At 41.9% G+C, this 142788-nt stretch overlaps 8 protein-coding genes across 11 annotated transcripts; 5 read left to right on the top strand and 3 right to left on the bottom strand.

Moving 5' to 3' along the window:
• The first annotated feature begins 35963 nt into the window (after window positions 1-35963).
• fahd1 (fumarylacetoacetate hydrolase domain containing 1) lies at window positions 35964-42292 on the top strand. The gene is made up of 3 exons (XM_022235788.2): window positions 35964-36111; window positions 40504-40600; window positions 40968-42292. The coding sequence occupies exons 1-3, from the start codon at window positions 36041-36043 to the stop codon at window positions 41472-41474; spliced, it is 675 nt and encodes a 224-aa protein (XP_022091480.1). The 5' UTR covers window positions 35964-36040; the 3' UTR covers window positions 41475-42292.
• Window positions 42293-42494: 202 nt separating this feature from the next.
• LOC110978207 (uncharacterized) lies at window positions 42495-58390 on the bottom strand. The gene is made up of 10 exons (XM_022233015.2): window positions 58089-58390; window positions 53071-53181; window positions 51635-51733; window positions 51255-51353; window positions 49624-49722; window positions 49238-49336; window positions 48210-48308; window positions 47406-47501; window positions 46515-46613; window positions 42495-45863 (listed from the first exon to the last, which is right to left on the bottom strand). Exons 1-10 carry the CDS (start codon window positions 58098-58100, stop codon window positions 45762-45764), a joined length of 915 nt encoding a protein of 304 aa, XP_022088707.1. The 5' UTR covers window positions 58101-58390; the 3' UTR covers window positions 42495-45761.
• Window positions 58385-77954, top strand: hbs1l (HBS1 like translational GTPase). Of its 2 annotated transcripts, XM_022232993.2 has the most exons (19): window positions 58385-58550; window positions 59996-60064; window positions 60682-60858; window positions 61104-61280; window positions 62271-64037; window positions 64763-65048; window positions 67328-67457; window positions 67984-68112; window positions 68262-68368; window positions 68842-68959; window positions 69172-69393; window positions 69868-69985; window positions 70207-70275; window positions 72515-72619; window positions 72862-72952; window positions 73372-73480; window positions 73613-73713; window positions 75911-76055; window positions 76776-77954. In XM_022232993.2, exons 1-19 carry the CDS (start codon window positions 58508-58510, stop codon window positions 76785-76787), a joined length of 3975 nt encoding a protein of 1324 aa, XP_022088685.2. In that variant the 5' UTR covers window positions 58385-58507; the 3' UTR covers window positions 76788-77954. The 2 variants fall into 2 exon arrangements, with proteins under 2 accessions (XP_022088685.2, XP_087005014.1); XM_087148888.1 differs by lacking the exon at window positions 62271-64037.
• On the bottom strand, window positions 77848-80719 carry LOC110978218 (ankyrin repeat domain-containing protein 66-like). Its single transcript, XM_022233037.2, has 4 exons — window positions 80565-80719; window positions 80137-80332; window positions 79537-79765; window positions 77848-79027 (listed from the first exon to the last, which is right to left on the bottom strand). The coding sequence occupies exons 2-4, from the start codon at window positions 80288-80290 to the stop codon at window positions 78775-78777; spliced, it is 636 nt and encodes a 211-aa protein (XP_022088729.2). The 5' UTR covers window positions 80291-80332; window positions 80565-80719; the 3' UTR covers window positions 77848-78774.
• Window positions 80720-81383: 664 nt separating this feature from the next.
• LOC110978968 (plasminogen-like) lies at window positions 81384-88467 on the top strand. The gene is made up of 14 exons (XM_087148889.1): window positions 81384-81796; window positions 81959-82036; window positions 82165-82212; window positions 82472-82492; window positions 82686-82709; window positions 83019-83609; window positions 84087-84222; window positions 84459-84634; window positions 84976-85198; window positions 85450-85568; window positions 85819-85905; window positions 86232-86453; window positions 86967-87099; window positions 87515-88467. The coding sequence occupies exons 2-14, from the start codon at window positions 81967-81969 to the stop codon at window positions 87681-87683; spliced, it is 2019 nt and encodes a 672-aa protein (XP_087005015.1). The 5' UTR covers window positions 81384-81796; window positions 81959-81966; the 3' UTR covers window positions 87684-88467.
• Window positions 87911-96074, bottom strand: enosf1 (enolase superfamily member 1). Of its 2 annotated transcripts, none has more exons than XM_022235875.2 (13): window positions 95871-96074; window positions 94546-94657; window positions 94111-94226; window positions 93306-93419; window positions 92879-92919; window positions 92592-92662; window positions 91736-91818; window positions 91145-91267; window positions 90457-90591; window positions 90041-90212; window positions 89638-89737; window positions 89388-89469; window positions 87911-88959 (listed from the first exon to the last, which is right to left on the bottom strand). In XM_022235875.2, the coding sequence occupies exons 1-13, from the start codon at window positions 96072-96074 to the stop codon at window positions 88852-88854; spliced, it is 1461 nt and encodes a 486-aa protein (XP_022091567.1). In that variant the 3' UTR covers window positions 87911-88851. The 2 variants fall into 2 exon arrangements, with proteins under 2 accessions (XP_022091567.1, XP_022091577.1); XM_022235885.2 differs by lacking the exon at window positions 95871-96074 and adding an exon at window positions 95646-95826.
• Window positions 95963-136944, top strand: LOC110980922 (uncharacterized). The gene is made up of 2 exons (XM_087148890.1): window positions 95963-96081; window positions 133098-136944. The coding sequence occupies exon 2, from the start codon at window positions 134118-134120 to the stop codon at window positions 135033-135035; it is 918 nt and encodes a 305-aa protein (XP_087005016.1). The 5' UTR covers window positions 95963-96081; window positions 133098-134117; the 3' UTR covers window positions 135036-136944.
• Window positions 108435-120850, top strand: tpmt (thiopurine S-methyltransferase). 2 transcript variants are annotated; one of them, XM_022235899.2, is made up of 8 exons: window positions 108435-108592; window positions 111397-111799; window positions 116518-116963; window positions 118094-118186; window positions 118721-118850; window positions 119122-119249; window positions 119626-119756; window positions 120173-120850. In XM_022235899.2, the coding sequence occupies exons 3-8, from the start codon at window positions 116563-116565 to the stop codon at window positions 120286-120288; spliced, it is 999 nt and encodes a 332-aa protein (XP_022091591.1). In that variant the 5' UTR covers window positions 108435-108592; window positions 111397-111799; window positions 116518-116562; the 3' UTR covers window positions 120289-120850. The 2 variants fall into 2 exon arrangements, with proteins under 2 accessions (XP_022091591.1, XP_022091599.1); XM_022235907.2 differs by lacking the exon at window positions 111397-111799 and having other exon boundaries at window positions 108437-108592.
• Window positions 136945-142788: the final 5844 nt, after the last annotated feature.

Here is a 142788-nt window from a genome sequence, read left to right as displayed (position 1 = left end):
ACTTGCTATTTCTCTTTTCCCGCCTTTTCTGTACTGCACGTTGGGACGTTGGGTAGGCTCTATATATTTCAGGTTAGAAAATCCCACAATTTTCCAAATGAGCCAACTGTGGTGTCATCTGAAAGAGAATATGTTGCTCTATCCACTGGTACAAGTTTCATGACCATATCGTGGAGTGTTAGAGAATTATCTTGGAAAGAAGGCAAGAGTTTGACTTGGTAAAGCTTGCTAGTTATCATTTCCCGTACGCTGCACGTCGTTTCCTTGGGTAGGCTCTATATAGCTCAGGTTAGAAAATCCCCAATTGTCCAAATGAGCCAACTGTGGTGTCATCTGAAAGAGAAGATGTTAATTTAGCCACTTATACAAGTTTCATGATCATATTGTGGAGGGTTAGAGATTTATCTTGGAAAGACAGCAAGAGTTTGACTTGGTAAAGCTTGCTATTTATCATTTCCCGTACGCTGCACGTCATTTCCTTGGGTAGGCTCTATATATCTCAGCTTAGAAAATCCCCCAAAATGTCCCAATGAGCCAACTGTGGTGTCATCTGAAATAGAATATGTTGCTCTATCCACTGGTATACGTTTCATGGCAATATCTTCACAGGTTAGAGAATTACCTTTGAAAGAAGGCAAAAGTTTGACTTGGTAAAGCTTGCTATTTATCATTTCCCGTACGCTGCACGTCATTTCCTTGGGTAGGCTCTATATATCTCAGGTTAGAAAAGCCCAAAAGTGTCCAAATGAGCTAGTCCTGGTGTCATCTGAAAGAAAATATGTTGCTCTATCCACTGATGTAAGTTTCATTACCATATCTGGACAGGTTAGAGAATTATCTTGGAAAGAAGGCAAGAGTTTGACTTGGTAAAGCTTGCTATTTATCATTTCCCGTACGCTGCACGTCATTTCCTTGGGTAGGCTCTATATATCTCAGGTTAGAAAAGCCCAAAAGTGTCCAAATGAGCTAGTCCTGGTGTCATCTGAAAGAAAATATGTTGCTCTGTCCACTGATGTTAGTTTCATTACCATATCTGGACAGGTTCGAGAATTATCTCGGAAAGACGGCAAGAGTTTGACTTGGTCAAACTTGCTATTTCTCTTTTCCCGCCTTTTCTGTACTGCACGTTGGGACGTTGGGTAGGTTCTATATATTTCAGGTTAGAAAATCCCACAATTTTCCAAATAAGCCAACTGTGGTGTCATCTGAAAGAAAATATGTTGCTCTGTCCACTGATGTTAGTTTCATTACCATATCTGGACAGGTTCGAGAATTAACTTGGAAAGAAGGCAAGAGTTTGTTTGGTCAAACTCGCTTTTTCTCATTTCCCGCCTTTTCTGTACTGCACGTTGGGACGTTGGGTAGGCTCTATATATTTCAGGTTAGAAAATCCCACAATTTTCCAAATGAGCCAACTGTGGTGTCATCTGAAAGAGAATATGTTGCTCTAGCCACTTATACAAGTTTCATGATCATATTGTGGAGGGTTAGAGATTTATCTTGGAAAGACAGCAAGAGTTTGACTTGGTAAAGCTTGCTATTTATCATTTCCCGTACGCTGCACGTCATTTTCTTGGGTAGGCTCTATATATCTCAGGTTAGAAAAGCCCAAAAGTGTCCAAATGAGCTAGTCTTGGTGTCATCTAAGAGAAAATATGTTGCTCTATCCACTGATGTAAATTTCATTACCATATCTGGACAGGTTAGAGAATTATCTTGGAAAGAAGGCAAGAGTTTGACTTGGTAAAGCTTGCTATTTATCATTTCCCGTACGCTGCACGTCATTTCCTTGGGTAGGCTCTATATATCTCAGGTTAGAAAAGCCCAAAAGTGTCCAAATGAGCCAACTGTGGTGTCATCTGAAAGAAAATATGTTGCTCTGTCCACTGATGTTAGTTTCATTACCATATCTGGACAGGTTCGAGAATTATCTTGAAAGAAGGCAAGAGTTTGTTTGGTCAAACTCGCTATTTCTTATTTCCCGCCTTTTCTGTACTGCACGTTGGGACGTTGGGTAGGCTCTATATATTTCAGGTTAGAAAATCCCACAATTTTCCAAATGAGCCAACTGTGGTGTCATCTGAAAGAGAATATGTTGCTCTAGCCACTTATACAAGTTTCATGATCATATTGTGGAGGGTTAGAGATTTATCTTGGAAAGACAGCAAGAGTTCGACTTGGTAAAGCTTGCTATTTATCATTCCCGTACGCTGCACGTCATTTCCTTGGGTAGGCTCTATATATCTCAGCTTAGAAAATCCCCCAAAATGTCCCAATGAGCCAACTGTGGTGTCATCTGAAAGAGAATATGTTGCTCTATCCACTGGTATACGTTTCATGGCCATATCTTCACAGGTTAGAGAATTACCTTTGAAAGAAGGCAAAAGTTTGACTTGGTAAAGCTTGCTATTTATCATTTCCCGTACGCTGCACGTCATTTCCTTGGGTAGGCTCTATATATCTCAGGTTAGAAAAGCCCAAAAGTGTCCAAATGAGCTAGTCCTGGTGTCATCTGAAAGAAAATATGTTGCTCTATCCACTGATGTAAGTTTCATTACCATATCTGGACAGGTTAGAGAATTATCTTGGAAAGAAGGCAAGAGTTTGACTTGGTAAAGCTTGCTATTTATCATTTCCCGTACGCTGCACGTCATTTCCTTGGGTAGGCTCTATATATCTCAGGTTAGAAAAGCCCAAAAGTGTCCAAATGAGCTAGTCCTGGTGTCATCTGAAAGAAAATATGTTGCTCTATCCACTGATGTAAGTTTCATTACCATATCTGGACAGGTTAGAGAATTATCTTGGAAAGAAGGCAAGAGTTTGACTTGGTAAAGCTTGCTATTTATCATTTCCCGTACGCTGCACGTCATTTCCTTGGGTAGGCTCTATATATCTCAGGTTAGAAAAGCCCAAAAGTGTCCAAATGAGCTAGTCCTGGTGTCATCTGAAAGAAAATATGTTGCTCTGTCCACTGATGTTAGTTTCATTACCATATCTGGACAGGTTCGAGAATTATCTCGGAAAGACGGCAAGAGTTTGACTTGGTCAAACTTGCTATTTCTCTTTTCCCGCCTTTTCTGTACTGCACGTTGGGACGTTGGGTAGGTTCTATATATTTTCAGGTTAGAAAATCCCACAATTTTCCAAATAAGCCAACTGTGGTGTCATCTGAAAGAAAATATGTTGCTCTGTCCACTGATGTTAGTTTCATTACCATATCTGGACAGGTTCGAGAATTAACTTGGAAAGAAGGCAAGAGTTTGTTTGGTCAAACTCGCTTTTTCTCATTTCCCGCCTTTTCTGTACTGCACGTTGGGACGTTGGGTAGGCTCTATATATTTCAGGTTAGAAAATCCCACAATTGTCCAAATGAACCAACTGTGGTGTCATCTGAAAGAGATTATGTTGCTCTAGCCACTTATACAAGTTTCATGATCATATTGTGGAGGGTTAGAGATTTATCTTGGAAAGACAGCAAGAGTTTGACTTGGTAAAGCTTGCTATTTATCATTTCCCGTACGCTGCACGTCATTTTCTTGGGTAGGCTCTATATATCTCAGGTTAGAAAAGCCCAAAAGTGTCCAAATGAGCTAGTCTTGGTGTCATCTAAGAGAAAATATGTTGCTCTATCCACTGATGTAAATTTCATTACCATATCTGGACAGGTTAGAGAATTATCTTGGAAAGAAGGCAAGAGTTTGACTTGGTAAAGCTTGCTATTTATCATTTCCCGTACGCTGCACGTCATTTCCTTGGGTAGGCTCTATATATCTCAGCTTAGAAAATCCCCCAAAATGTCCCAATGAGCCAACTGTGGTGTCATCTGAAAGAGAATATGTTGCTCTATCCACTGGTATACGTTTCATGGCCATATCTTCACAGGTTAGAGAATTACCTTTGAAAGAAGGCAAAAGTTTGACTTGGTAAAGCTTGCTATTTATCATTTCCCGTACGCTGCACGTCATTTCCTTGGGTAGGCTCTATATATCTCAGGTTAGAAAAGCCCAAAAGTGTCCAAATGAGCTAGTCCTGGTGTCATCTGAAAGAAAATATGTTGCTCTATCCACTGATGTAAGTTTCATTACATATCTGGCCAGGTTAGAGAATTATCTTGGAAAGAAGGCAAGAGTTTGACTTGGTAAAGCTTGCTATTATCATTTCCCGTACGCTGCACGTCATTTCCTTGGGTAGGCTCTATATATCTCAGGTTAGAAAAGCCCAAAAGTGTCCAAATGAGCTAGTCCTGGTGTCATCTGAAAGAAAATATGCTGCTCTATCCACTGATGTAAGTTTCATTACCATATATGGACAGGTTAGAGAATTATCTTGGAAAGAAGGCAAGAGTTTGACTTGGTCAAACTTGCTATTTCTCTTTTCCAGCCTTTTCTGTACTGCACGTTGGGACGTTGAGTAGGTTCTATATATTTCAGGTTAGAAAATCCCACAATTTTCCAAATGAGCCAACTGTGGTGCCTTTTGAAAGAGAATATGTTGCTCTAGCCACTTATACAAGTTTCATGATCATATTGTGGAGGGTTAGAGATTTATCTTGGAAAGACAGCAAGAGTTTGACTTGGTAAAGCTTGCTATTTATCATTTCCCGTACGCTGCACGTCATTTCCTTGGGTAGGCTCTATATATCTCAGCTTAGAAAATCCCCCAAAATGTCCCAATGAGCCAACTGTGGTGTCATCTGAAAGAGAATATGTTGCTCTATCCACTGGTATACGTTTCATGGCCATATCTTCACAGGTTAGAGAATTACCTTTGAAAGAAGGCAAGAGTTTGACTTGGTAAAGCTTGCTATTTATTATTTCCCGTACGTTGCACGTCATTTCCTTGGGTAGGCTTTATATATCTCAGCTTAGAAAATCCCCCAAATGTCCAAATGAGCCAACTGTGGTGTCATCTGAAAGAGAATATGTTGCTCTAGCCACTTATACATGTTTCATGATCATATTGTGGAGGGTTAGAGATTTATCTTGGAAAGATAGCAAGAGTTTGACTTGGTAAAGCTTGCTATTTATCATTTCCCGTACGCTGCACGTCATTTCCTTGGGTAGGCTCTATATATCTCAGGTTAGGAAATCCCCAAATTGTCCAAATGAGCTAGTCCTGGTGTCATCTGAAAGAAAATATGTTGCTCTATCCACTGATGTAAGTTTCATTACCATATCTGGACAGGTTAGAGAATTATCTCGGAAAGACGGCAAGAGTTTGACTTGGTCAAACTTGCTATTTCTCTTTTCCCGCCTTTTCTGTACTGCACGTTGGGACGTTGGGTAGGCTCTATATATTTCAGGTTATAAAATCCCACAATTTTCCAAATGAGCCAACTGTGGTGTCATCTGAAAGAGAATATGTTGCTCTAACCACTGGTACAAGTTTCATGACTATATTGTGGATTGTTAGAGAATTATCTTGGAAAGAAGGCAAGAGTTTGACTTGGTAAAGCTTGCTAGTTATCATTTCCCGTACGCTGCACGTCGTTTCCTTGGGTAGGCTCTATATAGCTCAGGTTAGAAAATCCCCAATTGTCCAAATGAGCCAACTGTGGTGTCATCTGAAAGAGAAGATGTTAATTTAGCCACTTATACAAGTTTCATGATCATATTGTGGAGGGTTAGAGATTTATCTTGGAAAGACAGCAAGAGTTTGACTTGGTAAAGCTTGCTATTTATCATTTCCCGTACGCTGCACGTCATTTCCTTGGGTAGGCTCTATATATCTCAGCTTAGAAAATCCCCCAAAATGTCCCAATGAGCCAACTGTGGTGTCATCTGAAATAGAATATGTTGCTCTATCCACTGGTATACGTTTCATGGCAATATCTTCACAGGTTAGAGAATTACCTTTGAAAGAAGGCAAAAGTTTGACTTGGTAAAGCTTGCTATTTATCATTTCCCGTACGCTGCACGTCATTTCCTTGGGTAGGCTCTATATATCTCAGGTTAGAAAAGCCCAAAAGTGTCCAAATGAGCTAGTCCTGGTGTCATCTGAAAGAAAATATGTTGCTCTATCCACTGATGTAAGTTTCATTACCATATCTGGACAGGTTAGAGAATTATCTTGGAAAGAAGGCAAGAGTTTGACTTGGTAAAGCTTGCTATTTATCATTTCCCGTACGCTGCACGTCATTTCCTTGGGTAGGCTCTATATATCTCAAGTTAGAAAAGCCCAAAAGTGTCCAAATGAGCCAACTCTGGTGTCATCTGAAAGAAAATATGTTGCTCTGTCCACTGATGTTAGTTTCATTACCATATCTGGACAGGTTAGAGAATTATCTCGGAAAGAAGGCAAGAGTTTGACTTGGTCAAACTTGCTATTTCTCTTTTCCCGCCTTTTCTGTACTGCACGTTGGGACGTTGGGTAGGTTCTATATATTTCAGGTTAGAAAATCCCACAATTTTCCAAATAAGCCAACTGTGGTGTCATCTGAAAGAAAATATGTTGCTCTGTCCACTGATGTTAGTTTCATTACCATATCTGGACAGGTTCGAGAATTAACTTGGAAAGAAGGCAAGAGTTTGTTTGGTCAAACTCGCTTTTTCTCATTTCCCGCCTTTTCTGTACTGCACGTTGGGACGTTGGGTAGGCTCTATATATTTCAGGTTAGAAAATCCCACAATTTTCCAAATGAGCCAACTGTGGTGTCATCTGAAAGAGAATATGTTGCTCTAGCCACTTATACAAGTTTCATGATCATATTGTGGAGGGTTAGAGATTTATCTTGGAAAGACAGCAAGAGTTTGACTTGGTAAAGCTTGCTATTTATCATTTCCCGTACGCTGCACGTCATTTTCTTGGGTAGGCTCTATATATCTCAGGTTAGAAAAGCCCAAAAGTGTCCAAATGAGCTAGTCTTGGTGTCATCTAAGAGAAAATATGTTGCTCTATCCACTGATGTAAATTTCATTACCATATCTGGACAGGTTAGAGAATTATCTTGGAAAGAAGGCAAGAGTTTGACTTGGTAAAGCTTGCTATTTATCATTTCCCGTACGCTGCAACGTCATTTCCTTGGGTAGGCTCTATATATCTCAGGTTAGAAAAGCCCAAAAGTGTCCAAATGAGCCAACTGTGGGTGTCATCTGAAAGAAAATATGTTGCTCTGTCCACTGATGTTAGTTTCATTACCATATCTGGACAGGTTCGAGAATTATCTTGGAAAGAAGGCAAGAGTTTGTTTGGTCAAACTCGCTATTTCTTATTTCCCGCCTTTTCTGTACTGCACGTTGGGACGTTGGGTAGGCTCTATATATTTCAGGTTAGAAAATCCCACAATTTTCCAAATGAGCCAACTGTGGTGTCATCTGAAAGAGAATATGTTGCTCTAGCCACTTATACAAGTTTCATGATCATATTGTGGAGGGTTAGAGATTTATCTTGGAAAGACAGCAAGAGTTCGACTTGGTAAAGCTTGCTATTTATCATTTCCCGTACGCTGCACGTCATTTCCTTGGGTAGGCTCTATATATCTCAGCTTAGAAAATCCCCCAAAATGTCCCAATGAGCCAACTGTGGTGTCATCTGAAAGAGAATATGTTGCTCTATCCACTGGTATACGTTTCATGGCCATATCTTCACAGGTTAGAGAATTACCTTTGAAAGAAGGCAAAAGTTTGACTTGGTAAAGCTTGCTATTTATCATTTCCCGTACGCTGCACGTCATTTCCTTGGGTAGGCTCTATATATCTCAGGTTAGAAAAGCCCAAAAGTGTCCAAATGAGCTAGTCCTGGTGTCATCTGAAAGAAAATATGTTGCTCTATCCACTGATGTAAGTTTCATTACCATATCTGGACAGGTTAGAGAATTATCTTGGAAAGAAGGCAAGAGTTTGACTTGGTAAAGCTTGCTATTTATCATTTCCCGTACGCTGCACGTCATTTCCTTGGGTAGGCTCTATATATCTCAGGTTAGAAAAGCCCAAAAGTGTCCAAATGAGCTAGTCCTGGTGTCATCTGAAAGAAAATATGCTGCTCTATCCACTGATGTAAGTTTCATTACCATATATGGACAGGTTAGAGAATTATCTTGGAAAGAAGGCAAGAGTTTGACTTGGTCAAACTTGCTATTTCTCTTTTCCAGCCTTTTCTGTACTGCACGTTGGGACGTTGAGTAGGTTCTATATATTTCAGGTTAGAAAATCCCACAATTTTCCAAATGAGCCAACTGTGGTGCCTTTTGAAAGAGAATATGTTGCTCTAGCCACTTATACAAGTTTCATGATCATATTGTGGAGGGTTAGAGATTTATCTTGGAAAGACAGCAAGAGTTTGACTTGGTAAAGCTTGCTATTTATCATTTCCCGTACGCTGCACGTCATTTCCTTGAGTAGGCTCTATATATCTCAGCTTAGAAAATCCCCCAAAATGTCCCAATGAGCCAACTGTGGTGTCATCTGAAAGAGAATATGTTGCTCTATCCACTGGTATACGTTTCATGGCCATATCTTCACAGGTTAGAGAATTACCTTTGAAAGAAGGCAAGAGTTTGACTTGGTAAAGCTTGCTATTTATTATTTCCCGTACGCTGCACGTCATTTCCTTGGGTAGGCTTTATATATCTCAGCTTAGAAAATCCCCCAAATGTCCAAATGAGCCAACTGTGGTGTCATCTGAAAGTGAATATGTTGCTCTAGCCACTTATACATGTTTCATTATCATATTGTGGAGGGTTAGAGATTTATCTTGGAAAGATAGCAAGAGTTTGACTTGGTAAAGCTTGCTATTTATCATTTCCCGTACGCTGCACGTCATTTCCTTGGGTAGGCTCTATATATCTCAGGTTAGGAAATCCCCAAATTGTCCAAATGAGCTAGTCCTGGTGTCATCTGAAAGCAAATATGTTGCTCTATCCACTGATGTAAGTTTCATTACCATATCTGGACAGGTTAGAGAATTATCTCGGAAAGACGGCAAGAGTTTGACTTGGTCAAACTTGCTATTTCTCTTTTCCCGCCTTTTCTGTACTGCACGTTGGGACGTTGGGTAGGCTCTATATATTTCAGGTTATAAAATCCCACAATTTTCCAAATGAGCCAACTGTGGTGTCATCTGAAAGAGAATATGTTGCTCTAACCACTGGTACAAGTTTCATGACTATATTGTGGATTGTTAGAGAATTATCTTGGAAAGAAGGCAAGAGTTTGACTTGGTAAAGCTTGCTAGTTATCATTTCCCGTACGCTGCACGTCGTTTCCTTGGGTAGGCTCTATATAGCTCAGGTTAGAAAATCCCCAATTGTCCAAATGAGCCAACTGTGGTGTCATCTGAAAGAGAAGATGTTAATTTAGCCACTTATACAAGTTTCATGATCATATTGTGGAGGGTTAGAGATTTATCTTGGAAAGACAGCAAGAGTTTGACTTGGTAAAGCTTGCTATTTATCATTTCCCGTACGCTGCACGTCATTTCCTTGGGTAGGCTCTATATATCTCAGCTTAGAAAATCCCCCAAAATGTCCCAATGAGCCAACTGTGGTGTCATCTGAAATAGAATATGTTGCTCTATCCACTGGTATACGTTTCATGGCAATATCTTCACAGGTTAGAGAATTACCTTTGAAAGAAGGCAAAAGTTTGACTTGGTAAAGCTTGCTATTTATCATTTCCCGTACGCTGCACGTCATTTCCTTGGGTAGGCTCTATATATCTCAGGTTAGAAAAGCCCAAAAGTGTCCAAATGAGCTAGTCCTGGTGTCATCTGAAAGAAAATATGTTGCTCTATCCACTGATAGTAAGTTTCATTACCATATCTGGACAGGTTAGAGAATTATCTTGGAAAGAAGGCAAGAGTTTGACTTGGTAAAGCTTGCTATTTATCATTTCCCGTACGCTGCACGTCATTTCCTTGGGTAGGCTCTATATATCTCAGGTTAGAAAAGCCCAAAAGTGTCCAAATGAGCTAGTCCTGGTGTCATCTGAAAGAAAATATGTTGCTCTGTCCACTGATGTTAGTTTCATTACCATATCTGGACAGGTTCGAGAATTATCTCGGAAAGACGGCAAGAGTTTGACTTGGTCAAACTTGCTATTTCTCTTTTCCCGCCTTTTCTGTACTGCACGTTGGGACGTTGGGTAGGTTCTATATATTTCAGGGTAGAAAAATCCACAATTTTCCAAATAAGCCAACTGTGGTGTCATCTGAAAGAAAATATGTTGCTCTGTCCACTGATGTTAGTTTCATTACCATATCTGGACAGGTTCGAGAATTAACTTGGAAAGAAGGCAAGAGTTTGTTTGGTCAAACTCGCTTTTTCTCATTTCCCGCCTTTTCTGTACTGCACGTTGGGACGTTGGGTAGGCTCTATATATTTCAGGTTAGAAAATCCCACAATTTTCCAAATGAGCCAACTGTGGTGTCATCTGAAAGAGAATATGTTGCTCTAGCCACTTATACAAGTTTCATGATCATATTGTGGAGGGTTAGAGATTTATCTTGGAAAGACAGCAAGAGTTTGACTTGGTAAAGCTTGCTATTTATCATTTCCCGTACGCTGCACGTCATTTTCTTGGGTAGGCTCTATATATCTCAGGTTAGAAAAGCCCAAAAGTGTCCAAATGAGCTAGTCCTGGTGTCATCTAAGAGAAAATATGTTGCTCTATCCACTGATGTAAATTTCATTACCATATCTGGACAGGTTAGAGAATTATCTTGGAAAGAAGGCAAGAGTTTGACTTGGTAAAGCTTGCTATTTATCATTTCCCGTACGCTGCACGTCATTTCCTTGGGTAGGCTCTATATATCTCAGGTTAGAAAAGCCCAAAAGTGTCCAAATGAGCCAACTGTGGTGTCATCTGAAAGAAAATATGTTGCTCTGTCCACTGATGTTAGTTTCATTACCATATCTGGACAGGTTCGAGAATTATCTTGGAAAGAAGGCAAGAGTTTGTTTGGTCAAACTCGCTATTTCTTATTTCCCGCCTTTTCTGTACTGCACGTTGGGACGTTGGGTAGGCTCTATATATTTCAGGTTAGAAAATCCCACAATTTTCCAAATGAGCCAACTGTGGTGTCATCTGAAAGAAAATATGTTGCTCTAGCCACTTATACAAGTTTCATGATCATATTGTGGAGGGTTAGAGATTTATCTTGGAAAGACAGCAAGAGTTCGACTTGGTAAAGCTTGCTATTTATCATTTCCCGTACGCTGCACGTCATTTCCTTGGGTAGGCTCTATATATCTCAGCTTAGAAAATCCCCCAAAATGTCCCAATGAGCCAACTGTGGTGTCATCTGAAAGAGAATATGTTGCTCTATCCACTGGTATACGTTTCATGGCCATATCTTCACAGGTTAGAGAATTACCTTTGAAAGAAGGCAAAAGTTTGACTTGGTAAAGCTTGCTATTTATCATTTCCCGTACGCTGCACGTCATTTCCTTGGGTAGGCTCTATATATCTCAGGTTAGAAAAGCCCAAAAGTGTCCAAATGAGCTAGTCCTGGTGTCATCTGAAAGAAAATATGTTGCTCTATCCACTGATGTAAGTTTCATTACCATATCTGGACAGGTTAGAGAATTATCTTGGAAAGAAGGCAAGAGTTTGACTTGGTAAAGCTTGCTATTTATCATTTCCCGTACGCTGCACGTCATTTCCTTGGGTAGGCTCTATATATCTCAGGTTAGAAAAGCCCAAAAGTGTCCAAATGAGCTAGTCCTGGTGTCATCTGAAAGAAAATATGCTGCTCTGTCCACTGATGTTAGTTTCATTACCATATCTGGACAGGTTCGAGAATTATCTTGGAAAGAAGGCAAGAGTTTGACTTGGTCAAACTTGCTATTTCTCTTTTCCAGCCTTTTTCTGTACTGCACGTTGGGACGTTGGGTAGGTTCTATATATTTCAGGTTAGAAAATCCCACAATTTTCCAAATAAGCCAACTGTGGTGTCATCTGAAAGAAAATATGTTGCTCTGTCCACTGATGTTAGTTTCATTACCATATCTGGACAGGTTCGAGAATTAACTTGGAAAGAAGGCAAGAGTTTGTTTGGTCAAACTCGCTTTTTCTCATTTTCCACCTTTTCTGTACTGCACGTTGGGACGTTGGGTAGGCTCTATATATTTCAGGTTAGAAAATCCCACAATTTTCCAAATGAGCCAACTGTGGTGTCATCTGAAAGAGAATATGTTGCTCTAGCCACTTATACAAGTTTCATGATCATATTGTGGAGGGTTAGAGATTTATCTTGGAAAGACAGCAAGAGTTTGACTTGGTAAAGCTTGCTATTTATCATTTCCCGTACGCTGCACGTCATTTTCTTGGGTAGGCTCTATATATCTCAGGTTAGAAAAGCCCAAAAGTGTCCAAATGAGCTAGTCCTGGTGTCATCTAAGAGAAAATATGTTGCTCTATCCACTGATGTAAATTTCATTACCATATCTGGACAGGTTAGAGAATTATCTTGGAAAGAAGGCAAGAGTTTGTTTGGTCAAACTCGCTATTTCTCATTTCCCGCCTTTTCTGTACTGCACGTTGGGACGTTGGGTAGGCTCTATATATTTCAGGTTAGAAAATCCCACAATTTTCCAAATGAGCCAACTGTGGTGTCATCTGAAAGAGAATATGTTGCTCTAGCCACTTATACAAGTTTCATGATCATATTGTGGAGGGTTAGAGATTTATCTTGGAAAGACAGCAAGAGTTTGACTTGGTAAAGCTTGCTATTTATCATTTCCCGTACGCTGCACGTCATTTCCTTGGGTAGGCTCTATATATCTCAGCTTAGAAAATCCCCCAAAATGTCCCAATGAGCCAACTGTGGTGTCATCTGAAAGAGAATATGTTGCTCTATCCACTGGTATACGTTTCATGGCCATATCTTCACAGGTTAGAGAATTACCTTTGAAAGAAGGCAAAAGTTTGACTTGGTAAAGCTTGCTATTTATCATTTCCCGTACGCTGCACGTCATTTCCTTGGGTAGGCTCTATATATCTCAGGTTAGAAAAGCCCAAAAGTGTCCAAATGAGCTAGTCCTGGTGTCATCTGAAAGAAAATATGTTGCTCTATCCACTGATGTAAGTTTCATTACCATATCTGGACAGGTTAGAGAATTATCTTGGAAAGAAGGCAAGAGTTTGACTTGGTAAAGCTTGCTATTTATCATTTCCCGTACGCTGCACGTCATTTCCTTGGGTAGGCTCTATATATCTCAGGTTAGAAAAGCCCAAAAGTGTCCAAATGAGCTAGTCCTGGTGTCATCTGAAAGAAAATATGCTGCTCTGTCCACTGATGTTAGTTTCATTACCATATCTGGACAGGTTCGAGAATTATCTTGGAAAGAAGGCAAGAGTTTGACTTGGTCAAACTTGCTATTTCTCTTTTCCAGCCTTTTCTGTACTGCACGTTGGGACGTTGGGTAGGTTCTATATATTTCAGGTTAGAAAATCCCACAATTTTCCAAATAAGCCAACTGTGGTGTCATCTGAAAGAAAATATGTTGCTCTGTCCACTGATGTTAGTTTCATTACCATATCTGGACAGGTTCGAGAATTAACTTGGAAAGAAGGCAAGAGTTTGTTTGGTCAAACTCGCTTTTTCTCATTTCCCACCTTTTCTGTACTGCACGTTGGGACGTTGGGTAGGCTCTATATATTTCAGGTTAGAAAATCCCACAATTTTCCAAATGAGCCAACTGTGGTGTCATCTGAAAGAGAATATGTTGCTCTAGCCACTTATACAAGTTTCATGATCATATTGTGGAGGGTTAGAGATTTATCTTGGAAAGACAGCAAGAGTTTGACTTGGTAAAGCTTGCTATTTATCATTTCCCGTACGCTGCACGTCATTTTCTTGGGTAGGCTCTATATATCTCAGGTTAGAAAAGCCCAAAAGTGTCCAAATGAGCTAGTCCTGGTGTCATCTAAGAGAAAATATGTTGCTCTATCCACTGATGTAAATTTCATTACCATATCTGGACAGGTTAGAGAATTATCTTGGAAAGAAGGCAAGAGTTTGACTTGGTAAAGCTTGCTATTTATCATTTCCCGTACGCTGCACGTCATTTCCTTGGGTAGGCTCTATATATCTCAGGTTAGAAAAGCCCAAAAGTGTCCAAATGAGCCAACTGTGGTGTCATCTGAAAGAAAATATGTTGCTCTGTCCACTGATGTTAGTTTCATTACCATATCTGGACAGGTTCGAGAATTATCTTGGAAAGAAGGCAAGAGTTTGTTTGGTCAAACTCGCTATTTCTCATTTCCCGCCTTTTCTGTACTGCACCGTTGGGACGTTGGGTAGGCTCTATATATTTCAGGTTAGAAAATCCCACAATTTTCCAAATGAGCCAACTGTGGTGTCATCTGAAAGAGAATATGTTGCTCTAGCCACTTATACAAGTTTCATGATCATATTGTGGAGGGTTAGAGATTTATCTTGGAAAGACAGCAAGAGTTCGACTTGGTAAAGCTTGCTATTTATCATTTCCCGTACGCTGCACGTCATTTCCTTGGGTAGGCTCTATATATCTCAGCTTAGAAAATCCCCCAAAATGTCCCAATGAGCCAACTGTGGTGTCATCTGAAAGAGAATATGTTGCTCTATCCACTGGTATACGTTTCATGGCCATATCTTCACAGGTTAGAGAATTACCTTTGAAAGAAGGCAAAAGTTTGACTTGGTAAAGCTTGCTATTTATCATTTCCCGTACGCTGCACGTCATTTCCTTGGGTAGGCTCTATATATCTCAGGTTAGAAAAGCCCAAAAGTGTCCAAATGAGCTAGTCCTGGTGTCATCTGAAAGAAAATATGTTGCTCTATCCACTGATGTAAGTTTCATTACCATATCTGGACAGGTTAGAGAATTATCTTGGAAAGAAGGCAAGAGTTTGACTTGGTAAAGCTTGCTATTTATCATTTCCCGTACGCTGCACGTCATTTCCTTGGGTAGGCTCTATATATCTCAGGTTACAAAAGCCCAAAAGTGTCCAAATGAGCTAGTCCTGGTGTCATCTGAAAGAAAATATGCTGCTCTATCCACTGATGTAAGTTTCATTACCATATATGGACAGGTTAGAGAATTATCTTGGAAAGAAGGCAAGAGTTTGACTTGGTCAAACTTGCTATTTCTCTTTTCCAGCCTTTTCTGTACTGCACGTTGGGACGTTGAGTAGGTTCTATATATTTCAGGTTAGAAAATCCCACAATTTTCCAAATGAGCCAACTGTGGTGCCATCTGAAAGAGAATATGTTGCTCTAGCCACTTATACAAGTTTCATGATCATATTGTGGAGGGTTAGAGATTTATCTTGGAAAGACAGCAAGAGTTTGACTTGGTAAAGCTTGCTATTTATCATTTCCCGTACGCTGCACGTCATTTCCTTGGGTAGGCTCTATATATCTCAGCTTAGAAAATCCCCCAAAATGTCCCAATGAGCCAACTGTGGTGTCATCTGAAAGAGAATATGTTGCTCTATCCACTGGTATACGTTTCATGGCCATATCTTCACAGGTTAGAGAATTACCTTTGAAAGAAGGCAAGAGTTTGACTTGGTAAAGCTTGCTATTTATCATTTCCCGTACGCTGCACGTCATTTCCTTGGGTAGGCTCTATATATCTCAGGTTAGAAAAGCCCAAAAGTGTCCAAATGAGCTAGTCCTGGTGTCATCTGAAAGAAAATATGCTGCTCTATCCACTGATGTAAGTTTCATTACCATATCTGGACAGTTTAGAGAATTATCTTGGAAAGAAGGCAAGAGTTTGACTTGGTCAAACTTGCTATTTCTCTTTTCCAGCCTTTTCTGTACTGCACGTTGGGACGTTGAGTAGGCTCTATATATTTCAGGTTAGAAAATCCCACAATTTTCCAAATGAGACAACTGTGGTGTCATCTGAAAGAGAATATGTTGCTCTATCCTCTGGTACAAGTTCCATGACTATATTGTCTAGGGTTAGAGAATTATCTTGGAAAGACAGCAAGAGTTTGACTTGGTAAAGCTTGCTATTTATCATTTCCCGTACGCTGCACGTCATTTCCTGGGGTAGGCTCTATATATCTCAGGTTAGAAAATCCCCCAAAATGTCCAAATGAGCCAACTGTGGTGTCATCTGAAAGAGAATATGTTTCTCTATCCACTGGTATACGTTTCATGGCAATATCTTCACAGGTTAGAGAATTACCTTTGAAAGAAGGCAAACGTTTGACTTGGTAAAGCTTGCTATTTATCATTTCCCGTACGCTGCACGTCATTTTCTTGGGTAGGCTCTATATATCTCAGGTTAGAAAAGCCCAAAAGTGTCCAAATGAGCTAGGCCTGGTGTCATCTGAAAGAAAATATGTTGCTCTATCCACTGATGTAAGTTTCATTACCATATCTGGACAGGTTAGAGAATTATCTTGGAAAGAAGGCAAGAGTTTGACTTGGTAAAGCTTGCTATTTATCATTTCCCGTACGCTGCACGTCATTTCCTTCGGTAGGCTCTATATATCTCAGGTTAGAAAAGCCCAAAGTGTCCAAATGAGCTAGTCCTGGTGTCATCTGAAAGAAAATATGTTGCTCTATCCACTGATGTAAGTTTCATTACCATATCTGGACAGGTTAGAGAATTATCTTGGAAAGAAGGCAAGAGTTTGACTTGGTCAAACTTGCGATTTCTCTTTTCCCACCTTTTCTGTACTGCACGTTGGGACGTTGAGTAGGCTCTATATATTTCAGGTTAGAAAATCCCACAATTTTCCAAATGAGACAACTGTGGTGTCATCTGAAAGAGAATATGTTGCTCTATCCTCTGGTACAATATCCATGACCATATTGTTTAGGGTTAGAGAATAATCTTGGAAAGAAGGCAAGAGTTTGACTTGGTAAAACTTGCTATTTATCATTTCCCGTACGCTGCACGTCGTTTCCTTGGGTAGGCTCTATATATCTCAGGTTAGAAAATCCCCCAATTGTCCAAATGAGCCAACTGTGGTGTCATCTGAAAGAGAATATGTTGCTCTATCCACTGGTATACGTTTTATGGCCATATCTTCACAGGTTAGAGAATTACCTTTGAAAGAAGGCAAAAGATTACTTGGTAAAGATTGCTATTTATAATTTCCCGTACGCTGCACGTCATTTCCTTGGGTAGGCTCTATATATCAACTTAGAATATCCCACAATTGTCCAAATGAGCCAACTGTGGTGTCATCTGAAAGAAAATATGTTGCTCTGTCCACTGATGTTAGTTTCATTACCATATCTGGACAGGTTCGAGAATTATCTTGGAAAGAAGGCAAGAGTTTGTTTGGCCAAACTCGCTATTTCTCATTTCCCGCCTTTTCTGTACTGCACGTTGGGACGTTGGGTAGGCCCTATATATTTCAGGTTAGAAAATCCCCCAATTGTCCAAATGAGCCAACTGTGGTGTCATCTGAAAGAGAATATGTTGCTCTAGCCACTTATACAAGTTTCATGATCATATTGTGGAGGGTTAGAGATTTATCTTGGAAAGACAGCAAGAGTTTGACTTGGTAAAGCTTGCTATTTGTCATTTCCCGTACGCTGCACGTCATTTCCTTGGGTAGGCTCTATATATCTCAGCTTAGAAAATCGCCCAAAATGTCCCAATGAGCCAACTGTGGTGTCATCTGAAAGAAAATATGTTGCTCTATCCACTGGTATACGTTTCATGGCCATATCTTCACAGGTTAGAGAATTACCTTTGAAAGAAGGCAAAAGTTTGACTTGGTAAAGCTTGCTATTTATCATTTCCCGTACGCTGCACGTCATTTCCTTGGGTAGGCTCTATATATCTCAGGTTAGAAAAGCCCAAAAGTGTCCAAATGAGCTAGTCCTGGTGTCATCTGAAAGAAAATATGTTGCTCTATCCACTGATGTAAGTTTCATTACCATATCTGGACAGGTTAGAGAATTATCTTGGAAAGAAGGCAAGAGTTTGACTTGGTAAAGCTTGCTATTTATCATTTCCCGTACGCTGCACGTCATTTCCTTGGGTAGGCTCTATATATCTCAGGTTAGAAAAGCCCAAAAGTGTCCAAATGAGCTAGTCCTGGTGTCATCTGAAAGAAAATATGCTGCTCTATCCACTGATGTAAGTTTCATTACCATATCTGGACAGGTTATAGAATTATCTTGGAAAGAAGGCAAGAGTTTGACTTGGTCAAACTTGCTATTTCTCTTTTCCAGCCTTTTCTGTACTGCACGTTGGGACGTTGAGTAGGCTCCATATATTTCAGGTTAGAAAATCCCACAATTTTCCAAATGAGACAACTGTGGTGTCATCTGAAAGAGAATATGTTGCTCTATCCTCTTATACAAGTTTCATGATCATATTGTGGAGGGTTAGAGATTTATCTTGGAAAGATAGCAAGAGTTTGACTTGGTAAAGCTTGCTATTTATAATTTCCCGTACGCTGCACGGCATTTCCTTGGGTAGGCTCTATATATCTCAGGTTAGAAAATCCCACAATTGTCCAAATGACCCAACTGTGGTGTCATCTGAAAGAGAATATGTTGCTCTATCCACTGGTATACGTTTTATGGCCATATCTTCACAGGTTAGAGAATTACCTTTAAAGAAGCCAAAAGATTACTTGGTAAAGATTGCTATTTATAATTTCCCGTACGCTGCACGTCATTTCCTTGGGTAGGCTCTATATATCTCAGGTTAGAAAAGCCCAAAAGTGTCCAAATGAGCTAGTCCTGGTGTCATCTGAAAGAAAATATGTTGCTCTATCCACTGATGTAAGTTTCATTACCATATCTGGACAGGTTAGAGAATTATCTTGGAAAGAATGCAAGAGTTTGACTTGGTAAAGCTTGCTATTTATCATTTCCCGTACGCTGCACGTCATTTCCTTGGGTAGGCTCTATATATATCAGGTTAGAAAAGCCCAAAAGTGTCCAAATGAGCCAACTGTGGTGTCATCTGAAAGAAAATATGTTGCTCTGTCCACTGATGTTAGTTTCATTACCATATCTGGACAGGTTCGAGAATTATCTTGGAAAGAAGGCAAGAGTTTGTTTGGTCAAACTCGCTATTTCTCATTTCCCGCCTTTTCTGTACTGCACGTTGGGACGTTGGGTAGGCTCTATATATTTCAGGTTAGAAAATCCCACAATTTTCCAAATGAGCCAACTGTGGTGTCATCTGAAAGAGAATATGTTGCTCTAGCCACTTATACAAGTTTCATGATCATATTGTGGAGGGTTAGAGATTTATCTTGGAAAGACAGCAAGAGTTTGACTTGGTAAAGCTTGCTATTTGTCATTTCCCGTACGCTGCACGTCATTTCCTTGGGTAGGCTCTATATATCTCAGCTTAGAAAATCGCCCAAAATGTCCCAATGAGCCAACTGTGGTGTCATCTGAAAGAAAATATGTTGCTCTATCCACTGGTATACGTTTCATGGCCATATCTTCACAGGTTAGAGAATTACCTTTGAAAGAAGGCAAAAGTTTGACTTGGTAAAGCTTGCTATTTATCATTTCCCGTACGCTGCACGTCATTTCCTTGGGTAGGCTCTATATATCTCAGGTTAGAAAAGCCCAAAAGTGTCCAAATGAGCTAGTCCTGGTGTCATCTGAAAGAAAATATGTTGCTCTATCCACTGATGTAGGTTTCATTACCATATCTTGACAGGTTAGAGAATTATCTTGGAAAGAAGGCAAGAGTTTGACTTGGTAAAGCTTGCTATTTATCATTTCCCGTACGCTGCACGTCATTTCCTTGGGTAGGCTCTATATATCTCAGCTTAGAAAAGCCCAAAAGTGTCCAAATGAGCTAGTCCTGGTCTCATCTGAAAGAAAATATGCTGTTCTATCCACTGATGTAAGTTTCATTACCATATCTGGACAGGTTAGAGAACTATCTTGGAAAGAAGGCAAGAGTTTGACTTGGTCAAACTTGCTATTTCTCTTTTCCAGCCTTTTCTATACTGCACGTTGGGACGTTGAGTAGGCTCTATTTTTTTTCAGGTTAGAAAACCCCACAATTTTTCAAATGAGACAACTGTGGTGTCATCTGAAAGAGAATATGTTGCTCTATCCTCTGGTACAAGTTCCATGACCATATTATTTAGGGTTAGAGAATTATCTTGGAAAGACAGCAAGAGTTTGACTTGGTAAAGCTTGCTATTTATCATTTCCCGTACGCTGCACGTCATTTCCTGGGGTAGGCTCTATATATCTCAGGTTAGAAAATCCCACAATTTTCCAAATGAGCCAACTGTGGTGTCATCTGAAAGAGAATATGTTGCTCTATCCACTGGTATACGTTTCATGGCCATATCTTCACAGGTTAGAGAATTACCTTTGAAAGAAGGCAAACGTTTGACTTGGTAAAGCTTGCTATTTATCATTTCCCGTACGCTGCACGTCATTTCCTTGGGTAGGCTCTATATATCTCAGGTTAGAAAAGCCCAAAAGTGTCCAAATGAGCTAGTCCTGGTGTCATCTGAAAGAAAATATGTTGCTCTATCCACTTATGTAAGTTTCATTACCATATCTGGACAGGTTAGAGAATTATCTTGGAAAGAAGGCAAGAGTTTGACTTGGTAAAGCTTGCTATTTATCATTTCCCGTACGCTGCACGTCATTTCCTTGGGTAGGCTCTATATATCTCAGGTTAGAAAAGCCCAAAAGTGTCCAAATGAGCTAGTCCTGGTGTCATCTGAAAGAAAATATGTTGCTCTATCCACTGATGTAAGTTTCATTACCATATCTGGACAGGTTAGAGAATTATCTTGGAAAGAAGGCAAGAGTTTGACTTGGTCAAACTTGCTATTTTTCTTTTCCCACCTTTTCTGTGCTGCACGTTGGGACGTTGAGTAGGCTCTATATATTTCAGGTTAGAAAATTCCACAATTTTCCAAATTAGACAACTGTGGTGTCATCTGAAAGAGAATATGTTGCTCTATCCTCTGGTACAAGTTCCATGACCATATTGTGGTGGGTTAGAGAATTATCTTGGAAAGAAGGCAAGAGTTTGACTTGGTAAGCTTGCTATTTATCATTTCCCGTACGCTGCACGTCGTTTCCTTGGGTAGGCTCTATATATCTCAGGTTAGAAAATCCCCCAATTGTCCAAATGAGCCAACTGTGGTGTCATCTGAAAGAGAATATGTTGCTCTATCCACTGGTATACGTTTTATGGCCATATCTTCACAGGTTAGAGAATTACCTTTGAAAGAAGGCAAAAGATTACTTGGTAAAGATTGCTATTTATAATTTCCCGTACGCTGCACGTCATTTCCTTGGGTAGGCTCTATATATCAACTTAGAATATCCCACAATTGTCCAAATGAGCCAACTCTGGTGTCATCTGAAAGAAAATATGTTGCTCTGTCCACTGATGTTAGTTTCATTACCATATCTGGACAGGTTCGAGAATTATCTTGGAAAGAAGGCAAGAGTTTGTTTGGCCAAACTCGCTATTTCTCATTTCCCGCCTTTTCTGTACTGCACGTTGGGACGTTGGGTAGGCCCTATATATTTCAGGTTAGAAAATCCCCCAATTGTCCAAATGAGCCAACTGTGGTGTCATCTGAAAGAGAATATGTTGCTCTAGCCACTTATACAAGTTTCATGATCATATTGTGGAGGGTTAGAGATTTATCTTGGAAAGACAGCAAGAGTTTGACTTGGTAAAGCTTGCTATTTGTCATTTCCCGTACGCTGCACGTCATTTCCTTGGGTAGGCTCTATATATCTCAGCTTAGAAAATCGCCCAAAATGTCCCAATGAGCCAACTGTGGTGTCATCTGAAAGAAAATATGTTGCTCTATCCACTGGTATACGTTTCATGGCCATATCTTCACAGGTTAGAGAATTACCTTTGAAAGAAGGCAAAAGTTTGACTTGGTAAAGCTTGCTATTTATCATTTCCCGTACGCTGCACGTCATTTCCTTGGGTAGGCTCTATATATCTCAGGTTAGAAAAGCCCAAAAGTGTCCAAATGAGCTAGTCCTGGTGTCATCTGAAAGAAAATATGTTGCTCTATCCACTGATGTAAGTTTCATTACCATATCTGGACAGGTTAGAGAATTATCTTGGAAAGAAGGCAAGAGTTTGACTTGGTAAAGCTTGCTATTTATCATTTCCCGTACGCTGCACGTCATTTCCTTGGGTAGGCTCTATATATCTCAGGTTAGAAAAGCCCAAAAGTGTCCAAATGAGCTAGTCCTGGTGTCATCTGAAAGAAAATATGCTGCTCTATCCACTGATGTAAGTTTCATTACCATATCTGGACAGGTTATAGAATTATCTTGGAAAGAAGGCAAGAGTTTGACTTGGTCAAACTTGCTATTTCTCTTTTCCAGCCTTTTCTGTACTGCACGTTGGGACGTTGAGTAGGCTCCATATATTTCAGGTTAGAAAATCCCACAATTTTCCAAATGAGACAACTGTGGTGTCATCTGAAAGAGAATATGTTGCTCTATCCTCTTATACAAGTTTCATGATCATATTGTGGAGGGTTAGAGATTTATCTTGGAAAGATAGCAAGAGTTTGACTTGGTAAAGCTTGCTATTTATAATTTCCCGTACGCTGCACGGCATTTCCTTGGGTAGGCTCTATATATCTCAGGTTAGAAAATCCCACAATTGTCCAAATGACCCAACTGTGGTGTCATCTGAAAGAGAATATGTTGCTCTATCCACTGGTATACGTTTTATGGCCATATCTTCACAGGTTAGAGAATTACCTTTAAAGAAGCCAAAAGATTACTTGGTAAAGATTGCTATTTATAATTTCCCGTACGCTGCACGTCATTTCCTTGGGTAGGCTCTATATATCTCAGGTTAGAAAAGCCCAAAAGTGTCCAAATGAGCTAGTCCTGGTGTCATCTGAAAGAAAATATGTTGCTCTATCCACTGATGTAAGTTTCATTACCATATCTGGACAGGTTAGAGAATTATCTTGGAAAGAATGCAAGAGTTTGACTTGGTAAAGCTTGCTATTTATCATTTCCCGTACGCTGCACGTCATTTCCTTGGGTAGGCTCTATATATATCAGGTTAGAAAAGCCCAAAAGTGTCCAAATGAGCCAACTGTGGTGTCATCTGAAAGAAAATATGTTGCTCTGTCCACTGATGTTAGTTTCATTACCATATCTGGACAGGTTCGAGAATTATCTTGGAAAGAAGGCAAGAGTTTGTTTGGTCAAACTCGCTATTTCTCATTTCCCGCCTTTTCTGTACTGCACGTTGGGACGTTGGGTAGGCTCTATATATTTCAGGTTAGAAAATCCCACAATTTTCCAAATGAGCCAACTGTGGTGTCATCTGAAAGAGAATATGTTGCTCTAGCCACTTATACAAGTTTCATGATCATATTGTGGAGGGTTAGAGATTTATCTTGGAAAGACAGCAAGAGTTTGACTTGGTAAAGCTTGCTATTTGTCATTTCCCGTACGCTGCACGTCATTTCCTTGGGTAGGCTCTATATATCTCAGCTTAGAAAATCGCCCAAAATGTCCCAATGAGCCAACTGTGGTGTCATCTGAAAGAAAATATGTTGCTCTATCCACTGGTATACGTTTCATGGCCATATCTTCACAGGTTAGAGAATTACCTTTGAAAGAAGGCAAAAGTTTGACTTGGTAAAGCTTGCTATTTATCATTTCCCGTACGCTGCACGTCATTTCCTTGGGTAGGCTCTATATATCTCAGGTTAGAAAAGCCCAAAAGTGTCCAAATGAGCTAGTCCTGGTGTCATCTGAAAGAAAATATGTTGCTCTATCCACTGATGTAGGTTTCATTACCATATCTTGACAGGTTAGAGAATTATCTTGGAAAGAAGGCAAGAGTTTGACTTGGTAAAGCTTGCTATTTATCATTTCCCGTACGCTGCACGTCATTTCCTTGGGTAGGCTCTATATATCTCAGCTTAGAAAAGCCCAAAAGTGTCCAAATGAGCTAGTCCTGGTCTCATCTGAAAGAAAATATGCTGTTCTATCCACTGATGTAAGTTTCATTACCATATCTGGACAGGTTAGAGAACTATCTTGGAAAGAAGGCAAGAGTTTGACTTGGTCAAACTTGCTATTTCTCTTTTCCAGCCTTTTCTATACTGCACGTTGGGACGTTGAGTAGGCTCTATTTTTTTTCAGGTTAGAAAACCCCACAATTTTTCAAATGAGACAACTGTGGTGTCATCTGAAAGAGAATATGTTGCTCTATCCTCTGGTACAAGTTCCATGACCATATTGTTTAGGGTTAGAGAATTATCTTGGAAAGAAGGCAAGAGTTTGACTTGGTAAAGCTTGCTATTTATCATTTCCCGTACGCTGCACGTCGTTTCCGTGGGTAGGCTCTATATATCTCAGGTTAGAAAATCCCACAATTTTCCAAATGAGCCAACTGTGGTGTCATCTGAAAGAGAATATGTTGCTCTATCAACTGGTATACTTTTCATGGCCATATCTTCACAGGTTAGAGAAATACCTTTGAAAGAAGGCAAGAGTTTGACTTGGTAAAGCTTGCTATTTATCATTTCCCGTACGCTGCACGTCATTTCCTTGGATAGGCTCTATATATCTCAGGTTAGAAAATCCCAAAAGTGTCCAAATGAGCTAGTCCTGGTGTCATCTGAAAGCAAATATGTTGCTCTATCCACTGATGTAAGTTTCATTACCATATCTGGACAGGTTAGAGAATTATCTTGGAAAGAAGGCAAGAGTTTGACTTGGTAAAGCTTGCTATTTATCATTTCCCGTACGCTGCACGTCATTTCCTTGGGTAGGCTCTATATATCTCAGGTTAGAAAAGCCCAAAAGTGTCCAAATGAGCTAGTCCTGGTGTCATCTGAAAGAAAATATGTTGCTCTATCCACTGATGTAAGTTTCATTACCATATCTGGACAGGTTAGAGAATTATCTTGGAAAGAAGGCAAGAGTTTGACTTGGTCAAACTTGCTATTTTTCTTTTCCCACCTTTTCTGTGCTGCACGTTGGGACGTTGAGTAGGCTCTATTTATTTCAGGTTAGAAAATTCCACAATTTTCCAAATGAGACAACTGTGGTGTCATCTGAAAGAGAATATGTTGCTCTATCCTCTGGTACAAGTTCCATGACCATATTGTGGTGGGTTAGAGAATTATCTTGGAAAGAAGGCAAGAGTTTGACTTGGTAAGCTTGCTATTTATCATTTCCCGTACGCTGCACGTCGTTTCCTTGGGTAGGCTCTATATATCTCAGGTTAGAAAATCCCCCAATTGTCCAAATGAGCCAACTGTGGTGTCATCTGAAAGAGAATATGTTGCTCTAGCCACTTATACAAGTTTCATGATCATATTGTGGAGGGTTAGAGATTTATCTTGGAAAGATAGCAACAATTTGACTTGGTAAAGCTTGCTATTTATCATTTCCCGTACGCTGCACGTCATTTCCTTGGGTAGGCTCTATATATCTCACGTTAGAAAATCCCACAATTGTCCAAATGACCTAACTGTGGTGTCATCTGAAAGAGAATATGTTGCTCTATCCACTGGTATACGTTTCATGGCCATATCTTCACAGGTTAGAGAATTACCTTTGAAAGAAGGCAAAAGATTACTTGGTAAAGATTGCTATTTATCATTTCCCGTACGCTGCACGTCATTTCCTTGGGTAGGCTCTATATATCAACTTAGAAAATCCCACAATTGTCCAAATGAGCCAACTGTGGTGTCATCTGAAAGAAAATATGTTGCTCTGTCCACTGATGTTAGTTTCATTACCATATCTGGACAGGTTCGAGAATTATCTTGGAAAGAAGGCAAGAGTTTGTTTGGTCAAACTCGCTATTTCTCATTTCCCGCCTTTTCTGTACTGCACGTTGGGACGTTGGGTAGGCTCTATATATTTCAGGTTAGAAAATCCCACAATTTTCCAAATGAGCCAACAGTGGTGTCATCTGAAAGACAATGTGTTGGTCTATCCACTGGTACAAGTTCTATAACCATATTGTGGAGGGTTCGAGAATTATCTTGGAAAGAAGGCAAGAGTTTGACTTGGTCAAGCTTGCTATTTATCATTTCCCGTACGCTGCACGTCATTCCCGTGGGTAGGCTCTATATATCTCAGGTTAGAAAATCCCAAAATAGTCCAAATGAGCCAACTGTGGTGTCATCTGAAAGAGAATATGTTGCTCTATCCCCTGGTACAAGTTTCATGACCATATTGTGGTGGGTTAGAGAATTATCTTGGAAAGAAGGCATGACTTTGACTTGGGAAAGCTTGCTAGTTATCATTTCCCGTACGCTGCACGTCATTTCCATGGGTAGGCTCTATCTATCTCAGCTTAGAAAATCCCACAATTTTCCGAATGAGCCAACTGTGGTGCCATCGGAAAGACAATATGTTGCTCTATCCACTGGTACAAGTTTCATGACCATATTGTGTAGTGTTAGAGAATTACCTTTGAAAGAAGGCAACAGTTTGACTTGGTAAAGCTTGCTATTTATAATTTCCCGTACGCTGCACGTCATTTCCTTGGGTAGGCTCTATATATCTCAGGTTAGAAAATCCCACAATTGTCCAAATGACCCAACTGTGGTGTCATCTGAAAGAGAATATGTTGCTCTATCCACTGGTATACGTTTTATGGCCATATCTTCACAGGTTAGAGAATTACCTTTGAAAGAAGGCAAAAGATTACTTGGTAAAGATTGCTATTTATCATTTCCCGTACGCTGCACGTCATTTCCTTGGGTAGGCTCTATATATCAGCTTAGAAAATCCCACAATTGTCCAAATGAGCCAACTGTGGTGTCATCTGAAAGAGAATATGTTGCTCTATCCACTGATGTTAGTTTCATTACCATATCTGGACAGGTTCGAGAATTATCTTGGAAAGAAGGCAAGAGTTTGTTTGGTCAAACTCGCTATTTCTCATTTCCCGCCTTTTCTGTACTGCACGTTGGGACGTTGGGTAGGCTCTATATATCTCAGGTTAGAAAATCCCACAATTTTCCAAATGAGCCAACTGTGGTGTCATCTGAAAGACAATGTGTTGGTCTATCCACTGGTACAAGTTCCATAACCATATTGTGGAGGGTTCGAGAATTATCTTGGAAAGAAGGCAAGAGTTTGACTTGGTAAAGCTTGCTATTTATCATTTCCCGTACGCTGCACGTCATTTCCGTGGGTAGGCTCTATATATCTCAGGTTAGAAAATCCCAAAATAGTCCAAATGAGCCAACTGTGGTGTCATCTGAAAGAGAATATGCTGCTCTAGCCACGGATGTAAGTTTCATTACCATATCGTTACAGGTTAGAGAATCATCTTGGAAAGACGGCAAGAGTTTGACTTGGTGAAACTTGCTATTTCTCATTTCCCGCCTTTTCTGTACTGCACGTTGGGACGTTGGGTAGGCTCTATATATTTCATGTTAGAAAATCCCACAATTGTCCAAATGACCCAACTGTGGTGTCATCTGAAAGAGAAGATGTTGCTCTATCCACTGGTATACGTTTTATGGCCATATCTTCACAGGTTAGAGAATTACCTTTGAAAGAAGGCAAAAAATTGCTTGGTAAAGCTTCCTATTTATCATTTCCCGTACGCTGCACGTCATTTCCTTGGGTAGGCTCTATATATCTCAGCTTAGAAAATCCCACAATTGTCCAAATGACCCAACTGTGGTGTCATCTGAAAGAGAATATGTTGCTTTATCCACTGGTATACGTTTTATGGCCATATCTTCAGAGTCTAGAGAATTACCTTGGAAAGAAGGCAAAAGTTTGACTTGGTAAAGCTTGCTATTTATCATTTCCCGTACGCTGCACGTCATTTCCTTGGGTAGGCTCTATATATCTCAGGTTAGAAAATCCCAAAAGTGTCCAAATGAGCTAGTTCTGGTGTCATCTGAAAGAGAATATGTTGTTCTATCCACGGATGTTAGTTTCATTACTATATCTGGATAGGTTAGAGAATTATCTTGGAAAGAAGGCGAGAGTTTGACTTGGTAAAGCTTGCTATTTATCATTTCCCGTACGCTGCACGTCATTTCCTTGGGTAGGCTCTATATTTCTCAGGTTAGAAAATCCCAAAAGTGTCCAAATGAGCTAGTCCCGGTGTCATCTGAAAGAGAATATGTTGTTCTATCCACTGATGTTAGTTTCATTACCATATCTGGACAGGTTAGAGAATTATCTTCGAAAGAAGGTAAGAGTGTTTTTTTGTCAAACTTGCCATTTCTCATTTCCTGCCTTTTCTGTAGTGCACGTTGGGACGTTGGGTAGGCTCTATATATCTCATGTTAGAAAATCCCACAATTGTCCAAATGAGCTAGTCCTGGTGTCATCTGAAAGACAATATGTTGCTCTATCCACTGGTACAAGTTCCATGACCATATTGTGGAGGGTTCGAGAATTATCTTGGAAAGAAGGCAAGAGTTTGACTTGGTAAAGCTTGCTATTTATCATTTCCCGTACGCTGCACGTCATTTCCTTGGGTAGGCTCTATATATCTCAGGTTAGAAAATCAAACAATTTTCCAAATGAGCCAACTGTGGTGTCATCTGAAAGAGAATATGTTGTTCTATCCACTGGTACAAGTTTCATGACCATATCGTGGAGTGTTAGAGAATTACCTTGAAAAGAAGGCAAAAGTTTGACTTGGTCAAACTTGCTATTTCTCATTTCCCGCCTTTTCTGTACTGCACGTTGGGACGTTTGGTAGGCTCTATATATCTCAGCTTAGAAAATCCCACAATTGTTCAAATGAGCCAACTGTGGTGTCATCTGGAAGAACATATGTTGCTCTATCCACTAGTACAAGTTTCAAGACCATATCGTCGAGGGTTAAAGAATTATCTTGGAAAGAAGGCAAGAGTTTGACTTGGTGAAGCTTGCTATTCATCATTTCCCGCCTTTTCTGCACATCGTTTCCTTGGGTAGGCTCTGTATGTTTAAGCTTGGAACATCCCAGAATTGTCCCAAAAAACTAGTCCCTGTGTCATCTGAAAGAGAATATCTAGTTCTATCCACTGGTGCAAGGTTCATGACCATACTTTGACATTTTAAAGAATTATCTTGGAAAGAAGGCAAGAGTTTGACTTGGTAAAGCTTACTATTTATTATTTCCCGCACGCTGCACGTTGTTTCCTTGGGTAGGCTCTGTATATTTAAGCTTGGAAAATCCCAGAATTGTCCAAATAAGCTAGTCTCTGTGTCATCTAAAAGAAAATATCTAGTTCTATCCACTGGTGCAAGTTTCATGACCATATCTGGACAAGTTAGAGAATTATCTTGAAAAGAAGGCAAGAGTTTGACTTGGTCAAGCTTGCTATTTTTCATTTCCCGTACGCTGCACGTCGTTTCCTGGGGTAGGCTCTATATATTTCAGCTTAGAAAATCCCAAAATTGTCCAAATAAGCCAATCATGGTGTCATCTGAAAGGGAATATGTAGTTCTATCCACTCGAACAAGTTTGATGACGATATCTGGACAGGTTAGAGAATTATTTTGGAACGAAAACAAGAGTTTGATTTGGTCAAACTTGCTCTGTCTCATATCCTGCATTGTCTGTACTGTACGCTGCACATCGTTTGCTTGGGTAGGCTCTATATATCTCAGCTTAGAAAATCCCTCAATTGTCCAAATGAGCCAACTGTGGTGTCATCGGAAAGAAAATATGTTGCTCTATCCACTGGTACAATTTTCATGACCATATCGTGGAGGGTTAGAGAATTATCTTGAAAAGAAGGCAAGAGTTTGACTTGGTAAAGCTTGCTATTTATCATTTCCTCTACGCTGCACGTCAGTTCCTTGGGTAGGCTCCATATATCTCAGCTTAGAAAATCCCAAAATTGCCAATCGTTGTGTCATCTGAAAGAGAGCATGTTGGTCTATCCACTGGTGCAAGTTTCATGGCCATATCTTGACAGGTTAGGGAATTATCTTGGAAAGAAAGCAAGAGTTCCATTTGGTCAGGCTTGCTATTTATCATTTCCTGTACGCTGCACGTCGTTTCCCTGGGTAGGCTCTATATATCTCAGCTTAGAAAATCCCAAAAATGTCCAAATGAGCCAACTGTCGTGTCATCTGAAAGAGAATATGTTGCTCTATCCACTGGGACAAATTTCATGACCATATTGTGATAGGTTAGAGAATTATCTTGGGTAAAAAAAGAGTTTGACTTGGTCAAGCTTGCTATTTCTCATTTCCCGTACGCTGCACGTCGTTTCCTTGGGTAGGCTCTGTATATTTCAGCTTGGAAAATCCCAGAATTTTCCACATGAGCTAGACCTGGTGTCATCTGAAAGAAAATATCTAATTCTATCCACTGGTTTAAGTTTCATGGCCTTATCTTGACATTTTAGAGAATTATCTTGGAAAGAAGGCAAGAGTTTGACTTGGTCAAGCTTGCTATTTATCATTTCCCGTACGCCGCACGTCGTTTCCTTCGGTAAGCTCTATATATCTCAGCTCAGACAATCCGCAAAATGTCCAAATGAGCCAACTGTGGTGTCATCTGAAAGAGAATATGTTGCTCTATCCACTGGGACAAGTTTCATGACCATATTGTGAAAGGTTAGAGAATTATCTTGGAAACAAGGCGAGAGTTTGACTTGGTAAAGCTTGCTATTTATCATTTCCCGTACGCTGCACGTCATTTCCTTGGGTAGGCTCTATATATCTCAGGTTAGAAAATCCCAAAAGTGTCCAAATGAGCTAGTCCTCGTGTCATCTGAAAGAGAATATGTTGTTCTATCCACTGATGTTAGTTTCATTACCATATCTGGATAGGTTAGAGAATTATCTTGGAAAGAAGGCAAGAGTTTGACTTGGTAAAGCTTGCTATTTATCATTTCCTCTACGCTGCACGTCAGGTCCTTGGGTAGGCTCCATATATCTCAGCTTAGAAAATCCCAAAATTGCCAATCGTTGTGTCATCTGAAAGAGAGCATGTTGGTCTATCCACTGGTGCAAGTTTCATGGCCATATCTTGACAGGTTAGGGAATTATCTTGGAAAGAAAGCAAGAGTTCAATTTGGTCAAGCTTGCTATTTATCATTTCCTGTACGCTGCACGTCGTTTCCCTGGGTAGGCTCTATATATCTCAGCTTAGAAAATCCCAAAAATGTCCAAATGAGCCAACTGTGGTGTCATCTGAAAGAGAATATGTTGCTCTATCCACTGGGACAAATTTCATGACCATATTGTGATAGGTTAGAGAATTATCTTGGGTAAAAAAAGAGTTTGACTTGGTCAAGCTTGCTATTTCTCATTTCCCGTACGCTGCACGTCGTTTCCTTGGGTAGGCTCTGTATATTTCAGCTTGGAAAATCCCAGAATTTTCCACATGAGCTAGACCTGGTGTCATCTGAAAGAAAATATCTAATTCTATCCACTGGTTTAAGTTTCATGGCCATATCTTGACATTTTAGAGAATTATCTTGGAAAGAAGGCAAGAGTTTGACTTGGTCAAGCTTGCTATTTATCATTTCCCGTACGCTGCACGTCGTTTCCTTCGGTAAGCTCTACATATCTCAGCTCAGACAATCCGCAAAATGTCCAAATGAGCCAACTGTGGTGTCATCGGAAAGAAAATATGTTGCTCTATCCACTGGGACAAGTTTCATGACCATATTGTGAAAGGTTAGAGAATTATCTTGGAAACAAGGCGAGAGTTTGACTTGGTAAAGCTTGCTATTTATCATTTCCCGTACGCTGCACGTCATTTCCTTGGGTAGGCTCTATATATCTCAGGTTAGAAAATCCCAAAAGTGTCCAAATGAGCTAGTCCTCGTGTCATCTGAAAGAGAATATGTTGTTCTATCCACTGATGTTAGTTTCATTACCATATCTGGATAGGTTAGAGAATTATCTTGGAAAGAAGGCAAGAGTTTGTTTTGGTCAAATTTGCTATTTCTCATTTCCCGCCTTTTCTGTAGTGCACGTTGGGACGTTGGGTAAGCTCTATATATCTCAGGCTAGAAAATCCCACAATTTTCCAAATGAGCTAGTCCTGGTGTCATTTGAAAGACAATATGTTGTTCTATCCACTGGTACAAGTTCCATGACCATATTGTGGAGGGTTCGAGAATTATCTTGAAAAGAAGGCAAGAGTTTGACTTGGTCAAGCTTGCTATTTTTCATTTCCCGTACGCTGCACGTCGTTTCCTTGGGTAGGCTCTATATATTTCAGCTTAGAAAATCCCAAAATTGTCCAAATAAGCCAATCATGGTGACATCTGAAAGGGAATATGTAGTTCTATCCACTCGAACAAGTTTGATGACGATATCTGGACAGGTTAGAGAATTATTTTGGAACGAAAACAAGAGTTTGATTTGGTCAAACTTGCTCTGTCTCATATCCTGCATTGTCTGTACTGTACGCTGCACATCGTTTGCTTGGGTAGGCTCTATATATCTCAGATTAGAAAATCCCTCAATTGTCCAAATGAGCCAACTGTGGTGTCATCGGAAAGAAAATATGTTGCTCTATCCACTGGTACAATTTTCATGACCATATCGTGGAGGGTTAGAGAATTATCTTGAAAAGAAGGCAAGAGTTTGACTTGGTAAAGCTTGCTATTTATCATTTCCTCTACGCTGCACGTCAGTTCCTTGGGTAGGCTCCATATATCTCAGCTTAGAAAATCCCAAAATTGCCAATCGTTGTGTCATCTGAAAGAGAGCATGTTGGTCTATCCACTGGTGCAAGTTTCATGGCCATATCTTGACAGGTTAGGGAATTATCTTGGAAAGAAAGCAAGAGTTCAATTTGGTCAAGCTTGCTATTTATCATTTCCTGTACGCTGCACGTCGTTTCCCTGGGTATGCTTTATATATCTCAGCTTAGAAAATCCCAAAAATGTCCAAATGAGCCAACTGTGGTGTCATCTGAAAGAGAATATGTTGCTCTATCCACTGGGACAAATTTCATGACCATATTGTGATAGGTTAGAGAATTATCTTGGGGAAAAAAAGAGTTTGACTTGGTCAAGCTTGCTATTTCTCATTTTCCGTACGCTGCACGTCGTTTCCTTGGGTAGGCTCTGTATATTTCAGCTTGGAAAATCCCAGAATTTTCCACATGAGCTAGACCTGGTGTCATCTGAAAGAAAATATCTAATTCTATCCACTGGTTTAAGTTTCATGGCCATATCTTGATATTTTAGAGAATTATCTTGGATAGAAGGCAAGAGTTTGACTTGGTCAAGCTTGCTATTTATCATTTCCCGTACGCTGCACGTCGTTTCCTTCGGTAAGCTCTATATATCTCAGCTCAGACAATCCGAAAAATGTCCAAATGAGCCAACTGTGGTGTCATCTGAAAGAGAATATGTTGCTCTATCCACTGGGACAAGTTTCATGACCATATTGTGAAAGGTTAGAGAATTATCTTGGAAAGCAGGCAAGAGTTTGACTTGGTTAAGCTTGCTATTTCTCATTTCCCGCCTTTTCTGTACTGCACGTTGGGACGTTGGGAAGGCTCTATATATCTCAGCTTAGAAAATCCCAAAATTGTCCAAATGAGCTAGTCCTGGTGTCATCTGAAAGAGAATATGTAGTTCTATCCACTGGTACAAGTTTCATGGCCATATCTTGACAGGTTGGAGAATTATCTTTGAAAGAAGGAAAGAGTTTGATTTGGTAAAGCTTGCTTATTCTTATTTCACGTACGCTGCACGTCGTTTCCTTCGGTAGGCTCTATATATCTCAGCTTAGAAAATCCCAAAATTGTCCCAATGAACTAGTCCTGGTGTCATTAGAAAGAGAATATGTAGTTCTATCCACTGGTACATGTTTCAAAACCATATCTTGATATGTTAGAGAATTGTCTTGGAAAGAAGGCAAGAGTTTGACCTGGTAAAGCTTGCTATTTATCATTTCCCGTACGCTGCACGTAGTTTCCTTGGGTAGGCTCTATATATCTCAGCTTAGAAAATCCCAAAAATGTCCAAATGAGCCAACTGTGGTGTCATCTCAAAGAGAACATGTAGTTCTATCCACTCGTATAAGTTTGATGACGATATCTGGACAAGTTAGAGAATTATTTGGAAAGAAGGCAAGAGTTTGATTTGGTCAAACTTGCTATGTCTCATATCCTGCATTGTCTGTACTGTACGCTGCACGTTTCGTTGTTGGGTAGGATCTATATATCTCAGCTTAGAAAATCCCAAAAATGTCCAAATGAGCCAACTGAGGTGTCATCTGAAAGAAAATATGTTGCTCTATCCATTGGGACACGTTTCATGACCATATCCTGACAGGTTAGAGAATTATCTTGGAAAGAAGGCAAGGGTTTGACTTGGTCAAGCTTGCTATTTCTCATTTCCCGTACGCTGCACGTCGTTTCCTTGGGTAGGCTCTGTATATTTCAGCTTGGAAAATCCCAGAATTTTCCAAATGAGCCAATCGTTGTGTCATCTGAAAGAGAGTATGTTGTTCTATCCACTGGTGCAAGTTTCATGACTGCATCTAGACAGGTTAGAGAATTACCTTGGAAAGAAGGCAAGAGTTTGACTTGGTCAAGCTTGCTATTTCTCGTTTAACGCCTTTTCTGTACTGCACGTTGGGACGTCGGGTAGGTTCTATATCTCAGGTTAGAAAATCCCAAAATTTTCCAAATGAGCTAGTCCTGGTGTCATCTGAAAGAGAATATGTTGTTCAATCCACTGGTACTACAAGTTTCATGACCATATCTGCACAGGTTAGAGAATTATCTTGGAAAGAAGATAAGAGTTTAGCTTGGTCAAGCTTGCTACTTCTCATTTCCCGCCTTTTCTGTCTGTACGCTGTGCGTTGGGTCGTTGGGTAGGCTCTATATACCTCACCTTAGGATAACCAAAAACAGTCCACATGAGCCAATCGTGGTGTCATCTGAAAGAGAAAATGCTTCTCTATCCAGAGGTACAAGTTTCAGCACCGTATCTTGACAGGTTAGAGAATTATATTGAAAAGAAGATAAGAGTTTAGCTAGGTCAAGCTTGCTATTTCTCATTTCCCGCATTGTCTGTAATGTACGCTGCACGTCGTTTCCTTGGGTAGGTTCTGTATATCTCATCGTAGAAGATCCCAAAACTTTTCAAATGAGCCAATCTTGGTGTCATCTGAAAGACAATATGTTTTTCTATCCAGTGGTACAAATTTCATGACCAGGTTTTGATGGGTTGGAGAATTATTTTGGAGAGAAGGAAACAGTTTGAATTGGTTACACCTTGTATTTCGAGATTGTCTGTACGTTAATTAGGCTGTGTTTTTTTTAGACAGACAAGACCTATTTTCCAGCTTAGAAAATCCACAAATTCTCTAAATGCTCCAATTGTATTTAAAAGGGAACAGGCTCCTCCATGTACTGCTACAAACGTCATGGCCGTATTTTGGTCAGCTAGAAGTATCATTTGGTCACATCTCGTATATTTCGAGTTTTTACAATTGTCTATAGGATAGACTACGTGTTTTCTGAGTGAGATAGACCCTCTATATCTGAGCTTAGAGAATCTGAAAATTGTTACACTTTGAGCTAAATGTGGTGTCATCAGAAAGGGAATATATATGTTTCTATATCCACTGGTACAAGTTTCATGACAATATTTTGATATTTTAGAGAATTATTGACGGGAGAGGCGTCGAGTTTGTGTCGGTCAAGCTTCCTACTGTGATTTCCCTCTTGTCTGTGCGATACGCTGTCGGTTGGGGTAGTCAGGCATTCGATATTTCCCAGCTCAGAATATCTGAAAATTGTCTAAATGGGCCAATCGTGGTGTCATCTATAAGGAAATATGTTTCTTTATCCACCAGTACAAGTTTCATGACCATATTCTAAAATTTTAGAGAGTTATCGGCGAAAAAAGATCAGTTCGAGTCGGTCACGCCTCTTACTTTTACCCCAAAGTCGTTGTCTTTACGTTGTACACGTTTCGGTGGTCAGGCATGGAGAAATAAAACAGGTAGCTGGATCGACAGGGCTTCCTGCTCGTGTGAATATTACCATTGCTGCTTTCGTTCACGCCCCCCCCCCGCTTCCTTTTAAAAATCCGGGATCACGACTACCCGCCCCCTCTTCAGAAAATCCTGGATCCGCCCCTGCCATTAAAGTTTTAATTCAAATTATGGATCATAACTTAAATAGCGGCTCGACAGGAGACCACGCTATCCTAAAATGGCCGCTCCCAGTGTGTCACGATTTGTGGAAACCGGACGGAAGATCATATGTGTAGGCCGTAATTATGCGTAAGAACCTCACCAAGTTCATCAATTTAAATTACTGGCCTGAAAGTATAGTCTGCAGTCCTTTTACTCCATGGCCTCCGCAGAATTTTGAAATATGGTGTCTTCGCATGGCTAATTTCCACTAGGCCTACATACATGTACACTACAGTTACAGTGTCGGCTAGCCGTAGGCCTACCACGTACATGTACATGTACTAGCCGTGTACAATAGTATTAGTAGTTTCATGCCCGGAAAAATCTCGTGGGCATCCAACCCCAGACCCCCTTCCATTCAATGTTGGGTATATGCGCGCGGTCTGCACTCTGGTTAGACATGACAACATTAAGCTGGGTGTGGGGATCGGATGTCGCTGCAGGGTGTACAGTATATCTGTTTTACTGGTGTCCCAACAATTTTGTCCAGGATTGTCTGAGTTTACAAATGCCTGTAACATTAGGCTGTATGTGTGTGTAGGGAGGGTCTTGTAACTTACATGTAGAGTGCAAACCATTTCCAGCATCAGCCAATTCAAACATCAAATGCACTGAATTGACCCTCAAAACATCACAAGCAATGTCATTACTGTACTTCTCCACCCTCAACCCACAGAGCGCGGGTACGCCCAATTTAATAGGGCACGGGCATGCGATGCATACAAGGCACATTGCCAACCCTGAGCCACAACACATTAAATTTGAGTCTTCCCTGCCCCCTCTTTTTTTTGACGGTTTTCATTGATCATCAATACACTTCTCAACAAAATGATGGAATAACTAAAAACAGAGATCCCACATGAATTTATGGTGTGTCCAGACCCAGAGGGACACTTCATGTTTACAAAGTAATCTATTTTGTACAGAACCCCCCCCCCAAAAAAATGCTGTGGTGCATCGTAAACGATGCACTGCTACAAACATGTATACTCTACAAAGCACACATCGTGCCTTGAAATTGCACCCCCTAAATTACTTTAGATTCTTTTCCCCATAGGACTTCCCAATTTCACACTTTGCTGTGGTTACACAATCCGAAAATAGAGGTGCTTCTTTAATTGTACAATCTGGCTGTAATATATCTTCATAGGTTTCAACCTCTGTTTATGATGCCACACAACACCTCCTGGGGCGGCACGGTATGCACATACATACACAATTATGAACCAATTCAGACAACCATGGACAAATCTCACTGGGCCTCCAACCCCCAGACCCCCTTTCAATGTTGGGTCTCTGCATGTGGTCTGCACTGCGGCTTGACTTGACAACATTGACTAGGGATTGGGGGCAGGTCACTTACTGGAGAGTGTATGGGTATATTGCCAAGTGTCCCATCAATTTTGCCCAGGTTTGTAGTCTCCTGGTACCATGGAGGAAGTTCCTCCACGGTCAACGGTCGTACACATAGGCATGTACAGACCTGCCAATATGCCGTACTCCTTCCTGAGGTCAGGTATTACCACACAGTAGATTAAATTTTTGAATGAACTGAAGGCTCATTTAAATACCTTTTAATCTATTGTAATGCCTGACCTCAGGAAAGAGTACGGCCAGGTTGGCAGGTCTGCATGTAGGGTATTCCACCGCGCTGAGTGTGGCAGACAATGGACCCACAGTTCTTGGAGTAGACCTACATTGTACATTGCTTAGTCATTGTCTTGTGAAATGTTATAGGATCTGCTGTTTTGCCACAGGTATCTGCTAAAACTATGGTTAGCCGTTGGCTACCCTAAAAACTTTGAGGGGAGGGGGACAACATCTGCCGCACACTCCCACGTTCATGGGATATCTGTCGGACTGGTCAGCACAAAAGTGAAAGAATAGTTAATTCCTAAAGTGTTAAAAATCCCATGCAGATATCAGAGCACATTAGTAATAAATGTACTATAAAAAAATAATAGAAAATATAACCCTATATAAAATCAATGAGGTAAACATCCATTTTGAGTGAATTAGTGGTAAACTTGAAAAAGCAACCAAAAGGTTACATTTCTGCCTTTGCCACCCATAAAAGCTGTCAGTAGATTGAGGCACACATAGGAACTTGGAGACTGTCCTTGCTGCCAGGTGGATTTTTCTTGAGCAAGACAAGATGCCGGGTCCTTTTCAAGATTTTCCGTTTTCAAAATTCTTCATAAATTAATCATTTCATTTAATGGCCGTTTATACCCACATGAAGCATTCTTTGGGCACTACTCTAAAGCTGACAGTTAACCTTCATTGACTTTTGAATATTTCAGCCAAGCCAGCAGCCTTAGAAAAAGAGCCCAGATTGTGCGGTGCTATGTAAGATTCTTTTGTTACCAAAACTGGCACAGTGCACTGCTGACCTCTTTTCAATAGGGGCCAGATTAGCGTGCAGCGGTGCTGTGTGGTTCATCACTGCGGTAGTAGAGAGCTTTTGTCCCTGGTGGTAATCCGCTCGCTCTAAATGCCTCAAACAGTGGAAAACCATTTTTGCAGTGGTTAGGGTTTGGCCAATGGGAGTCTACTGGCTTGTGATGTATTCCTGGGGTGAGGAATCTTTGCCAAATTGGCCCATTGGAAAAAATGTTAGAACCATATTTGTAATACAATGTATGTGGAGACTTCCATCACCACGTGGTTGATACGTTTTTTTTTTTTTCAAATGGGATAGGATCAACATCATGCACATGTGTGCTATTAGCATTTTTTCCGCATACATGTAGTTTCCATACACACAAGTTTTTTAATTAAGTTTTTTTTTTAGGAATTTGTCACCATGTCACTCGCTGTTTGTACCTGTAAGTGAAGGATTGATATTTGGAAAAATTCTTTTGATACATGGTCTTTATGTACATGTATTATATCCCATTACAGACGCCTGCTTGTAATCCTAGAAGTTGGGTGTTTTCCTTTGCTGAATCCAATTATAGCATTAAAGGATCCCCAAGGCAATGGTAGGATCCCAAAGCCCACTTAAAAAAATTTTTTCCCATTTTCAAACTTTTGGGAGACATTCTCTCTTTTCGGGACTGATTTTGTCTCTGAATAAAGAGACTTCTCCGAGTTTGTGGACAGTCTCCGAGCAGCGGTGCATCCAGCTTTTGATGTTGTGGGGCAAATTAACAACTGAATGCAGCTTTGAGCTCATTCATGATGAAATTGGGGGAAGAGAATGAAATCAAAAGTCTTACTCACAGTCTTGACATCCTTGCTTTTGTTTGCTGGTGTTGTTTTCTTAGAGTTTTGGTGCACTATACCAGTAACTGCCCCCTAAACCTGTCCCTCTGAGTTATACTGAACCCCCTTCACGTCTCTAGCCCCTAAAATATTGTGGCCCCTTTGTTTATGTCAAACAAGTGGCCAGCGAGTTTGATTTTTTTTTTTTTTACATGTATCTCCAACTGCAGCATAGACTGTACAACAATACACAACATTGAGAGGGGAGCTCGGGACGGCAACAAGATTTGGCCATGATTGGCTGAATTCCTTCATACATGTAGTTCTGTACATGCATGTGCTTGACATGCCACGGATGGGGGCTGTTTTCCAGGTTTTTCTTTCAAAAACATCATATGTATTTGGCAAATTAGGGCTAATTATTATGGGAAAAACCTTGACATACGCATGCACTGGTACCGGTATCCTCGACTGTTTTCCAACACTTCCATGTGATGAATATGCACCTGTACTGCTTTCCTGAGTCCTGCAGGGAAACAAATTCCTGCAGGAAATGGCTGGTAGGATTCCAACCCACAATCTGACAATCCTTGCATTGCACAGCACATCTCAACCAATAGACCACAAGGTAGAGCCCGGCGACCAGAGACCAATTCAATTCCTTTAAAATCTGGGCCCTATTTCATGGGCTGCTTAACAGTTAGCAGAGAATTCATGCTTACTGTAGCAGAAACTTTTGCAAATTGTAAATAAACATGCATACAGTTGCCTGCACATATGAAGATTTCCATTGCTTTGTCGCTTGTGTGAAGCAAATTTTTCCTCCAAGGTAAGCATGCCTTTTGCAATGCTTACTGCTTACAGTCTCCATGAAATACATATATGCTGTGTCCGTATCAAATCATGTGTTGAGCAGCGCTGTGAAGTTGGGCCCTGAACTGTATTGCTTGTGCATTGTACACAAAGCACCATGCAAAGGTTTGATGGCATGTACATGTATTATGGGACACCAGTACGTGTATTTATCTGAATGAATTTGAAGTTTTTAGTAAAGAGGTTTTGGCAACACTGCATGAGGAATGTTGAGGGAAACGTTGATATACGCCATGTTGAAGGACTCCACCATGCACCCCTGAAGCTTAAACAGTGCAGTGATCATGTAGCCAACATATAATCCATACAGCTCCAAATTTTTGGTTTACAAAACTACTTAAACTAAACCCAGTTTGCTTTAATTTACGATTGAATCTGCTCCGATCTCCTTTTCTGCAGTGCCCATGCAGCAGAGCTGGGGAACGTTTTACCAGCAGAGCCCATCATTTTTTTGAAACCAACAACGGCGTTTATCACAGAGGGAAAACCAATCAGGGTAAGCCTGTATAGTGGTGGATTCTGATTGGCAGTCTGTGCTTTGTGGTTGACATCTGTTTCGTAACATCAATGCCCCCATCCCCCCAAAAACCATGTGATGAAAAACACTGCCATTAGGCTGGTATGCTAAATGTATTTAATGTATCCATTCCCATAGTTGGAAGTTTACTCTACACTTACTCAAATGGCATCTCCTCAATGATGCTCTGTCATGCATGGCTTATCAGAGACACTCTGAATGATTTATGCGGGAATGAGCTTTGGACACCATCTTTACAGATTATAAGCCTAGCCAAGACGATGCTGACAACTTGAAAACTGAGATTTTGTGGTTTTTCCTTCTGTTGCTTTGCATGATCTGACAGGCCCCTCCTGGATGCAGCAACTTGCACCATGAAGTTGAACTGGGCGTGGTCGTGTCCCGCCCCGGCAGCAGCATCCCCGAGTCTGTGGCCATGGACCACGTTGGAGGATATGCCCTAGCACTGGACATGACAGCTCGGGACCTCCAAGACGAGGCTAAAAGGAAGGGGGCTCCCTGGACGCTGGCCAAGATGTTTGACACCTCTTGCCCCGTCAGTGCGTTCCTGGATCGGAGCGAGGTGACTGACCCCCACGACCTCCGGCTGTGGCTAGCGGTCAACGGTGAGACAAGACAGGATGGGAACACCAAGGACATGATCTTCAAGATCCCTGCACTCCTCAGTTACATCAGTCATTACATCACTCTGCAGGAGGGCGACCTGGTGCTGACTGGGACACCCTCTGGTGTTGGGCCGGTGAAAAGTGGTGATGTTATCACCTGTGGCCTCTCAGACAGGTCATCAACGGTAAAACTGAAAATGTCATTCACTGTCGCTGAAGGACAGTAATCAAAATCAGCTCCTGCATTAACCCTAAAAGTCCCAAATCCTCCAATTTCAATATGATTTTACATTCATCCTAGGGGCTTTGGTAATCTTCCATAAGTACATGTACTAAATAAAAGTGGATGTGTTTGGTCAATAGTCTGTGTAGGAACATTGCCACTGGCCCAGTAAGGAAACCTGTCTATGACGTCAAGTGCACAATAAGCCACTTGCGAGTTTAATTTGAAAAAAATCTGGTTCCCTGTGTTATCTGATTGCATAGAAATGTAACAATTTGAACTCCCAAGACTAAAGACACTGTTGCTATACCTTGCATATGCAGCAAGGTATGAGACGGGGAGAACCCCCCCCTGCTTTGTGTTGGTCATTGTCTCGCAGGAATCTGGGGAATTCCTTTCAGACATCTTGGGGGGATATGTTAAGTAACAATAGTCTGGAATGTGTATAGGGATTGGACATGTTGGGGGGTACCCCTCGGTCTCATTTCTTGCTGGGTATAATACCTTGTGATTCGGGGCAAGCTTTTGCTCAGCGACCACCATCTCTGGAATGAACTGGTTCCTTTGTGCCTTCTTATCCATTGAGAACAGTGTATTGTTGCAAGGCGTCTCTTATGTAACTATGGGAAAGCTTGCCCCGAATCACGAGGTATAGCAACAGTGCCTTTAGTGTGGAGAATTCAAATTGTTGTGTTCACGTGAATTTAAAGAACTCAGCGGACCAGATTTTATTCAAATTTAACTCGCAAAAGGCTTATTGCGTTACATTTTTTTGTGCTAATATGCAATAATAAATGTACAATACATTCGATCAGAAAAAGATGTATTTCTAATTTTTAACTGGTATTAATTTTACAGTTATTTATATTCTCTAAAAATCATTCTACATGTATAATGGGAAACAGGTGTCTTTATTTTGTCTGCCTTTTCACAGACTTCTGACTTGAAACTCTGCAAACATGGTGTATCATTGCATCTTCTGGTTCCCATTGTAACCAAGAAAATATGCAGCATGCAGACACACTTCAAATGCAAACACAATTTATTAAGTCTCTTATTGAAATCAACTTACATAAAGTACTGTTTATGCTGAATAACAAATTTGTCAATGCTATAGGTCCACTTAAAACACCAAAATACAAACAGTGAACAAATATAAACTCAATACACTTGACGTAAACACGAGGTAGGAAAAAATTTGTAAATTCCCAACTAGGACATATAAAAAAAATTGCATATAATGGTGATACATTGAAAAAAATTCCATAGAAAAATTCAACTAGGCAAGCTCTTGGTTTTTAGAAACTAATTTGCATCTACATTAGCTTGTTCTGAGCACCTTTAGCTATGAGAAACTTCCATTTCAGAAATGTACATCCAAGACAGGGTGCTGTAACAAGATGAAAACAACCCATGTTAATTTCTCACCATGGTTATCAACTGCAACACTGAATTGTATGTAAAGCGCCTCACATTTGACCTACATCTAGGATTTAGGCAGAAAAAGGGGGGGGTGTCCAGCTGTCTTGATGACAGCTTGGAGACAATGCTGAATGCCCCTTTTTGTGAAAGTAAAAGCATAAAAACCTCAAAGGGACACCCTGCTGACTTGAATTAGGAAACAGCTGAAAGATGCAAAATTAAAAATAAAAAAAAATGGGCATCCAGAATTCTCCTTACACAAACATCAATACAAACCTAACAAATTTGTAAAAAAAAATTCAATATTCCAGATACCATGTTGGATATGTTTAGTCTGGCTCAGACTTTGCTACAGACATCTACAAAGTACATTATAATGCTTAAAGCACACTTCACTAATGATAGCAAAGGGGAAAAAGTATTATTTAACAACACTACTCTGTGGAATAGCTGTGGTAATTCTACGTGATTTGAACAATTTCACAGAAAAAAAGAAATTCTGGTTAGCTAAGTCAGAACAGTATTTTAACAAACTGCATATACACTGCAATGAATACAAACATACCTGCTCTGTAAACAGGCATGCAATTTGGACTTTGACAAAAAACAAGGAAATTCCAAACTTTACAAGACTTTGTACAGCATTTTTCAATTTTCAGGGGCATGAGAGTGAAGTGAAAAAAGAGGAAATCAGTTGCATGCCTGTATAAAAGGTTGCATCAGAAAAAAATGCAATTTTAAACGCATGGCTGGAAGGCCCATAGTGTAAGCCGTTACTTGGCATATATGGCATAGCCCAATGGTCTATGGGGCATATATGGCATAGCCCAATAGTCTGTTATCAGCAGCAGATATGACATTGTCTCATGTTAGTTCTTAACTGAGAAAAACTTGATTCTAACACAGACTTAGGCTTGCAAGACTGATCTGAAATCACCCCAGCAACCAGCATGTTCCCTTCAAATTATTGATAAATATAAAATTTCTTACAAAAAAATAAAAATTCAAGTTCCACAAAAAATTTTACCCTCCCTACTATGAGCGGGCCATGACTTAAATCATCCTTGCCTGGAGCGAGTCATAAATACTGTACCCATAGGGTTGTGACTGGGTATTTCCACAACTTGGGGGAAAAAAATTCAGCACCTGATTATATTCAGCAATAAAACTACAAATACTATTACACTGCAGAGCAACATCTTCAGCTCATTAAATTTTTGTACTGTTTCACTACATGTATTTGAATCAACAATATCTGAAGCAGCCCATAGATATTTCCAACTCTCCTCCTTCAAAATATATCTCTTTGAATAATGCATATTAAATGAATACACAATGAACAGGCTTGTCTGTGATTCTTTTTACACGCATAATTTGGAACTCAACACAATGTCACAACGGTATACTGAACCTCTCTTTGAGTACTAATCTTGTGTTTTAGCACTATTGATTTTAAATAATACAGGATTTTAATAGCCTCTTTTTCGAATATGCTTCACCACAAATACATTTGTACATGAGTTTAGAAATTGGTGTAATAGGTTTGAATGCTTGTAAGAACTGATCAGCTGTTGTTCTTTTCTTTTTTTTTCAAAGGCGTTTAATCTTTGTAAGAAGTTGTAGACCTTAGCATATCTACTCAAAGCATGTGGTTGGGTCTGAAGGGTATGTCCTCAAGAAGGTCTCTTTATTGTCTCCTACTTACTGCTATAGTTTCTTGAATTACAAAATCACCGCAAAGACTAGCCCGGTGAAAATGTTTGTGGGCGTTCTCTGCTCCACATGTCCTACGGTAGAATGAAAAACACTGCAACCCATGAACACTTTTGAGGGTAAAACGTCTGTTGAAATATGGATCATATCGAAACAAGCCCCGAAACAAGCCGTGTGAAACTTCGTACATGTGAATGCACAAGTACATTTAAAGACAATGAACAATTGGCAAATTGCTACATGTAGAGTGTGGCCAGATGACAGTGCTGCGTAGGAAGAAGCTCTGGCACCACGGTAAGTTTACAGGTTTGAATTCTGACGGACATTTTCCTCACTCACCTGACTATAACATACCTGAACATACATAAATCTGTATGCTTAAGTATCCATGCATTCGGTTAAAGGAAGTAGGGGTTAAGGGCACTGCTCAGACGCAAAAAGTCCTCATTTGTTAATCATATTCTAATCAAAGAACTATAGGTGCACTAGATTGCTCAAATTACACAACTTAATTCAGTGAAAGAATATTAAGGAATAAATTCTACTTGTTGAAAGAAAGTCGGGCAGAAAGTCAGTCACAGCATGACAATATTTAATCACAACAAAATGTTGAAAGATTTTCAGTGTTGGTTCTTCTGTGATTGAGGAGTACGGAAGTATCACCTTTAATTAGGAAGACTTTAAAATGTAAGAGAAAATTTTTTTAACTCCAGCAGACAGGAAGGGAACAAAATTTTAAAGAAAGCTGCCTCAAAGCACATGTACACAGCCTTTAATCCCAAATGCTCTTTTCCCATACAATTTGAATGTGTGGCAAGACTCCAAATTATTGTTTATCGCACCAACAAAGATTTCAGAATTACTGGAGTTACTAAAACATTAATATTACAATGTACACACTGCTGTGTTATAGCCTGAAACCTTAAATGATTATTCATGGCCCAACTTTAGTAGTATGCTCACTGGTAGTAGCACAGTCAGGCTCTTCTTAAAGGGAAAGGGGTGGGGAGGTGGCAGTTGACCCCGGTCCCTCAGCTATGTAGCCAGGCTCGTCTCACTGCCTAATGCTTTTTGCCCAAATTTTACAGTAACTTGGCAAAAACAGCATTTTCTTGTGAAACATGCCGCTTATAACGGTGCCAACTAGTCCCTTCCGTCATACTGTGGTGTGGGAAGAGGGCTGCTTGGCAGTGTGGATGAAGTCGGAAATGATGTCATACCCTGCATCTCTGGCAAGATCGGAAGCAGTGACACCCTCCTGTGTAGGGAATAGGATGGGGTGGGGTGGGGTAGGGCCAGGTGTACGAGGAGATGGGGGAGAGAGACACAAGCAGAGTTAACTTTCAGAATTGATTATTATATGTGTATTAAGATTCATCTTAATCTCAATTTTATATGCTTAGAAAAGGTGTATCATACAAGTACACATTACTTTGGGCTACTATCTTTGAGGTCGTAAGTCAGCCGAGAAGCTGTGCCATTAAGGGACAAATTCTTCAGACTTTAGGCATGTAATGTATGTTTAAAGTTTATATCTCTGTATCATAGAGATGCACATGGAAATCTCTGCCATTGTATCATTTTTGGAAAGTTGCTCTTGGCCCTACTTTCAGCTTATAGTGTCTCAGAAACAGAGGCTCTGTTGGCTAGAAAATGCCACAAAATTGAACTCTAATTTTAAAAAAAAGGGGGGAATTTATGCTCTTCCCACTGGGAACCATGTGAGCTCTCCACCGAAGTGTACCAATATGGAAACACAGTGATGAATGTGTGCCTCAGACCTGTTCACCTCAGTTTCAACATGTCAGAGGGGACATTTCAAAACTCAGGAACATTTTGACCTGCTCCAAAGCCATGTTTACTTTAATATTCAAAGTGGAAATCAGGTAAGTTTTATATTTCTATGTACCTTGTTCTTGAGATGGATGTCAGCACCAGCATGTATCAGCTGCTTGACAACTTTGAGATGTCCAAAAAGGGCTGCAGCATGTAAAGCACTCTCGCCATTCTTAATGGAACCAACCAAAAAAAGCAGGGAAATCGCATAGTTACAAAAAAAGGAGCATCATTTATCCGTTAATTTGAAAACATCCAATACCATGTTCAGGCTTTTCATTGTCATGGTTGGTGCTGAAGCTGTTTATGGTTTCCAGAAATGATAAAACCACTAGCACCCGGGGTCACACCTAGGGTCTCTGGACTTGCAGCCTCAGCAAACTCCTAAACAGGATATTTGAGGTTTGCTAAAGCTTTTGCATTCATACCAATCGTGGTTTGTTCAATATTAATGTTGCAGATGGGTGTTGGTATTTGGTCAGCAAGGCAAATGGAATTGATGTGCATCTCTCCTCTTCATTTCATACATGTACATACATGTGTGTACAATTTTGACACTGACACTCACTGAAATGCAAATGTAATACAAAGTCTTCACAAAATGTCATAGGTGTACATATCCACACAAACTGACCACATCCACACTTCAAATGAAAAATGCGACCCCTGGAGGAAAATAGCGGCACCCTCAGGATATTAAAAGAAACTTAATAAGACTTTACAGCAGCGCAATTTTCCGTCCTAATATCACTGCTTATTTGGATTCAAAATGACTACACAAACAAGTTGGCTCCATGACAAAATCACAACTTGTCTGTACTTACACGGTGCTCAACTCACAAGAAGGTTAGCTAGTAACCCAAACTTTGGGGGGATTTTTATTTTTGTACTTTAGGTATGATAATTTGATTTGTAAGCAGCAAGGCAGAAATCTCTTAATCACTAAATCAACGGGTAAATTTACCTCCAGCAAACCCAGTGAAGCACCATGGCTGACCAGGTCGGACACACAGTCAGTGTGACCCTTGTGTGCCGCCTTGAAGAGAGGAGTGGCACCGTCCTGTCAATCAGAAAGAAACATCATGAATATATGTACATATTCCTTTTTGAAAGGATCAACTAAGGTACACGTTTGTCTGGGCAAATGATGGAAGTTGAAGTGTACAGAATTCAACAAATTATTATGCAGCGTGTTACAGCTTGGAATACACATAGTTGATGGCCCGCTGGATTGAACTCACTTCCCACAATGCTTAAATTGACACTAATATCCTTTAAAATGTGTTTCCTCCTTCAAAGAGATGGACGTTTTTTCACTTGAAAGTACATGTAGTTATGTACAATTCTGTTCCTACTTTCAACTGAACAAAATGAACAAAGTATGGCGTATTGATTGTAGCTGGCACCGTGTTCTCGATGGGTACTGCACATTACTCGCACATTACTAGCATGTTTAGTTCAACTTCTTTATTTCACACTTGCAATGTCATTTGATTCACTGAACATTACACAGCCCTCTTCACACTAAAAGACCAGTGTGGTGAGGGGAAGAAAACAGACAGAGAGACCGACCAACAGATATGAATATCTGACCACTAATCTCTTGCACTGCAAATCTAAACCATATTTATTTTACATGGTGGGTGTGGTCACTAGGTGACTACCTGTATCTAGACCGAAAAGCTGACAGTGACTGACAGAAACACAGCTGGACAGCTACACACACATCTATCTACAGGGACAAGCAAAGAAATGTCTGATTTCTAACCTCCCTTGCAGAATCAATCTTAGCACCATGGGAGATCAGCTCTCTGATGATGTCAGCATGGCCCATCTGAGCAGCAATCCACAGGGGGCTCGCCTTGTCCTGTGGAAATCAAAAATTCAGTAAAAAGAATCCTAATTTTGTCATTGTTTTAGATGTCATTAATTAAGTATCAAATCTGGACCAGATTCTAGTCACTAATAGCCTTCATACTAAGAAAATCAACATCAAAAAAAAATTTGCAATGTTCATTTTAGTAGAAGATGGCTGCAGGTGTGTTTTGCCCTTTAAATAGAAATTAAAACCAATTTACACAAGCTTGGCAGCTTTCTGCATAGTATATGCAAAGTACTAATTAATGTGGACTTTGTGCATACAGTTCAGTTGACTACTGTAGTTGACTACATGTAACGGTATGCTTTTAAGTGATATTGAAACCATTGTCTTTTTCAAGATGTATTTTTGCGTTGGGGAGATGTTAATTTATATGACAGGTTTTTTTCCCCCAGCTCAAAAATACATCTTGAAAATAGTTCGCGGTACCTGCTGCTTCACCTGACTTGGACCAGCCAGCCGACCCCGGCAAGCTCAGTGGTCAAGTGGTTAAGACGTCTGCACTAGTAAGCAGGAGGTCGTGGATTTGAGTCCCACCTGAGTAAGCTTGTGGATTTTTTTGCAAGCTCTCGGACAAGCACTGAGCATACAGTGTTTATCAATATATACGTTGGGTAAGAGCAAAACCTGTTATATAAGGAAACCAATGCCACTGAAATACACGTAAGTGGGCGATATTTTATCACTGATTCTGCCATGCGCACATTGTTCCATTTCTCCTGAGTAATAGTGCCATGAATCGTACTCACTCAGTCGAAAAATGGGCCATGCACACACTGTGCCATGTGCACGCCCTGAGCCAATGACCAAACACAACATGGCTCAAAGTAAGTAACCTACTGAGTGCTACATGGGGGGAACAGGCCACCCGGGGAAGTTTTTGGCACAGAGGGTGAGGGTCAAGAAGTACAATTTACCACTCTTGATTGGTTAATGTCACAGTCTCTTTCCAGGAGGTACTTGAGCATGTTGTAGTGACCATTCTGTGCTGCGATGAAAAGTGGAGTGGCACCGTCCTGGTAAGTGAAGACATCCGAGAACAAATTACTCAGCATAAACTTACACACTGCACTTATTTACGAATAATTTTCCCACAAACTTAGGCTTGAACTGAAATAACTCCATCTGAAAACTTGGACAAATTTGGCATTTGTAGTCCCTCTGACCCTAAAATTTTAGTTTGATGTCCGACAACCTTACTTCTTTCTAAGTACGACCTACTGCAGTAAGAAACTGGTAGTGGTCTGGTAAAATTCTCAAGCTTGTTGATGCTAATGCGCTGGGCACACTCCGTCATACTCACGTTCATGGTCCGGTGCACATCGGCTCCTCTCGAGACAAGCTCTTTGACAACGTCGAGGTGGTTACACTGGCAGGCTACGAACAGAGGAGTGCCTCCATCCTGCACAATAATATTCACTGTTAAGGGCTTTGTGCAAATGCATTCACCCCCTCCCCCTCGTCTGCGAGCAAGAAGCAGGCTGATGAGCCAGCCACCTGGTTCTGTCTTCTTGTACTCCATGTAGGAATAAGGGATGGTGTGCTTTTCACAGGACAGTGACTTCCCTTTGGTGGGAACTCACCCCATGCGGGTTCATGGGCAGTTGGTGCAGAACGCATCGAACATGCGTAACCAATTGTTGGACCAAGCCGCCCTTACACATGCACCAGGTGCGGGCATAAGTTTGGTTAATAAACTTCCCACAAGCTTGTCTATCCTCTACAAATGAGATGGCACTTCAGAGCAGATTTACAGATGCAACGTACAATGGTTTAAGACCCAGATATTTCATAATTTTTTTCCCCTCGATATTATGCTTTTAATCAATTCAGTAGCATTTAATGAGATAACATTCACCAAAAATTATTTTGTTTTTTAATAGTTTTACCATATATTCCCCTGAATTACGCACCTTAGCTTTTTTGAAGAAAGGTAGGCTTATAATTGATGAAAAAAAATGCCAACAAAACCCTGCTTTTCAAAAACAAAATTATATCTTCAGAGAGAAACCTTTGCATTATTTTGTAGCTTGTTAGACTCTCTTTCAGCTGATACAAATGTGCTTTCGAAAAATATTGAATAGAGTGCAAAAATTCGCATTTAATTTTTACAATAAACTATGAAAAGTACCAAACAAGAAAAATGCACAAGGACTCTAAATGAGTTCTAAAGACTTGCTAAATTGTTTTAATTGATAAGAGTGAAAATAATTTGATAGTATTCACTGATGTCTGGGTCAGGTAGGGTTTTAAACCACTGTGCAACGATGCATGAAAATGCAAGAAATGGTCTACCCACTTCTCCTGCTATATTACATATACGTACATAAACAAGGAATGGCAAGCATTAATGAGCCAAGTGCAAACGTCCCGCAAATGGTGTCAGGGCACTTGCCAATGGTATTATTTTGTGCTAAACATGTCATTTTTGTTCAATTTTCAGTACAGCGGCTGATACACAGCCAAATGTCATGAATTCTGATTCGCACAAGTCCCTTGAGACATATTTTTATAATATATTTCTATGAACTAATCCGATTAGACGCCATAACTGCGGTGGCACCGCACTCACACGCACATTCTTCAGCTTAACACGCCCGTACATTTGGCAATCACGACAACCTATTGGTCGAAGAGGCATGTAACACGCGCGTACCACCTGTCTAAGAGCGCTGTGCCACCACAGTAACGGCTTCTAATTCTGGTGGTCGAATTACAGTAGAATCGTACTGTAACCACTGTACAGCTAAAACAGGCCATGTGAAGCAGCCACGTTCACTTTCAAGTTCCAGCTCCATGGACTTCTTGGACTTTATGTACATTATGTGCATATTAACAAACGAGGGATTAGCATGTTAAGAAACTGGCAGGTTCCAAACTTGTATTCCAGCAGGGAGAAATAAGGTGGCCCTACACATACATGTAGCTGAGTACCTGACTTGGTAGATCCACTGATGCTCCCCTGTCAAGTAGTTCCTTGACTATGTCTTGGAAACCACCTTGGGCTGCAAAGAACAGAGCACAGGTACCGGTCTAGGGAAGAAATAAAAAGCCAGAATCAAGTGAGTTTTTAAGATGATAAACCTACATGTAGGAGATTTGTACTGTAAATTCCTTTCAAGATGCAACCTGCTGTATACGTACAGTGTATGCCACAGATCAACTAGTCAACCAGCAGTAGTGAGTAAACCTTGATCTTCATTTCTTATGAGTGATGCATAAAGCTCCTTGACTGCATTGATTTCATGATTAAATATTTTCTCTCTTCCAAACGTAACTGTTACTTTAATGGATGGGGGGGCAGGCTTGCTTACATTTCTCCTCTCATCCAGCTGTGCTCCCTGGTCCAGAAGCTCCTTGACGCACTGCAGGTGGTTATTGGCTGCTGCGAGTATCAGAGGTGTTGTCCCCTCCTGCAATAAAAAAAAAACAAAATTGAATCATTCATGCTTTTTGCACAAATGAACTCCTAGTGATGTTGTTCCATCCAGGAACAAGTTTAGGGACAGTCCATAAAATACGTAGGCATGAAATGCAGGCTTTTCAGACCCTCCCCCCATATGCATGACATACGCAGTGACTCCAACCCCCATGCACACGCACACGCATTCCGGAAGATGCTGCCGGTCTTTGTGTCATGAGTAATGTTGCGGTTTACTAATAATAGGCGCGGCGTTTGCACGGGAGGATAAATGGTGAGGTGGACGGTGGAGGATACCGTTTGAGCAGTTTTTGACGTACAAAAGCTGATCCTACTACAGTACAAGTATGTATGTATGTACATGCACATGTATTTGTATGAGAAAGTGTACATTGATATGAAAATTCATTAAAGCCAAAGTTTCGCTTTGCGCAGGCTTGAACCCTCTCCCCCTCAGTACGCATGGTGTACGCAATGGCACCAACTCCCCTCCCCTTTGTACGCATGGTGTACGCAATGGCACCAACTCCCCTCCCCTTTGTACGCATGGTGTACGCAATGGCACCAACTCCCCTCCCCTTTGTACGCATGGTGTACGCAATGGCACCAACTCCCCTCCCCTTTGTACGCATGGTGTACGCAATAGCACCAACCCCCTCCCCCCTTTGTGCGTCCATACCGGTACATTATGGACGGCCCCTTTATAAAAACTGTGGTGTCTCAAACTAATCTAACGCGAGCTTGTCAGCAATGGATGACTACATGTATAGGACTAAAGCCTGGGCACTATGACACCGGTATCATGGCAGTTCCTCCAGAGATACTGTGTACAGGTATGCAGACTCGACCTACATTGTATTTCACCAACCACTCAATGTGTGCCATAACCAAGTAACTGTGTATACACAGCACAAAGTGACTGAAGACTCAATATACATTTATGTTTGGTTTCATGTACGACCTTATTTACCTTGATCAAAAATTATCTGTCCCCACTCTGAAGCAGGACAGGAATTTTCAAATCTCTATATACAAATGTATGTACCGTACATGTATGTCAAGGACATTTAAATACACAAAAAATTGTAAGTTTGAGAAGAAAGATAACAAGCCATCTACATGTATACCAACTGTTGATTACAGCAAGAGTGGAAATAATTAAGCAGATGCTTGACAGAAAGTTGACAAATTTAGTTCCCTGAAAAATGGGCTACACACCAGAAATGCTACCCTTCCAAATAAGTTGCTGACTGCTTCATATGCAGTCTATAAATACTGCCCCTCCCTCAGTTGAGAGAGCTTGTTCTATCCCCACAATGGACCATTCACCTTATCCTTGCAGTCAACGTGGACCTTGCCTCCATCTAGTGTTCTCCTGAGCAGCGACAGGTTGCCCTGAAGGGCTGCTAGATGGAGCTGCTGGTCTGACTTGCTCTCCTTCTGTGGAAAGAGTGAAGAGAAAAAAAAAGGTTCCAACAGTCATTTGGAAGTGAATTCAAATTCCTTGGGCGGGTACCTCAAACATGCATCTTTTCTGGCATCTCATGAGATGAACCTGCTGTCAAGCAAATTCAGGATCGCTCCACATAACAGAATATAGGGTTGTTTGAAAGCTTTACTGTACACATGTACAAGACTTTGCTACATCAGACAAATCCAACAGAGCCCAACATCACAGTGTATAGCCAGCTGCAACTAACAGAGCTTAGCAATAGCAGAGGGAATATGTCTGTCAGATCTGACAGAAACACACAATATTATTGGTGTACATGTACATGTAGTAGGGTTGGATATCATATGTCAGCACGACTGCTTAAAGAATATGTATTTTTGTGCATCATGTTATACATGTACATGTATGATGGATACAATATATTTTGATGGATTTCCCATGTTCTTTCAAAATAGGGAATAATCAAATCCGATAAATTATGTACTACCCTTTACACTGTTTTGAAATGGTTCTTTAAACTCATATTCTGCATGTTAATGTCCATGTTGCTCTACATAAAAACAGGACACATTTATGTACACGTGTGCATTAACCTTGCACACTACATGTACATGTACATGTGTATGTATAATTATGTCCACGTATGTACATGTACACATGTACATTGTTGTAGCTTTCTGTGACAATGATTACAGTAATTTCGTGGATCAGTATACACATGTATATAGAAAGTAATGTCAATACATGTATCTGACAAAATGATACAAAAGTTCCTTTACAAGCTGAAATTAATTTAAAGAAAATTTACTGCATGTAGTTTGTTTAAAAAACAAAAAAGAAATTTCAAAATTAATTCAATTCACAAAAACACCAACGACTGCTAAAATAATGACAAGTATTAATTAGTTTAAGATTGTAAACAGGAAATAAAAGATGTGGTTGAATCTAAGTTATACCTTTCTATAATTTTATCATTCAAAAAAAATTTAATAATCTCCACCAACACCCAAACACACCCCTACCTTCCCCCTTTTATCTTTCCACCCACGTACATGTATATGAACCCATTCCAAGATAAAAAGTCAGAATACACTTGTTTCATCTATGGGACTAGGACTGATTCAATTTGAACTATTCGTTTTTCGAATATTTGACCTTCAATTTGATGGAATATCCGACTCCAGTCATAACGACCAGACTCATATTGTTGATGAACAATCAATTTATACAAAATCACTTGCAATAATGCACACAATTGTACATTATAATCTCTATAATAGCTTCTCACGTCTAGAACTACCGGTACATGCATCTCCAGTCTCAATTTAGTAAGATTTAGAAGAGAACAATACTTCTTGTCCTTAAAAATTTTGTAATGAATAATTTACCATTTGAATCACTGTAAGATTCTTGCCACTTTTCATTTGAATCTGCTTGAAACAAGCCTTCACGGGACTATTTTGCTCATTTAAAGCAAATGAAAATTCTCCCTTCGTTTTCATGAATTTTGCTTTCGAATAGTTGACTTCAGAAAATAATATGTGAATATCAGGATATTCAGCACAGCCCTATAGTATATGGGACACACATGTACAAGTACATGTACTGCATCAGTTCCTTTCCCACAATGATCATGATGGACTCCACACTATTAAATTGCTCATAATATGAACTACTCTTATCAGCATCATTCCCCTTTGAGAGATTATGCATGCGTGGAGTCATGCCTGGAATGCAGACCGACTGTCTCAGGTTTCACTGTCAGAGGACATGTACATGAAAACAGTACCTGCCATATCATGGTGGTAGAAATGTAGTACATGTACATGTACATGTACATGTATGTACACAGGGCTGCTAACAGCACTGCAAAAAGAACACATGTACGTGTACAGTGTATGTACATGTACACTGTACATGTACTTCACTTAAATTTAGCAAACATGGGATTTCAAGTTTCCAATGTGTACGCAAATACAAACTTAAAACCTGAACACAGTTGAACAGTCTTGACTTGCATTTTATGGTTCTTCCTGCCTGACTCCCAACTTCCCAAATCATGGAGCTACACAGAAACTTTCACTTTGGGTCAATGTACTTTGGGTGGCCATCAGGGCAAAAAAAACACCTAAAAAAATAAACACATTTACGCTTTATAAGAAAAATAATAAAAATAAAAAATAAACAAATAAAGCATTAAAATAAATAAATAAACAATAAATAAGTTATCTCCACTAGTTCTTTTATACTAAAAAAAGAGATACATGTATATCCATGGTGCTACCGCAAACTTATATAGTTTAAATCAGGGCCTATCTAAAATAAATTTAAACAAATCAAAACAAAAAATGAAAGATATGTATAATAAATTAAATATAAATTAACTGATATTTCTAAATAGAAAAAAAATGACTCTTTGGAAACCAATTAGTACACTGCATACATGTAAAAGATAAAAGAAACAAACTACTGAGCAAAAAACCCAGGAGGAAAAAAACACAGCCTGCTTAACAACAAGTATTCTCGTCAACTAAAATTTAAAAAAGACCTTGTTAAATTTTTTGAAAATGAAAAAGAATATACATGTAAGATCAAAAAATTCTTCAATACAAGAAATTGTTAAATTTCCTGTTAACCTACAAATCCCTCCATGATTACACACTTGTCTGACCTTATTTCTCCTACCTATCAGACCCCTCCGCTTCGCTTCTCAAAACCTTCTGCACTTTAAGAGAACCAAAACGAGCGCTTCTGATGACAAAGTCTTTTCTAGTAGTGCTCCATCCTTATGGAATTCTCTTCAGGTCTCTTTGCATTCTGAACCCTGTTCTGACACCTTTAAGTTGTCTTTTAAAGCTTACATGTACTTTTTTGAAATTATCTTGACTTTTCTAGTTTGGGTTGCTTATATGTTTTTCTACTGTGATTAATTTATTTGGAGGGAATTCCAGTCGGAGTTTTCCTCATTGGTTAGGTTTCTTTTTTGGTTGTTGATTTTTCTTGTACATGTAGTACAAGTACAGGCAGACGAACTTGTCAGCAAGAACTAATAATTCACATCAATACAACTGGAGCCACTCTTGTGCATAATGTCCATTCCAGATGCCAGACCTCAGTCCAGTGGGCGTGGGAAAGTGATCGATACTGCATGTGTACATTACAAAATTGATGTGTGAGGAAGGTCTGTTGTACATGTAAATGGTATTTTTTCCAGCCAAGTTTTAAAGTTTGCATAACTGTTGCCATTCAGCCAAGCAGTTTACAAGATTGTTTACTTTGGAAAAACTGTTTCTATTTCAATCAATTCTGATCCAAATTTTTCCTTTGCAGAAATGGCAAACGTGCCACTGATTGAACTACACTGAAGGTGCTAATACAATAAAATGTACATGTACAGTCAAAAGTAGAGGCCTGCCCTACAAGGGGAGTTATCCCCCAAGCAAAGGCATATTGCCATTTAATTTTTTTTACAGAATACATAACGCTTATTTACTTACGTGTGTCCAAACGGCCAAAAGTCATCGTAAACAATTTGCTGTTATGGTCCCAATACAAACGGCATATTTTTGTTCAGCCCCACGTTTAGCTATTAAACATGGAGCTAAAGGTAGTAGTAGGGCCTAGTAGTACTAGTAGGCCTACTGGGACAGGCTTAACAGAAAAGTGATAGGCATACATGTACCTACATGTACATGTATATATCTTATATGTTTTACAAGTGCGACAGTGAACATGTAACAGTTTGCAATGCGCATACATTGTCGGGATCGTCATAGCCCTAAGGGGCTGTCCATAAAGTACTGTACTTCCATGTACGCACGAAATGCCAGACCCCTCCCTCGCCCCGTACGCATGGCATGACGCAGTGGCTCCAACCTCCCTCCCCCTGGGACTGAGTCAATTCAAATAATTCACCATTCGAATATCCGACCTTCAATTTAATCGAATATTTGGTCGTACTAATCGGCGGATTGTTGATGAACAATCCATATTCAGCTGCAGTAACACACGATTGTATGTTTTAATTAATATTATAGCTTCTCACAAGGAGTATTTCCAGCCACGATTAACCAAGATTTAGAAGATGAACAATTGGAATATTTTTTGCCCCGTTAAAAATTTCTATTCCTTTTAATTGTTTAATGAACAATTTACTTTTGAATTGTGAGATTTCTGTCCCTTTTCATTTGAATAGATCTGCTTGAAGCAAGCCTCTATAGTGCAATTTTTCTCATTGAAAACAAGAGAAAATTTTCCCTACAGTTTTGCATTCGAATATTTAAATTCGGAAAGTAGTATTTTAATATTCAATAGACAATCAAATATTCAGATATTTGGCACAGTCCTAACCCCCCCTCGCATACGCATTCCACAATTCCAGAAGACAATGCTGGTCTTCAGGTCTTTGTGTCGTAATGTTGCAGTTCACTATGGGCGATAAATGGTAAAATGGACGATGGAAGATACTGTGTTTGAATTTCGACACACAAAAGCTGATTCTTACTTATTTGCATGATAAAGTGTATTGATATGATGAAGATTCATTTACAGGCCAATTTTCAGTCTGCGTATCGAACGTGCTTGCTTTAACCCCCCTCTCTAGCTCTATATGCATGGTGTACCCAACGGCACCAACCCCCCTCTCTTGCATACATGTACATACAAATGATCATGGACGGCCCCTAACTTGTATTTGTGTGAGGCCTAGGTGCTAGGTTTGTCAATGTTACATGTATGACGTACATGTAGGCCTACATGTACTGTACATACAACACATGTAGCCTAGTGTTGTACAACGCTCAACTGTCAATTTATTGTCAATAATTATTGAGATTGCTCTACATGCTCCACTAGGATTCATTTCCATTTCCTTAAAACAATATTTGCTACTTGCCTTAGCTGACATCTCCAGATGCCCGACAACTACCTCACCAATTCCAGAGCCAGGATAGGTCCAGTCTTAAGCAAAATGAAGGTATCAACACCTATCAAACTCAACGATCAAAGTTTGCCAAAATATCTCGAGCGCAGTTCCTCAGTCTAGACTCGCTACAAGTATTCCAGGTAGCAGTGGACGCAGCAATGCGTGAAGAAAACTACTCCTGCACAAGGCGGAATAGGGAAGGGCTGCGTAGCATGCACGCGGAGTTGGATCGAAAAGTGCGAACTAGCAAGTCTATGTCGCTTCCCATAATGCATCGTCCAACATGGCTGCTGAAGTCCACATTGCTTTTTCCTCCTGGACACATTTCAGCATAGCTCGTTTGTTAGGTATTTTTCTGCAGCGTGCATGGTCATAACATACTGACCAAGATGTCAAGACATAGGAACGTCAGGGGGATGGACTATGGGGAGGGTAGGTTTCATGTAGTTCACTGTTTGAGTACAGGCGCCGGCACCCATCATGCGCATGGAGACATGCACTACTGCTCTGCCACCGTGGCCATGCGCCAGAGGCCACAGTCTGGGTCGTACTTATCAGAGTCAACACACCGTCAACACATTGTAGTAACGTCAACACTTACAAAATGCATTGAAAACAGAAGTATCAAACTGTAATGTATACACTTAGGAATAATTTCCATTTAATTGAGTTTACATTTTACTATACATGTATTTCAAGGGAGTTTTTTCATGCGAAAAAATAGTCTCTGAGCAGCGCCGCCATTTACCACCATCTTGCCTCCTCACGGCATTTGGACCGTACTATGGTTTACGGTATAAAGGTGACCCCTATAGCATAATGGTATTATCCGTCTGACCGAGAGGCAACATGGCTTTCGTCTTTCGTGGCTGTGCGGTGTGTTAACGGCCATTTCCCCCAAATGTCAGCAACTGTTGTTAGCAAAATTGTATTTTAGGCATTATATTGCTATCGAATTGCATTTCTGTTAACTTGGAACGTGATTTGGGTGTGTTGACGTTACTATCATGTGTTGACGCGTGTTGATGTTGCGTTGACGTTGTTTTGAAGTTTATTAGTGTGACCGCACGGTCTCCATGAAATATGCAGAGCCTAGGCTCTAGCCTAAAATGTTGTGCTTTGCAATACCGTGAAATTAGATCCAGTGCAGCTATGCAATGACTGCGGAATTCACACTTTATTGCTGAATCAGCTGCGTTGTTTACGTAGGATACTGGACTAAACTCTGTCTTGCATGTCTTGAGGACTGTCTGACACTAAGGTGACAGTGACACATGTTCACCCAGCACTGTCTGTGACTGTGTCAGGGTTCCAGCTACATGTACCATTCGCCATTCTCGCCAATTGGCGAATAATTGTAGTTTTGGCTATTATTCCATTGACCTGGCAAGAAAGATTGGCGATTATGTTGCAAATCTAGACAAATACCTCTTGTCACCGAAATGTCATTTTTTAATTTCGAACCTTCTCGAACAATTCCACTGACGCTCGCTGTCGCAGTGGTGAAAACACTTGCGCAAAGCTCAGTGCATTGAATGAAGCTGCTATGGTTCCCGCCGCACACAAGCAACTGCGTGTGATGGAAATGTAGCAACCAGAGCCAGTCTATACATGTACCGTACATTCCAGTCGATTATACTACATCAGCCGTACATGCATATCACATGCAAGAGGTTTTCCTCAAGTTAATTCACAGAACTTGGTCTCTTATTTATGTGTGTATTTTCTGTTTTCATGAGTTTTACTTGAGGTTGTTTTGCTCATACTTGGCCTATAAAAATTAAACATTGTGTATGGGATAATTGGTTGGAGGTACTTGTATGTGAACCAAAGGTTTTTCTACGTTTGTAACATCTTTCACAATATAATTTACACAGATTATGAAGGCTACGATGATGTTTATGGACACTCAGTGGAGGATGATTATGGTGTGTCTCCATCAACAGGTATAGCATCATTTGTGAATGAAGGACAATGTGCTAGATTTATACAAGGCCTTTACACTACAGCCCAACCTCCCAGTTGTCCTGGCTATTACGTCCTGCTTAACACAGGTGCATACAATTACGGTATCAAAGTTAGAGTGCAATGACTGCTTTGTGTTGGCAATCTGAAAACCATAGCTTCACTCTCTGAGGCTGCCAACCACCGCCTTAAGTGACAGGATCGAGCCGTGACATTGCTCAAAGGAATCGCTACTTGCATTTCGGAACAGGCAGCTACATTGCTGCTACTGGCCAGTACATGTACATGTAGGTCGCACAGATCAATTACATCTGTTGTTCATTGTTGCGTCTGATAGCATTGCAGCTCCAGGAGCATTTGAAAAGAAAAAAGCTTGTGGCACCACTCCGACAATTCTGTCTTGAACATGTTGAAGATGTCATATCACATGCAGTAACTATCCTGCATTTAGTTCTCAGAGCAATTCATTGTTTATATCAGTAAAAAATTAACCTATCTAGGGATTTCTCTTCAAGGTTATGCTGGATTTAAATAGAGACGGGTGCTTAGAGTTACATGTAGCGTATTAAAAACACCATCACTTTCTGTCTTCCCACAGCGGAGCAGTTCATTTACCACCGTAGCCTTCAGCATCACCGGCTGGCATCCTTTCTGGAGGAAGGGGAAGATGACTTAAAGAAGGAGGAGGAAGATAGTCGGGCGAGGCGAGACTCGGAACGATCCCTTGGAGATTCCGCCAACTACCAGCGACCCCAACTCTCAGATATTGAAGAGGGTCAGATGAGTCAGATTTCTTCCAACTCCCCCCATAAAAGAATATTTTAGCATCCAGTATTGAGTTGCTAAATACATGGAAATAATAAGGAGGGGAAATAACAGAAATACCCTCCTCTTAGCAGCTATTACACCACCCCCTGTCCCTTTCCTGTTCCTCTTAACGTAGATCCTGAAAGCTGTTGGGTTTGATATTTCTCTCTCTCTTTACTTGTGTTTTTCCCCACTCTTCTACCGTAAATTCAGCTCAGCTGCAGTCCTGCCTAGAGGAGATCCGCAATGTGGTTGGGGAGACCGTCCCCGAACGGACCCTGATTGAGATGGCTGTGGCACACAGCTTCAACTTCGAGAAAGCGCTCAACGCCATCCTGGACCAGCAGGAGAGCGGTGCCGGGAACAACAACAACTCGCAAGCACAGGGAGGTGAGTTACCATCCAGACTTACCTTATGGAGAAATATAGGCAGCGTCCAAATATCTGGCACTGGCTATGCATTTTCAACTTTTCATGAAAAAGACCATGCCTGAGCTTGGGAAAGGATGAAAGTGAAGTTAATAAGTGTCAGGCAGTTACAATAACAAGGGCAGATCCCTGGCCACATTTAAGAAGGGGGACTTTTCAGGGGGGCTACATATTTAGAATTTTTTGGTAACCTTTAGCCCTCCAGTCTACTTAGGTTAAAAACCCTGCCTGATGCATCAAATTGCATCATTTGTCAAAGTGGCTCGCCTGCCCTGTGTAATAAGATCCAACAGGCCAACTTTTCCCAAGGCCAAACAGCCTGGGCGTCTGTGGTTGCGATCTGCATGTACCACAAGATACAATAGTGGCATTGTTCAATGGGACTGGTTCCCGTTGTCTCAACATGGCCAGTTTGTTTGGCTGCTCTTGATTGCCCAGTGCATCAGACTTTTCACTTGATGCCCTGTGCTGCCTTTGGCAGAGTTAGGATTTGTAGGCTTTTTCGGAAATGAGGCTAGACTTGTTTTTATGTGCTTTGGGGAAGCAGAGATGAAGTCCCCCCCCCAAAAAAAGAAATTGCCTTTCTTGCATTTGACAAAATTTTGGCTCTTGTTTTGTTTGTTTGATGTTTTGAGAGTTTCTGGAGAATTGGATGGTTGGTTGCAGTAATGCCCATATACACGTAACCTTATTTTTGTCGAATTGTAATTTTTTAATTTGGGGGATTTTGAGTAAAAGTGCATATATCCGTATTTTAAAAAGTGCCTATTTCACAGTAGTTCCTGCATGCCTTCATTATTCACCTAATAGAATGCCCCTGTCTGTTTTTCTTCCTCTTCTCGAACCTTTCTCCTCGATGACTCTGTTCCTCACCTGTTATCTGCACCTGGTACCCCAACAAACCTCTCCCATCATGCATTGCTTGGCATCTTTTGGCTATGGTAAGGTAAGGAGTCAGTGATTTTACCATAGGGAAGTGCAATGTAGTACAGAGAACTGCTGACAAAAAGCCGTCAACCAAAACAAAAGATTTATTAGTAAACAGAAAGGGTCAGGCATCAATACAGAAAAACCAAGTTGGTTCTCCGAGTTCCCTTTCAGACCTCATTAAATCCAACGCGATCCCTTACAAACAGGTGTCGTCCAATGTATCAAAAGTTCCGCTTGCAGATCTCATGAAGGCCAGTCATTCCACAAAATGTTTTTCCTCTTTGGCCCCATCAAGGCCAAGTGCAATTAACCCACAGATTTCATCGTTACCCCTCTCTGCCTTAGCCAGTTCCCATCTTGCATCATCCTCGAAAGAAAATAGTAAAGCTCAAGGTCAGGGTTCATCATCACTGTCTGATCTCGCCACGTTGCACTTGGGTACAAATAAGGGACCCCTGGCTGGCGGAAGTGGGTCCGCGTTCTCATTGTCTGACTTGTCACAGCATTCCACCTTGGTAACTCCACCAAGGATGCTCCCAACTAAAGAAAGCCAACAACTGGGAGCTGGTGGCTTGAAGCCGGGAGCTGGAATCTCTCTGTCAAGCTTAGCCTCTTCCCATCTCTCCACAAAATCATCCAAAATTCAGTCCATGCCCTCCCAAAGAACAAGTACCATCAGCTCCTCAAATGTCCCTCCGTCCGGAATGGAAATTGGCCAAGGTGCCCAGAGGCCCGGTGCAGGGACTGGATCGTCTTTGTTCAGCCTAGCAACTGCCCACCTCTCTTCAAGTGCACATAGGGTGCAAGCTGCAGTCAAATGTCCCTCCATTGGGCAAACTCCCCCGACAAGGCCCCACGGCATGGCTGGACTATCTCTCTCTAATTTGGCCATGGCCCACCAGTCATCTACCCTTGCGTTACCCCCTGCAGCCATGAAGCCAGCTGGTGCTTCCCTAGAAAGACTGGCAAAGACCCACCTGTCTCAAGATCTCAGTGCAAAGTCTACTCTTATGTCCCTAAACACTAAGCCCGCTACTGTTGACTCACACAACCCGTTGCCAGATGCAGAGCCAGTAAAAGGCAGTTGGTCCACTTTGAAAAACATTCCAGGTGAATTGATGGTAGAGAAAGCTGCCAAGATGTCTGCTCACTCACATTCCACAGTCATTCCCACTGAGGAGTCTGAAATACAGCTGCACAAAGCTACCTCAAGTACGGGACCAGCCTCCCCACCGGGATTCCAACCTGTGTCTGCGAAATCACCTCCAGGTTTCGGGTCTGTGACTTCAGAAGAAACTGAAGGAAGTGAATTAAAGAAGAGGGTACCAACACCCCCTGGTTTCCAGTCCCGGATAGTTTCCACACCAGACCACAATTCAGCAGTCGACATTCGGAGTTCAGATCCTCATGACTATGTTAATTTCCCAGCCACAACTGATCAAGAAACCAAACCCCTGCCAAAGCTGCACAGACTGTATGTCAGACAAGACCGATTCTACCTGCTCGCCAATCCCTCTGTATTCGGAAGGGCACTTTGCTCCAAATACATGGACAAATCACGAGAGCTGTCGGATCAGCGAGGGCTCAGAATTGCCTCTTATGTCTTCCAGAAGCAGCACTCAAGGCCCACCGTGAACAGGCAGTTCTCCTACCAGCGGCAGACGTCTTGGAGTGGAGGCACTGCCGACCCAGGGAGTGAAATCATTCCATTCGATTTCTCTTCTCCTTCACCCGATGACATCATCCGTGAAAAGCAGGCAGGAGCATTTTGTAGCACCAACGGAAGAAGTGAGGAAATGTTCCCCTATCGAAGTTAATCCCTTTGCGACCTTGCACAATTCTGGTGGAAAGACGGTCAATCTTCCTAGTGTATTCCAAGCTGGCACAAAATTTTCATAATGTGTCATTCATTCAAATAAACATATGCACATGTATGTCTCTTTGTGTCTCCATGTACATTGGTGTTTCTGGGCAGCCCATACTCATTACACTCCTGCCATGAGGAAGGCCAGAAAGGGTAAAGTGACTTGCTCACGGACACATGTCCTGCAGTTGGATTCATCCACTCCTTCCCCCGCCTCCCCCCACAGCATGACCATGAGTCACAAACCTCAACCACCCGGAGCAGCAGGTGGCATTGTGTAATTAGAGGAAATGTAGTGAAGGGGACCCACCTTCAGTGTATTCTGCTCCCTTGTGTATAACTCTTAAGACACTGAAGTGAAGTTTTCATCAAAATGAGCACAAACCTAATGCTGCTATGCATGGGTGCAACATGCACAATGGCAATTGTGTCAAGATTCTGTGATACGGTGTACATGTACATATCGTATCCCCGGTCCTCTTTACAAGAAGTACATTAAAGATTCCAGTGTAAATGCACTCAGTATTGTAATTATTTGTTAAGTACATGTACAACAGTTTTTTGCCCCTCACGGTTAATTCATCATATGGTTGTGGTTATCTTAACCACTGCAACCGCATTTGCCTAACCCACCATATTTCCCAATCAGGTCTAGGTGTTGCAGCACAACTACCTGTAAAGCAGCCCTCTCCCAGCCGACAGAAGCATATGGTGCCAGTTGCCGCCGCCACGGCGATGGTCGCCAACGACACCGCAGTGTCGGCCGTCGCCCAGGAGGTTGCCAAACTCAGCATGCCATCCAAGGAGGCCAAGAGGGGATTTGAACTGGGTCCCGTTCCAGCCAAGAGTGGGGACAAGCGGAGGAAGAGCGCGGCCAGCAGAACCAAGCTGGGGGGAGAATTCCTGGATGGCATGCCTGACAGCAATCTGAGAAGGTAACCTCTTTAAATTCTGATCTGTTTTATGGGGGGTTAAGTTGAAAACATTTAAATCACAACTGTGATGCAATACAGTGAACTAAAATATTTTAAAATTGGTTATCATTTTGTGTATTCATAACTATACTGTATCATGAAAAAGCTTTTAAAATATCATTGGAAACAAGGTTTTGTTTAAACTTGATATTTCTTCTTTACTCCCTCAGTGTAGATTCGCACTTCATTGTGTAGTACTATAGTGACATACCAAGACAAGCTTCATGTCTAGGAGTTGATTCCACCACAATTAGCAAAAATTCAGTCAATCCCTTTATTGTTCTGCAGAGTTCTGCCCTAGGCCAAGGAATGGACCTTTCCCATGAAATGTGCAAATTAGATGGGCGCATGCACGCCACTTCCACTAGTTAGCAAACGTAGCCGTCAACTCTTATGGCAGTGTAGGCGAGCTGCTAGTAACCATAACCTGGAGGGTTGAAGGTCAATCAAAACCATAATACGGCCTTTGCCCGATACTTGAGTACTTTATTCTCGAAACTACAAAGTGAAGTTTCTAGTGTCCTGAGGTTGGAAAGTAACAATTCCTTGTCTTTAAATTTGGCACTCATGTCAAACTACACTAGCACAGAAATAGCGATAGTGACACGCACATGGAGATTTGTGTTGTTAACCACTACCAGCCGGGGACTCCGGGATCGGAGCCATATGGTTTATATGTGTGGCCGGGGTCTCCGAACTCGGACAAAGGAAACAGGGCCCTGTAACAAAAGACCGTACTCCAAACAAAAGACCAGGCTGCTGGGCATGACCGGCATTTTTCACTCTCAAAAGTGGTGATAATCCAGCATTATTTTGAAACCAGGGTTTGGGGTATTTAGAGCAAGCGGATTACCACCGGGGACAAAAGCTCTCCACCACTGCAGCAATGAGCCACACAGCACCGCTGCATGCTAATCTGGCCCCTATTGAAAAGAGGTCAGCAGTGCACTGAGCCAGGTTCGTGAACAAAAGACAGCTGTATAACACCACACAATCTGGGCTCTGTTTACAAGGCTGCAGGCCTGGCTGAAATATTCGGGTGTCAATGAAGGTCACCTGTCAACTTAGAGTAGTGCCTGAAGATTACTCCGTGCGGCTATAAACGACTGGTAAATGGAATGATGAATTGTTGAAGGATTTTGAAAACAGAAAAAATGATAGTCATGCCGGCCCAGCATCCTCAACGTTGAAAAATGCCCCGGGCCGAAGTGGTTAAGTCGTAGATGTAAGCAATTTTGCCAGCCAGTGGTACATGTAGTCATGCGCATGCACTTGCCTTATTTGCATATTTCATCATGTTTATGGGAAAGGTCCATTTCTTCCATAACTTTGTTGCCCATTTTATTACAAGCTACATGTACATGAAGTTGACTGTGTACAGTGTGCCATTTCATGCACAAGTAAACCTTTCGCAAGGTAAATTAGAGTACAATGTGTCACACTGGTTCTTTAAATTCACATGAACATAAGTTGAATTCTCCGTACTTAAAGACATTCTTGATATACCGGTACCTCATAATTCAGGGCAAGCTTTTCCTTAGTTACATTAGAAATGCCTTGTAACAATACACTGTTTTCAATTGGTGAGATTAGCACCAGGGAACAATTCCATTACAGAGATGGTGGTCATTTCCCCAAATCAAAAAGTATAGTAACAGTGTCATTAGTCTGGGAATTCAAGTTGGTTATGTTTGTGTGAATTTACAGAACTCAGTGTACCAGATTTAAATTCAAATTTAACTCACAAGAGGCTTATTTACATTTGTAAGTGTACCAGGAACAAACGCTGTCCAGACAGTGTATCAGAACCCCGTGAACTATGAAACCTGAGTACTGAGACAAAAGTGGTCAACTACATTTTAGCTTTGTAGAAGAGAGAATGCAGCTGTTGTCACAGTGTTACTGCAGAACAACCAATGGGGGCTGCTGTGTAACAATGTGGTGCTAAAAGGTTTTGCCTTGGGTACTGTAATCTCATAGTGCAAAATTTGGCAACCACAAAGTGTACACTTCAATGCTTCAACTTTCTGATCTGGTCTTTCCTTGATTCTGGATGCTGAAAATGAATGTGCTCGAGTGTTCAGTGGAACTTTGGACACGCACATTTCTTTCCTTCCAAAGACACCATATTTGCATTGTATCTGTTTTCCTCTCTCCTTTTAGATTTCATCTTCATGTGCACTACTTGTTTGTTTCCAATTACTTTGCATTTTCCTCATGTTCGTTTTTCTTTACTTCAGTGAGTCTAAAGGTAAGCTTCCAACAGTGATGAGTGCCCCGGACTTGACCAGCATGGCTGGATCACCAGCACCAGCGCTGCCCGGAGCCCAGCCCTCGACACGGAGAGAGTCCAAGACCTCCAAAGCTGGGGTAAGTGCTAAGAGTGAGTCAACCGATCCTTTGGTGCTACCACATACAATACCAGCTCTGTGTGTAGTTTGCTGCATAGTTGCAGCGTAGACATGTGCACAACTCATAACCTTGCACATGCTCAGCCATTTGCCCAATCCTGGCTCGGTTCCGACAAGTACTTTCTTTCAGGCTTATCAGATTCATCTTTAAACAAGTATTGCTGAAACCAGTGAAAATATTCTATCCTGAATGTTTGGCTTCATTTCAGACAAGTATGATATTTTTGGAGCAGAAAATGGGCTGTGTTTAACCAGAATATGTAAACTCAAGGAAATCTATGAAGATGAAATTCAGAGTCACAGCTAAAGATGAAAATTTTTCAAACCCAATAAACTTTATGACTTATATTGCATGTGCTTCATTATCCTAAACAGGGAGTGGAGCTAGTGATTTTACAGCGTAAAAAAATGGCTATCAGCCTTCTAAACATCCAAGACTTCAAAATGATCTTGACAATGTTGAAATTGTTGTCTCCTCTTAACAGAATATTGATATATCTAAAGAATACTCCAAACGACAGGAAGGAAAACAACTCATAAATTTGGTGGTGATTGGACACGTAGATGCCGGCAAGTCAACATTGATGGGGCACCTTCTCTATCTTCTTGGACAGGTACATGTAGGAATTAATCATGGAATGGCATCTTTTACCTTTTGTCATGGTTAGTCTCAGTTCAAGTAGTTAGTAAGTGTTTTCATGCACATTGCGTGGGACAGCTGGCTAGCCTCTGACCTGTTGGGGTCTCCCATTCCCTCCCTCAGGTGAACCAGCGGCAGATGCACAAGTACGAGCAAGAATCCAAGAAGTTGGGCAAGGCATCCTTTGCCTACGCCTGGGTGCTGGATGAGACTGGGGAGGAGAGACAGAGGTGGATATCAGATATATTCATTCACTCTCATCGAAGTAGAATGAGAGCCATTGGTTGGGGATCAACTTAAATACAAATTAGGGGTGATATTTCTAAGGATTTTTTCATCAGGATGTTTCAAACAATCTCTTTTTTAAGATAAGGAAAATTTTGAGTTGACCAAAGTGTTTTTACAAATAAAAATTGATATAGAACACAAGAAATGGGTATTCAAAGGCGTACCTTAAGGCACACACAAATGTATGTCATAGCTGTGGGGCCCGTGAAACATCTGGTACTTGATATGGATTGTTTAGTCTCCACCAGTCTCCCCCCTTTGTAAATATTGAAGTGTTCTCTTTACTTCAAGACTACTGCAGCTATCGACACATTTTGAAAAGGCACAATCAACAGTCCTTGCATGTTCCAGGTCTGGAAATCTTACAGAAAAGATGATTGGATGCATTTCTTCCAACTTTCTTTTTTCTCCCAAGGGGAATCACCATGGATGTAGGCTTAACCAATTTTGAGACTTCAAACAGAATAGTAACACTCCTAGATGCACCAGGACACAAAGACTTCATTCCGAACATGATCACCGGAGCTGCACAGGTAAGACACACATGAACACCATCGGCTTTTGTTCCGACTTTTTTTGTGTGTAGGATACTCAGTCTCTTCCATGACTTTAGCGTAAATAGACAGCATGGGCACTGTTCTGGTATTTTCATGTATCATACCCAGTCAATTGTGATTCGATGCATTTTGTGCGTATTCTGTTGGACTACTGAATAAGCTTATTCCGGACAAATCTTTCTGGACAGGCGGACGTGGCTATTATGGTAGTGGATGCCACTCGGGGAGAATTTGAGACCGGCTTTGATGCGGGTGGCCAGACGAGGGAGCACGCTCTGCTGGTCCGGTCGCTGGGGGTCACCCAGCTGGCTGTGGCCATCAACAAGCTGGACACGGTGGGCTGGGCCGAGGAGCGCTTCAGCGAGATCGTGGGCAAGCTGGGGCACTTCCTGAAGCAGGCCGGCTTCAAGGTGAGGGCAACAGACACCAGGAAACATATGGTGGGAGGGTTTCCCCCCCCCCCCTTACTCCGTCCCATCTCCTGACCAGGTGTTTGATACAGCAAAGCATACTTACATTTACGTTGAACTGACTGTAATAAGCAATTGTCTGCACTCATGTAAGATTGCTTGCAGATAGGGTTTTTAACCTACTACCAAGAACACACATTCTGGTTCTTGCCACTGTGTGTGTACTTGTTTGGGTATGCATGGTGCAAAGTGCACATTATCAATTTTCACTGGAATGAGTACAAGTTCATAGTCATAGTAGAGGAATGCACCTAAATGTTGATGTACAGCAGCCATAGCATTGCAATGGCTTATTAACAGGTCATTTTTCCCAATCCTTGGGGGCGTACTTGCATACAATCCATCTTATCATGTGATTTTCCAAGAATGCTGCATCTTTTAAAGAAAAGGGAGCCCCATCTCTGATCTTGGCAGGAATCTGAGGTTCAGTACATCCCCTGCAGTGGACTGACGGGAGAAAACCTAAAAGACAGGGCCACAGAACCAGCACTCACTAAATGGTACAAAGGTCCATCACTGGTGGAGAGGATAGGTAAGGCTGTAACAGTAGGCCATGAAGACAAACAGATAGAACAACGGACGAAGAGACATTCATGGCTCACCGCTCCTACAGTTTGGAGAAACGATTGTTTATATGCACACCATACATATTGTTGCATGTACGCCCAACTGGAGAAATTCTTCATCATAAAGAACAAAACATTGAGATTTGAATATAAAATGCATTTGCTTCTTTATTTGGTTTAATTTCAGATAGCTTGAAAGCTCCTAAAAGACCCATTGAAAAGGCCTTCAGACAGTGTGTTTCTGATGTTTTCAAGGGTAAGCTCATTGGTTGCAGCAGTCACGTTGCTATTTTTAGAATGCATAGTTGAGTTTTCTGGGCATAGAAAACAGTCTTTTTATGGGCCCTGTGCTGAACCAAGAGAAAGTAAAATTTCTGTAGCAATGTTCACTGTGCCGGTTCGCAAACGACTATGAAATGTACATGTTACAGTCACACTGTTTCCAACAAAATGAACACTCCCCACTAACACAGCTCTTTTCAACCAGTGAGGGACGCTTCTGCTCAAGGCAAGTACAGGCCAACATCATTAAATGTCGCTTTTCAGTTTGCACAATTCAGCATATCACTTCATTCATTAAACCATTCAGAGACAACCGTCAATTTAATAATGGACTTTAAATGATATCCTATGCACTGTCTTTTTCCGTAATGGTTTACAGTGTTGTAGCTGAGACCACTTGAGACCTTCACAAGCCCACACAAGACCAACACAAAACCTCTAGTCTCAAGTCAAGCCACCTTTATTCAAATGAACTGCAACAAAAGCATTTCTTTTTCATTGTTCACCCTGTTGCTTGTGACTGGTCTTGTGCGTGGCCTTGTGATGGTCTCAACTACAACACTGATGGCTATCTTTGAAGGGCGAGAACAAGGCTGCCATTTGACATAGTTTTAAGCCCCACAAGCAACAGTTTTTTTGTTGCACAACAGATAGTGCTGCAGCCAAACTGCCGAACCAAACCAAAAATCATCAAACATGGCTCTACCGAACCAAACAAAACTGGTCGGTTCGGATGTTCGGCTTCAATTAAATAGCATTGATAGCACACGAATGGACAAAAGGAAACTTAATAAAAAACCAAACACAACAAAAATGGATAACGAATTATGCCGCACTGGCGCTCAGGCACATGTACGTGTGCGCATGTACTGTAAATGTATATGTACTGTATACATGTGTGGTAAATTTACGATGGCCCTGCATCACGCAATGGTTGTAAAAAGCACATGGTGGGAATTCACTAATAATCAACGGAGAACATGCAACGTACAGAATTTCTGCTGCACAACAATTCTAAATTCTCACTACATCCAATTGTGCTTATGTATATTCAGATTTAGCATTATGTTTTCCAATTTCAGTTAGCCACACCCTTACATTCCATATGAGGCCAATGATGTCATAAATGGCCGTGCACAATGAATTTCGATTGGATGCTGATCACAGTCGGACTCATGCTCAATCGAAGGCAACTCTAGAGGGAAAATTGTTTTTGCCAGGCGGGCCGGTGCAGTGCTCCAGTACGCGACAAGATTTGGTTCATGCGGTGGCCTAGCTTGCCTTTTGTTTGATCATGTTTGATCAAAGCTGGAGTGTGAATACGTTGTAATGGAATTTTGCCAGATCTCTGAGTTGTTTGCAAATCTCAAATAACAAAACCTGTTATCCGTTTGAAAAAGACTAATGGGACACGTGGGCACTGTCCTGGGAAACAATGCTGACATGATACCAAGGTTCTTTTTCGAATACATTGAAAGCCATAGTTTGGTAGTTGAATCTGTTTCGTGAAAAATAACCATAACACAAAATCTAATTTGCTCTTGTGTTCTGTAAAGGAGGAAACTCTTATTTGAGTGTGCTGTTTTTTCTGTTTTCAAATATCCTGCAATCGTTTTGTTGAGTCAAGTATGGTCCAAATACAACCGTTTTGGTCAGAAAAACACAGTCAGAAACTGTCACACCTCCGACAGTAACTTTATATGGAATTTTAACTCCTAAACAAATTTTGGGGAAACAGTTTCGAAAAAAAATTATGTCAGTTGCTCGGGGATGGGAATGGAGAAGAGATTTGTTACTTTTATTGACGTATTATATACACGGAAGTCCCATATACGGCACGTTCGTAGCAAGCTCTTCGCTGTCTCAATGTGTATATCAAATGTAGGTACATGCGTGTGCATGTCCGAACTGAACCCAAACTGAACCTTGGCACCTACTTACAGCACTATTAACCAACAGATCATCTGGATGGAAATGGCTCTAAAACATTACTGATAATATGGGGAGTTTTTGTGGCCGAAGAGTAGTCCTGCGTTCAATGATAATGTGTTAGTTGTACCAGGGATGTGCAGGTGAATTAGAGATTAACAAAAAACAAGACAATTAAATATAAACACTGAAGTTAAAAACTACATTTGTACTGTAGGGACATTTGAAGTGAGATTTAGACACCAGAGTGAATTTTAGGTGTGATTTTTCCCCCCCTTCTGAAGGTATTGGGGCAGGCATCAGCATAGCTGGCAAGATTGAGTCAGGGGGCGTGCAGGTCGGTGACCGCGTGGTCATCATGCCAGCAGGGGAGACGGGCCAAGTGCGAGGTAAGGTGCCAGACAAGATGTAAGACCAGGCGCAAGTTCTGGCTCATTTGAGAATTTCATTCATATTTTGGTTTTTTTTTTATCACTGTACTGAAAAAAAAAATGTGTTTTAGTGTTACTGATGTGAAAATCAGCCTTTCTCTTTTGGTCCAGTTCAACACCAAAAACACCTCTGTATGCCAAGAAACTTATGCATTGCATGTTTTCGACTTGTAAATTTTTGCAACATTTCCCTTTGGTAGGTGTTTACATCCATGACGAAGAGTCAAGATGGGCCTGTGCAGGAGACTATGCAACTGTGGTGGTAACTAGTATCGACCAAGTCAACATTGGGTGAGTTTGAAGTAGAGACCATCGACTCCGAGTAAAACTCTTGCCCCTGTCTTGAAGTTGAGTCCCAATTGGGTAACTCTTTTTGAGTGTCCTTGCCAACACAGAGTGTACTGTTACTTGCATCCATTTTGCATATGTCAGATGTCTCTGACTCTGGCTTCTTCTTGGCTCTAAACTCAGTTTCAAATGTTTAGTATTCAAATAGATTGAAAATGTGAGCTTTGGCCGTGCCTGAGACAGCTGATATTTACGCAGCAGCAGCAGCAGAAAGAAAGAAATGCACTGATTCGGAAGAGCTTCAACATAGGGAACCTGTAGGGAGCTGTGTTTGAAGCTGGAGAGACGACATTGGTTTGGGAAACTCCCCTGTAAGTAGATCTTTTCCTGAACATGACCCTTATGGTTTGGTCCTTTCACAGTGTCGGCAGCGTCGTGTGCAGCATCGACCATCCCATCCCAGTGGCCAGTCGCTTTAGGGCCAGAGTCATCATGTTCAACTTGGACGTGCCCGTCACCAAAGGTTTCCCGGTAAGTCCAAATTGTGATCGGAACTTCCATTCAAAGATGCTTCAGTCGGATGAGACCAGCAACTGCTGTTTGTGAGACTACTTCATATATTGATGCAGAAACGAGCTCTGTCTTTTATTGTTGTTTGCATAGGTTTTACTGCACTATCAGACTGTCAGTGAACCAGCCGTCATCTGTAAATTGGTTAGTACTCTACACAAGAGTACCGGGGAGGTCCTACAGAAGAGGCCAAAGTAAGTGTCTGTTTGCTGGACAACGTCAGCCTTTAAATTGTTTGTGTTAAATAGAAACTACATGAATCCTATGAAATGCTAAACAGCTGTAGGACTAGCTTTAAACTAGAAACCCCAGTCATAATGTTGTGTCAATGTAAAGGCAACTGGTTCTCGGCAGCATCTTATAAAACAAGAGGCAAACGACAAGTTCTCCAAAATATGAGCCATCATATAAGAATGAACTTCAGGGGTTCATTTTTCCTGAAGTGAACAGCACTGAATTAGTTCACAATGTCCGATGACAAAGGAACACTGATATCTGGAACACCAATGACTGCACCCGTCATTCATCATGATCAGAGTTGATGGACATGAAGAGCCTATAAGCCGCAGCTACCAGGAAATTATGTGGAAGTAAATTCAAGTAATAATTCCCGTGGCAATTTTAAACAGATTTGTTTTTGGTGAAAGATGATAATACTTACATACCATATATTCGAACCATAGTCACGAAATTAAAAATGTCTCAGAAATTATTGGGTTCCGAAGTCGGCAGTTGCAAACGTCATTTGATTCCATCAAAAAACCTGACCACTAAAAACCAGCGAGTAAAATCAAAAATGGTACACAGCACGAGCTTTAGAACAAATATTTTAAGAAAGGACTCCAAATCATCATCTTTTTATGACTTGAACATTTTGTTCAAGCATGTTTCTTTAAACCACGGTCCAAAATAATGATCGCTGTGATTTCGTGGCCACTATCATTAATTCACGATGGCATTGCAGAAAGGTTTTGCTGCATCACGGGCTGTTTGACCCTTAACATCAGCCCAGGTAATGCACCTTGTCCGTCATTCGATATTCATGAGCCCCTCCATGGAAATGCAAGGTTCCAGCATTTTTCTCTCCGTACTGACATTTCTCATCTCTTGATGAAAATTAAATTCTCTTTAGTTTTAATTTTGTTTTCATTTTGAGCAGGTATATGTCCAAAACTAATAGTAAAATGAACATTTGGCATGGAGTTTTCAAGCACTGCAAGTGACTGCGTTTTTGGTATTGTTGAAGATCATGCATCGTCCATCGAAATTCTCAAGCATCATCAAAATTTCATCAAATATTACGTTCACAACGAACATGTACTCAAATATTTTTCGATGCAGCCAACTTGAAAGATTATTTGCGGTGGTTGAAAAGGTATGAGACCTGGTAGATGTGCTGGTACAGTGAGAGTGATTTTATATGATACAAAACCAGCTGCAAACTGCGTGCTGGCTACAGTGACCTCAAATACAAATCGCAAAAGTAGGAGGGCCTGACGTTTCAATTCTAGAAGAATCTCTCTCAAAGGCAAAATGACAAGTCAACAGAAACAAACAAGCAAGCGGGGAATCAACCAAGCATGGACGAATGCAGAAGGATAAAAGGAAGGGGTGAAAAAGCTGATGGCTGGATTAAAGGGCAAGGGGTAAAGGGGCCTGTGTAAAAGGTACGGTTGAGCAGCAAAGGGATGTGAGGTAGGAAGAGATCAAACACCAAGGGATTTTAAACGGTAAAAGAATGAAGAGAGCCAAATCTTTCTCATCTTTTCTGTCAGTTTTGTAATTTATTCATGACGAATTTTTTTTAAAAGTCTTTCTGAGGGGCTTCAAATTACATCTGTTACAAAATATACTGAATTTTCTTTGTTGAGAGAAAATTTGAAATCAAGTCATCTTGTACAAACACTTTCACTTAAAATGTTGAATGAGTTCAACCTCTTTTATTTACACTGGTAACCAACCAAATGTCCACAAAATGTACACAGTACGCCTCATTATCCCCAAATAATCATTTTTTTAAATCTGAAGGTGCTTATTAATGTGTTTTAAATAACCAAAGTGACTCTTTTAGAAGTTTTGAAAAAGGAAGTGTGGAGTAGCATCTTGCTTCATTTTGGGAAGAACATGTCAAACAATAAAGTTATGATTTTTGGAAGAATTTCATCGACTGTCAGGGTAATGCATTTGAATGTGGTTGCCTCCAAATCGCTAGTGAAAACTTTCTCCCATGACTTGGCTTTATAAGACATGGGATGGTCTCCTTAACCTCATGTTGCTTTTAAGTGATATCATCCAAACACTTTGCTTTTCTGTAATGCTGACCATGTAAGAGTTTGTATGTGTGGTATAGTGTTATTGCGGTCTTCCTCATTTACCTTGTTTTATCCACAGGTGTCTAACGAAGCAAAGCAACGCCATCATAGACATTGAGACCGGCCGGCCAGTGTGTCTGGAGCTGTACCGCGACTGCAAGGACCTGGGCAGGTTCATGCTGCGCTACAGCGGGTCAACAATTGGTGCTGGAGTCGTCACAGAGGTAAGGGACCATGTCAAAACTCGTCCGGGACAAATTGCGGGTGACAACATTGACTTCGCGCAGAAGAAGGCCTGCATTCGTCCCGGGCAAGTAAATGGCTGTTTATATTTGGCCTCAGTGCAGAGAACAGGTGGCTCTGTATAAGTCGTGCTATTACAATGTTTACTGCCAGTGCAGCATACACAGCGTGTCCTTGAGTGCCCAGCCTTGCTTTAAACCCCAGAAGTAGGACATTATGTAAACAAACTAATCGATTCATTGCCGGAAGATTGCAGACAAGATATAGAATCCTGCAACTCAACCCTCAACAGTGTCTGCAACTTTTCCCGGACGAATTTTGAGATGACTTCTAAGGGAAATGCCTCGAAAATGTCAGCAGATTTCCTGTTTATACAGATGGGATGCTCCCTTGTGGACCACTGAACATTCCTGGTAGGAATTTGCTGTATTCTCATTTAGGAGCACGCAGGTCTTAAGTTCGCATGCACACCCATAGATCACTGTTCCCATCCGGGAACAGCAGGTGTTCCCAATTGGTAACAAGCAGCCTTCTCATCTGACATTTGAGATACCACCTAAACACTCTCTACTAGAGATGTTTCTTGTAGGATCAGTCTGTCCATTTGATTTCAAATTTGATCTTTCTACCTACTATTTGCAATGACAGTTTGTTTTAACGAGTGTTCCTGACCTTTTTTTTCTTTTTTATTTTTATTTCAGATTAAGAGGTAGCTGTGTGAGAGAGACCACAAGAAGCCTTGCAGCCTCCCCTAAAAAATACTATTTGCCCAAGCACCCCTCCAGTCTGCTGTGGAATACTTTGTAACCTTTGACCTCTTACAAGGCAAATGGATGCATAACATTGGGGTATTATGTCATTTAGATTTTTTTTTTTACAAAATGTTGATGCTGAATTTCACAACACATTTTAGACTCCCAAGGCACAAAAGAGTAGCTTGTTTGCACTTCTGATAAATAATTTCCAACATGGTGCAGGGTTAAACACCAAAGAATGTTTTGAATTGAAGCTGCACCAAGCCCTCGTGTTGATTTTTCCCTTCTTTTCAGTGAAGTACTGGTACATTATGAAAGTTCTTTTACTAGCAAACATTGTTTGATATGCTTTAAGAAAGTTAAGGTGAGAAAGAAATTCTCAGTCCTACTCTAATCTCATCAAACTTTTGCAGGAAGAAGCTATGAAATGATTGAGGACTGTTAGGCTAGGTACGACAATCATCTTTGTTGCAGTTTTTTCTGTTCTTTTTTTAGTAACTCCTCTAAAAGAAGTTGTGGAGAATGGAATTCTTTCCAAAGAATTAATAATATAAATGAGGGCCATTTTGACATATTTCAATTTGGTTCCAGAATTGGACAAAGACCACACCATTCTGGTGAAACCAATGGGTAAACTGCCATATTCCATGAAATGGAATTGGAAAATTCACGTATTAGTCTGGATGATGGTCAAGTTATAAAACAGGGCACTTTGTTTCATCACAGGCATTAGCCATGGGCTTTTTTGTTTTTTTCCCCCACCTTTTACTGTTAAATGTACATTTTCCTTTCTTTTTAAACATTTTACTTTTTGTCACCTTTGTTTTGGGGTCATGGATCATTCTGTATTTTTTCTCATTCACATTTTTGGCGCACATTTTAAAGAGCTACCATTCTGCATTTGATGCCTCTTATTTATGAGGTTTTTGGAAAAAGAGGTTTACCTGTTTGAAGAAGTCAGCCCTTGCTATTGGAAACGGGAGAAATGAATAATGGACACTTAGGTGCTGAAAGCAAATTGATACTTATGTTGATTTAATATATTTGGCCGTTTTGCTGACTAAGTACCAAATGAAATACAATATCGTACATGTATAATAAAGCTTTCATAAAAGCGACTTGAAATCTGCCCTAGTGTTTGCTGTAGTTATTTGCCACTCAAATTTTTAACAAAAACAAAGGACAAATTCTTCTCCATTGGAGGTGCAAAGTCGATCTCTTGAAAAATAAATGTCAATCTTTCTACATGTTTAATACATATATTATGTCAACGTACATGTACCTGGATGCTAAAAGCACTTGTTTCTAAGAAAACACTATTCTGAGACTGCTACAACAATATTAATACCCTCAACTGTCAAAGTCACTAAATACCCTTTTCAGGACGGAGTTTACAGGACACATTCTTGAATACTTGGCATTAAGGTGTAAGTGTTGTTGGAAAACTTATCAAAGTACCTATAGCAAAGCAAAGTTTATTTCAAACATTTGAGTGATGCATTATTGTAAATATTGCTATCACTTCCTACTGGAGTGTTAGTGACCTAGCACTGAAATAGGGCTGTAATCATTATTGCCTGGGCAATGTGTTTCACTTGTCTGCCATTAATCAAGTTTACAGTAAGCTCTATCGCAAGCAGATATAAAAAAATCATAAGATCCTCTATTACTGAATGAGCAGTGACTGCCTCTGTCATTTCACTGAAATAGCTCATCACTTGATGAGGCTAAATGACTTGTGATGTGACAGCTTGAGTGACAAGTGACAACTTGTGATATTGATTACAATGGTCAAGATGACAAAGGCATCCGTTTGTCACCATGGTCACAGTTCACGGAAACGGCTTGTAACTCAAGACTGATTAATGACAATTTGTGACAACCTGGCTACAACTGCTGACATGACTGAACAATAAATAAGGGGACACAACTAGACGAGGTCACACTACTTGCCACCCATGAGTAGGACTGCCTTTCCGACGCTGGCTAAACTCTTCCCCTTGCTGCCGTTGTTCCCTCCGCCTTTCTTGCCCTTCTCCTTGCCCTTCTCCTTGGCCCGCTTTTCTGCCTCCTGCTTCCTCTGTTGTCTTAGCTCTTCCTCCCGCCGCCTCTTATCCTCCTCTCGTCTGTCCCTCTCCTCTTGCTCCAGCCGTTCCTGTTTCTCCCTCTCGCGCTGTATTCTGTCCTCGTACTCGGCCCTGCGCAGTGAAACCAGAACCCACAAGAGAATCGGTCACTCAGCTTTCCTGGGTGCCTAAAGCTGGTGACAGCCAGTTTGATATACCGAGAGCACATGCTCAACGTGAAGCGTATCATGGGTCAATCGAGAACAGTAACACACAAGGGTAAGGTCGTCCCTATCAGCACAGCTATATGCTGACTCGCAGCATGGAAACTGGTGTGATGTTTTGTACTTTGTTCTGGGACAACCAAATCTTTTTGACATGCATGCAACTGATTCATGAGCCTTAGAAAAGGTGATGTAAAGTTTTTCATTTGAGCTCAGTTCATACATGCGCCAAGTGCACGCACGCAAAGACCATGTACATGTATTCAAACTTGCTGCACTTGCTCATCAAATGGATTTGATGCAGGATCAAATCCATTTAAGCCTTTGCATGCACACTGTGAACTCCCATCAAAGGACAGTCTTTTTCTATGTAAAAAAACAAGCCCTCTATTGATCCTGCGCGGAGCTGATACTCACAATTTCAGGAATTCCACGCATTCCGTCTGGCCGTAGACAGAGGCCAGGTCCCTTGGCATGTCTCCACAGCAGTCCCTGATCTCCATGTCAGCGCCCAGCTTGTGCAGTGCCTTGAGGGCACCAAGCTTCCCGATCTCGGCCGCAAAATGTGCCGGCGTCCACCCGCTATCAGTGACAGCATCCACATTGGCACCATAGTCCACAAGGACCCGGATGCTTTCGGCGTGACCTGAGTTTGAAGGGATGAAATTAAGCATTAATAAGGCATCACATGTAACTCAATAGAATTTTACGCCAGTCTGATAATGCCAGCTAATGAAAATAGACGGCACAAAACAAGGACTTCATCGAAGGAAATGTTAACTGCCTGTCTCTGCAAAAGAAAGTGCTTTCCAGGAAAATATAATTGGGTTACAATGCAGGTCTTGTGGCCTTTCTGAAGTTCAGTACGAGCACCGGCGATAGGCATGATAGGGCCTATTTTATTTCTTATTCAATCTGCATAGGCCTAGCCCCGTCACATAGATAGGCCTAGGCTATAGCCTACTACCTCTAACATGAGTTCAGAAATTGTTGACCACGCCTACTCCATTTGATCACCTTTGATGGCAGCCCAGTGCAGCGGTGTCCTATCATGCCATTCGGTATCTTTCTGGTTGACGTCGTACTTTCCAAGATTCAATAGGTTCAGGACCTGCTCGCTGTCCCCTGCCGCCGCGGCCTCGTGCACCTCGCTCATGATGGGGCCGTCCATGACAAAGGCCAATGCTCAGCAGTCCATTCTTATGACGCGTTTCTAATTGAAAAAGAGTTCAGTTTAAACAAGCTTTGTAAACCATAGCCGTAGATCGAGGTTGGACCGAGAAGGCCTAACGTTCAGAGTCATGTTGTGAGTCGTGTGAGTCCCGCGAGTCATTTGTCTGGACACTGGACAACTTGGATTAAAGTTCATTTTTTGTTTATTTTGTTCCTTAAATATTAATCGTAATAGCTGATTCAGCGACTTCCATCAAAATGGTAAAACTCACCAAATTTGTGCTGCCACAGGATACCGTTTAAATGGTTAACAAGACCACATTACTTGCACAGTGTAGTGACTAAGTATGCCTTCTCTTCCATGATTATATCCGCAGCCATATTGTTTATCGTTGCCCCGGATGTTACTAGACTTGTCTCAGTCTAACGGGAGTATCTTGGCTGTTGTGACATTTTCGCAACAACCACGGCGGAACTCAACCTGGGCTAGCTAGCTTTCCACGAAACAGTGAAGGTCTATTACAAATTAAACTGAACATGGGGGCATCTTTGTTGTGTTCCCGTTTTAGATGTGTACCAGTCCATCCTTCATAAAATCACTAATCACAAGACATTTTGTTTTTACGCTGCCGGGATAATTTTCTCTTGTGGGCTGGCAAATTTCACTGGCTTTCCGATTGTGCCGAGTGAGAAATGTTACAAATGATGGTATACGCGCTCCCTGAATTAAGCCTTTAAAATGTTGGTCGCCAATTAATGTTAGAAAGCGACCCAGCAATTTTACCTTCACCCTACAGATCTAAAGACATTCGTATAACTTGCTCACGAATAATGATTGACAACCACTCAAAGTCACGTCAGCAAAATGTAAACATCAAGGAGCGGCTGTCTTTTCAAATAACTTAGGCCAATTTGGTATGATTAAATTTTCAAAGTCAACCAAGGATGTGGGTACCTGTGGATACTGTGATCCATATCCGCCAATGTAAAGATTTACAGTAATGCCAGCGCATAATTATTGATCGGTAAGGCAATAAAATACAAACTGTGTGCTTGGCGGAGTTGTTTTGATTACAGGCATTTATATGCAGAAATTATTTTTTTTTCTTCAACAGGTTGATGCAAATATAATTGTATCAATATATTGACTATGCCAATATACTGATTATTGATGGAACAAATAGCCTGTTATTGAATTGAGAGTGAAATATGGGATTATAAGCATCGTTCTGCCTATTTGATTTCATACTATGACCTGTCAATCTCAACTTTACAACAACATTTCGACTAAATTTGATGAATTGGTGGATGGGGGTAAGGCACACTGATTCACAACTGTGATGCAAACAAACGATGTCCCAGGGAAGACACCAGGTGGGCAAAATAATACAACACGTCAATTGTCAGCACTATTTAAAGGGGGCTCAAAATTTAGCCATCACCAGTTTTCACCTCGGCTGCTTGAAGCCAAGGAGTCGTTCTCGGGTGGAAATAAGCTACGCAGGTAAACTCTGCAAATGTGGAATACCAGTAATTGTTATATAAAACCGAGCCAGTTTCATTTGCCATTGGTATTACGCCATTGTACAATGGCACAGTTACTGGAAAAAGATTTACGACCGAAGATTTCTTTCTTATATACCTCCCTGTTTTTACCGTTGCTCAGCATAAAGAATGCCGTTCAGACATTTCGTAGTGGCTGTAATCCTCAACAGTCTGCTTTCTTGCAACGCTGGATTCAACGGTAAGTTATTTTTACTCTCATTCTTTAAAAAACTGTTTTTATGTGTACTGCAAGAGTGCATTTTGAAAAGGGCGTCGACACAATCAACCAAAATGCGTTGATTTTTCTGTTTTTGCTGGTCTGTATAGATATTCGGGCACGCGATGTCACCACTTTTGGGAGACCTCCTCCTGTCGGTAAGCCAAAGAAAAAAATATTATCCTATAAAATGATACGATCTTGACTCGGTATATTCCGAGGATATATGTGGACTCGCAGTACAAATTCCGTAGGGTCAACATGTCATCGGGAAATGTTAACTCTCGACAGAGTTTTGGAATTCGGACAATTTCGCATCAAACACGATCTGTTAGAGAAAGAGGCAGTAGCCAATATGAAACGCGTTCAGACGAGGTTCTGAATTCTCTATTTTAAAATGTTTTCTGTTTTTTCCAGGCATCGTTTGTGACGAGTTAGGTAAGTAGTTCAGAGGTTGTTCTTGTTGATCATGTGATTTCACTGATAGGGCATTAACATGAATTACTTATTACTTTTTGGCATGTTATTCATAGAAGTAGAGACAATGTTTATACGGGTAGAATGAATGCAACCTCAACCGCCTTTATAGTAACATTCCATTGTGTCGCTTGTTTGTCTTTGTTTTTGACAGCGGAGGCCATCGAAAAGGCAAAAGGTAAAATCTCCACACATCTCGAAGAATTGCCTAATATTATATTACTTTCAATACAAAAAAAATGAGAGTTTAGAATTTATTTTTAGAAAATGGTCATGCTCAAGCTTTATAACAGCTGTCATAAGTACTTTCATCTGTGAATTTCGGAGTGCATTGAGTGTGAAATGAATTAACCAGATACACTTCGATTGAAAAAATATCTGGTACAGAGTAAACTCGAGAATATATTTCTTTTTTATTTCCCAGTTTGGCAGTGCTTTTGAATATTGAATTCACAGTAATTATTCGTATACCTATTCAATTTCGTAGTTGTACTGTACCGCACTCTCCATATCGATTTCGATTGCCCACCGGGGTCAACCCCGCCCCCTCTTCCTCCAACAACCCTCCCTCCCCCACCACCGCCGACTACCTCGCCAATTCCACCAACGACAACCCTTACACCTCCGTCACCAACGACCTTGCCGCTCCATCCGCCGACCACCACCGAGCCCCCTCCGCCGACCACCACCCTACCACCTCTGCTGACCACCGCCGAGCCCCCTTCACCGACCACCACCTTACCACCCCCGCCGACCACAACCGAGCCCCCACCGTTGACCACTACTGTGCCCCCTCCGCCGACCACCACCCTACCACCTCCGCCGACCACTGCCCAGCCCCCTCCACCGACCACCACCTTACCACCCCCGCCGACCACAACTGAGCCCCCACCGCCGACCACTACTGTGCCCCCTCCACCGACCACCATCCTACCACCACCGCCAACCACCACCCTACCACCTCCTCCGACCACCACCGTGCCCCCTCCGCCGACCACCACCGAGATCATCGACAGTTCCTTCAGCTCCCTGTCCTTCTTCGACTTCGCAGGACCCATCTCGGAGGCATCCGACAACGGTATTGAAACAGTTTGTTGCAAATAGGCCTACAGGATGAATAATTAAAAAAATTTATTCTCGTTTTCTTTACCTCCTCCAAAATCTAAAAGAGAGGAAAGATGAGATCACGTAAAAGAGCCGTGCAGATGAAGACAGTTACGGAAGGTGGTCCAGTGTCTGTCTTTACTCGAAAGTAGAAAATCCACGTCATGCTTTCTCCATTTAAAATGTAATATATTGCTTCGCTTCGCCAGTGAAAATCTAGTACATGGGACACTGTGGCCTGAATATTGAAAGAAAATTAAAGAGAAGCCAAAGTAATTTCTAACGAAAGGATACAAACTGGGCAAATTGATGATTGAATCAATCACTAGTGCACTGAGTATGTCAGCGTGGCGGTTAGATCGCAGAGGGACGCAAGGACAGTCCCACTAGTGCCCGTACGCGATCTTCTTCTAAACAATATTACACGGGAGTTTTTCCTATCTTTGTTCAGGGGGTACCTTTATTGGGGACGGAGTCGAGTGTTTCACCCGCCCTGATGCAGCCGACTACCGGGGCACGATCTCGGTGACGTCCAGCGGCCAGGCTTGCATTGATTGGGGTTGCGAGAAAGTCGAGGCTGCTTATAGGTAAAGACAGGGTGCGAAACCGGTTCTCTTGTTCTAAAATAAATGAAAAGTGAGTGCAGGTCCATCGGTGAAAACTGTGTCGATTTGGATCGCCGAAAAACGGCTTTGACCTGTGACGGCTAGTTCTGAGCATGGAGCCAGTGCCAGTTTGAGCCAGTGCGGTCGGAATTGTACTTGCCGGATGAAGGGCACAGTCTCGAGTTGCATTCGCACGTTATAATGTTTTTTGCCACCAGGGAGAAGTTTGGCAACGACGCCAACTACTGCCGTAACACGGCAGCGCCGCACACCGATGGCACGAAGCGGCGGACGGCGTGGTGCTACGTCGCCGGCCCGGCTGGCTCCTGGGGCTATTGCGATGTGGGGGAATTCCAAGACCAGTGTGGCGAGTCGAAGGAACCTCCCGATGTGGGTAAGGTTATTATACCGCATATACCCTGTACTTTGTCTGATCACGCTTGAACCAAATTTACGGCGATTATTTTTACCTGTCGCGACACTGATGCTGGTACATTTTAATGGTACATCTAGACACTATGGAATCACTCTCTTTTTTCCCAAATCATCACCCCCCCAAAAAAAATCAGAGATGTTACGGAAAAACTCGGGATGTTACGGTAGCATCTACCTCATGTTAAGCTTAAAACAGAGAAAACGCATAGGGTTATCGAGCAACAAAATTTAGTGTTTATCAAACTTCCGAAGACACAGCATGAATTTCGTGGGGTTCTGACATCCTTCGAATCTAAACAGGAGAACAGGTCTGTGATGGCAAAAACCTGGAGTGTTACGAAGACCGTTTCGGGGCGGACTACCTAGGTCACGTCAGCCGGACAGTGAGCGGGCGTGTCTGCCAAATGTGGAACATTGACTACCCTCACAAGCGGAAAAACAAGTACAAGCCAGGCCGCGATTCGGTCCGATTTGGTGACCACAACTACTGCAGGAACATCGGCTACCAAAGGGACGGCAAACAGTAAGTGAACAAACTATTTCTCATGAGTTTGTTCTGCCAATGTTTGGCATTCACGATTCCCATGAGCGGATGGGGGAGGCATTCAAATGTTTAGCCAGAGCATGGCCGTTAACGGATCTGCACCTCTCGGTCTCTCATACCTGTTTAACTCTCCGATGTTTTGCTCAAGCCACAATGGTCAAGCCCACCAGAAGCTTATTTGCATAAGAACATATCCAATACCTGTACACTTTACTCTGCAAAATCATCAGGCTGTCCAATCGGCGTCGGCCCTGGTGCTACACCACTGACCCCGACGTGAAGTGGGAGTACTGTGACGTAGGTCTACCATGCGACAAATGCGAAGGCAGAAAGTTCGATGAAAACGAAGGTAGTACACACAAGCGGCATCCGAATTCGAGTGGTTTTTAAGCGTTCTTATAATTTTAAAATAACATCGGTTTTCCTCAAAAAAATATCACACTATAGGGATTATACCTCACAGTGAAACTGACTGGTTTCTTGGCGATGAATACTTGCACGATGTAAAATCGCCCAGACAATAGAACACTGCAAATGACAACACGTGTATCTTTCTTGGTCTAGGGCAATATATTTCTGTTCGTCCCTTCTTTTGACAGATACCCTGTATGTCGGCTCATATCCGGAATGTTACCTCCGGAACGACGCAAGTGACTACCGTGGATTCGTCAACTACACTCGCTCTGGTGAGTTACAATGTCACGGAAACACATGGCTTCCTAAGAGGGTTCCTCTCTTCATTATTTATGTTTGCATCTACTTAAATTAAAAGAACGATTCAAAATACCTCTCTGAGTATAAGAACACGATGATTGATGTTGAACGTGTTTGCGACATCTTGCATGACAGATGGTAGCGATTTTGAATCATACTACCTCAAAACAGATTCTTCTCCGCATGAGATATGCGGAGGCACCTGTCATAAAGAATGGTATTCAAAAATAAAACGAAACAAAACACCTGTATTTCACCAACCACATATCATGTACCCCGTTCCTTCTCCGTTTCACAGGACTGCCCTGCCAACGGTGGCTACAGCAGCTGCCTCATCCCGTCGCTAAGGGCAACGTAATGCTGTTCGGTCACCATGACAACTACTGCCGCATCCGGCGTCACGCCTATCGCCGGGGCAAGAAGCCGTTCTGTTTCACCACAGACCCGGATGTAGAGTGGGAGTACTGCGAGGTGGGCGACCGTCACGAGGTCTGCTTGAACGAACACCTCAAACTGGTCGGTAAGTTTGCAAAATAACTTCACCAAGGCACACAGTACAACCTCTCTCTGCTGGTGCTGAGTTGTGATACCTTGTGTGGCCTGCCCTTGTTCAGTGTTTGTTTCACTTAGTTGCACCGTTACTGTGACTTGGGAATGCCAGATTCGGCGTTCCTTGCCGAAACACCGGCAAAGTTTATAAGACAGAGTGGGTTTAGTCGGTGTAGTTCTCATATCTAGCAGCATCGCAGCGACAGCACTTGCATACCTGCCAGTTTACGCAATCCTTGTCAGTGTCAGAATGTGTTTGACCGCTCTGAAGTGGGCAGCCCCGAGCGCGCCGGTACGGACGGAACAGTCGGTACAGGTATTTATCAGAGACCGTGAAGGCCAAACGCGTTAACAGAAAATCGCAGGACGATGCAGGCGCGGTCTTGAGCCCCTACTGGGCCTTTCATTCGGGCCGTGCCGATTTCGGTATTCTGAAAGACTGCGCCCAGATCAGCTTGCAAGTTTCGCTGTTCCTTCTCGACAGCACCATACGTCGGGTACCGGCCGGAGTGCTACACCGAGAAGGACGGACAGGACTACCGCGGCTTCGTCAGCACCACGGTATCTGGGTACACCTGCGAGTACTGGCGGGACAGGGTCAACAACAAGAAGTACCAGTAAGTTTGACGACAACATCACGTTCGTCGAAGCAAACGTGGGTACCATAATTCGGCCTGTAAATTTGTGGCATTTCCTCCCTGAATATCTGCAGTCCTGGAAAGTCTCATTATAGTACGAACCACACTTTCAAGCTTAACGTTCGGGTATTTGATGGATATCGTAATGAGTATTTGATGGTAATGAGTTTCGGTATACTCTTATTGTTGTGTAAAGTAACATCATTGACCTTTTTACGGTAGGCCTATTATTAATGTCGTTATGGTATAATTTTAGGTGTTTGTTGTACATATATTCGTTTATTTAAGAAAGGGGACAGCCAACTAAACGTCACGGCCAAAATTTACGGGACTTCAAATTACGCTTTTCAAAGCCAACTTGCTGAGATTTTTTCTCTGCGCCTTGCACCCACAGCAAAGCCTTCAAGACCGAGGAGAACTATTGCCGTACCCTGGGCATTGAGGCTGGGCCGGGCCGCGGCAAGCCATGGTGTTTTATCAAGGGCCACCCAACCATCGACTGGGAGTACTGCGATGTTGGGCCACGCTACCGGGTCTGCATTGACGAGTACATCGAGCCGTAGATGTAAGGAACTTAGTAGTCCTAGTGGCAAAACTACCGGACCGTATTTTCGTCCTCATTTGAGTAGGTGTAACAAACCACTCAATTTGTACAACGCTATAATTTTGCTGATCGAAGCGGCTATGCTACCTATGATAAGCCATTAACAAAACAAGTATTAAGGAGTAGTGATGCATACTCTGAAAACGAAATTGAGACAATTATCCCCACAAAATGAGGCTCAGGTACTTTTTGTTCTCTACTCCTTTATGTTTTTGTTTTTTTTACTTGCTCTCCATCTTGGTAAACCACTCATATTCACACCTAGTAATAGTAGGCATCAGATAGGTAAAACCTATGAAAAATTATGTCGACTCTGGATGTGCACCATTTTGTTTTAGGGGATATTATAAGAATGGTAGCTCTGACAACTTTGAACTTGCTTAGATGAATGAGGTGATAATCTGTATGTAACTAGGAATATTGAAACATTTACGAAAACATGACTCGATTATATATTGTCCTACACATAAAACTGCATCTCAAAGACACACTGGAACAAATTTCGAAGTCAGAAAGGTTTACAATTAAATGTTGATATCAAAAGTACATATAAAACTCTTAGATGGATGAAAACATATTAAGGTAAAACTGAGCGATGTTTCCACAGGCAAGGAATTCCAAATTGCTGGTACAGATTCTCGTAGTGTGATTTTCAATTTGAAGAGCAAATTTCAAAATAGTACCACCTGTTCCTTTAGTATACATTAAATTTCAGTGAATAAAGAATAAGTAATTGGAAATTATATGGCACTGAGATGTTTCAATGTTGAAAAATACATTAGAGTAATATTCCACATTTCATTACACGACTTTCCTCAATAAATATTTAAAAATCATTAAAAATACCAAATTGCCCAAGATCTCAGTTTTGAAATATAAATTTAGCATAACAGCAAAAATATCCCAACTGTACAAAATTCCTTCACCACTGAAGAGAAATACATGATGATATAAAAACATTTTTATCAATGCCTTAATCATAGGCATGGCGAAAGCATATAGACAAAATGCTGTGTTGGAAATGATAAACAAGTTTGTCATCCAGAAGGCCGAAATGTCCTGCTTTAAAAAGGAATCTCAATCGGCCTGACCTGACCTGCAGCAAAGCCTGCTGGGAGGTCAACTCATCAGAGGGTGACCTTTCCTTCCCTGGCCAGGTCCTGCCACACTCGACCCGCTGGGTAGGCGTAGTCTGCCAGAGTCTGCTCCTTCAGCTCTGTACTGTAGCCAGGCTCCTACGTTTCAACCAAAACCGTACATATACAAATCCAATGAATCTACACAAGGCAAGTCCATGATTTCACACACGCTATGTTCCACTTGTAACATTCATAGACATTCATTTAAGACATTCATAGAATCCAGTGTTTTTCTTTCTGCTGGTGGGCATCTGGATGGATTTTCACATCGGGGGGGCCAATTATCCCCTAACCCCCCCCCCATCCCTTGGTGTGGGTGTGCCTAGGAAAGCTAGTGTCTAGCGACTGCAGCCACTTCCCATAAATGCGTGTGCCACTGCTAGCTGCAGACCAAACTTTCAGAAGCAAGCAACCTGAGACTATATGTTCCAACATTACACAACACCATAGGGAAGCCACAGTGGCACAGCGGTGCTTGTGGCTCGACCCTAACTTGCAAAGTACACGCCAATGGATAGGTTTACCTTCGGAGGTGTGTAGCACGTGTCCTTCATGACAATGGGATACTTGGCATGCTCATGCAGGTGGTCAACGTACTCCAACACTCTGACAGAGAGAATCAAAGGATAATGAAAATTATTAGCAATGACACAAGATGTACATGACTGCGTTGTCTAAAGCATAAGTACATGTACATATGCACAGAGTAATCTGTAAGTAAAGTAATCTTCAAGGTCTAGGAAACAAGTCCCCAGGCAATGAAGCTTGCCTTACCTGTTCTCCAGTGTAGCCGACACGCACAGGTAGTCAAACATGATGACGTGCTGCACCAGCTCACAAAGCGACACCCCTCCGGCATGGGGGCAAACCGGAACTGCAGATAAATATCATGCAAACTCAAACATTACTTCTTCCTTTCAAACTCTGAGGTTTTGACTTCCAATGAAGGAATACAGTCCTGAAACCTCACGACTTCATTAAATATACCAGCGATATAGTGGGAATCATGATTTTTACGGCAATGCAAAGAAAACTTACAGTCTTAGAGGTAACACCCTAGAAGTAACACCCTAGTTCGAAACGCAGTGGTTACTAAACTATGACACATGAGGAAGTGGAGGTATTAAACAGTTTGATAATTTTGATAATTTAATATCTACAATGTATATCTACTGACCTCCAAATTTCTTGGCCATGAGGATGATGGAGAGCAGCTCGTTGATGCTGCCAACACGACAGCTGTCAATTTGGCAGTACTGCAGGGCACCGGCTTGCAGGAACTGCTTGAACATGACTCGGTTTTGGCAGTGTTCCCCGGTAGCCACCCCGATGCCAAGGGGCTTCATGGCCTGACGGATGAACATGAAAAGCATTAAGGACAAATGGGAGGACCATTCCTTTCTGGCAATAAAATAAAACTGACAATAACTTTGATTGAGCAGGTGGTACATTTATATGGTAAAGTTTATGAACCTGAAAAAATCTGTTATTATTTATATCACTGTGGATGGACAAGAAGCCCAAGCCAAATGCAGTAGACATTGTTATTTTGAGGCACTAAGGTGAAGCCTTCCACACGCCGTGACGACATACCTGAACAATCTTAGCATGGCCCAGGATGTCATCCGGAGAAGTTGGCTCCTCAATCCACAGGGGTTTGAACATGGCCAACTTGCCCATCCACTCGATGGTCTCGTCCACTCCCCACTTCTGGTTAGCATCCATCATCTGGCGCACGGGAAAAAAGTCAATCACGGCAGCTTTACAGAGGGAAATTCAAAATGCAATGCCCTCTCTGCTGTCTGAGATACGTCATTATTACTGTGCACTCAACAAACTGTCATGTGAACCCATAAAACTCCTATATACTTAAAAAGCACACAAATACAAGCAGTGGCAGAACAGCCAATGTGTACACGTATACAATTCTTAATGTATATTGGAATTCCTTTTACATAATTTGTTGTGGTCAGTTTTTGACTTTCTAATGATTTTTTCATCTGTGTTACATTTGCAAATCGTGTTTTGTTGGTTTTTAGTTTAATGTATCAAGTGTTCTTTTACATATTTTTATATTTTACACATTTTATCCTGTATGGTCCTTCCTCCATGGGCTAAGTAACCAGACAACTTTTTCTGCAGACATGTCAGACTTGGCTTGAGTTTTACATGTATGCATGGCATGAATGACCAAATAGAATTTGAAAAGAACCAAGTGACCTTTAGCAATACAAATTAAGCCTACAGAAAGACTGTCATTAGCAAAATTCCGCCCACTTACAAGAATTTTGTCGTATCCAATCTCGTTGCGTAACAGCTCTGCTCGGTGAATGTCGTCTGCCAGGTCCGACCCAACCTTCATCTTAAATTTGGTCCAGCCTTCGGACAAGGCCTTCCTGCAGCGCTTGATATTAAAGAGACAAAGGACTAGCAAAATAATCAAGAATCATGAGTTGCATCTGAATCAAGTACATAAGGCTAGAGGTCTAGGCCTTTACTGGTTGTAATTGTACATATGTGGGCACAGTGTGGCTGCCAATGTACAAAACCATAGCTTTGGCTAGCTCATTTCAGATATGGCCATAGTTTTGTATTTTGTTTTAATACAAAATTATCAAGGCCCCGATATCTAGAATTACAGTTTTTAGCCTCCAGCAACTATTGGATGTCATGCTACTAGCATGCAAGGTGTATTGTGTCCAAGAACTTTTAGAAACTTTGCTGCACTATTTTGAACTTAATTGTGTATATTATAGTAACCTCTCCACACCCTTTTTCAACTCAACTGACTCCCTTGCTTTCTTTCTTTGAGAGAAAGTCTTTCATTGGGAGGGGATGGGGGCCGAGTGGTTCAGCTACTGGAGGTACATACTTGTAGCAGCACTTCATCACTGTAGCCCAGCCAGGCAGTCGAGGTTGTGTAAGCAGGGTAGCCATCCTTCAGTAGCGTTTGTTCTGAAATAAGAGATTTAGCAGGAAACGCCTGCTTAGCGAAAAACAGATGATTGGCTGAAATTTCATGTGATGTAAACTGCCTTTGACTTGTTCTTCACTGGTTCTTTCTAAGTATTGAAATTTTATTGTTACAATTTTCTGGTGAACAGCTCATTGAAAATGAATCCTGGACGGAAAGGAAGTTCGGGTGGAGGCAAGGGGCGCCAGTAGACACCTCTTCTCCTCTCAGGATCATTTGAGTAGCTTCCCTGTGTCAAGCCAAGCTTGATGCGAAGGCATAGGATGGATTAACTAGGGCTGTGTCAGTAGATCTCTGTACTGAAGAGGTCACACTTTTGTGGGCACTTCTAGGGAGCCAGTGGGAGTCCACGGACCAGCGAGCAACATAGGAAAGCAAACAAGTAATCTTAGAGTTGCGCCCTGTACAGGCCTATTAAACGAGGACAAACAGTCATTGGTTAACTTGTAACACAAGTTTTTTACTTTCAAAGGCTCTGCTTTTTGTTTTTTGTTGCCTGCAAATGTGGTAGGGTGATTTCTGAGAGGAATAACAGCTTCAGTACCTACAATCATGGTGACCATTTTTAATTTGATTTTGTCATTGCTACGGCCGACCAGTTTGTCTTCTGCTTCAAGATGAGGTAAATTACGCATAATGTCCAGAGTAGTAAAACTGCTCAAAAGGTAACTTCAGTCAGGTCTGCGATCAAGTCAGGGATAGAGGGTTGGAATTAAGATCAAAACCATTCCCTAGGAAAAGAAATACTGTCTACCTCTCTCTCTCTTGGTGGCTTGATTGCTCCTCAGTATCTCTAATGCTTCCTCCTTTGTCAAAGCATCTGTGCTGGATGTTCACAAAGGCATGGTCCAATAAAGTGGGGGAAAATGAGTTTAAATATTATGCAATTTATTTTCTAAAATGCTTAAAATAAATTGTATTTATGGCAACCTTTAATAGGGATGATGCAACTGTTTTTTTTCATTTGGGAAACATCTCAGAATCATGCAGAAATTGCAAAGTGTTGTACCACTAAATCGTAACAAGCATTTTTATACTTACATATATCTGAAATCGATGCAGTTTACAATTTGTTCTGGTTCCTGGTTAAAAATATAGTAAAGAAAGCTAACCGTTTTCTTCTGCAATTCAACATTGGTGTTAGTGTTTTTGAAACTCTAAATAACATTTGAAACAGCAATTCTATGGTTAGTGTGAAACTACTCACTCCAACACGATGTTTCACACAGATTCGGGTGTGGATCAGTATCAAGTAATCACTTGCTGGTTTATTGACACCAGCATTCACCTAACAGACGGAGCAAACCAGCATCAAGACCACTGATCGAGATGCAGATCCATGTGAAACAAACAGGCCCGATATGATCTGAAGAGATCAGGGTGGCACTGCCTGCAATTTCTCTCTGTTAGAGAATCTTTCTGACATATGAAAGTTTGGGGGGAGGCAAAGAATACGTTGGCTGCTCACCATGTCAGCCAGGAGCTTCCATACCGGCTTGCCCTCCCGCTTGGCCCACAAGTCCCATAATGCATTGAGAATGGCAGCAGTGGCGAGGTGAATGACGCCTTTCTCTGGTCCCACCTGGAAGACATACAAGGAGAAATGTTGATAAATCGAGGTAGTTTGTCCAAGTTCTGAATGTTAAACTTGATGGAGACGGATAAAATGTTGGAGGCAAGGCAAACCCTCAGCATGGGGTTTAGGGCCCACCTATGAGCCCCTCCTTTCTGTACGCACTTCAAGTCTTGTTCATTTCTGGCAATGTGGGTTTTTTATTTTGACAACAATTTTGCACATTCAGAAACAGCTTTTTTCAGGCTGTTGTGTCAGATGAGATAATCCAGAATGTGAATGGAGCACAATCAATCTTAAACTTGATGGCCAGATTTTGGAGCTTAGTGGCTAGTTTTAATACTCGGGGAGAGACAAGTTAAATGTGGTGAACCGCCAGAATGCTTCTTTAGGTTGGTGAGCACTGAGTGAATTTCTTGACAGGAAAAGACACGAAGGAATGAACGTCCATTTTGGCAGCAATAGGTGATTAAGGTTCACTAAAATACAGGAACACAACACGTAGTGCCATGGCCCCTTCTGTAACTCTGTATTCGTTTAATTTTTTGAACCTACATCCTCCACTGATTACCGACAGTGGCTTGCCACATAAGATGCAGCTGACAGCCAAAGCAGTCCCACTCTCGTCCACACTTAGAAATTATTTCCAGTTTTAGACGAAGATCTGGTTTTTGAGACAGATTAATGCCAGTGAACTGACCCATCTCAGCTGAGGTTCACTTGTCAACATGCGGTAGAAGTTGGCAAAGTTGTCGTAGATGTCTGAGAGGGCCTTGCCAGTGACAAACGGTGCCAGGGCCTTGACTGCAGCAACCACTGAGGCAAAAGGGATGGAAAGTTTACACAACACTTCTAAAGCTAGCCAAATAATGCTTTGATCTTGACTATTTCAAGGCCTGCTCAAGCCCATGTCTGGCCTGGGCTCAACCTCATTATTAGCTTAAAACTAAACATGGGCGCAATAAACCAATCCAGTGTTGTAGTTGAGACCATCGCAAGACCAGTCACAAGTAACAGAGTGAACAGTGACAAAGGAATGAAAAAGGCAAACAAACTTCACAAACAAACAAACATTATGGCCACAAAACCAAACATTATGGCCACAAATTTGAAAGAAGTTTTTCCATGTACTTACCGATTTCTGTGCCTCGCCCAATGGTAAAGGTCAGTCCGTGGCCAGTAAGCTCATTGTCAGCATCATTGGTTGTGATGATGACATATGCACAGGAATAGTCAGGGTCTGTGTGCTGTAACCAAAGTAACAACAAAACGGTGTGATGCAGTGCTTTGGTTTCTTCATCATACATTTCAATTATAAATTAAAGTCAAGAAGGTACATTGCATTTGATGACATGTACAGTTACAAAGGTTAGAAACATCACTAAAATAATGTTCGCAGGGAGACTTGAGTCTGGCACAATCATGACCACAGGCAATGATAAGTGATTGTGACCTGAAGTAACTTCAAAGATTGGAACGGTCTTCCATCTCATCAATCTGTTACCATTAGAGTGGAGCTCATCAAATTATTTGACACTTTCAAATATGCTAGGCTTATACAGATTACATGTCCATCTCTGCGACATAAATTAACGATCAAGTTGGTGAAATGTTTCCTAATGGATGCCTTGCCAACTACATGTAAGCTATACGATTAAGATTCAGACTTTAATCCATGTTTACTTGTTTAGGCCTAATCAGAGGCTCCAAGCTTCAGTAGGTCCTATAATCAGGGGTGAGATTGACCATTGATAAAAACAGCTGGAAACAGCTGAAAAAGGAAACAGAAGCTGAACTGTGAAAATCTCCTATACTTTTTACACAGCCAGTGATAAAAAAAACTGAAACGCAAAACAAAAAAGCTGAATCAGCAAAAAAGCTGAGACATTTCACTTCTGTATATCATGTTTGTTTACCTGTTTACCTCTACTTTGGGCCAGTTTGTTTCACACGGATATGGATCTTGATCAGTACAGTGATCCCATTGCTGGCTCGCTCCATCCATTACGCAGGCTTTGGTGTCAGCATGGCTTTAAAATTTCACCTCCATGATGCCAGTTCACCAACGACAGACCACTGATCGCGATCCGAATACGCGTGAACATGGCAACAGTGAAACGTTGAAACTGGCCCAAATTTATATGCTACATTGCTAGGCTATATGCCTATGCAACGTTACGCAGCAGAAACCAACATGCCTAATCTGGCGAAGTGTACTGAATGAGTCAATTTTACCATTGCATCTGAACCATGTTGTTCCAAAGATGTTGGGAATCGCACGTCCTTCACTTCGACATTTGTCACACAGATGGGGGCCGCCATCTTGGATAGTCAATCACGCCCCCTTTCTACGAGAGGGCGCTGTGTAAAAACTAGCAAATGCGAAAATGACGAACAGGGCTATTTTTTACGGTTTTGTTTATTACTGGCAAAACGGACTTGGCAACGACTAATACCTACTCTTAATCTTAATTCTTGTGGAGTGTTGAAGTCTCCCTGGCAACTGGGGTTACCAGGAGCAGGCGAAATCTGACAGGACAAAATGACAGCTGCATGTTGCAAAAGTCCGACCTCCATGGTCTGACCGTGCAAGTGAAATGCCCTCCACAGGCCTGGGCTGGACTCCAGCACGTGGTCGCAACAAAATGGCGTACGTAGCTCCATGGGCCAGGTAAACGTAATAATATTACCCTGTCTGTGTTGCTGTCAGTTGTGTGGCTAAAGTGTGTGCCCGTCTATTCCTTCCTCCATGGTCCTAGCCATTCTTACCTTTCTTCGTTTGTCTGTCGAGACTGCTTCGCAAAATGTCATAAATTTTTGTCCGTCTCTCAAAATGTCTTGGTGTAATGTTTGCCATCAGAATATCGTTAATAATTTGTTTCCCTCGACCTTTTCCGCACTTGCACAATCGAAGAAGCGTGGTAGGTTTAGAACTGATCTTAGGGAACTGTCTGGACAAAGATTAAAAGTAGGCTTCATCTTGGGGTACAGGTGGGAGGTAGGGCTCCGTTAATTTGATGGGTGCGTTGCAATAGCTTTTCTTTGTGAACCTGTATAAGGGGGCAAAGTTTAGAAAATTGGTAATGATAACATAGGCCTAATAGAATACGTTGTACACGGTGTGCGTAATAATGGCAATATCGGTGCCATCCTACATTTACAGTACCATGCAATATTGCTTTGCATGACTGGCAGGGATCGTGGTCATGACCGATTGGGCAACTCCGGAAGTCCACTGACTACTGACTAGACTTGGCGCATCATGATCAGATGATGGGTCGGGAACCCACGACACTGAATTTAAGCCTCTGCAGTTTAACTGAAGAAAAAATGTATACAAACTGGCCTTTCCAGATGTCGCATTTTTAGAGAGGCACGTGCTCCCCCTTCCCCCTGTGGAGGTCCGGTCCGTGCCCTCGGGGTGTCTCCCCCGCCCTTAAAATGTTGAAATGCGCACAACCTATATATACCTTTCGGTGCCCCCTCAAAACATGTGCATGTGTACCCCGGGTTGCCCCTAAAAGTTTCACCTAGTGTGACGCTAAAGCTGTCTCCTTAGGAAATGTATTAAAACCCGCTCGTTACAGGCTGTCACATTAAAGACTAATTATATGAAGAAGTGATCATCCCATTAGTTGAGTTCGGTCTTTTTAGCTTATGAATTATCGTAATTAGTGCACCCCCTGCGTGAGAAGTGTAAATCCAGCTTCACGAAATACTGGCTCAGCATGTTTTATTCATAGGATACTGCCGTTATAAGCCACAATGTGACATTTCACGTCCATGTCGGCCGACCCAGCGCGCGTGGGCGAGCCTCCCTTAATTGAAACTGGAAATCGAGGGATAGGTCTGTGTCTAGTGGCATTAACTCCCAATTAGATCACTGCCACGGATACGGGGACACAAAAAAATTCAGCGACGCCCTGGTTCACTGTACTTTTTCCCCTACACCCTTTAGCCTGGGGTGTGGAAACAGGCTCACGAATCCTCACAGGATTCTACATTGTACATTGCGGTGGCTATAGTGTACGCTGGATAAAATGTTAGGCAGGTGTGCATGGGGCACTGCACATGATCAGACTAAACTATCAAAACGTTCAGTATCTCTTAATCTTATACGAAACCACTTGGCCTGTCTTTGCTGTTAAACCAAGGTCTTCTCTGCAGAAAAGACCAAAAAAAAAAAAAAAAGGAGTCAAACCAGGCTATTGTTAACTGACCTTCGTCTAAGACTTACAGTACATCTGAAATGCGTCCAACATCAATGAAAACTGCCCGAACTGGACATTTTACCATCGTCACCATTCCTCTGGTCCAAAAATATGGGAGTCTCCAATAGCATTGACGTGAACCACAACAAATTAGACTGATGCACAGGTATTCCATCGTTTGGTTTGGTGCCACTTTGTCAAAAAAAATCGCTGGTGCCTTTTTTTTCCTGTTTCCACACGTTCTCTCCGTAATCATGCCGCCAGACTGTACTTAGTGCTTCGTCATCTTTAGAAAGTTGCACCAGTCGGGTCTCATCACCAAGACTGAACCATTTGAATCACTGTCTGGTGTACAGTTTGGTAGGAAATACTCATTTAAAATATGAATCGAAACATCAGTTTGGGCTGGTGACATGTTGAGGTCCTCATCATTGCTTTGCGGGAATTTGGAAGAATTTTGTTGGATGAAAGTTGACTTAACTTTGTCACGGTCTTGTGGGTAGGCATTCACCGTGTTAAGGGGACAAGTTCTTTTGTTAGGGAAATTTGGACTGAGTTGTGGAGATATTTTCTTTGTCCCCGTAACGTTTTCTGTCCCAACAAAAAGGTGAAATGTCAAGTGAATTTCCCCAAACCTACTGTGCGGGAGGAAGTGTTCCTCTCTCCGTAAACAAGTGTAACTCTTTTATGTAACAGTCATTATTTAAAGAATTTTATTTCAGATACTTTAAAAACCACGAGTAACAAGGATCGTGTTATTCAGTTTTTTACTAATACCACAAAAAGAGTACATGCGTTTAAATAGAAACTGAAAAAGATATGGGGAAAAGCGAAGTACCAAATTATAAAACGAAACGCTAAAGCTAACTACTAGCTCTTACCTCAACCTGCGAACGTGCCAGACTGACAAAAACGCCGGGCAAATCTTGTCAGCGTTGAAAAGTGCGACCTCGTGTTTTGTTTAGTTGAAAAAGGTGTCCGGAGCACGCGGGTTTACACCATCCTTTATAACCGCCATCATGCTGTCGTTAGGTGATGCGACAATACATGTTTTCCCGGTTCTTTTTCTTTGAAGAAGTGTTGTCCTTCTTTCAAGGTAAGCCAGCCATTTTGGACAAAGGAAAAGCAGAGGGTGTTTATTTTCCTTGTTGATTGTGGGACTATGAATGAGCCGCTTAAGGGGATCTTGCGCTGTACGACCTTCTGCTCCCTCGTTTTGAATTGCGATCATGTACGAGACTTTTTGGCAAGCCTGCAGAGTGTCATTGTTGGGCCAAATCAACGTCAGCCACTGGCCGTCACACTTCATTTTTTGAAGGGGAACAGTCGAATGACAACGACACTAATAAAAATCTACCTAGGCCATATTTCACTTTTTGTATGTTTATGAAATCTATCTAAGGTGCAATGCAAAATATACTGTTCAAAAGGAAACGAGGTGGGATATGAGTTTTACAAAAAATTTTTACTTAGTTGTAGACCAATTAATAGCTTTTTTCTGTACAAATATCTTTGGTGCTGTTTGCGATTTTGCACGCAAATGGCGGGTTATCAACCCAAGACAAAATTTTCTAGTCTTTAGGTGCACATGCGCAGTTGGCTGACATCCAACTGCAAGCCAAAAAAATGTACTTTTCTCTTCCAAATAGTTTTTTTGTTTTTAAGCATTCCGGGGCGGATTAAAAATTATGTACCTGTATATCAGTCGCTGAAGACGTGACACCCTGTCTGCAAACCGGAACTTCCCCCGTCCCCTTACTAAAGGTCATCTCTTTTAATCCCATTCATAAAAAAGAGGAAGATATCTCCAGACGGATGGCATTGAGAAGGTGTCATCAAGACGTGATGTACACAACCATGGCGTGCCATCAAGGACGTGCGCACAGCCTGATGACATCATGGATGCCTCCTGTTATGTGTACCTCGATCATGACCCGCGAGCATTATTTGCCCGTGTATACACTGTATGTACATGTACATCATAGCAGATACATCATCAGGGTGCATATCGCTCGACCTTCGAAGGGAAAACCTGTTTACTTACGTCCACGGTCGATATTCATGGGTACACAAACAATCGGACTGGTCTCCTTGTACACGGCCGTGCACGCGTGCCCTTGGCTAGCTGGCTGGATCTGCAGAAATTCATTCAGAAAGTTGACCATTTTGTTCGGATACTCGTGGACGTGGACTGGCTTACTGTCTTTTTAAAGTTACCCATTATAAACTCTCTCACAAGGAATTTGCTTCATTAGTTAATTAAGTGATTTGACGAAGCTGCTAATATATAGCAGATTCCATATGATTTCTGTTGATACCTATTTGGCTTGCCTCGTAGCAAAGAATTATCTCCGTTCGCTCTGAGTCTTGTCGCTGGATGACGTGTAAACACACAATTTTCCTTATTTGTTCCACGGAGGACGTGTACACTCATTTAAGATTTTTTTTATTTCCGCGGTTGACGTATTAATGCGTCGTGCTTGGTTGGGTCAGAGCGCGGAAGATGATCCTACGCGCAGACCCGCTACTAATTCCCCCCCCCCACACACACACACTCGATAATCCGGCAATTAATATTTCGAGTAATTAGAAATGAATTGGGGAGCCCACAAAATACCGGTACATAAAAGAACGAAGGGGAATAACGACATCCTTTGTTTGTGAAAACCAATTTGCTAAGGAGCTTAACCACACTTACAGAAGAGATAAGGTTGCAAACTCTCAACTGGCAAATGCTTTGTGTCGAAACGATTTGCGATACGATATATACGATATATGGCCACGGACGACTCGTATATACGCTGTGGACCTTTTGTATGTGAACCGGTTGACGTTTGGACACGCACCACAATTTTTACAAGGGCAGTAGAAAAACGGTTGATAAGAACTCAGGAGGAAAAAAACGAGATACTGATGCTTAATCTCAAGAGTTGTACCTCCCTACATATTTTATGGGTGCCAGAAGTAAATTGCAAGGTTGAAGAATTTGAGGATTAAAGCCCGCCCTAACAACGTTTTCGGGAAAGACAACCCGTCATTAACTCACCATTTACAAGTAAGCCGTGCTAAATCGAAAGCGAGGCGCTTCCTGTTGATTCTTTAAAACGCTTCCATTGAAGACGATATTAGCCGCAGAGGCAAGTTATGTACATGAACATACATAACCTCGTCAAGCTCCGATAAAAGGTCATCTTACATTTTTAACTAGACGCAGATATATTGTTGAAATTGAGAAAAAAACCTTCATATAGTCTGGCGCCTTTTGAAAGGGGGGGGGTCTTCACTCACCCAGGATCGAGGTGCTTGTGGAAAGACCGGATTATGCTGTGGAAATCCTACCAAGTCTCATGGTGTCCTGTCATTATGGTCTTAGTGAACCCTTGCCCCCTTTGCCCAATAAAGCCGTATCCGTAACACCACTACCTCGAACTGGCAGGCCAAAAAGTACGCTTCGTCATTTGACATTTTTTTATAATGAGTGTAAGTTAATACAGGCAGTGCTGAAAAGGGATGGGGTGACTGAAGAGGGAAAATGATTATGGTCACGTGAAGCAGAAATTGGCGGTTCGGAACCCCGAAAGACATATTGTTGTCTCGGGCCCAGGATCCTGGCGATTAAGCATTAATTAGATGACAGATGTTCCAAGAAAACATCGACGGCGACCTTTTAAGGCACCGGGGTGGAGGGGGGGGGCTCTCGACCTCTTGGGGTTAATGACGGAGGACGGCGTCGCTTCTCTCGTTCGCGTTAGCCGAGCGTGCACAGAAGAAGGGCGGGGTCGATGAGGTGTATTAGACGTGTTTGCTTTATAGAACGTCAAAAGCCCATTAAAGGGTCACCGTCTTGCAAATACCCGTATGCCAAACGTCTTGCTATATGTGTGCAAAGTGGAGACTGAGTAAGATCCCTTTAAACTTTCCAAACGCGTGTCAGAGACGTATGCTTTATGTACGACATTTCGCGTTGGATATTGTTGTACATATACGCATCGTACCAAGGTTGGTATGATATCGTGCCTTTTCCAGGATCATGACGACAGTATTTTACGAGTCTGTTGTCCAATAACCACTCAGAACTACTGCTTGTTCAAAGACTTAATCCTCGCCATGTGCTTTTTACACGTTGGAAGAAGCACAAAAACTTCGTTTACCGCATTACTTGTTGAACAACATGAGTTCAAAGTACTCTTCACTCTGTTCTTTTCTGGAATGCCCATTTCCGATGATTTCCCAACCCAAAGGATGTCACCTTCCAGGATAACGACGCTGGTTAGGAATACTCCGTGCACAGTATGCCAAATTGTCAGTACATTCTCGTGAACGTGTCATTCAAATATCTTTTACAGATAGGCTATAACGGTTAGCCGCAAATAAGCAGAAGTGCTTTTTTTATTGCACTCTTGCACTTTCACATTGTCAGACAGATGCCAGAGTTTCACGGGTTTTCCTATGGTGCACTCTTTGTTGACAGCACGAGTCCACAACTGTCACAATATTTGTATTTACCTTGTGCGGGTGTTATTAATGATTGTCATATAATTCGGTGACAAACAACCGCATATAGCCACCTTGCAAGGCCGGATCGGACGTGGCGGCCGAATGAAGCCCACTTTGAACCCGAAGAGTTTTGAAGGTGTACCACCACCTTGTTTAGGGTTGAGAGTAGCCTGGCCCAGTCGCAAGAATGCACAGTGCGGCGGGTACTTTTGAAATGGGTTACAGGCGTAGGGATGCAATGCATTCTAGTTATGGTTTCTGCACAGCTTATTAGCATGAAAAGTGCCATACAGGTTTTTGTTTGTGTTTTTTAAGGAGATTTTACCCATCGGGTAAAGGCATCTAAAACACTGTTGTAATTGTTCAGGTTTCTCTGTTTATGTGAACCCAGAATGTAGACAAAGAACATATTTCTGAGAAAGGGTTGATTGCTAGCTTATTGTTATGTACGTACGTACACAACAATGAAGCACTAAAGAAGAGAAAAGAGTACGTCCCGCAAAATCTTTTTAAAAATGCATTTTGTGTAAAACCAATATGAGGCTTTCTTCCAGGGATGACATCAGCGTTTTGCTCATGAATCTGGAAATACTAAGCATAAAAATCACCAAATGTCCACTGAAATAGCGAAATAAACAACTGAGTGTGAAATTGAATGAGACAAAAGATGCCTTTTGACGGCAAGTGATAAAAAATCCTATCGCAGCTATGTAGCCTTTAAGTGCCCCCTTTTTACGGGTGCAAAAAATTTACATGCTTTCAAGATCCACTTTCCTTTGTACCCAAATATGCATCTAAACATTTTTACACGTACAACTAAACGATTTTTCCCATTGTTAAATTTGTATTCATTCCGGTATCGAGATAATTCATATTGTAATTTTAGCCATCAAAATTCAAAACATAACATTTATGTCCAGTTTTTCAAAAGATACCTTTCTTTCAGGATATTGTTTGAATAGAATAAATACGCTGAAGACCAAGTAATGAATTTTAATACGTCACACAGAACGATATAAATGAATCTTGACAACAAGCACAGCAATCCTAAGAAACAGAGCAGGACAAAATTAAATGTACCGGGGAAATAGGGTGATAACATCGTTCAAACGGATGTTTTGTGCACTCGATCGCCGCTGGCCATCACGGTGCTGGAGTGCATGAGACGGGGTTTCCAGGCTTCTTGGTGATGGTGTACGGGCGTGCTGTACCCTTGGAACAATTCTGTTTCCTTACTGCTCTTTGCTCATGGTCCGATTAAATTTTGGGCAACACAAATAACTCAAAGCACAATAAATCGAAGGCTTCAAATTGAACTGTCCCATAAAGGACCCCTTAAACATCCACCACCTCTTAAGGTTTAGGGAGTATGGGAGACCCTAGCAAGTTTACTTTCTTTTGCTTTTTTACACTATAATTATCTCTTAATTCAAATTAGAGGAGTGGTTCATCTTTCCCCTGGTGGAAGGTATGTCAACAGTAAAACAAAGTGCCCTCAGTTGTTCAGGAAAGCATGGATTGTTAAAGGTTTAAAAAGTGCACTTTCACATTCAGCCTAGCAGAGATGTCAATAAGCCTTTTGCGAGTTAAATGTGGATAAAATCTGGTACAATGACTTATCAGATTGCATGTAAGCAGAACAATTTGAATTCCCCAGGCTACACTGTTGCTGTACATGTACGTTGTTATTAGGGGAAAACTTTTTGCACAGCGACCACCATCTCTGGAATGGACTGGTTCCCTTGCGCTCTTCTCAAGGCGCGTTTCCATAGGCCTATGTATGTTTTGGGGCGGGTTGCGTGCACGATGCGTTCATGCGTTTAACGGACATGAAAATTGGCCCATCAACATAACGTAATGTGTTGCGTTCAGTCGTCCCAAATCGCCCTGGGTGCGATTCCAAAGGATACGCAACTCTTGGCGCAATACGAGCGATTCACAATAGTGCGCCCCAAGAGTTTGTAATGCGTTGGCCAATCACAATGTGCAAAAATCTGTCGACCTTTCCAAACGCGCATGGGTCGACAGATTTTTGCGCAATGTGATTGGCCAACGCGTTTCAAACTCTTGGAGGCGCACTATTGTGAAACGCCCGTATTGTTGACGCTCTTATACGGTTTACCCGATGAAAACAGTGTTTTGGGGTAATGTGTACTCTTATGTTACTAAACAAAAGGTTAATTGCCTGCCTGAGGTATAGCAACGGTGGCTTTAGTACGGAGAATTCGAATTGTTTTACGTTCACGTGAATTTAAAGAACTCGGTGTAACAGATTTTATTCATATTTAACTCGCAAAACGCTTGTTAGCACACAGCGGCTGCATGCTGAACTGCACACATAATGAACAGTCATTTCAGTTCCGATGTCGCTACTCTAAATACAGCTTGAACAAGCGGCGCGGGAGCAACCTGCGACAGAGGTCACGAGCAGGTCAAGACTCCCAGTTGCAATAACCGTCGGACCTTGTCACGAGATGGGCACATTCCCGGTGACCGCTACACCGCAGGTGGAACCGGCGGTTACCCTTCGTTTTATTGCCCGCGTGGAAATATTAATTAAGGTAAATTAGTGCCGTCTATTGGCACTATAAGTCCTTCGAAATGTACACCGTCGGCGCGACCGCATACTGGCCCGGAATTTATGTGCGGTCCGCAAGCCAGTACCGGCGCGCGTCGACATGCGAGACAACCATTACATGTATAGTCTCTCTTCAGCACTTTGCCAATTCAGTGGGATGACGAAAAAGGAGTAGGTCGTCGGTGGTTGCCCATGCCGGCAAGGGAGAAAATCCCAGCTGGAAAAGTGATCAGAATGTGGGATAACTACCCGTGGATTTCCCATTATGTAGTCAAGTAATGCTGCGGGGATGTGGACATATTTGTGTGAGGTGACTAACAACAAAGGGCGTAAAAAGTCCCGGCTTGGCAATAAAGCCTGAGTAATGAATCTTTCACGTTTCCTCTGTGCCCTGCTACATCGAGACGTTGTTCCCAGAACGGCCTCGTTCTTGTGTTGTACCAAACAAATTAGTAATGTCGTTCCGTGACGGAGGGTTTCGTATATAGCTTGTGGCACACATATCAAAGGCAATTATCTGACGCACACCCATTGTGGAATTTAAAGTCAAAACCATGTAATAAGTTACTCACTGTACATGTATTTTCTGTACTTTGTAAATGCCCAATTCGACATTCCATTTTGCGCTGAATAGATGCATGATATTTGATGACCCATCGCTGGTTTACAATTTGCTAATAAACGTGTCTTTTTCCGACCCCTCAGAGATGCGACATCGATTTTTCAAGGCTTTAATTGACAGTGTTTACACCGATGAAGGCCAAAATCTGTGTTAAAATTTACAACACAAACTTAGTCGCAAAATGTGCATCCCCTTTAAAAAATCAAATTTCAGCTCTGCGTCAAAAACTAAGTTCATTTTGAAATCGTTTATAAATTGCCTGCAATTTACTTTGATTTCAAGGTTTCGAAGATATCAGCGATTCCGAGTAATCAGAGTTAATGAAGAAGAATTTTATTAAGTATAGAGAAATCACGTTTATGCTATTTAGCCGTCCCAGCATGGCATTGGGTAGTTTTATTACCCTCAAAATGGGTTCCGGAATAACAACGTTGAAGGTAATCTGATTCATGTCAGTGATTTAACAAATCTAATATCAAACCCTTTGCTTTCCCCAGCTGATAATAGAAGTGTTTATTTTTACATATCACCAAAGTCCGGATGTCTTCCTCAACTTTAAGTCATTTTTTTTCCAATTAAAGTGGGGTATGCTGTCAAGGAGAAACTTGACAATGTGCAGTTATTCTGTCGGTGTTGTTTTGGGGTTGTTGTGTTTGATGTTTCCGTTGAAGTGTGGGATGTTGTTTCTTTTTACAGTCTGTTTTATGTTGTTTATCATTGTGCCTGTGACATTTTGTGTTTTCCCATGAACACTTGGTAAACAAGACTGTGTCTGACTGTATAGTATCCCAATGGTATAAACTTTGACTTTTGTTTGACGTTTTGTGAGGAGTCGCGGAAATTAAGTTCTTTAATAAGCTGTTGACTCAGTTTTGTGTAGCCTAACTCGTCCTATTTGACATTGTAAGCCTCTTAGTTGTATTTCTGTTCATTGTATTTCGTCTTAAACCTTTTACAGGTAATTCAAAGTATCGCTGGTGACTTTAGCAAGTAGTAACGATTCTTCCAGCTGCCCATCAGCCAAATTGAACTTGTTTCCGAGTGCTTGCGTGTTTCAACAGAATATTGCGCTGAGAAGGTGTCATAGGCTCCTCGTTACGTCAACGCCCACAACACCAAGCACTGCTTGCAATTGCATGTCAGGGGTACATCCCGGCATCCTTTTCAGTGTTTGATCTTTGGCTGCGATCCCAAACCTCGACCCATCGGTTTCTTAGAATCCTAGTTTATTTCGCAGGTGTTCGCCTGCGGGTTAGTTTTTCGACTGCGCGCGAGCCAGTTTACATCGGCTCGGTATAACAACAACTCTTCCGCCGAAAAACCTCTAATAAAACGTCGCTCCAAACACTAATCGGACGCTGCTTAATTAAGTTTCGGTTGGCGAAGCCGGAACTTATTTGAGGATAGAGGTTGGCGACCACAAATTGCTGACGACCGCCCAGTTATCCTACGCAATGTCATGTACACATCAGTGTAGCAGGATCCGGGATTTCGTGCTTGAACTTTAGAAGATTTCCGTGCGTTATAACGTCGATAGGTATTTTCTCAATGTGTTTTGAGAAAATTTCGTGTATTGTCTTATATACAGAGCCAAAATCAGATCCGTGCTTTTCTTCTGTCGCCCCAAAATGTCGTTGCTGTCATAAGCAGCACTGTTTTTCATGAAGTGAATTTTGTTTGTCTTCTTAACAACTTCATGAATGCAGCTAAGGAAACTTTATTTTGACAGCACACTGTGTGAGGACAGTCTCCTTGGTTCTCAGTAACAAGCATTTTCGCTCACCCGTTTCCCATAATCATACAACCATGCATTATTGTCACCGCGATCACCTTTGTTGTCATTAATGTGCGTGCATTTCGTCACCGATTCAACTTACAATGTGAATTACCTTCTTTTCGTATCATTTCATTCTTTTTAATTCAAAATGTTTAACACAAACTGTACACGTACGTTAGTGATACGACTAAATAAGAGACTTGTTCACACAGGCCTAGTGTACTCTTCAATCAGCCATGCAGTGTCTGTTTATTTTTTGTTTCTTTTTAAGTGGAGAAAATCCACTTCAACCTAGAGAGCAGCTGCTGTTCTTGGATTTTCCACTTAACAAGAACTCCTAACCACTCGAGTGTGTACGCTATAGTGTAAGGGTGTTGTTATGCCTGCATTTTGCCCGCTAACACCAAGTCAGACAGTCGGTTGACGTAGGGCGACGCGCAGAACAGCCACCCCCCTATCGCGAGCGCGTGAAAACAACGGCTCCAGATTTAGCTCTTCCCCGGCAGTTGTTCGAATGAATGTATGAATTATGAGGAGAGTTAGATAACGTTTTCACACCTGTCACTCAACTACGATCCCCTCCATCACTTTTGCCTGTATCCCATCTGGAGATGAGATCATCGAGCTTAGTCGAAGATTGAGTTCTTTGCGCGTTATTCCTGCCATTTGGGATGTCTTTTCTCTGTTTGGTTTGTCAGTTTTTCGTTTTCACTCAAGCACAGAAATTAGACAAGTGCCTCAGTGACTGAAGAATAACAATTAATTTGTATGAGTATAGCTTTAGTTCCTGAAAACGTCTTCATTTTTATCTTCCTGGATACCGCTTGAATGTTCAAGGTTGCTATCATGATGCGTGCAAATCCTTCAATATTTCCATCAAGTAAAAAGAGGGAATCCCATCATCCTGTGTTTGCAAAATGTAATGTGATCGATTTTGCAACAAGCACCAGAGTCAGTTATAAATATCTGGCGAGCAAATCGGCTATTACATAATTTCCTCCAGTGGCACCAAGCGAAAAAAAATTGTAATTGTCAGGGCGGTAATCAGGTTATCCCCATGGCAACGCAGATGTTGGCGCACTGTTCTGCCGGTCCGGATATTGGAACTTCCCGCCTTGCGCTTGCGATACCACCCGGCTGACACGCGGCCCTGTATCGATGAATTTGGCCCTGGGAAATTGATCCTTCCAAGGTCTTGATGAACCCGCCCCCAAGGTCATTGCGCCGTGACCTCGACCGTCATGCGCATGAAGCGAGGGACCAGCTCCAGCCAATCCGAGCCCTCCCTCCCTGAGGTGCCGCTGACGTGAGAGGAGCGAAGACTCCAGAGTCGCCCATCCGCTGCGCACAGTCGCGTGACTTGTAATTACAAATAGCACCGGGCATTATTTCACCATTACCAAGCGACGCATAGCGTGTGACGAATCGTCCGTAACGGTCGAGTTTGAGCTGGAAGAGAAAACAACACCTTCCGAAGACGGAGAACTTCAGCGCCGTGTAAGTACGTTTACGTTTTCCATTTCTAAAGAATATTGATATGTATAATTTAAAACGTGGTTTTTTTTTATGTTTTTGGCAATCCACCCAACTCCTTGTGTAAATAACACTGCTCACGCACTGAGGAAGTCACAATTAGTTTGTCTGAGCTTGCCAATTAGGAAGTCAGATTTTTATTAATATAGCCACATAATCTATTTCAGGCCGGGGACTGTGAGGTGTTTTTAAAGGCATTCTGCTAAAACAGTGTGTGCCACATTAATAATGAAGAGAGAGACTAAAAGTGTTGCATTGGTGCCCGTGAAAAGACAAAGTCAAGAGTCAAACCAGTGGGAATAAGAAACAAGGTAAACACGAAATTAGAAAGAAAATCAACATACGACACCAAGCTAAAAGTAAATGTACCAATTTTGTCCATTGGGATTAAAAAATATGTAGAAATTTGGGAGAGTCTCCTTTTTTCAATCCATGATTTGTTTTTACCATATTCTTTCAGCTTTTTTTTTAATCACAGAAACCAGCCCTTCCAAAAAGAGGTGGGAGCCTTTCGGGGTAAAGGTCGCAATGCTCTCTTAATTTTGGAGGCGTGTGCTCTTAATCGCGCGTAAACGAGAATTGGAAGTTAATTGTCCTGTTTATCATGTTCCCGCGACGTTTTTTTAAGGACATTTTAGATGAGGCCCATGGGTTGTTCTCGTTCGTAGAATGCTACACATGCAACAGGGAATGATGTATCCCAAAAGGGCGGACTGGCTCGGGATGGGGTTTGGGGAGAGACAGGACTGAAGGAACAAAAAGATCCGTCTCTTAAGTAGTGCCGTGTTCTGTGGCGTCAGCCGCTTAAAATAATCCCTGCTTCCGCTTACACAAAATGACACTAAATTCGTTTACTTTTCTGAAGAGGTTCTTTACTTTAAGAAGCCAGGAATGACTAGTATCGGAATTACCTAAATATTTGGAGGCCGGTAGGGGACATTACAATGTTGAGTTTCCTTCGCACCACTACTCAGAATGGAAAAGAGTTGAAAAAAATCGTAACTTGTTAACGTGAACGCGTCATCGTCGGGAATTTTTCCCCCAGAATGTCATGAAAGAAATTCGGAGAATGTTTAGGTCGCCGTGTATACAGTAGTTATAGCGGTTTAATTTTCTTTCAAGGAATTTCCTCCTGATAGGTAAACTTGCAAAAATGTTTTGTCCGGTATACAGTTGTAAGAATTTATCAAGCTTACTGGCCCAATTTCTCTTCGTCGTCAGTTAAGACACACTGTCGAAGGGCGGGGCTAGTACTCTTGGAGGGGGAGGACCCGATGACCAACTTCCGTATTACCACAAACGCATGCGCCCCTCGCGTGCATTTCACTCCGTGAACGTTCGGAATAAGTAAGGGAGTCATTTCAAGTTTTGGCGCTTTCGCCTTGTCACAATACAGGGCGCACGAAATTGGCCCCTCCCAGCATCCCATATTAAAGGGCGGTGGAGGTGTGGGAGTTAAAAGTTGTGTAGGTTCTATTGAAGTGTTGATAGTGTGAATTTTACCGGGAACATGCTTTATATACAACCTTCCACAAATGTAAGATTTAACTTTTAAAATCTATTTCTGACTAATGAAGGCGAGGTAGCCGTGATATCATCACTGGAAGACGATATTATTTCGGTGGTTTTTGTTCAAGTAGTGAGCAAAATTCTCCTGTTGAAATCACTTGTGAGGAAACTTTCCGTACTGGATTGTACTGTCATAAAAACGGAAGCAACAAGTATCCCCAAAGTAAATTTAAACTAACTTTAACAGAAAAATATCCACTTTGGGGGGATTTTTGTACAGATATTGCTGCAGCACTGATGTTTGCCTAGCATGACACCTCCAGCTTTTGCTCGCATCTGTATAAAACAAAATCAAAAGGACACCAAAATGCCCTTTAATGTCGCACATCAAGAATTGAAAATTTGGTTAAATGGGACATGTGGCATTTACAAGAACTGCCTATAACGTGCACGCGTGGGCCTTGAAAGGTTTCATAACATGTTGAGTCGATGTTTGTGTCCGGCTCCCGCTCCTGGGGGACGGACGTTGCTGTCCCAGGAATTATTACCTAAACGTAACTTCTATGAGATGTTGTAAGGGTAATTATATTTTTCCAATCATGTGCAACTGCTGTGCGGTTTGTGGACCGTGACGACGTTCTTCTCACTTGACGTTACACATTTAGTCCGTTTCCGAATCAGGCGTCTGCGGCCAGGAACGCCACTCGCGTCCGTGACAAGCGGCTGCAGTGGCTTCCATAGGCGCAGTGGTGTGAATTTCAGCCCCAGCCGTAACTTCGGATGCAGCTTCACATAGAGATAATCTTCATCGTGCGCAGAACATTTTAAGAGAGATGAAATTAATGCAACCCCACATTGGAAAATCACTTTTTCCTGGGCGTTTCACTGTTAACCTAAACTGTAGTCGAAGTCACGGTTGTTCCGAAGTAAGATCAGCTTTACCAGTTGAACGAAAAGCTGTGTTAAGGGCTATATTCTTGGTTGTATTCTCCCCCTCCCGCCGAGACTTACTATGCCCGCGTAAGTTTCCACGAATACCGGTGTCGACATTTAGCACTTGTCATCGCTTTAATGGTTGTATTAATATACAATATGTTGTAGAAATGAGAATAACCTAAACGTTATTGGGGTGACATATTGAAAGGTGAACCCAAATTCCACAAGGAAAACAAAACCCATTCAAAGAGAAACCCAAAACGAACAGTGGGTGTGTTTTTGACGATTTCCCGTTCGGCTTTTCTCCCTCGCCACCCATGCAGGCCTTTCCGTCATCGTCATCAACATTACAGCGCTTTCGCCCCCATCGTCCCATCATCTTCGCGAAAAAACACCTGTGTCTTGAGCGTCTAGCCGCGCATCGGTGGGCGCACGTGCCACACGCAGTGTATACATGTACTTAACCCCGATGCCGAGTGCGGCAGACAGACCTTGAAAATAAAGAATAGGAGACGTCATCACACAACGGATACGGGACATACCAGGCGTGGAGGTTATTCTCCTTATTCATAATCCAGACGACAAACGTGTATATATATTGGTAAGGATCAGAGGTGTACCGATCAGTCGTGTTGACGTCGCACTTAGCGAAGGGGAACCTCGATTGTTGTTTGTTGTGGTGTACGACACTCGCAGTGAGTACATGCGCGCCCCTAAAGCCTAAAGGTGAGTTGACACAAAGTCGATCTTTCTGGTCCTTCTGTTTCGATAGGTACCGAGTAATGTCGAATTCATATCGATACGACCCCCTCACTTTAATTTCTCGTTTGTATTTGTCTGCCCTTTATACGTTTCATATAACCAATCAAACAATGTAATACTTCCAAGCGAACACAATGAACAAGGGCAATAGCAATAGGGTTTGGAGATATGATTTCAGATCTCGGTCATCTGTATATTGGTTTTTATTGGCTTCTTTATGGTTCTTTATTCCACTTTCCCGTTTTTTCCTTAAGTTTCATTTTTTCCCCAGAGCATTAAGATTTCTTGCGCTGCAATTGACGCTTCGTTTGCTTTCTGTTTTGTTCGCCTCTAGCCTATTCAGTTGCATACTTTGTTAAACTCACTGTTGCTGGCTAAAGGCTGATTTGAAAAATTAAATAAATAAAAGTGAAACGCAATGCAGGGCAAACGCTTTTTTCCCTTAAGTTACGAAACTGAATTTAATGCATCTGCTATAGTTATTTACCTTGAGATTGCATTGTGGTATGTCGACAGCCGTGCATTGTGATTTCGGTGTCCTGTTTTCTGCATTGCATAACGTGTAACCAGACTTGCTCTGTGATGTAGGCAACGTACGGTTGAGTAAGCAAGGCTTCGTGTTTTGTACGTTATACACGGGACTCTCTTCGCTCTCGCCGTTCGACCGTTCATAAGATAGTCATATTTTCAGTTAGCCAGCCAGTCGATGTTTTAGCCATCCATTCTGTCACTAGGTCGGTGGTTGGTCGGTCAGTTCATCGGTCAGTGGGCCGGTTAGTTAGCTGGTTGATCACTCCCTCACTTGTTGGATCAGTCCATCACCTTGTCGGTTGGTCGGGCAGTTGGTCAGTCTTTCATCAATCAGATGATTTGTCGATCAGACTGTCGGTGCATGGGTCAGTCGGTCATCAGTCAGTCAATTATTTATCAGTCAGTCGGTGTGTCAGTAATAAGTTGGTCAGCCAGGACAGTGCAGTCAGTCGATCAGTCAGTTATTAGTCAGTCTGTCGGTCCGTCGGTAAGTTGCTAAGTCAAGACAGTGCTGTCAGTCAGTCGTCATAAAATCCATCAATTTTAGGAAAACAAATTTTACCCTCAAGCCAGAAAATTTCGACTAATTTTGGAATATGTTGTCAAATGTCAGGAATAGTTTCATATCGAAGACAAACCCAGTACTAATAACAATCTCCCTGTCACAATTTACGGATTTTCATCGCAATTTAAAGCCTTCACTTTTGGCCTTTAAATTTGCGCTGGAGAGAGAATGAGAGACTGCTTCCAAATACAGAGAAAAAAACTCACTAGATCCCAATAAGGGCCATTACACATTTGCCCCAAAATGAATACTTTCGCCCGCAGTTGTCCGGAGTGCCATCTGATCCCGGAGCCTTTAGCAGACGCGCGAGTCTCGGCGGCCCACGCCACGTTTATCCAAGGAGCCGCGATGACATTTTCGACAGCGAAGAAATTTTTCCGCATTGGAGAGAAAGTAAATTGAAACCCCTGACTATCCCTTCCTGCCTGCCAATTTCGAGTGCATATCGTGTACTGTATATAATGGTTTGAATGTCAACTCCTTTACGTGGGAAATCACGGCAGTGCCTGCGCTGTATGGGAGGGGGAACATAAAAGCTCCCACGCGTAGACCTCAGGCCCCGCCGATGGTGAAGTACCAGATTTCCTGGTTTATGATAAAAGTCAAGTTAGAGGAGAAGTTGGTCTGAGGCAGGTGTTTCAATCTTGTTAAGGCCTCAGCTCTCGCGCACTGCCTCATTTACATTTTGGTTTTACCGCAGTAGCTGACCGACAGCTTTAACACCCCCGTTCAAAGTGCCCTTTCACATTCAAATTTACTCCCACTTTGATATTGAGGTGGATAATTTAAGAGGAGTGTGTCTCCTGTTTCGAAAAAAAAACTCTCTTTCGAAAGAAGGGAAAGCATCAGCTGAACAAACCCCCATCATATCATTGTCGTCTTTCAAGAGGGTAATCATGAATCAATGGCTACCAAACGATAAGTCGATCTGAAGTTTAATGATTCAATAAATGTGTAATTTGCCTTTGTTCATCAACAGTCCGTCGATAGGTCTTTCGTTTTTCACCTCACAATCTTATTTAGACGAGCAGTGGCCGCCAAACTAGTATTGACTTTCATTCATATACAAAATAACAAATTATTTGGCTCACGTGTCAAAGTTAATAACAAATCAATATAATTTTGCGTAAACCACTCCTCATTGATTCTCTGCGCATAAGCATTCGGTATGTCGTCGAAATGTTGAGGAAAGCATGCAAGGTGGGCTTATTCAAACTGATAATTAAGCTGAACAGTTGAACTTAAAGTGCTTTTTAAACAAACCTCAAAATGTGTCTGAGTTAACCTCAGTTTCAATTTTGTCACGATTTCACAAGATTTTTTGCTGCCCCATAGTCCGTATTTATGTGAAAATTATGATGTCATCCCGGGAAGAAAACCTCAATGTTATATTACATTGGATTGTGCACAAAAAAAAAACTCTCTAATAATTAAAGATTTTGTCGGCCAAATGGTTTTCTTCTCTGAGGAGTCAGAAAAAGTTAGAAAACAATCAAATCCTCGGAAAGGTTCCCTGTTAGTAACATCTGGTCTCACTATATTGTAACAGAAAAAAACTATGCACCAAACCATGTCTTCCCCAGATGAATTACAACAAAAGCGCCCTCAGTTGTCTAAGAAAGCATAGATTGTTAAAGGTGTAAAAGATGTGACTGGTGCACTTTTACATTAATTTTAGTCTGGATACCAAACCCGGTGATTCTGACTACTCTACGAATCAAGGGCTCGGTATCACCCAATGTCCACAAACACCAAGACTGGGGGAATCCCTCCGGCTGGTTTCCGGAGATAGCCGAAAAATTGTCAACAGTGTCTTTAGTATGGAGAATTCAAATTGTTATGTTCACGTAAATTAAAGAACTCAGTGTACCAGATTTTATTCAAATTTAACTCGCTAAAGGTTTTTTGTTTTGTTCATTAAAAAGAGCGTAAAATTGAAGAAAATAATATTTATAAAATATACATCCAGCTGCAAGTTAAACTGATAAATTAAATAAAAAAGGGTATACAAATGAACATCATATCGATCAACCAGACTGAGACGACTGTGCAGGTGCTCATAAAGCAGGACTCATAAGAAAATGATTATGAAAACCCTTCAGAACCCTTGGTCTTCTGAAGTCAAATTAAACCCAATGTGGAGAACTTTATATTCTTATATATAATCATTAATTTGGTTCAATCTTCGAGTTTTAAGCTGCGCCAATGTAAACTGACACACTAAAATAGGGATTTCTCATAATGTTCAACGGTTCATTTTTACTTCCTTAAATCCATCACTGTACAATTAATTTTCAGTGTCACTCCCTTGGAAAATTCTCAGGCGCTAATTAACCTATACCTTAAGACGAAAGATGTTGGGAAAATGTCCAACGAAGACAGGGGGAACGTGTGTTGTGGAAAACAAACACCACTGTCACGGAAGCCCGCAGCTGCAACCATTCTGCGGCATTTCACCGCCACATTGGTGGCGCCTCGTGGACTCCCTGTGCACCTTGCGATATTGATTTTGTGGGTCGTGCTTTTGTGTTTCGCGGAACTGGCACGAAACATACGGTAGGAAATTACTTTAGATGGCTGTGTCGCGCTTGTCGTTAGGCAGAGCAGACATCCCGCGGAGGCGTGCACAAAAGAAACACTGGCCATGTTATTGCATTTCGTAGTGTGGAACTTAATAATACTTTCGCAGTGTTGGCCTTTGTTTTGACAACTGCGCTTGTTAATCATCTATTAAACACAGTTCGTCTATTAAATAAATGAGGCACTCTATACTGTGTGTTGTGACCAAGCGTAGTATAGTTTTCTTTTCGTTTTGATTTTTTAAATCTTTATTTGTGAACAACAGACATAAGAAAAACCAAAGACAGTCAGTGCCGAGGTGGCACTCCCCTCCCCCAATGCATAATCATGATTAGAGAGGAAATACATATATATTACAAAGCACAAAAATAGACTTACTGGTGGTGTGTACTGTTTGTCGAGTTTGTTACTGTTGATGTTCTAGACATTGATGTCTGTCTTTGAAGTCAATTTCCAAGGCTGTTTGTGGTGGAAATGTTATGTTCGTAATATGTAATCATCTTCGTTGTATTGTAACAAGGAAAACTAAAAGTAGAATTTTTGAGTGACCTGAGGAAAGATGCATATTCAAATCAAAATCACCTCTGGATATTTATTGAACAAAGGCACCTCCAGTTTATTGGCCGTGTTCCCTGTTTCAAAAGCACCACTTCGACTTTAACACAATTTCTGCCATGACATCGGCACTAGTGCCCCCAATCCTCATCGTTACATGCCTCAATTTGAGCAATTTTCCCTCCTGATCAGTTCTACGCCCGTTTGGGAAAAACGAGATAATCCAATGCAGCTTCCCTCTGCTAGAAATCGCGTGCCAAGTTTCCTATCGACTATTGTGAAGCATGACACCAATTTTCTCCGCTCAGAAACTTTTCTGCTTAGTAAGCAAAGCCTGGCAAATGTAAGCCTGGAAAATTCCCCGAAATAGAATGGTACGAGGTAGTACGTTACGTACTCGGGTCGATCTGACGTTTGTTCATAATATGTTGTCTTTTCCCTCCTTTTCCAGATTAGTTTTTTATCGTGACTTCGTTCGCTTCTTTGAAACTTCACCATGAACACAGTAGCCGCACCCTTGGAAAACGGCTTCTGCAACGGCAACGACGAGGGCGTCGTCAGCGCCAAGAGAATCAAACTCGGCCCCCAGCAAGCGAACGAGAGCTGCAAGCCAACAAAACCGGCTGCAGCAGCCGCTGTGAACGCGAACGGCCACCCGACGGCAAAGTCAACGGAGAGGCGGAAGAGCGCCACTGCGTGTTCCTCGGAGAATTTCAGGGTGGCCGAGAATGGACACCAGGATGTGAATAATGAGGAGAAGGACCACCCAACTTCGTCTGCCGCGCTAATTAGAAGAAACCAAGACGGCGAAATATCAGACGGCTACTTAACGACGGACGACTGGAAGACAAAGTGGGAAAGAGGAAAGACAAAGTTCCACAAGACACAAGTTCACGGGTGAGTGGATGGTCCACCAACTAGAGGATCAGGGAAGAATGTTATTTCAGAAAAGGTTCTTTATAAATCATCTTTGTTTGATAGCCGTAATTTAGGCAAAGGGCCAAAATAAATGTGTACCTTGGTTTGCCTGGGTTGAGTTTGGTAAGGCTGGGTTTACACAGGTTAGGTTAGATTTTTCGGATAGGGTTTGGTTGGGTTAGGCCCCCCCCCCAAAAAAAGTCTCCGTTTTCTGGTCAGGATATTGCCCCAAAAGTGGTGTAGTGACGCGATGGTTTTTTTTACCCTCACTTTTTTCCGGAAATGACGAATGTATAACGCGCGATGTGCATCGCGACTGCATGCGCACGTAACGCCGGCTCCTACCGACACTAAAATAGACTGGGACCATTTTCAGCTTGTACATGTACACAGGACATAAGACCACCTCGTTTGTGTGGTTCACAGATGTAAATATATAATACAGAAATGACGTAATCTGAAAAAGAGTGCCCGACTAAATGTATGGAGAACTATCCGGTTCGTAAGTGTGACGTCACCTCAGTTTGAACGACGCCCACTGCACATGCACTGCCATAGAGTTATATGTATTGATCGTCGTTTAATGGAACCATGGAACCGGAAGTTAACGCGCAACTTCAGCGATCGTCCAATGGGAGCCTGTAAAGCGTGGCGCTTCTTCCTTTGTGACGTAGTCACTTACGAACCGGATAGGGCCGGGACTCCTTCACTGTACATATTACTCAAACGTACCCCATCAAAACACGTTAAAACAACGCAGTGGCAGGATTTCAGTCGATTAAGAAAGTTTAACAGCTTTTGGACACCGTTTTACAACAAATAGAAAAACGCTTTTATTTTGCCGACGCGGAGGTCTGCGGCGACGCGCGCGCTGACCAGAAACCGGAGACTTTTGGGGGCCTTAGGTTAAATTTGTAATTGAAACTGTTACCATTTTCCTATTGGTTTGCTTGGTATAGTTAGCTATTAGTGGACAAATTATTCAGACTATTGCAGCACACTTTTAACCATTTTTTTTGTTAACAGTAATTCGAACAACCTCGCCAGTCTGGTACTTGACTTTAAAAGAGAACATAACGACGTTTTTGTCAATCACATCTTTTTGACAGTATGTTGAAAAAGCACTACCAACGACTCGTCCAAGGGAGAGATGCGCCAAGATTCCTAGTTCCCCTCTGCGGAAAGACGCTCGATATGATTTGGTAACTATTTTACTTTCTTAATGGTAGTTGCATTTGAATCATGAAGCGTTCACCGGACATCATCTCAGCATCTTGTCAACTCGTGCATTTGTAGAAACGGTAATGTTGACAACCGTTAAATTGTTATTGTAAAACTTGGCTTTGCCGGTCCTGTGACAGTGGCGAATCGGGGGGGGCTGTCCTCTGTTGGACCTCTTGCCCCCTTGCCTTCCTCTGAGAAGAGACTGGCTGTGAAACCAGGGGCGACAGCACCCTCCCCCTAGGAACTTTTGTCCTCCTCTCCAGGCTCTCCCTCCCCCGGCCTCGAAGAGCCAGGTTACGCCACTGGTATCTTTTTTGGTGGTTCAAGGGTTTGTTTTAGACGAAAACAATCGTTTGAGTCATGCCTTTCCGACTCTACACTTTATAAATTTAGCTGGAACTTATTCAGGCTCTTTGTGTTTGGACCTTTGTTAGGAATTCGACAACCAGTGGCATCATTTTTCTATCCAAACAGGCAGGACTTATTCAGGTATACGTTTTGTTTTCTTGCAGGCTGTTAGAACAAGGTTGTGGAGTTGTAGGTTGCGATGTCGTGGAGCTGGGAGTCCAACAGTTCTTTGTTGAAAACAAATTGGAATATACAACTGAAACGCTGAAGGACATAGATGGAACCGTGTATAAGGTGATGACGTGCGAAACCAGTTTGTTAATAACTCTTTTCATGTGGTTGATGTGTTGCATAAGGTAAATCCGTCGCTGGCACTCTCTTTAAATCAAAGCCAAGTCCACATTAAAACAAGGTAGAGGGAGACCTGATGTTTTGATCCTAATCCTGCTCCAGTCCCAATCTTTTGCATTTACTTTTGGGGAAAGAAATGAGAGCCAACTTGAAATGCAGACACAATGTTGATTTTCAGTGAATATTTATTGTTTGATCCGCTCAATCTTTACAGGGCAAAGACGAGGACATCACCATATACTGTGCCGATTTCTTCAAGCTCTCGAGCGCCCTCATCGGCCAGTTCGACTGCATTTGGGACCGAGGCTCGATGGCAGCCATTAACCCCAGTGACAGAAAGAGGTATGCCAAAGAAGGTGGCTTTTGTAATTTGTAATCACTGATACAAAGGTAAAAAGAAAAGCAAAAGCAAACTTTATACATATTGCATGCATGAATGAAAAAAGGCTATGTCACTCAAGACAAAGACAAATGCCAGAATATAAGTTCTTAACATTTAGCAGGATATATCTAGTATGATGCTTCGGTAACTTTTCGTTTGACATTTAGAACATGCACTTGTCTTATGTCTTAGTGCTGCATAATTTATCCAGCGATTTGAGATCAATCCCGGAACAAATTGAGAGACAACGTCATTGCATTTGATAATGAGAGAAGGCATGTACTATGAGAATTCTGTTTCATAAATTTGATTATAAGTGTCGTTTTATTCTTGTAGATATTGTGATGTCATCAGTGATGTATTGAAGCCCGACAGTCGTTACCTTTTAGACATTTTCGAAGTCCCTCATGATGTCTTTTCGGGGCCACCGCACAACATCGACCCAGAGGAAATTACACAGCTGTTTGGTAAGCCCGACACAAACTCGTTCCTTTGTTCCTTCAACGCAGTCTCATTCGAAACACTAATGAAAATTTAAGTGGACCTGAGAACATCATAGGGCAAGCGAGACAAGGAAACTTCAAAATAATTATTGTATTGGAGCCTCACTGACTGTACAGAGATAACGTTCCCAAATTCATCGACAGGGTTTTTTCTTTTAAATGTTTCTCTAATATGGTCTTTGCTGAATGACAGGACGCCCTCTCGAGGTTTTAGACGATTCACTGTGTTGTTATTAAAGGGAAGAAAGTGCGATGAAGCAATTTTAAACCAGATGAAAGCATAGCAGTGACAATGGGCCCGGGTCGACCAATAGGGATGGGTAAACTATGTGAGGAATTTGTGCATGACCAGTGAAAGCTCCTCTTTCATTTCTGAACAGGTGATGTGTGCCGTGTGGAACAGCTGGAGCATGTGGATGCTATGAACCCCTGGTCCAAAACATGGGGTGTGGCCTACTTCTACGAAAACAACTTCCTTCTGACCAGGAAAAAGTGAACAGGTTCATTATAGGGCGGCGGCAAAAAAATTTCGTCAAGGAATGAGACAAAAAGTCCCGGCTTGACATCGACAACAACCGTTGCTCATTTAAAGTTGGGAAAACTTCGTGTACACTGTTGGCAAGTGGTGATGAGCTTCATTAATTTGACAACCAGACTTGCGAAGTACATTGACGTTGGGAAGAAGCATACAACAGGTACCAAGAAGCGTGCAACTGAGTATTAATTGAGAGTTATAATTCTTCAACAGTATTCTGATTGGCAATTTTTTTTAAAGTAAAATATGATGCGATTCTGCCCACTAACTCAGACAGACTCTCTCATTTTTGTGTCCAACCTCCTCATTCTTTTCACATGTTGTTAAATTAACACTTTTTCCAGCATGCACTTAAGAACTGTAGGGCGCACTTTGGGAAGGAGTTATTGTCCTGAATTTGCCCAACCGTTGTAAATACCATTTGTTCTTATTTACGCACATTTAACGTATATTCCATCATGAGACAGTTGAGTGTCCAATAAAAACTTAATCTCATATAAACTGAATTGCACGTCATTTTGTAGGGTGTAAAAAAGCTATATCCCATCATAGGAGTCCCATCATGAACGGCTGATAATGATATCATTTGATTTTTTACGATGGAGGCATTGTTTAACGTATGCATCAAAAGTTTAACGTATGGATGCATTTCACAACCTTAATGTTTTCAAACAACGATATTCTGGGTCCGTTAAAGACGATATATCAGTTTCGACTCCTTTTTCGGTGTAGTAGTCTTGTTATGAAAGTTTCTAAATAATGATTAGCATCAGCCCTTGTGTTGGAAATGTGACTACTCAGAGATTTTATTTCCTTAATTAAGTACAAAGAGTTTTACGGAAAAATACTGTCATGTGTTATTAATTGTCTTATTAAAATATATAAAGCTGTACATAAAGATTTAAGTAGAGTGTTCTCGGATGGGGGTTATAGTAACATTAAACGTTTATACTGAAGCTGGAGATCAGAATCTGTTGTAGGATGTTTAGCGTCGTTATTTACCCCTATTGCGTCTCTGCTGTGGTTGGGCAGTTTTCGTCACGTGGCACCTGACTTCCTTTGACACTATCCATTTGGTTGGTCATGTGAGCTCCTTTCCAAGGTGACACTCAGGTCTCCCGTTGAACATACCTGTACCCTGAACGTTAAGCAAAGAACTATTTTAGTACATGCTTTAAAAGAAAAACTGCTGTATAACAGGAAGATATCAAGAACTTAATATTATTCCATAAATACATTTCAAGCAAAACGATGTTTCTTAAAGCTTCTTGTCTGAAGTCCTATCGACTCTATAAAAATTTCATGCGTTCGAGTAAGTTTGATTTTGATATCACTTTCGGCGCTGGATTCCCCGTACACTCACAGACGACTTAACTATTAAAACGAGTGCTGATTGAAAACCTAAACCATCATACCATACCTCATCAACATCCCATTTTACGGGATATTCAAAATTAATGATCCACTACCAGGAGGGCCACGACTGCCAATTGCTTGACACCCGGGAAACAAGGAAGGGCAAATCACCCACAATGCTTTGCAACGTCTGTGCTTCCCATCCTCTCATGCTCTAACCTATATAAAACCTTTCTTCAGTTCGATCTGCACCTAATTTTTTTTAACCACCATCTTATCTGGTAAATTATATGTATAATGTACATCCTGGGTACCAGGCAAAATATCCAGGTTGATAATGCTCCTGCCAATCGAAATTTGCCAACTTTGTCGAATGGTGACTCGGTTAATTCGAACGGGCAGTGGCTCATCGCCACAAGGAAGCCAGCGGATTGAGAACAAGTTAGCGTTGAGAAATTATGGAAACCCTCCAAACGACAATTGTGTACGTAATCGGTGTGTGGCATGGATCATGGTTACCAAAATAGTCTTTGCAGGCGCTGGCAGACGGCTACAAGCGCTGCGTTCGCCGAGACGGCGTCACCGTAAAATGGAGTTTATTAGCCCAGCCATCCACGCAGAACACTTCACCCAATACAAAACCCCTTAGATCTGCATGTCTCTGTTGCCAGTGAGCCATGTTCATGGCGGCGTTGTCTGAGTTGGCAAAACATGAGTGATGATCAACGGGCAGCAGCCACCTGACACATTGAATAATTTATTTCCGCGTCTTATCGCCTCGTCGAAAGGAAGGAATGAAAAAAAGCAAAAAAAAAAAAAAAGGACAACGACGCTCATCCCACCACCGGGAACTCGACGCGAGAGAAAGAAACACCGAGTGGTCCGGCGGGGGCCGTGGGCCGCTGATAATTGCTCCGTCAACACCAGGCTCCGGATCCCGCTTGCACTACCCGGCGGTACGGTCGCCGATGGCGCTCGTAGGATGGGTGTCAAATTTTTCCTGCGGGGAGCTACTCCGAGACATCGTTGCTCCCAAATTATTAGTATTTTCGTTTCTTAAACTCTTCAAAGACTGAATTTTATCACTACTTCTTCTGCTATACCTTTTCTGTCTTCTGGTGCTTTGGCCAAAGTTTCGGTTCGATGTATCGTCAATAGAATGCGAATAGCGGATGTTGGCCCGTTATCACTACAGTACCAACAGGAGACCTCGTGTACAAATTTTGAAATTTTCTGAAGTGAACGTAAAACTGCTCGTATGATGATACGATATGATATTGCAACACAAGGAGGCTTACCAACAAGGTTCTGAAATACATGAATGTCTCCTCTTGTTGCTTTATCCGAGAATCTGGTTCAAGTAATCCATGTCAAAGGTCAATGCTCTTACGGTCCTATCGATGGTAATATCTGGCAGTTACTGAGTAAAGGTTGCAACAATTGCCGTGTACGAGGAGACAACTTTCTTTTATTTTGTTCGTACTGTTGTGGTGGATTTTGATCATCAAACAAGGTGAGGAGAAAATGGGGAAATTTGGTTTGTTTGTCAGATGTAAAGTTACTTTTGTTTGCTCCATGATACAAGAACCGTCCACCGATGTTGGGCCCGTTCCAGTGTTTGGTTTGCGGAGCTCCGTCTGAATCGCGTCAGTCATCAGACGATGAGGTACGGAGGTACCAGTAATCCGCGCGCCCAATCCCAACCCTTCGCCAGACCACAATCTAGCACCTCATCCAACTGTGCCATCAGTGTTTTCCTCCCATAAAACGGTTCCGTGCACGACAGATATAAACACAAAACAGAACCACCACCCTGGCATGGGAAGAGCCTAACTGGCGGGGCTGAGAGATCGCTTGGCAGACGACACGACAATATGCCATCGCTTAATGCACTTGCGATTCGCGCGCGCTTCCTGCAATTTCTAGCGCGATTCAATTAGCGAAATTACTTTTCCCTCTCCTTCCCCTACTTGCTTCTTTCCGAATCCCTCCACTGACACATATCAGTGGCGGCATAAGGATGCAGATCCCAGGGATTTCTGAGACCAGATTGCTATTGCTGAACCGTGGCCGGTAATTCTTTGTATACATGTTCCGGTTTTCTACCTCGGATAGGATTAGGGATTCCTTGATGAAATTTTAAGCGATGAGAGAGGCATGCAAGGAGGGGAGGCCCAGCCGAGAAGCCCCGGTTGTTTTGATTGTTCCTGTTGGCTGGGCTCTAGTTCTAAGTTGGTTGTCGTGACAATTTTATAATTAAATTGTGATTTCGTAGCTGGTCTAAATTGTCTCAGTTATTTGCAAGTACGCTTTATGTACTGGGAAGGCACGCCAATTGGATACAAATACCTGTGACACACTTATGGTATGCGCGCCACTGCGTGCGGGGGCTTTGGCGTAGGAAACGCCTCTGCAAACTACGCAGTTCAAAAAGAAGATAATAACTTAAGTAGTGAAACGAGAGAGGTATATATGTCATTAGCATTGTTGCTGTGATCAGTTCAGTTCAATGCAGTTCAGTAACATTTATTTCCACACCCTAGAGGTATCATCCTAAATGACGAAGCTTATGGGTTTGTTTGTTTGTTTGTTTTTGTTGTTTTTTTTGCATGCCCATTGCATGCCCAACAATACAGGACAAAAGAAGACAAACAACACAAGTTATAGAATTCAGAAACGGTCAGAATTGTTCAAAATATCAAGTGGATCCAACTCTGGAACGATGAAATAATAATATCCCATCAAAATCCACACTCAGTCCTCGAAATTGTGAATTTTCCTTTGGTTTGTGGAATTGGTAAACATAGGGAACAGGTAGTTGTTTTTAGATAAGACATGTTGATATGCGTAGGCAATAGCCCTTTGCGGCAAGCTCGCAAGAGGCTTTGTTACCATTTACAGTGCAAATTACAGTTGCAAAGTGGCTTCATTCGGAAATCATCGTAAAAGTCCAAGTCTTAATTAAGCGATTCCGAACTGCCTTTTGTCTTTTTCCATTTCCTGACCTGATATCATGCTTTCATTACAGCGTCTTAAGTCCCTGCATCTCCTCAAATCCCTCTGAGGAGTCATTCTTCCTCGAATTGAGGAAGACGGCCCAGGAATGAGCAGATGGAGGTATCACAAGGCGATTAAAAGTAAATACACGCGGGCGTAATCGTTCTGTCTCCCTTGTTTACTTTGCGTTTTGGCGTACTCTCTGCGGCTGCAATCGCGGTGTTTGACAAGACTGACAAGCGCTCTGTGTTTACCGAGACACGGGCGATGTATCAAGGGTAAGTTGAAGGGGGGGGGGCTGATGGGGATGAGCAAGGAAACCTAGAGGGTCGGAACTTCAACTCCCAGAAGAGTCAAGGGGGAAGCCAGTAGCCGCTGTTGTTGACTGTGGGGAGATCTGTATAGCTTGCTAACCATTAGCTTCGGAGCAAAATTGCCTCCGCTGTTCAGCATGTTATAGGAATAGTTATCTGCAATGGCACCCAGAAAACAGTTCACTACTGTGTCGGACATATACAGTATTTTAAAAGTCCGTGTGGATATGTCGGTACGATTTAAGACAGGCCTCAATCGACAGTGACCCAGTAACTGGTTCAATGTATCGAAAACAATTGAAGCTTTTGTCTATTTCCCGGCGAAGCTGACCTCTCCTGGAATAATTGGGGACTCTTAAGAAAATTTGTTACAAACGTTCCTTGTTTCACTCCTCAGTTCGGTTTGGAGTGCGTATTCTTTCTCGAATGTGAACCGTATACTTATTAGATATCAGATATTTCTTACTGATTAATAATCGATCGATCGATCAATCACTCATTAAGAAACCTACTTCTGTGGCGTAACTGATCATGAGTGAATGTGTGGATGCAGGCACTTTGTCAAGGCTGTCTGTACCAAAAGAGCAGGGTTATTTTGGACCATCTCACAGCCGGGGGCTGGTTCCGCCCCTTTAGAACTCAGCCGTCAAGTGCCAGGTTATTTTGAAACCTATATGTAAATATGGCGTGTAAAGTTGATAGAGATATCTCTATTGTACGTCCTGATTTGATAGAGATATCTCTATTATGGTTTCCGGTCCCGCACACTAGGTCAACAGAAAGGTCATGGTAACATAACGCAGAAAGTTTCAAAGAGCCAGAGGGTTGTGTAAAGTTTCCTAATGTAAACAACCACGGGAGTACACGTACTGCGACACAGACGCAGATTCAAAACCCCTCATGATGATAGATTTAAACACAAAAGTCGAGGGCGACCTGCTGACCTCGGAAGCGGTAACTTAATAGACATATCTCTGTTGCGCAATAGAGATATCTCTACTAGGGGATTTAATGTTAATTTTGCACGCCATAAAGCACCCATTATCAGTATTAAGACGAAGTTTAAATATAATATGACGCAGGGTTTTGACTTTACAGTCAATGGCCATACGCACGTTGGTTCGCGTTCACTGAGCATCATGTCCATAGAAGTTGTGGGTTGTTTTCCCGACGTGTCTCGAATGCTCTTTGCGCGAGAACGGCCTGTTCAAAGTGACTGCAATATGTTACTGAAAAACTCCTTCAGGTTCGGCTTCTGACAAAGATGTACTGTGACGATATTGGAGAAAATGTGTGTGGGGGGGTCCGCTGCCTGACCCTTCATATGGGTTTAAAAGATTCAGAAGTTGCTGTATCTATCTGCTCGAATTAATGACGAGGTTCGATATTTTTAAGTCACTAATTACAATACCATAGCTATGATAATACCAAGAGTGTACAGTTGCAATTATCATTGCTGGTGTCGAATAAATATTTCTGACTTTGGTTCCGTACCATATCAATGAGCCACTTCGATATTTTGAAATGAGAAGGTCATTCGAGAACAAAGCTCCCGTCCGACTCGCACGACCGCATTGATAAGGCAGATCTCGCGCACGCGTGTTGCTTCTCATGTATGAATTCAGAAGCCCTTGGAATACCGAACTGGCCCGTTTTTCTAGGAAAATTGGACGAGATGTACCTTTGGGCGCCGTGTGTTAACAGAAAAAGTAACAATAGAATGGAGTCTGTATAGGGATCGGACTTGTTGGGGAGGGGCCCCCTCTGTCCCATTTCGTGCCTGGTTTATGAATATTATGAGTGTAACTGTAACTGCACGGTACCAATCAATCCAACCCATGTTGATCTCTGACTAGCACGCGCTGGGAAACATTGCCAAAAGAGAGACAGCTAGCTTAGGCCAGGGTTAATGAATCTGTGGAGAGCCAATATATACACTCTTCCTCAATGTGTTGCGAGCTAAAATCCCAATTCAGTTTTTTTTTCATTTAAGTGACGATCAATGATAATTACAAATCCGTCAGTTACGAAATATTAGCCACGTCTTGTCGCGCATTCAGACGATCTCCCTTATATTAAAAAAACTCCCCGGCTCCACTGTCATGCAGATTGCGAGGAGGAATACATCATCACAATTGATACCCCCAGACGATGCGGCACGGCAGACGCACCGTGGACCTGACGCAACGCGGTCAATTTTCCTTAATGTAATTCGTTTATCAGCTAAGCCCAGCGCGCCGTGGCCCACGCGCCCATGCACGGCCAGGCTGGGATCTGGGCCCGCCGATATCATCGGAGAGTCACCAGGGACCGGTGCAACATCTGCTCCGCTAAATTGTTATTCTTTTAATGTCGAGACAGGCTTACCAAAGTGAGATGGTTGTTGCTTTAAAGTAAGTAATGACATCTTGTAAAGAGACAATGAGATGTATGTACGTACACATTGGGGTACGTTGCAGATTATTTTCAGATCATTTGAGTTTCAACCTATACTGAAGTTAGGCATATCAAAACATAAAAATGACGTTAAATTGAAATCCCCTCATAAAATGAAGGTTTCTGAACTAAAGAATGGCATTTATGGAGCCTGTCACGGTGGTATGGACAGTCCGGCCTGCAGGATGACTTTTGCGCTGCTAAGGCACTATATCTTCTCGCTCACTCAGGGCCTAAGTCCAGTGAGCGGTGCCCAGCTGAAAAGCAGGAAGGAGGTGTTATGACCCCGGCTATGCCATCGCCGTGTCAATGTTTCATGTAAATTCTGCTTAACCCGTGTTGGTTTTTTTTTAATCTTCTTGAATCGATGGGGGATCTGTTTAATAACAAAAAGACGTGTGCTTTTAAAGTAAAGTCAAGTCAATGGAACTCGCGAGTCACAAACCCCACGCGCGTGCGTCCGGTCTACTGTGCCATTAGTGATGTGCTGCGTACGTTAAGATGGTCCAACAAGGCAAACACGTCATTAAAAAAAGCTACCGAAAGACCTCTGCGCATTGGTTGGTACTGTGAATGACGCAGTGGTAACATGTGTCACTGTTTCATAGTGGCTGAAACTAAAATTGGCGGTATCGTCAGAAGGAAAAATATTGGTGTATTGTAATATGTTAAATCAGATGCTCTGGATCATTATTTAATCAAGTAACCGGTGAGACGGATAGCCTTGATTGTGCATAGTTCGGGTAAATTATTCGTTATATTTGATTGCAAACTTTATGATGAATTTCTAGAGGTTTATTTTGTGTGTCAAAATTAAACCATACTTCTTCCTTCTCTCTTTCTCTGTCTCTCTACACTAAATAACTGATGTTCTTTGATCAGGATCACCATGAAGTCTGGCTGCACTCTAAACACTCCTGGGTGCAGATTGACACGGAATGCGGGTCTCGCAACAGACATTTTAACGCATAGACCGCCAGGTCCTTTTTACACTACCGGGGGTTTTCGTGATCTGCGCGGCGCCCGACTAAAATCAAAACTATGGGCAAATTCACCCCTCGGTCAGGGAATTTACGCACAATTAAAGAATTCCAGCCATAAAAATATATATGAAGCCATTTTTCGATTGTAAAAAAAACCCCTCTCTTTACTTAATCTGGACCATAGGGATGCAAAACAATGCAGTTGCAACATTTAAAAAGTACCGAAGAGCAAAAAGGTGAACGTATTTGGAAGCACATATACATAAACAATGTGTTGTGCGTAATGCGCACTGGACGCGCTGCCATCCGTCGCTCCGCTCGTTGTTTGCCCATACTTTTCAAAATGCTATTACGCGCAAGACTGGTGGTCTATGCGTGGAAAAAACCCTAGGCTAATGTGCAGATAAAAAATACGCTTCTGGGTCAGGAGTTTTTTAGAGAGTGATGTAGAATCTATTTTCCTCACTCGGGACAATGTTCCTTGACATTGTTATAGTCTTAACAAGTCAAACTTGAGATGGTTTTATACCACGTGCCAGTAGAATAACATTTTTAACAACTTATTCCACTGTACATAGAGTTTTAATTATATCAGTTGAGATAGTTTCTTTGTTTTTACAGAATATTTGAAATTAATTCCATTCCATTTTGTGATATTTTTCACCAGTCTTACTTATGTTCACAGATCGTGTATTTGTAAGAAGAACATGCTTAAATGTACTGTATTTTGCAGTGGCGTACCGGTAACTAGGGCTAAATGTCCACGGAGCACCACCAAAAAATGAGCTGCAGCTGCATTTCAACGGAGATTATTCACAGATTTCAAATGCGGGGAGGGCATGGGCATCCGTGGGGGGGCACCCCCGTAGTTATGCCTCAGATGTTTTGCGTTGACAATGACTAACAAATGTTTATTAAGTATACTCCTTTGCAAAAAGAAAGTGTTTTTCTTCCTTGAAAAATACTTCAAGGAATAATTTATCGGGTAAGTATGATGGTAAAACCTTTTTCCCGAATTGGTCTCAATATTAACTAGCATCGTGGCTTGAGCTGTCTCAACCTCACTCCAAACCCGAATCCTATCCATCAAAATTTTAGCCCGTTTATGTACCCACGACACCGCACATGCAGCGAACAGATGTGGCCGTCTTTATCGCTCGGTCCCCCGTAATGGACTGTGGTCTCTCGGGGCCATACTCGATCGCTTGCGCGGGGGAAAAGGTTGAGAAGACAAAAACGGGGGAAAACAAAGAGATATCACAGGAGAATGGTGAAATTGCAACACGATAAATCCAACCAAGCCAGCTTCTCCAGCGTGTGACTTCGCAGCGGGATGTACTGTCAGATATTCCCCCTCTCACCCGCTGATTTTTTTTCATCACACGGATCAGCGGCCATCGGGTAAGCGGCTGCGGGACATATGGTGCGCGGGGCACCAAATAGCATTTTCCGGGCAGGGTATTATGTGGATGCGCTCGGCCTTGCCTGATCTGGCGGGACCACGTAATCAAGCGCGGCGCAGTGTGGCCAGGGAGCGCATCGCACTGACGGGGTGATGTTGGTGTTTAGCGAGGGAGGAACGTAAGAACAAAGATGAGGCAAGCTACTCTGCTCGCTGTCGTGGGGAATGTTTTCAGGGTAATAAGTGATCCGATTAGACCACTCAAAGCTTCCGCTGCCTCTAAGGGCTCTTGAGTTCGTATTGTATGGTTAGAAAGGCCCTTTAACTTTTTTTTTTACACTGTGAGACGACGATATAACCAGATTTGAGATCTTTAATAACAATTGAATTAACATTTTACCGAAACTGCAACGTTCTCTAAATCCGAAAGATTGAAACTAGGACAGGCGATTAAGAGTGAAAATCACCCTCAATTTAGATACTCTGACAAAATAATCACTTCAGTCGGAGCTCGAGTGAAAACTTGATCTTTTCGATTGAAGAAATTTCATTCTCAAACGTCTCGTCCCTAGTTTCCAACCGTGGGAGTGAATTTTCACTGGAAAAGACTGAGTTTTCACTCTTTTGAATTTAGAGAGGCGGACAAAGACCTTATGTAGTTGTTGATAAATTTTCACAATTATCATTAATAGATAAATTTTCGGTGTCGTGTATAATAGATCCATCTGCAAATTCATTGGTTTGGGCGAACATTTAGTTGTTTTATTAATTGAAGACTACTGAATTAATAAAATAGTATTATCTTGTGCATCCTTTGCTAAAATGTTGACTGTTTGCAGGTTGATCAACAGACGGAGAATTCGCGAGACAGGCTTTTAATTAGCTCTTTCATTTTCTGTCAAAGAACAACGGAAGAGCTTCAGTGCATGGACCAACAGTCATAACCCCGGGCTGTTTTTGGCGCGAGAAAGCCACTTAGATGTTTCTCGCCCCATTTGCGTGGAAAGAAAGCAACCTGATAGTGGTCGATAGCATTGCCCAAATGGTGGGAAAGTAGGAAATGCTTCTTTTGTTTATTTCCTCCATCTCTGTATCCACTTTCCCCCAGGTGATGGATTTAACGGCGTTTTATTGATAAATAATGCAATATGCCTCGTGCGGTACTTAAAGAGGCACTTATGCATTGGTGTCTGCATGAGATGTTATTTTTATTCTATCTCGTTCTATTTTTGTCAAATGGTCGGCCGGTTGGTCAATTGGACAATTGGTTGATCAACGGGTAGCTCGGTCGGTTGGGTTGTTGTTTTGGGTGGCAGTCAGGTGGGTTCCTAACTGTGTCCATCTTCTCTGTCTGGTCGGTCGATTGCTCGACCACACAGTTAATAATATATAGGTATGCTGTTTCTATTTCTTGTACATGCAGATCTTGAATTCGAAGACTACAAAATCTTTCATAAATTCCATCAGAAGATGAAATTCTGAATAACTTCATGCAATGCAACAGTTCTATTTGTTAGAGCGCATGCTTTACACGATACATATGCCTATTAGCAGCAGGCAAAAGGCGTCCGCCGACGAAACTAGTATCATAATTTCTGATCGAGACGCAATTGTTGTCTGTGTACCTGCTGTTGTATCAGAGAATAGTCCTATACGGCGGTCTATCTTAGCAGCAGACAAAAGGCGTCCGCCGTTATCTGGCACCTTGAGTGAATAAGTATACAAACTCAGTTCTGAAAAAACCCAATACATGACTTTTACATATGTTTTAACATTTTCAATCGCGTTTTCAGTATGCTATAGAAATTCCACTCTCAACGATGAAATTATACGGGTAACCATCACACCTTCCCCTTTCAGACAGTTATGAACAACCCTCAAAATACACATCTTTTGTGTCAACCGTTACTTAGCATTAAAATTCAACTGCATGTGATGACGTTAACAAGACGTGCTGACACTTTTTATCTGTATCTACAGTTTTGGACGTCAGAATGTTCCCCAGGACAAATTTGTCTATGCAATGCTTTCCACACGAAAAGTTCGTAGTGCAAGGTGGGCATTCATTGCAAGAGGTCATTTTCTTCAACGCTGGAAAACTAGCACTGAAGAAAACTATTGCAGGGTTCCCTCCTACGCATTGATAGAGACACGCCCCCTCTCTATTATGCTTTCCTATTGCTGTACATCTTGCATATAATTTCAAGCACGTGAACTGCCTGCCAAATTATCCTCATTCATTTTTCAACGCAGGTTGTCATCCATTACCCAAGTGTAACGTCTTTTTGTGAATTGATCGTAATTGACGAAGGGGGAGGGCCTGTCGCGATATAATTTCAAAGGTACAAGCATGGGGGAAGAATTCGGCCCATCTATATATCCATGGACTCGTTGCACTGAGCCCCGGCTGCCGAATAAAAGCCATCATTTATTTAAGTGCAGCGATGTCGGGCCAACCAGATGTGACGACTGGCCAAGCCCGCCGATGGCGTCCCGACGGCTGTTAGAGGGCGCCTGGGTCTGTGCCAGAATCTGGGTTCTTTTCCTTTCTAAGTTCGAATGACGACATTTTGTCAACTTCTGCTCGATTTTGCCTGGTTCCCAGGATGTATTTTGAGCACGGGTTAACTGGGAAACTAACCAGTGCTCGACAAGTTGTCGTCACTCAAACTCGTTCCGTGTGGACGGACATCTCGGTACCAAACACACTAGCCGCAGACATCTTTTTGTCTTTATGAAATAGAAATAGGCATGCATGTTCCACTGTTTAAAACCTCAGGTCAGGCTTTTCGTCAAAATTCCGTCATCCGTTTGCAGTTACATTTTAAATATATTACATTTGATTTTTGCTCGTCTGTCATGTTACAAAACCTCATTGACTATAAATTTAGACATCGCGTACATTGTACTTCGTATTATGCTTCCTCGGAGTCACACATTTTACATAAAATACCAACCTGATACTCAGATTTTGTAATTTGTTTGCTATGTGAAAAATAACAAACACAATTTTCATGCATTACACTCATGACCCTCTGACAGACTTACTTCGCTTTCTTTGACGCATTCATATTAAGTTGAATTTTTCCCATTTGTAAAATGTCATTTTCTAGTTAAAATATTAAAGTGTGTATGAAACAGGTGATATTGTAACCCCGAATTGCCTACAGGTAGTGTTTCTTATTATCAGGATAAGGTGTCAGTATCGGAGGTAAACACGTACTCCAAATGATCTTGCAAGCAATTAAAAGTAGCATTCTGTTATCTGGGTTTTTCTTCTAGACATCTAAGAGTCGTCGGACCCCGACATTTTCGCGTGATTTCTTGCTAGCTGCCTTGTGTGCCGTCCCACTTCGTACACGACCCAGAGATAGGCTGTCACATTGTGATCTGATTAATTAATTAGGTAATGCCGTTGGCCCTGGCTTTATTTGAACTGACATATCAATGAACGTGCCCGAGCAAGCGCGGCCTGGACGATGTAGGGGCGGCACTAAGGCTCATGGGACCAGCCAAGACCGGTTTGCCCGTATAAAAAAAAAACGCGTCTATTCAACTCCGCTGCACACCGTCTGGCAGTTTCCAACACGCACGGGGTCTCCTCGTCAAAGGTTTCGGCTTTGCTTTTCTGGCCGCTGAAGAGGTTTTGATGGTGAAAAATCAACAGGGGCGTTGGGTCTTGCGTTCAAGCGCCGACACGCTGACGTAGCGGCACAACACGGCGGGCAGGAAAAGGCGAGCTGCAGCCCAGCTCCCGTTTTATAACCGTGGCGACGGAAGACAACCCAACGGGACCCTTTACCAGTGGCTGTTGAAGTGCTTGGCCTTTGGCGTACACGTTGCTTCTGATGACATTTTCACGAGGATTGCAAACAACCATAGGAGTGCAGCACTTCACGTGGAGTGGAGACACACCGACCCGGTACTACCGGAATCAGCCTAGACTACTGTAAAACTAAAGGTGAACAGTTGTGCTTTTTTCATTGTAAACAATTACCAGAACAATTCTTGACGAGTAAAGAAAGACTCTGGAAACGACGCAGCACATTCCCTTACCACAGCGTTTTGTTCTGAGAAAATCTACTTTTACAGAGGCACCGACTGCATCAGTGAAGTCACCATGAATATTTGAGTCCAAAAGGGAAGGCTGGCCTTTTGTCACAGCATTTTTTGCTTAAATGTTGATTGGAATTTATCAGAGGTTGTTCAATTACAGATTTTGAAAAGGAACTGTGAAACCTTACACGAATTGAGTCGTTTAATTCCGTTTGTTTATCAACACACGGTTGGACAGATTTTAACATGTCGTGGGACGATAGTTATGACAAATACAGGCATTACGACATGCCAGGGGTCACTAGTGGGTCACAACCACTGCATGCACACCCCCAATTGACCATTGCGTCAACTCTGGACAAAATGACAGACACAGCGGTAAAGGTGGATGGAGTGGCATGGGGGTCTGGGGTGGGCGAGGAGGAGCGTCCCTCGCAGGGCCTATTCGGTTACCGCGAGATCTGCTCTGACGAGAACTCGTCCTCGACGGAGTCGGATGAGGTCCACCACCGGCTCTCGCGAGATGACGTGAGAGCCCACGAGGGTGGATCCCCGGACCACAACGGAGCGCTGGACGCCGAGGACGAAGACCGGGCGCTGCGGCAAGGCAAGAAGCCGCTCGGCGGCAAGGTCAGGGCGAGCGGATCCTCCGGGAAGAACTCCAAGCAGAACCGGCTGAGCATTAACTCCCGGGAGCGGCGACGCATGCATGACTTAAACGACGCCCTGGACGACCTCCGCTCCGTCATCCCCTACGCCCACGGCCCCTCCGTCCGCAAACTCTCCAAGATCGCTACCCTACTCCTGGCCAAGAACTACATCTTGATGCAGGCCAACGCCCTGGAGGAGATGAAGCGGGTTGTTAGTTACGTCAATCAGCCCCAGCTCTGCATGTCGCCACCTCCTCCCCCACCCTATTTCAGCGGCTACCCGTTCCCTGGGTACCTTACCTCCTCACCTAGGGAGAAGAGTCCAGTTCCACCAGCGCCTGCGTCATCTGGGCCGCCAGTCACCGTCCCTGCATTCCCAGTGACAAGGGAAAACAATCCAGCGGCGGGGTCATCGCTACTCCTGCATCCACTTTCAGTCACCAAGAAGTCTTTTACCAGTCCCTGCCAACAATGTGTTGACAACCCTGACAGTTTGAAGCAATTTGCCAAATAATCCAGCCTGAAACATCAAGTTCTTTTATTCGAAAACCCTAACTTTTGAAACCTTGAACTTTCTGAAATCTGACATTTGTTGATTTTTGAGAGACACTTCCGGTAGAAGAGTTTATCACAGACTATTAACGGACTTTCTTCGTAAGAGTATAAAACTGACATATACGCATCTTTGCCTATGTTTCATGATTTCTGTAAATAATATCAATTAAATTCCTTGCTTGCGATGTTTGGCATTATACTGAGGAATAGAAAATGTCAATTTTGTGCCATTTATTTATTATGTTAGACATATCTGCCAAAACGATTTTTGTGTGAGTTTTTCCTTATGATAATCTTAACCCTTCAAGGCACTTTTTCGGTCTGACGCAACTCATAAGGTCAATCCGAAAATATACTGTGAAACTTGGGTCAAAGACACTAAAAACAATTCTGAAATTGTATCACAACTCGCCTGAAGCAGGCCGCTGGATCTAATGGACTGTTTTTACACTTGCCAGAGCATACATGTGCTCGAAAATTATCCCACTGTCTGATTGTACCATGGAGGAAAGACACAGAAGAAGTTACAACTCTTGCACATCAAAGTGCTCGATGATCATTGCCGCCCTGTCAAACGAACAATAGCAAACATTCCAAAAATGCCTGATTACTGCCTGCAGTTTAGCCGAACAATTCGGGCTAGTAATATCGTTACAATATTTGTGGCGTTTATTGTGATTAACTATAACTTCTTGCTGTGACCAGGAAATCAAAAGAAAAAATATCTAACATTAAATTTACTTTTGCCGTCGTGAATAATTTTTTTTTAGATTTTGACACACTGTTCATTATCCATGCAGTGTTTGTGAGTTAGTTCGTCACATCAAAAAATTAGTTTTCAAAGTCTTTGTACGAATTTGGCTCAGACTGGCCAACAACATGTTGACTACCACAGGACAGTTAAGATCACAAACAAAAATGCGCTGTTTCATCACAAGGAGTGATCATTAGATCTCATGAAATATCTTTTGTGTAAATTCCGTAATAAAAATGATTCAAATAAAACACAAAATTGTATAAACAGTTTGGCTATTTATTCCCAAAATAAGTCCAGAAGAAAGGGCAATATCGATAAGGGCAATAACTGCACATGACCACTTCAGGTACACAGCCTAATAAAAAGCAGCTGCGCAAACATTAAGTTTGATGTCTGATCATACTAAGCACCAACGATGACATGAATATTCAACTTCCTATACTGCAGGACACGACGTTTTAAGGATGCAGATTACCAGTGAGAAATTGCGGCGACTATAATGGGGTACAAAGGGGGCTTATAGTTGTGAAACAGGCGGTGCGTGATAAGATATAGCAGCGCTTGCCTATAGACATACCGGGCATGCCAGAAAGCGGGAATTGGCCAGATGTTATAGCCCGGGAAGTTCAAACTCCTTCTGTGTCCTTCCTCCGGGGATTGTTCACAGTGCACAAGGCATCACATGTCACTTTCAAGGCTCTGTCCTGTGAATTACCTTATGTATACATGTGCCAATTTACTAGATTACCCGATAAAGAAGCACTCAAGTTCCAACTTTTATTAAAGACGTGACTGTCAACTGTACTGAACTGTATCTAAATTAGGAATAACTCTTATATGACTGTTATCTTCATTGTTTAAAATTCAAGCCCTCTGTCTCGGTTAGGAGGCCAAAGATAAACATTACTTGGTTCCTCTCTCACTTACTGGTTGACAGTTTAATGAAAACCATGTAAGAAAACGGCCATTTCCACCTGAAATTACTTCTTGTACAATCTGTTTCGAAAGTGTATGTGTTAAATACTTGAGCAAAACATGACATAACGGGAAATTTAATGTGTTATGATACAAAATTGATTGGCGGATTCGATAATTTATTTGGCAAAGTGTATGTATCGTATCAGCCTGAAGCATTTCATTTGAAGGTAAACATGCGTCGCAGGAGTGCCTTCTGTTGATTGTGAACGATTTACACTGGCTAGCTAATCGCTTTCTCCTATTTTGTAACTTTAGAATTTGTCTATCTTTTTGAAAAGGGTCATTCAGAAATTTGGACATCAAATAACCTCACTTTTAGTGCACAGAACATTACGCAGAACCCAAGTGAAGCCGAAAGAGTGCCTTTGACATAGTTGATATCATCATTTCAAACCATGGTCTCTAAATTTGTTCAATTGTGAGATGAGACATATACATATTTATTGGTGCTATGCAGTACGCCCTCTTTTGAGCATAATTAGTGAGGCGTTTAAGGGGGCTGATAGCTTTGCACTGTGATTGGCTGCATTCTACACGACCTGTGACCACGAGGTCATCCCGTAATTTCTTTTTTTTTTTTCAGTGACAATGCTTTGCCAGGGGCAACAGGGGAAACAGGGGAAAACAGACACTGGGTACAAATCCAAGAGCAACAACAGATTTCACAACACTTTGCGAAAAACCCCGAAGGATAACCTACAAGCGAACTCAATCACTGTCTAGAGGGTCTTCTAAAATGTCAACAAATACGAAAACACTAAAATCACATACAGATTTATGCGCACAAAACTCAAAATCAATAACATCAGCTTGTCAGTATGGCACAGATACGTATAATCAACCTTGCTAGTAAGTTTGGGCAAGCTTGCACCAGGGTTTGTTGAAAGGTAGTGGACATTGTGTATTTAAGAATGCAAAATACTAAGTATCACTGATCACGTGTCTCCTGGCGATAAATTTCAAATTATTGGTTAACTTGATCAATTTTGGATAAAATGAATAAAGTGTCGTGAGAATATTTCCGCAATGAGGAAGGAAAGAATATTGAATTGATAACCACCGCTTCTGTAACGCATTCAGTGAGCTCTCGCGCTTGGCAAAAATTTACTGCTCTTCTATGCGTGTCGTTAGCTGTGACCCCGTATGACGTATTTCCTTCACTAAAATCTGTGCAAGAACATCAGTCCTTACCACGAGCAAAACGTTTTATGAGCTTTATTCCGTACTACAATATGACATAAAATAACTGCCTGTCAGCTCAGTGATTTACATGCTCGCTTTATAAGCTGACGATTCGTGATTTGAATCCCTGATTTGTTAATGCTGCATTCATTTTAATTTTTGCAAAGTTTAAGCTGCAGCATAAACAGCACTAAGTGCAACACAGGGGGCGCAATGCAATGTTGTGTGTATATCACAATTTGCAAATTGTAATATTTACACAAATTAAATGTTTCCGCACTGGCTCAAAATAAGTGGGTTGAATGACGTCAAGAGAGTTAGGAAAATAGTGAGTTGCACCATTTAGATGGAATGCCCTTCCGATTCAACAATATTAAACAAGTTTGTCGAAGATAGAATAAATATCTCCCACCTTTAACCAATATGCCCTCTTCCAAATAAAGCCAGAGACAATCTAGTTTATTATTAGCGTATCCCTTAGGCGCACTCTGCCCTCAGTTTTGAAAGGGGGTCCTTCATAATCGCACATCAGTCACTTTTTGTGGAATTTGACTCTCATGTGAATGTGATGACCAAAATAACATCTGTCACTCAAATGCTAAGTTACCAGTTCAAGCAGAGGGCGCTATTTACCCTGCACAGACTTGTCATTTTTATTCCAGGATTGATTAAAGAAACACCTGTCAGGAAGGCGTATGTCTTGTTTTGGAAAGAATGACCAATAATTCCTGTAATCCCTAATAAGAGCACTAATTATTCCTGGCTTTGGTTGTGGATAAAAGGAATTCTTTCTGTTGCTTTACAAAAGCAATAGCTATTAGGAGCACATTCCAAATGCAGCCCTTAATAATGACTTACAAGTCATTGACAGAGAGCTTTGAGTCTTGCAGGCATACCATACCAAAATAGAAGACAGCTGAACAAAGCCTTCTGCCCGATACAAATTTGTCAAGTTTGAACCAGATAAAGGCTTTGTCTCATTTCACCCAACTAGAGACTACGAAGAGCGCGCACGTGTTGTTTAGATCTTTTGTGTTAGTCAGGCCATTAAAAGTCAGCAAGTGAAGTGGCGATGTTTTCGCACGTGCAAGGTTTCTCGTTTTTTTATTTTGGCATTGATACAGCATTGATTGACGTATTGCCACAGGTTGACTGGTGTGAAGGGTGTTATGAGCTGTCTGAACGCCAGGGTTCAGTGTGCAGGTTGCAGTCTTTAGTAGTTTTCAGAGGATTTTTGTGGCTGGTGAATGTTCTTTCGAAATTCAAAGTGCACACTGGATGAAGGCGTTCTAGATGCTGCCGTAATTCTGACCCTAGAATTTTGGCGAATGTGGGATTACCTATAACAGTGCGGGACTCTGTCCTTGATGCTTAGTGTACAGTGCAGTGCAAAAATTCCTGTGGATCTGACAGACGTTTCACCGAAGGAAGGACCGTCGATATGGATTGCCTATATGCAGCTAGGGAATTCGACAAAACAGCGACTCACAATTAATGACGGGCGATCTTGTACTTCAGCAGGGTGAGTGTTTGTTGACTTAAGAAAAAAAATGTAGTTTGTATTTGATACTTCATGCCATGCCTGCACACCATGATCATATCTTTGCACTTTGCATTAATGCAATGGATTGGATTGGTTATATCGGTTACCGGTACAATGTGATTAATGTCAATGCAATGTGCAAGTATAATTATATTCTTTTGACGGACTGCCTTTATGGAGTCCTTACTCCAGAGCTGTGTTTAAAGAGAGTGGCACCAACTTCAGACTTTGGAACCAAAATGGCTGTTCATTATGTGTGGAGTACAGCATCCGGCTATGTGTGCTAATTGTTCATGTGCTCTGACGTGTAATCCACCATTTTGTTTCCAACAATTGAGACATTTAATTATATCGCAACTCTAAATAGTTGTGGCAAAAGAGATCATAAGTAGATCTTGATGGGACACGAGCACGTAAAATCGTCCCATTACGCGTCTACAACTTGGAACCTTGTAGATAGACGCTAACGCGTGCGTGTGAAGCACGCACAAAAGAATTATTCACTGCCCATGAAATAAGTAAAAATACGAGCGATTCATAATAGTGCGCCACCAAGAGTTTGCAACACATTGGCCAATCAGAACGCGTGAACTTTATCGACCCTTTCCAAACGCGCAATGGGTCGACAAATTCCGCGCATTGTGATTGGCCAACGCGTTGCAAACTCTTGGTGGCGCACTATTGTGAAACAGCCGTTTTGATAGGAAAAAAGCTTCACACGAGCAGAATACGGACCGGACTGGGTGCGCGTAAAGGCGTGCACATTAACATTGCAGCGTAGTCAAACATGTCTACCCCCCCCGGCCAAATTTGCGGAACGTAACAGAAAAGGCCTGCCGTCTCAAGTTTTGCTATAATGATCTCCATGGCTCTGACTTACTTTAGGCGAGAGCGCCCTCGTTTGTTTGAAACTGACATTTGTGTAGTAGGACAGGCAGAGCCATCCCTAGGCATGTAAAAGCATTTGTATGTCTATGGTACCATCCCGTCGCAGTGGCGGCGCTATTGACGATTAACAAGTCGTCAATTCTAACACTCTCTGGTAGGCCGGACACGTTCAGAAGGTGCTACATCGGTCTGGCACAATTAATGACAAGGTTTGTACGGTGGAGTAATAGACCGATCGCGCTCGCTAAATCACATGACCTATAGTGGGTATCAACCCCGTAGCAACGTGTTTTAAGTGTTTTTACAAACAGTACCGCCAAGTTATGGTATAGTGCCCAGCACATCAATAGTCTGAGTACGGTACCTTCCGTCGGCTTTATGTTTGGTAAATGATACTTGTGAAACACTTCGCTTTTGGCGGGAGCCGTGTTTGTGATATGTAATACCCACTGTTTGTTACGTGACTTAGCGGGCGCAATCGGTCTATTAAATTTCTCTCCGACAACCCAACTGTAATCTTCCATTCCTGAATAGAGCGGTGAGGCTGCGCAGCCTTTGCTCCGCATCTTAGCGCTCAGGCTTATTGCGCCCTGTTTAACATTTCCACCACGGACGTATATAAAAAAATCTGGACTCGCAATGCCCTTGATCAGCTTATAGAGATCATTGAATCCACTAGCAGCCATTTTACCGAGCCGAATACAAAGCTTGCCCAGCAATGCCCGCCTTTGTTCTCCCTGGCGTCAATGGTAGCGAGCCAACCCTCGCATTTGTATTCGGCTCGGTAAAATGGCCGCTGGTTGGCTTCTATTTCATACAAAGGCGTTGCAAGTCCAGGTTTTTTTAATATACGTCCATGATTTCCACTGCAACACAGTCAAGTTGCCATTTTTCCCATTCTCTTACTGTGGATGTCGTGTGCTAATTTTAATGTAGGGATGACCTAAGACTAGCTTGGAAATCGAATTTACTATTTGTGATACGAGTGCTTTTTTGTGGACACAAATTATGTGAACCTCTGGCGCCCTCTGGTGGATTGTCTTCAATAATGTTGTGCGGTACCTCTTAGCGTTAATGCTATTTTTCTTCAGACGGGCACGCATGAACACTGTTGTCTGGTTGTCGCATACATTGATCGGGTCACCTGGAAATCCCATGCATTGTAAACACATCTGCGTCGTGAAAAGAATTGTGTTGATGCCTGAAAATATTCTTATCGATGTTGGCAAAACCACATCTAAACGGCTGTATGGCAATGTCCCACCATCATAGCGAACACAGATAAACGAATGGTGAGAAATCACCATCCAAACATCAAAAAGCCACCCTCAAAGCCCTGACAGCGAGGCCCTAAAAACAAATCAAAACAGAAAAAAATCAATGAGGGATTGGCATGAGATCCGCGGAGCGTAATACGCCGTGCAGCCCACCGCGAGGGTTAATTCGATAGACGAGGGCCTCGCACCTGCCCACGGTACGGCCATGATTAAATCATCGCTACTGGAGCGGTCCTCCGTGAAATGCCAGCAGCGGCCACTGGGCCTGATGTGAGCCGCATTGCTTTGACGAGTGCTCTGCCGAGGATTCCTCTGTGCTTCGCTGGTCCGTTGTGCCTTATTATTAGTGTGGTGTTTATGTCAAGACCTACTTACATGTATGTTCGTGTCTACATACTTTGGCTGAACTTTTGGCATCTGATATCAAGTTGGCTTAATCCATTCCTTGGGCTTCAAATTATGTTTTGAAATCAAGAATGTAGCAATCTAATGCGCAGTGAAATAATTTTGAAAATAAGTGTGTCGTGAAAATTATTTTATAAAGGATGGATCACGTTGGCATTTTGGGTAGTGCAGTGTACATTTTGTATTACTTTGTTCATCCCGTATTCAGCTTACACTAACGACAATGTGGTGATCAGCAACTGACCTTCTCAAAATTGTCCATAATACACATTTCTTGTTAATTATATATACATATAGGTTAAGCTATAGCTCTTAAGACAGTGTACTTTCTTTGCCCTCATGGAATACGAAGAAAAGATTCATAACGAACAAGATGGTTCATCGCGCTTTCTTAAACAGATTGAACTTTTGAAGCTACGTTGTCAGAAATACGAAGCCTATCCGATATCCGTCATAACAGGTAAAGAGTATGAGAATACAAATCAAAGTGAAAAATGGTAAATCTTCAATTTGCCAGCCAGGCCCGCAGGTGGATTTTACCGAATCGATTTCATTCGCTCAACTTGGCTTACAAATTCGATTTCCCGTCATTAGATCGTTAAAAGTGCAGGCTGCCAGCCGCTGGCCGCTGCACCGTCATAACGACAATGCCGCGGTTTTTCTCTCACTCCCTCATCGGGTT

Source organism: Acanthaster planci, linkage group LG18 (genome assembly GCF_054643075.1).
Source record: "Acanthaster planci isolate LZ-2023a linkage group LG18, COTS_SCS, whole genome shotgun sequence".
Taxonomy (NCBI): Eukaryota; Metazoa; Echinodermata; class Asteroidea; order Valvatida; family Acanthasteridae; genus Acanthaster; species Acanthaster planci.
The sequence above is the reverse complement of the archived record's forward strand: the minus strand, read 5'-3'. Positions and strand labels throughout refer to the sequence as shown.

What these genes read in the sequence shown, in the direction of transcription:
- tpmt (XM_022235899.2), top strand. Translation starts at nt 116,563, where the DNA reads ATGAACACAGTAGCCGCACCCTTGGAAAACGGCTTCTGCAACGGCAAC. An exon ending in TAGATGGAACCGTGTATAAG is followed by an intron (nt 118,851 to 119,121) that starts GTGATGACGTGC and finishes CAATCTTTACAG; the next exon opens with GGCAAAGACGAGGACATCAC. An exon ending in AACCCCAGTGACAGAAAGAG is followed by an intron (nt 119,250 to 119,625) that starts GTATGCCAAAGA and finishes TTATTCTTGTAG; the next exon opens with ATATTGTGATGTCATCAGTG.
- hbs1l (XM_022232993.2), top strand. Translation starts at nt 58,508, where the DNA reads ATGTCAAGACATAGGAACGTCAGGGGGATGGACTATGGGGAGG. An exon ending in CCAAGACCTCCAAAGCTGGG is followed by an intron (nt 67,458 to 67,983) that starts GTAAGTGCTAAG and finishes TCCTCTTAACAG; the next exon opens with AATATTGATATATCTAAAGA. An exon ending in TGAAGCAGGCCGGCTTCAAG is followed by an intron (nt 69,394 to 69,867) that starts GTGAGGGCAACA and finishes TGATCTTGGCAG; the next exon opens with GAATCTGAGGTTCAGTACAT.
- LOC110978968 (XM_087148889.1), top strand. Translation starts at nt 81,967, where the DNA reads ATGCCGTTCAGACATTTCGTAGTGGCTGTAATCCTCAACAGTCTGCTT. An exon ending in CATCGTTTGTGACGAGTTAG is followed by an intron (nt 82,493 to 82,685) that starts GTAAGTAGTTCA and finishes TGTTTTTGACAG; the next exon opens with CGGAGGCCATCGAAAAGGCA. An exon ending in CTCGGAGGCATCCGACAACG is followed by an intron (nt 83,610 to 84,086) that starts GTATTGAAACAG and finishes ATCTTTGTTCAG; the next exon opens with GGGGTACCTTTATTGGGGAC.
- LOC110978207 (XM_022233015.2), bottom strand. An exon ending in CAGTGGATCTACCAAGTCAG is followed by an intron (nt 49,723 to 51,254) that starts GTACTCAGCTAC and finishes ATTATTGTGCAG; the next exon opens with GATGGAGGCACTCCTCTGTT. An exon ending in ACATTAACCAATCAAGAGTG is followed by an intron (nt 48,309 to 49,237) that starts GTAAATTGTACT and finishes TGATTTCCACAG; the next exon opens with GACAAGGCGAGCCCCCTGTG.
- LOC110978218 (XM_022233037.2), bottom strand. Translation starts at nt 80,290, where the DNA reads ATGGACGGCCCCATCATGAGCGAGGTGCACGAGGCCGCGGCGGCAGGG. An exon ending in GCACTGGGCTGCCATCAAAG is followed by an intron (nt 79,766 to 80,136) that starts GTGATCAAATGG and finishes CTTCAAACTCAG; the next exon opens with GTCACGCCGAAAGCATCCGG. An exon ending in TGCGTGGAATTCCTGAAATT is followed by an intron (nt 79,028 to 79,536) that starts GTGAGTATCAGC and finishes TTCACTGCGCAG; the next exon opens with GGCCGAGTACGAGGACAGAA.
- fahd1 (XM_022235788.2), top strand. Translation starts at nt 36,041, where the DNA reads ATGGCCGCTCCCAGTGTGTCACGATTTGTGGAAACCGGACGGAAGATC. An exon ending in TGTGTAGGCCGTAATTATGC is followed by an intron (nt 36,112 to 40,503) that starts GTAAGAACCTCA and finishes CCTTTTCTGCAG; the next exon opens with TGCCCATGCAGCAGAGCTGG. An exon ending in CAGAGGGAAAACCAATCAGG is followed by an intron (nt 40,601 to 40,967) that starts GTAAGCCTGTAT and finishes ATGATCTGACAG; the next exon opens with GCCCCTCCTGGATGCAGCAA.
- LOC110980922 (XM_087148890.1), top strand. Translation starts at nt 134,118, where the DNA reads ATGTCGTGGGACGATAGTTATGACAAATACAGGCATTACGACATGCCA.
- enosf1 (XM_022235875.2), bottom strand. Translation starts at nt 96,074, where the DNA reads ATGGAGCTACGTACGCCATTTTGTTGCGACCACGTGCTGGAGTCCAGC. An exon ending in GTGAACCTCAGCTGAGATGG is followed by an intron (nt 93,420 to 94,110) that starts GTCAGTTCACTG and finishes TATGTCTTCCAG; the next exon opens with GTGGGACCAGAGAAAGGCGT. An exon ending in TCGGCTACACTGGAGAACAG is followed by an intron (nt 89,470 to 89,637) that starts GTAAGGCAAGCT and finishes TCTCTCTGTCAG; the next exon opens with AGTGTTGGAGTACGTTGACC.